The sequence below is a fragment of the Pongo abelii genome, chromosome 2 (genome assembly GCF_028885655.2).
Source record: "Pongo abelii isolate AG06213 chromosome 2, NHGRI_mPonAbe1-v2.0_pri, whole genome shotgun sequence".
Lineage (NCBI taxonomy): Eukaryota > Metazoa > Chordata > Mammalia > Primates > Hominidae > Pongo > Pongo abelii.
Window position 1 is genome coordinate 204,016,250 of NC_085928.1, and position 144,179 is coordinate 204,160,428.

General features: G+C 46.0%; 1 long non-coding RNA gene and 1 pseudogene across 1 annotated transcript; both read right to left on the reverse strand.

Moving 5' to 3' along the window:
• Positions 1 to 22,007: 22,007 nt before the first annotated feature.
• Positions 22,008 to 23,577, reverse strand: LOC100454880 (developmental pluripotency-associated protein 2-like; annotated as a pseudogene).
• Positions 23,578 to 38,977: 15,400 nt separating this feature from the next.
• On the reverse strand, positions 38,978 to 99,908 carry LOC112132697 (uncharacterized). Its single transcript, XR_010139325.1, has 4 exons — positions 99,718 to 99,908; positions 81,749 to 81,831; positions 44,952 to 45,036; positions 38,978 to 39,592 (listed from the first exon to the last, which is right to left on the reverse strand). It is a non-coding gene; the product is annotated as an uncharacterized LOC112132697 (long non-coding RNA).
• Between the last annotated feature and the right edge of the window lie 44,271 nt (positions 99,909 to 144,179).

Here is a 144,179-nt window from a genome sequence, read left to right on the forward strand (position 1 = left end):
TGACATTACTCAGTTGCAAACACTGCTGTGGACAGGTCATGTCAAGGAACAGGTTTGACTGCTGGTCTCCAGACTACAAATTAGCTGGAATAATGGGCAGAAAGTGATAAATAACCGGAGCTTCTCTCAAAAACTTGAACTGAAGTCAACACTGCAGATGTTTTATCTATTTTATTCCCCACTTTTTATTCTCTTTTCTTAACTGGCTGCTTCGTTCCTTCCATCTTTTACACCTGTACATTATCTGTGTGAGAAGACAAGTACCACCAACTCAACGGAGTCTCTCCACAGCTGACTATGAATGATTTGGCTGAATGCCCAAAGTCACCATTTATTTTTTCTTCAAATAGCCAAACTTGAGAACCAAGTCAAAATAACATAAATGCCCCTCAAAACCAAAAGTCTCAACCAGCAACCCATCACCTAGCAGACCACAAGAAACTCAGATCCAAAATGACCCAGTATCCCCAGTGGGAAAATCCACAAAAGAAAACCCACTGTAAGGATGGTACTTCACAAAATCCCAGTGGATAAACCTCAATTCTCAAAACCCCCTTTTTCTGCTACCTCCTGAAGCCAAACCACCTTCCCATCTCAATGCCCTCTGCAGCCACCATCATTGGAAGTGTCAAACATCAGCCTCACGCTTATTCTGCCCATGAACGTGAGGTTTCTAGATCCAGGACTTCTGGAATCACCTCTTTTTGTGGTATTTCTTTGGGTCCTGAGCACCCTGCCATTTTTCTAAACTGAAGAAAAGGGGGGAAAAAGAGGAGAAGCAAACAAACCTTCCCTGCAGTGATGTGAGTGACTGCTGTGTTTCCATGGTTTGCTCTCCACTGTTCTCGGTGACCCCTGCAGATTTCCCTTATGAGTTAGTGTCCCGGAATGTCTCTTTATTAGGTGTCTGGAGAAGTAAAGCTGTCCTGATGCCAGCGCCCCCACACTGAGGACTTTATTAGTTTTTTAATTTTCTGTCTGGGTGCTCCTGCTGCATCAAACTTTCCACAGCTGTTAGGAGCTATTAAGTCCGTAGCCTCATCGGGCCCTTTCCCCACCCCTACCCTGCTGAAGAACATGGGAAATTTCTGGACATGCTACGTGGAGCCTTTAAAATATGAATACTTTGTCTCTCTGGTGAGAAAGCATTGGGGTCCAGATGGGGAGAAGATGTTCTGCCATAAGAAAATCTCCTGGTCTGGTCCGTGCCTTGGCTTAGCACAGGGCTGTTCAGGCAGTGTGAGGACCCGACAGGAGGGAGGGGCAGGCAGAAGGGAGAACCCACTTTTTTACCCATTCTGCCCAGCAAGTAGGGGACCGGGGTTGTCCAGGCATCGGGGAAGCGGGGAGCTCAGACTGTTTTTAGACTGACTTGGAATCCGGCCCAGAGCTTGATGCCCGGTTCAAAGCGTTCCCTCCTGAGTGGACATTATAAGACCTGCAGCGAAGAATAAAACAGAAAGACTTGCAAACATTCGCCTTGTAGGCGCGCAGCTGTGGTTTTGTACAACAGGCCAGTGCTATTGCTCCTGTCTCCCCTGAGAGGGAAACACGAATACCTATCCACTCCCAAAGCCCCTCCCTGCCAGCATCCCTGAGATGCCCGGGCAGCCCAGATGAGGCCCAGCCGTCCATGAGACTCCCAGTGTGTAAACCCAAGAGCAGGTGTGCACGTGCGTGCATACACACACACACACACACCCCTAGCAACCTGGCTCTTTCCCATAGCACCCATGCATCTGGAAGGCAACACAACCACTCGGCCAACTCAGGGAGGACGGAGTAAGGGCCTTGAGGGTCCAGAGAATTCTTAGCCTCGCTCTGGCTCCAGCCTGCCCATCAATTTGCTTTCCAGCGGCTGCCTTTAAGCCTCCCTTTGAGGAGACTTATTTGCAGGGTGAATGAGAAAGCCTAGAGAGAAGAAAAACCTTTGGAGATACCCGCCTGGGGAACAATTTTGCCTCTGAGAGCAAGTTGGTATTTGGGGTTAATCCCTCTGTGGAAACACTGGGTTGAAAGCCCGGAGGAGGTCAGGGGTCTGATTACAGCTTCTGTTTACATATAAACTTCCTGGTCCTAGGAGACAATCGGAGGGGTGGGGGAAGGGAGCAGGGAAAAAAGGAAAGAAAAGGAGAATTTTTTTAATTAAATGGCCTTCCCTCTTAAAAATAAAGTCAACAAAATAAGGAGGAGCTTGTGGAATCAGGGTTTGATTTGAATGTCTATGTACAAATATTTCTTTTACATTTTTAAGTCATGATTTACATAATGGAGTTGAAGCATCTTTTGAAACAAAACTTGAAATACTGATATACGTTGATGTGAATAGGTATATTTTTTTAAAAAAAGAAACAGTAGGAAAGAAACTTTTTTTTTTTTTTTTATAGCTTTTGAGTTCTCTTTTATTATTTACACAAAGTGATCAGGTATAACAAAAGTGTATGTCCAAATGGCACTGCTTGTACATGATAATATTAACTCTACCCTTTTCAAAAAACAGTCCAAGCATTAAAGTACATTGTGACTGTGTTTCTGTTGGTGGGAGAGTATAAAATTAGAAATTCCTCTGGTGAAGATTGCTAAGTCCCATGGTCTCCTATTTTTCAATCTTGATATGTATTTCTTTTTCACTTGTCTTTGAAAATTCCACGCATTTAGTGTTTGCAGCAAGACTGAAAATTTAGATAATTTTTCTATAGAGGAAAGAAACTTTAATCAGTTATCTTCTGATAACCAGAGGGACGCATAGACAATGAAACTAGCCAATGTGCTCAGTTGTCTTGCATTTGTTGAGATTGGGTTCTGGTCTGATTCTGATTTAGTTTGGTCAGAGAAAAATCATCATGAAGACTGTACAACAGGCGAATGAGCTGAAAATTACAGTTTGAAGGACAATTTGAAACTACCATAAACACATACATATAAGAAACGCCTAAATGACAGTATTAAAGCCAAATAAACCCATACTTTCAAAAGAATCAAGAGGAAAAAATACTTCTTCCACATCCTCTAAAGAAGGCAAAGCAAAGTTATACAGCTGAGGAGGGGTGGAAAAAAGTACAAAATGGTTCTTAAAAGGGACAGTTACTTTTTAAGATTTAGAGCTTGAGTAATTTTTTAGTAGATTAAATTTAAAAGGCAAAATAGTTTCTTTTTTGTTTGTTTGGAGAGAGGGAGACAGGGAGTTAGGAGTCTGTCCCGGACATACTTAAGAACATTAAACAAAATATCCATGAAGAAAATGTGGCAACTCTATTGCCAGGGACATTTAAAACCAGATAAGACTTGGGTGTGTAGGATTTACATCCAAAACAGTCTATAATAAAAAAGAGATCCTAAATACTTGATACTAGTTTCCTTTTGTGTTTTTCACTGGTGATTTTTTGAGGCTTTTGCAAATATTAAAGATAATTCTCACCATTTACTCGTGTCAAATAAAAAGAAAAGCATTTCTTCAATGAATCTTCTTTCCACTTTGAGTTTCCAACTGAAGAATTTTGGAAAGCCAACCACAGACATTTTGAAAGTTAATTTACCAACAGAAGTACTTTTAAAAAAGTGAACAATAGTTGAAGTCAAATTCAATAGGCTATTACTTACCCCTTTGAAATTTTTTTTAAATTTGTAATTCTCTTATTTTTCTCAGTGGGTTCTGTGATCTCCGTAATTTACCATCTACATGGTTTCTTGCCTGCTTGGCCCTTTTCTTTTCTTTTCTATTTTTTTTTTTTCTTTTTTGAGACGGAGTTTAACTCTTGTTGCCCAGGCTGGAGTGCAATGGCTGATCTCGGCTCACTACAACCTCTGCCTCCCGGGTTCAAGCAATTCTCCTGCCTCAGCCTCCCGAGTAGCTGGGATTACAGGCGCCCGCCACCACGCCCAGTTAATTTTTGTATTTTTAGTAGAGACGGGGTTTCACCATGTTGGTCAGGCTGGTCTCAAACTCCTGACCTCAGGTGATCCACCTGCCTCGGCCTCCCAAACTTCTGGGATTACAGGTGTGAGCCACCACACCCGGCTAGCCTTTTTCCTCTTTTATTTCTCTCATCCCCTAAATGAGGATGGTTTCCTGATATTTTCCAACACAAATTTCTTCAGAGCATCTGACAGCAGGAAGGTGGCTGTTTCGGTAGCAGGAATAAAAAGAGACAAGAGAACAAGGAGAAAGAATGATGCAGGCAAACAATTCGGCAACAGGCCTCCAAAAGTTCACTCACTGAGGAGGCCCAGAAAAGCTGTGACTGAGGCATTGTGAAGAGACACCTACCGCTAAAGGTTTGTGGGTCTTAGGGGCACCGATTTCCTGCCAACCCCTTGCAGAATTATTTTTGAAAAGGTGAGGCATTTTGCCAGGCTGAATATGGTGGCTGAATAAAGGGGAAAGAATCTGGGACCCAGTGGTAAATATCAGAGGTTGTCAGGGAGCAAGTGGTGAGTCAAAGGATGACATCAGACTATGTTATGGGCAGGGGCAGAGTCTAACAATGAGCTGCCCTTTGGGCTTCAAAATGCCAAGTGGTGGGACCCTAGGTCTGCGGTGACTATGGCCAGTATCATAGAATTGATCCCCCAAACCAGGACCCTTTGGAGAGAAAAAAGAGGGAGTTTATTATAATTATACTGGGGCAACCTGTGTGAGCTCGGACTGCCCTAGGCAAATCCAGACATTGCTGATCCTTATCCCGAACCACCTGCCTACCCCTAAAGTCTAGGAGACCAAGCTTGGCTGCCCTTCAGCATCTGCTCCAGACCAGGCTGGGCCCTTAGCTGTGCTTCCTCTTCCCCAGGGGAGGAGCCTCTACCAAGGGCAGAAGTGGAGGAAGTTCCTGGGTCAAATGGGTGTGGGAAATGGACTATTCACCCTCTTACCCCTTCTGGCAGATTCACAATATATATTGTGAATTAAAGATGTTGAGAAGACCTGCAGTAAATTAAACTGCTGAGCATTGTGGAGCCTCTGGTTTCCCCAAAGGTGCTGGAGCACGAGGAGATCTTTTTCTGCTGAACATCTAGGACATGCAGGCAAAAACTGCTTTAAACCTTTGGAGGCAAAGTCCAGAGGGAAGGTCTGGGATGACAGGTCAGGTCTTGGTCTCTCGTAGGTAGAAGCCTGCAGAGTACACGGGAGCTTCTAGCACCCCTCAGGATGGCACCAGCAGTTGTTCGGCTGGGTGAGGTAATACAGGAACCTACCGAGGTACAGCCAAAAAACCTGCAGAAACATGTCCGAAGCCATCCCACGCCACGAACAGGAAGCCTTTGTGTTCCCATGAACACAGGCAGGGCCTCCCTAGCCCCACTGATCCATCCCATCACACAAGGATGGCAACAAGGAGCGCATTTGACATCCAGAAATCATAAGCCTGACCTGAACTCGGCTGAGACACAGAGAACCTGTTTCCCTCTAAGCATGTGGTCCACCGGTGACCTGAGGCCATACTTCACATATCCTGCCATTTCCCCGGCATGTGTGTCCCGAGGGGAATGCTCCAGACCGTCTGGGCGATAAAATTGCAGCCAAGGCCTCTCTAAACAACATGAGTTCTGTTAAGGGCGGTGATGAGTGACCACAAGGACCAGGAGTCAAGGCAGAGGTTGTCTGGGCTCCAGGTGAAGCCCACGTCACAGGCTGTGGCAGGGCAGTACCGACATGCACTCCATGAGACAGATGCAGCTGGTTTCATAGACATAGTTCTCAACTGGATTATTGCAAAATTGTCTGAGTGCGTTTCCTTGTGACTGGCCTATTGCTGCTTCTGTTTGTTCTCCAAGTTGCAGCCTGAAGGATTTTTCTAAAACATAAACTCACGCAGGTCTTTCAGAGCATCGCACAATGAGATGATGAATCCATCAGTGGGCAGGGAAGCCCTACAGAAAGGTCATGGTGAAGTGAGGGGTTTGCAGAGATCCAATGATTTTCATCAACAAGGTCCACACTTCTGCACATGAGGCCCAAGGCTCCTTATGACAGAGACGACTTCCCAATTGCTCCTCCTCTCTCTGCTCCCACCCCCTCTACTACATTCACTTACCCCCAGCTGCTCTTTGATCTCTAAACATAGCACTATTCTTATAATCCCTTGCTTTTCCCAACAGTGTTCCTTTGCCCATAATAGCCTTGTCTCCCTAGCAAAGTCTAAGTCCTGTACTTTAAGACCCACCTGTGATTTCACTGTCTTAGCTAAGAAGACTTCACCACCACCCCCGCCTCTCCTCCACATAAGCCGAATCCAAGCCTCGGTGGGCCGATGTCACCTTCCTTGACTCTGAGCACCTGAGTGCAAGAAGCTGTCAGATTGACTTCTTTGTCCTCGGTGTCCACCCCAGTGCCTTTCGGGTAGTCACTGCTCAGTTAACCTGGAGGTGTGGACTAATATACAGAACCTTGTAGGATCGCATACAAGATTCAAACAGTTTTCCTTAGGCATTAGCATTTTAAGTTTGAAATAAGAGGAACCAGAAAAATGACTTTATGTTGGAGTCCAAAAAGAATGATCAGGCTGGGCGTGGTGGCTCACGCCTGTAATCCCAACACTTTGGGAGGCCGAGGCGGGTGGATCACCCGAGGTCAGGAGTTTGAGACCAGCCTGGCCAACATGGTGAAACCCCATCTCTACTAAAAATACAAAAATCAGCCGGGCGTGATGGCAGGTGCCTCTAATCCCAGTTACTCAGGAGGCTGAGGCAGGAGAATTGCTTGAACCCGGGAGGCAGAGGTTGCAGTGAGCCAAGATCGTGCCATTGCACTCCAGCCTGGGAAACAAAAGCAAAACTCCATCTAAAGGAAAAAAAAAAAAAAAGAATGATCAAAATGAGTAAAATGTGGAAATAGACCAAGGCTTTACAATCATGTTTGAGAAAAACAATGCTTGTTGGAATGTATCATCCTGTCAACTCATTTCCCAAAAGAACTTGGGAAATTACAGACAAACAGAGAGCCAAATCATGAGTGAACTCCAATTCACAATTGCTTCAAAGAGAATAAAATACTTAGGAATCCAACCTACAAGGGACGTGAAGGACCTCTTCCAGGAGAACTATAAACCACTGCTCAATGAAATAAAAGAGGATACAAACAAATGGAAGAACATTCCATGCTCATGGGCAGGAAGAATCAATATCATGAAAATGGCCATACTGCCCAAGGTAATTTATAGATTCAATGCCATCCCCATCAAGCTACCAATGACTTTCTTCACAGAATTGGAAAAAACTACTTTAAAGTTCATATGGAACCAAAAAAGAGCCTGCATCGCCAAGTCAATCCTAAGACAAAAGAACAAAGCCGGAGGCATCATGCTACCTGACTTCAAACTATACTACAAGGCTACGGTAACCAAAACAGCATGGTACTGGTACCAAAACAGAGATATAGATCAATGGAACAGAACAGAGCCCTCAGAAATAACGCCGCATATCTACAACTATCTGATCTTTGACAAACCCGAGAAAAACAAGCAATGGGGAAGGGATTCCCTATTTAATAAATGGTGCTGGGAAAACTGGCTAGCCATATGTAGAAAGCTGAAACTGGATCCCTTCCTTACACCTTATATAAAAATTAATTCAAGATGGATTAAAGACTTAAATGTTAGACCTAAAACCATAAATACCCTAGAAGAAAACCTAGGCATTACCATTCAGGACACAGGCATGGGCAAGGACTTCAAGTATAAACACCAAAAGCAATGGCAACAAAGGCAAAATTGACAAATGGGATCTAATTAAACTAAAGAGCTTTTGCACAGCAAAAGAAACTACTATCAGAGTGAACAGGCAACCTACAAAATGGGAGAAAATTTTCACAACCTACTCATCTGACAAAGGGCTAATATCCAGAATCTACAATGAACTCCAACAAATTTACAAGAAAAAAACAAACAACCCCATCAAAAAGTGGGCAAAGGATATGAACAGACACTTCTCAAAAGAAGACATTTATGCAGCCAAAAGACACAGAAAAAATGCTCATCATCACTGGCCATCAGAGAAATGCAAATCAAAACCACAATGAGATACCATCTCACACCAGATAGAATGGCAATCATTAAAAAGTCAGGAAACAACAGGTGCTGGAGAGGATGTGGAGAAATAGGAACACTTTTACACTGTTGGTGGGACTGTAAACTAGTTCAACCATTGTGGAAGTCAGTGTGGCGATCCCTCAGGGATCTAGAACTAGAAATACCATTTGACCCAGCCATCCCATTACTGGGTATATACCCAAAGGACTATAAATCATGCTGCTATAAAGACACATGCACATGTATGTTTATTGCAGCACTATTCGCAATAGCAAAGACTTGGAACCAACCCAAATGTCCAACAATGATAGACTGGATTAAGAAAATGTGGCACATATACACCATGGAATACTATGCAGCCATAAAAAATGATGAGTTCATGTCCTTTGTAGGGACATGGATGAAATTGGAAATCATCATTCTCAGTAAACTATTGCAAGGACAAAAAACCAAACACCACATGTTCTCATTCATAGATGGGAATTGAACAATGAGAACACATGGACACAGGAAGGGGAACATCACACTCTGGGGACTGTTGTGGGGTGTGGGGAGGCGGGAGGGATAGCATTAGGAGATATACCTAATGCTAAATGGCGAGTTAATGGGTGCAGCACACCAGCATGGCACATGTATACATATGTAACTAACCTGCACATTGTGCACATGTACCCTAAAACTTAAAGTATCATAATAATAATAATAATAATAATAATAAAAAGAACTTGGGAAATTAAAAGAACTAAGACACTTCAAAGGGACCTAAAGCCCACTCCCCTCAATATCCATAATCCACATGAGTCCGTCAGGGAGAAGGTGTAAACACTGGGATGGGCAGTTACCTTCAGCTCCAAGAGTAGGGATTTCTAAGAAGGAGTAAATACGTAGAACGGGAAGAGGCAAGGACTGAAGCTAAGAAAAAGAAAATCAAGGAGAATGACTGCATCTAGGAAGTAAGAAGAGGACCAGAAGACTTAGCAATGGTCTTGGTTACTTACTCAGGGCTGCAAGTAACCACGATGTCCATGTCAGGAAGGAAGGACCCAGTCCAAGGAAGTACATATGCTCTAAAGAGCCAGGGTACGAAAGTAGGAGGCAGGGAGGCAGCTCATCTTCAGGATGTAAAGCTGAATAAGCAACCCCGTATGTTTGCAGTTCCCTGGTTAATTTTCAGCCATAAAAAATATGGCCCAAGATTTATAAAAATATCCCTAAAACATTCCACATGCGTCTCAAGGCAGAGGGTAATTGTTATGAACAAATCCACAGAAACTCTTGTGCCAAGAGCAACACAAGTCGAGGATAAGGAAGGAATAGGAAACATGAAAAAAATGGCCAGTCAGAAACCAGAATGACAGATGTGGGCCATCCTCCCCTCCCAGCAAAACAAGAGGGCAGGGGATCCTTACAGCACCTCGAAGGCTTATCACTGTGGGGAAAGATCCAGCACAACAGTCCTAAAGGGTATTTCCATGGTGGAGGATGCTCTGGTGGCGCGACTGCGGGAACATCAGGTAGGAATTCACCATAACCCTGCAGAATCTTCCCTTGACATGGCAGCCTCTGGACGTGGAGGGAGATCATCCAGGCCAACCCCCGTCTGTCCCGGAATCCCCTCCTCACGGGCTCCTTCCTGTGGTTAGCAGTTTCTGCCTCAGCACTCTCATGTATGTTGACTTACAGAAAGCTCTCTCCCATATTGAGCCAAACTCTTCCCTGGAGAATAGCAGAAGAGCAGGAAGAGTTGGGGGTGGGAAGTGTACCTTTCCCCATGAGACTCCCTCGGGTACATGAAATCTAATGTTCCAAGCTAAACACCCCTCAGTCCCTTTACTTTCTGTGACATGAGTTCCAGTCTGCCACTCTTCTGGCCAGTGTCCTGGGGACATGCTCAGGTTGGAACAGAGTGGGGAACTCCTGGGCCAGGCCTCCCTCCCTCTGTGACATGAGTTCCAGTCTTCCACTCTCCTGGCCAGTGTCCTGGGGACATGCTCAGGTTGGAACAGAGTGGGGAACTCCTGGGCCAGGCCTCCCTCCCTCCACCACTCTGTAGCCATCAGAAGACTGTTCTGGTACAACAGCAGCTGTGTCTCCATCCACAAACAAACAAACAAACAAAAAAAGTGCTAGGCCTTTGCCACAATGTTTAGTCACATGGAAAGCAACTCCCAAGCTACCCCTTATCTGACTCCCAGCAAAAAATTCGTCTGAAAAGTTTGTTTTGTTCCTGACAAAAATCCGTGGTGAGGATATCAAAGTCCCTTGTGGCTGCCACTCGGCCAGTGTCACCCTTCCCTCCTTCCTTCCTCTCCACTTTGATCCTTCCTGTGCTGAGATGGAGCCTTATCAGGCCCTCTACCCCATCTTCAGTTCTGTATACAGTTGTACTGTTCACCTCCCAAGGGTGCCCCTCACCCCTAAAAAGCACAGCCAAAGAAAAAGAGTTCACAAAGCGTAGCACGGAACACTGACAGGTGCTGAGTCAGGAAACATTTAGTTCCCACCTAACAAAATGAGAGCCCAACCCACCCAGGCTGGAAACGGAGGGAGGCTCTCAGCCTGGTCAAAGGGGCTGAATCCCTTGAGCATCCAACACCTGCTCCTGGGCTCCTCCTTCCTCAGGTCAGGAATCCAGCCACCGCTTTGAAGCAAATCCAACCCCAGCCCTTCAAGGCTGACCATGGACAGAGTCTTCCCACAGGGGAGCAGCTGGAAGGAGCCAGGGCTATAAGACTCAGCTGCATGAAAAAAATGGCTGCTTGCTTTTGTGTAGTGTCTTAAAGTTTACTGACCATTTTTACACTGATCATCTCATTCGGTCTCAGCATAATCAGTGATATGGATAAGACTGGAGTAATTTTAATTTTCCAGATGAGGAAGTTGAGGCCTGGAGAGGAGAAAACATGAATTCCACAAATTTGTATAACAAATCAGAGAAAGAGTTTATTTTAGAACCGAAGTCTCTAATCTCTTTCTTTCAGTATTGACACACTAACAGTCTTAAAATGCCCCCACCTTAAATACTTTATGCATACAGCAAGAGCCCAGTGAAGGGCCTCAAAAGTTGAGACTCAAAGCAAGCAGCCCCTGTCCTGCACTTCAGCCCTGAATCCACAATGGCACAGTGCAGTCCTCTGAGTACAGACATCTGTATGAGCCCAAAGGAGCACATGGCCACACCCTGGGGCACTGCAGGCCCCCCCGATGCAGAAGGAACATTCCCACGGGTGACCACAGTCTGCACCAGGCTGTTGCTCTGGGAGATGAGAGAATCGGCAAGCAAAGAGCTGCCGGCCCTGCCCAGTCTGTCAGGGGCAACAGCCTAGGCCCACAGCTGTCAAGCGCCCACCGCTTAGGTGTGACTAGGCTGGGTGCCCAGTCCTGCAGCCCGTCCAGGTCTCAATTCCTGGTAACACCCTAGTGCTTCGCCCTCTTGCATATGGAAGAAGAGTCATCAATCTGGCTGCAGCCCAACCTCAGCAGCTGATTGGAACGGGAGCAGAAGTCTTCACTAGACTAACCCTTTTTCCACTAGCTTATTCAAACATGAGCTTTAAAGCTATTATTTCAAAGGACTGGACATCAGCCTCATAAAATATGCCTCTTTTCTAAACAAGCACATTTTGTCATCCACAACAGGAACACATTTAGCACCCTTCTAACTAACAACCTGGAAAGAAATTCCTGATGTCATTCAGTGTTTACCAGGGATTTCCTACGTGCTGTCACACAAACATTTACCAACTGGCTCACCATGGGCAAGACACTGTGCAAAGTGGGATGTAAAGATACTAGGGAGAGGATTTGGCTTGCTCAGTTCAAATCCCAGTTCTTGTATTTAATAGCAGTATGACCTTGGGCAAGTTACTCAACTTCTCTGTGCCTCAGTTCTCATATATGCAAAATGGTGATACTAGGGCCTAGCTCAGAGAGTTACGAGAATTCAATAAGATGGTCACATCTAAAAACGCTTTAAACAGTGCTCTAAATGCAGAAAGCCCTTGAAAAACGTTAGCTATTATTAAAGGTATATTTTTACTTATTCCTTTCAATATCCCAATGAAATGGGAACTATTACTATCCCCACTTCACAGATGAGAAAATTGGTTCAAGGCATTAAACAAGTTTGTCAATGTCATAATGCTAGTAAGAGGCAAACTCAAGACCCTAAACAAGGCTTGCCTGAATTCCATGCTCTTATTCACTATACTGAACAATGTCACAATCAACTTTTCCCCCAGAAAAATGAAAGAAACACACACACACACACACACACACACACACACACGCTTGCATGTGGGCACCACAAAAGCTCAAATATAAATCTGGAAGCTTCCTGGTCCCTGAAACCCCTCCACCCCACCCCCCATAGAGCCTATGAGAGATAGGTCAAGAAAGTTTGCTTCAAGAATTTTCTTTCTCCACCCTCCCTCAAGTTTTTAATTATGAGTAATTTCAAGCATTAAACAAAGTCAAAAGAATAGAACAATGAACATCCATATAACTTCCACCTAGACTTAACAATTCTTCACACTTTTGTGATCATAGGCTTCTCTATCTATATTTCTGCTAAAACATTTGAAAATTGTAGACACCATAACATCAATCATAGCATCACCCTTCTCTGTGATTGTTTGTTAGAGTAAAACGAGTCTTGGTAATAGATTCTATCGAATTACCGTTAATATTCTTGGGTGTAATTTGCTTGTTATTACGACAAAGATCTTTATTCTTAGGGGCACATGATAATAAGGTTAAGGATCTCCAGATAAGACCAGCCTTCATTATCCAGGTGGGCCCTAAATCCAATGCTAAATATCTGCTAAGAGACACACAAAGAGACATTCAAAGAGAAGGAAAATGCCCCATGAAGAAGGAGGCAGCTATTGAGGTGACGCAGTCATAAGCCAAGGGATGCCTGGCGCCCCCAGAACCTGGAACCAACAGAAGCCTTCTCCTCCAGAGCCTTCAGAGGGAATGTGGCCCTGCCAACACCTCCAGTTCAGATTTCTGGTCTCTAGAACTGACAGCAAATACATTTTTGTTGTTTTAAGTCACCAAGTTTATAGTAATTTGTTGCAGCAGCACAGTCCTAGAGAACTAATATCCCCTAGTCACGGGGTCCCTGATACCCCATTGGAGCAAATTGTGCATGCTGAATTGAAAAACTGAAACACCTGAGAGTGGCTTTATGCCTTTTTCATATCCCACAGCCAGGGAAGCACCTCCAAAGGCCACTGGACTCTGGCTAACAAATATGACACCAGAATAGGTGTCAACTGAACAATTTGTTCCTTTTAATCAGGTGTTTTAACCCCACTCTGTATTCATTGTTCTGCCCTCCTTGATTTTACTGCAAGTGACTGAATTGACTTTTGATGTATTGCCAGCATACAATAAATTATGAGCCTCTTTCTTTAAGGTTGGAGAGGGGAGGAACTCTACTTCCCTGTTCAGTTATTTCAGGCAAGGGTGGGAGCAGGTTTTCTGTGCCAGCAGCATCCTGATTATGATTCAGGATGTGTGGCCAAAGGCAAACAGTTCCTCTTCAAATTCAATCAAATAGGAAGGAGCAAAGGCCCAAACAAGAAAAGCCTGGTTTTCTTTGTGTGCACAGCCAAGGGGTCCTGGGAAGTTTGTGAGGGATGACGCCCTATCTCGGCAAGACTGAGCTTAGAGCGATATTCAAGAAACTTCTGCACGTATTCGAGATGGGCTTCCAATCCTGGCCTCACAGAACCACATTCTGGACAATACGAAATCCACTGCAGGGGAAGTTATTTGCAGGCTAAAGGGGCAGAGGTTAACTAGAATTAACATGTCTACTTTTTAGTCTCTTCTCCCTAAAAAGAAAAAATATTCTATATGCAACTTCTATGCTGTTGATTGTATCTCCAAGGGGCCCAAGTGACTACTTCCACTTGTAGATACGTGGTGCAACTCAAAACAGTGATTTTTCACTCAGTAAGCCATGACCCATTAATGGATTGAGAAATCAATTTAGCAAGAGGTGCTAGCAATTTTGCTAAAATGAATGGAAGAAGATAGGAAATCTTTGAGTGCATCTTGCATAGTAAAGGGTAAATATCGTACCATGAAATTCTCCTTCAGTCTTATACAGATGCTCCTCAACTTACGATGGGTTCATCCAGACGTAACCCAAGGACCACACTGAATGCATATCACTTTTGTGCCATTTTAAAGTTGAAACATCATATATGGAACCATTGTGAGTTGGGGACTATCTATATGTGTTTGGGTCACTGGTTTGTAATAGAAAAGATACTCCTCACTGTGAGTCATGATCCAAATAAGTAAGAAAGCCACTGACTTAAAGAATCGATTCCACCAAACCAGAAAGCACTCTGTCGCCTCAGCCAAGCCCACGTTCCTGAGAGCACTGTTTGTAGTTACAACAGGGCACTCAGTTAACAAGGACAATTCACCATGCACCTGAGAGGGGTTGGCATCTGAAAGCAAGGCATGCCCATTCCCTGGCAATCCACTGGCTTGTCTTTCTCCTGTTCAAGCCCCTCCATGCCTGAGGCTCATCCTCTTGGTTCTTGAGATCCTATTTCTTTTTTTTTTTTTTTTTTTTTTTTTTTTTTTCTGATACAGAGTCTGGCTCTGTCGCCCAGGCTGGAGTGCAGTGGCGCGATCTCGGCTCACTGCAAGCCCCGCCTCCTGGGTTCACGCCGTTCTCCTGCCTCAGCCTCCGGAGTAGCTGGGACTACAGGCGCCCAACACCACGCCCGGCTAATTTTTTTGCATTTTTTAGTAGAGACGGGGTTTCACCGTCTTAGCCAGGATAGGATGGTCTCGATCTCCTGACCTCGTGATCCACCCGCCTCAGCCTCCCAAAGTGCTGGGTTTACAGGCGTGAGCCACCGCTCCCAGCCTTGAGATCCTATTTCTATACCATAGAAGAGCCTCTCGCGGTTCACTTCCATCTTGCCGGGACCCACTCTTCCTGCTCTGTCGCCCTAGAAACTCCATAGCCTTTTGCAATGACTCTGAAACTGATCCACCACAGGGGGAATTCCTAAAGTCTTTGAGGAAGTCATTAACCATCTTCTTTGTATTTTTTTACTCCAATGTGTCCAATTTCTCCTTTGCCATTTTTCCAGGAAGATGGTTGCCCCGGCCTCCATTAAGAATTCTCTTTCACGCAGCAATTTGCGGACTCTCCAAGCCTTATGGTCTAATACTGCGGCAAATGTTCCACAGTGGCGTCCTGTTCCCTGCAGGGCCTGCCTCATGGATCCACTATGGGTTTTCCAATCACACACAGTTAAAGACTGTAACTAGAGGCTGGGGGCGGTGGCTCACACCTGTAATCCCTGCACTTTGGAAGGCCAAGGCAGGCAGATCACCTGAGATCAGGAGTCTGAGACCAGCCTGGCCAACATAGTGAAACCCCGTCTCTACTAAAAATACAAAAATTAGCCGGGCGTGGTGGCGGTGCCTGTAATCCCAGCTACTCAGGAGGCTGAGGCAAGGAGAATAGCTTGAACCCAGGAGGTGGAGGTTGCAGTGAGCAGAGATCGCGCCATTGCGCTCTAGCCTGAGCGACAGAGTGAGACTTCATCTCAAAAAAAAAAATAAATAAAAACGAAAGACTGTAACTAGAGCTTTCTGATCTCACATAACTAGGGGCTACAGCTAGGTTAGTTGAATGGTATAGACTGGAGCATGCATTTTGGCATCAGCAAAACTGGATCTAAGTTTTGATGCTGTTGCTTTGCTGGCTATTGACCCTGAGCAAATTGCTTAACTTTTCTAAGCTTCATCTGTAAAATCAAGATAATAATACCCATCTGAAGGGAGTTGTTGGAGTCTACTTTTTAAAAAGATTGGTTGAAGTTTCTGTGATGAATTCTTCTTGGACATCTTATGAATGGACTTCCGAAAAAGGCTTTACTGTTTCAATGTTTTTAGAAATCCGTATTACCCAGGAAAAACATATAAAACAAAGACAAAACAGAGAAAACATACAAAACAGAGAATATATTTTCAGAAATATATTTCTGAAAAAATATATGGTCTAATGAGTCAAGTCATTCCTGCCACCTTAGAATTACAGAAAGTAAAAAAAGGGAGGGAGGGAGGGAGCGAGGGAGGAAGGAAAGAAGGAAGGAAGGAAGGAAGGAAGGAAGGAAGGAAGGAAGGAAATTCTACATTTGGGCTGACCTCCTGTGACTATGCCACAGAGGTTTTCTCACTCTTGCATTAACATCAGACCATGTGCATCTTCCTGCCAGCAGCATTGTCTGGCTTGGCAGGCCTGCAAATCTGTTTCAGCACAAAGGATCTGCTTAATGGAAAGCAAGCGTGCTGCAGAAAAAAAAAGAAAAAAAAACGGTACTCACATTTCCTTGTGCACTCTTTATCAAAGGAACAAATGGCACAATAACCCAACATAACCAAGGCTGTAGTTGAAGAAACTGCCTTTTACATCTGGGACTAATCTTTATTCTAAGGTGGCCATGGATGGTGTGGCATCAAAAGGCATGCAGGTGACTTAGAATGGTTTTCAAAACCTTTAGCAGTGCCTCTGTAGCACACAATAGAAAAAATACCAACACTCCATTTTTAAATGGTTAAAAACGTAAACAGATAATTCAGAGAAAAAGGAATAAAAAGTTGCCAGTAAATATATTAAAATGTTTAAGTTCACTAATGATCAAAGACATCTGTAAAAGTAAAACCAGAGCTCCATACACTCTAGTTGAATTTGTAAATACTGAAAAATACCATTAATGTTAGTGTAGGTGTGACAAATCCGGCATTCTCTGCTGACAAGACTAGAAAGGATAAACCTTCCTGACAGCAATTTGGCAATAATTTTAGACATTTTATACACTTTGGATAGTAATTTAAATTCTTCGAATACATCAAAGAAAAATAATCAGATACATAAGCATGGTGACACATAGACAAAGCTATAAAAAATCCTCATTACAGTAATGTTTATAATAGTGAAAAAATTGACCACAACCTAAATGTCTAACAAGGAAATTGGCAAATAAAGGATGGTTCATCAATATGATAGAATATTATATAGACATTTAAATTAAGTTTTCAAAATTTGTAACAGTATGGGAAAATTGAGTATAAAACTTTGCAAGCAGACTATTCCAAATTAGGTAAATAAAGGCATAGATAAAAGGTTAAAATGAAATATACTAAAAAATCAACAGATGTCATCTCTGGAGGGTGAAATTATAGGTAAATTTGTACTTGTCTGTATTTCCAAACTTTTGAAATTGGGCATATATAACTTTTATCATTATGTGCTCTACTCACTACCATGTTATACCAGCATTCTAGCAGGTGGTAGGGCGACTCATGGCTGGACCCTTAGCTGTCCACTCTGCATGCTGGACAATGTGAAGAATGCTTGTACCACAAGCGATCCCAGGCCTCAAGGTGTGTAACACATACAGAGATAAACGATGCTAATACTCATCTTAAGGGAGTTGTTGGAGTCTATTGTGGAGGATGCTAGGGGGACCGACCTGACCTACCGTATTTCCCCGTTCAGCTGCTGAATGTTGGCTGCAGACAGCTCACAGCTGAGTCCCTCTCCAGGTAATATATAACTCCAAGGCTATATATAATTATGATCTGCACAGAGCCTTGCACATAGTAGGTACACAATAAACTAACTTCAGTAACAGATGAACAAAATAAGCAGTAAATGCTACTACAATATGATGGACAAGAATCCTATGGCCTGGAGGAGAGAAAAGAATACAGTTCAGGGAAGGGTCCACAGAGTGGCTGGTACTTTAATTGGAGCTTAAAGGAGAGGCTAACTGTGTACATGTGTGGAGGAGAGGGGAGGAGAGGATCTATGGTAGACATAGGTGTTTCTCATGGGCAGACCAGAGATACTTACTGTGACTTCATTGGCATGGTAGTTTCTATGTGCTCATTTCAAGCCACGTTAGAGCCTCCCTAAATGTTTATCTTCTTGCTGGAGCAGCAAGAAACAAATGGAGGCACAGGACTGTTGGGCCACACAGCAAGTAGCATTTGCTCTTCAAGGCAAGAACGATAGCCTCTGCATGCCCATCCCTTGGTTATGATTTCATCTGAGTGCTGACTGAGGTGGATTCTGAGGAGCCAGTCTTACTGAATCCCCCTCATCAATACCACACTTTACATGTAGCCAGCACTTCCAGATACAGCTTCTTGCTTAATCTCCTACCATCCCGTGTAGTCTTCTCAGTTTACAGTAAAGAAAATGGAGGCTGACTGGAGTGAAAGGGAATGTTTAAACTCAGAACTGTCTAGTGATAAAAACCAAAGCTTCAGTTTAGTCTAGTGCTTTTCCCCTAATGCAAGATTAAGCTGTGATACCGTCCTAGAAAAATACTCTTCTCAAAAAATGTTGCCTATCTCCTCCCTTTTGCATTAAAATAAACAAATGAACCTGTCCAATCCTGTGCACATCTCTCTTGTTTTGAGGTCACTGTGTACTTCGGCATTTTGGGGTGTCAGATAATAACACAAGTAAAATATAAAACGTGGTAGTTAAGGATTTTCAAAAGGAGTGATCAGAATTCACTCCATACATATATTAATGGTCCTTAGTCAATTCCCCTTTACTTCCACCAAATTTCCGTAGAAATCTGTGAAACAGAAAAGATTAAGAGTTATTGACAGAGAACTGCAACATAACCTGAGTGGGTTTGTCTGGACACTAAAGTCTACTCTGAGCTTCCAGCTCTCTAGGGGAAAATCAGCAAGTGTTTATGGAAAGCTACAAAAAAAAAATGATACTCAGTGATTAGTGGAGATTTTCATGTAATGTGCAAGGATTTTTATAAGCAAACCGTTGTAGATAAATGATGAAGCAAGAACTTTCTATTAGAAAACAACTCTCTCATTGCCAAAATATAAATATACACACACACAGACACATATATATCCTAAGACAATTAGAAGCCAAAATGGAATTGGCCTCTTATATAGTCAACCCTGTGCAACAACAAGGCAAGAAGTGGTCAGAAAACAGGGCATATTCTAGTAAGTGGGCTTAATATTTTTAGAGAATTTTACAAAAATTCATAAGGTTATATTCGTTTATTTTCTGTTGCTGTCATTGAATACCTGAGACTGGGTCAATTATAAATAAAAGAAATTTATTTCTTACAATTCTGGAGGCTGGGAAGTCCAAAAGCATGGTGCTGGCCTCTGGTAGGGCCTTCATGCTGTGTAGAAGGCATCACATGGAGAGTGGCCAAGACTATCTGTGTCAGCTCAGGCCTCTCTTCTTCTTATAAAGCCACCAGTCACATCATGGGGGCCCCACTCAGATGACTTTATCTACCCCTAACAACCTCCCAAAGGCCCTATTTCTTTCTTTTTTTTTTTTTTTGAGATGGAGTCTGGCTCTGTCACCCAGGCTGGAGTGCAGTGGCATGATCTCAGCTCACTGAAAGCTCCACCTCCCAGGTTCATGCCCTTCTCCTGCCTCAGCCTCCTGAGTAGCTGGGACTACAGGCGCCCGCCACCACGCCTGGCTAATTTTTTGTATTTTTAGCAGAGACGGGGTTTCACTGTGTTAGCCAGGTTGGTCTCGATCTCCCGACCTTGTGATCCGCCTGCCTTGGCCTCCCAAAGTGCTGGGATTAGAGGCGTGAGCCACCAAGCCCGACCCAAAGGCCCTACTTCTAGTCAACATAAGAATTTGGGGATTATGTTTCCAACACATGAAATTTAGGGAGCACATTCAAACCATAGCACTGTCTAAGAAACTAAAATACTCATTTAAAGATGGAAAAGCTGAAGCTAGGAGAAGAGACTTGACCCAAATATATTTGGGTAACTGTAGCTTTAGTATCTATACCAACATCCTGGAGGAACTCATCAAGTATTGACAAAAAACGTTCTACATGATCCATTGTTTTAAAAAAGAGACAGAGTCTCACGGTGTTGCCCAGGGTGAAGTGCAGTGGCTATTCACAGGCATGATCCTAGCACACTGCAGCCTCCAACTCCTAGGCTCAAGTGATCCTCTAGCCTCAGGCTCCCAAATAGCTGGGACTACAGGCACACACCATGTACCCAACCGTGATCCATTTTTATGAATAAAAAACTTGTGGATTTCACATTAACATTCAAATATTTCACTTGCTAGAAAGATGACGAAGAGTTTAGTTTCTTAGCTATATGAAGGTTTCTGCCCGCCTGACCTGATTTACTCTGTTAATCAACCCACTATATCTTTCTTTACAGATAATGTAATGGTGAGTGCCTGCCTCCTTCCCAGGTATTAATATATTTTTCTAAATTCTGTATTAATAAGATCCTAATACATAAAGGGATTTATCAGTAGAATTCGGTTTTTGTTTTTTTAGGGTTTGCAGGGTTTTTGTTGTTGTTGTTGTTGTTGTTGTTGTTGTTGTTTAATCCAGGGGTTCTCTTTTTCTCATCTTATTTAACCCTGGATAAAAAGAAGCTAAAAAAAAAATCCTGCATACAGCTACTGTCACAAAGCCAGCTGAATCAAAAAACCTTCCCCACAGCCTATATCCCTCCTCTGAGTGGTTGGTCTGAATTTCTAGAATTAAAAGATTTCTTTCTCTGGATCCTTTGAAATAACGGTAATTAACACTTACGTAGAGGCTTATGATACAATGGTATCATCTAAAACAGGAGTCAGCAAACTATGTCCTGCAAAAGATTAGCAGTTGCAACAGAGACCATATGTCCCACAAAGCCAAAAATATTTACTGGTTGGCCCCTTACATAAAGTTTGCCATGCCCTGACATTCACTATCACATCGATCCTCATAAGCACCTACCAAGAAGCTGCTTCTTGTTTTGATAGCCACAAGGACTTCAATATGAACAAGTATTCGAGATGACTTCTGAAACACTACCTGCAAAGAATACCAACTTGGGGGGGGGCGGGGGGAAAGGGGCAGGGGACGGTAGAGAGGAAGATTACAAATTTGACTCCAATAAAGAAAATTAGCCATATGGAGAGAAAACAGAGAAAAAACTCAAAGCTCTCCTACTGAACAGGATGCCCAAATGCCAGGACTGTTGTTCTGCACACCTCTCCCCTTCCCCACGTTCCCCCTAAATTTCCTTATGCTTATACAGAGGTGTGTTGAAGCCAGCTTGTGTGCTCATGAGAGGCAACTGTGTGCATCCTGTTCGGGCTCCACGTTCAGTGACATCACATTGGTAGTTTGACATCAGCCATGATAAAAGTATTTACACCACAAAAATCAGCAAAAGCTACAAATCAAGGCTTTTCTCCCCCGCCCCCTCCTCCCAGGGCTGACTGTTAAACATTTCCTACCACATCACAGCAGATACATTTGTACGTACGTATGTACATACATACGTACATGCATACATACATACATACAAACATACATAATTTCACATAAAAGGCACTATGTCATACACGGTATTTTCCCCTTCAGCTGCTGAATGTTGGCTGCAGACAGCTCACAGCTGAGTCTCTCTCCAGGAATTGCCCTAAGCTGAAGGGAAATGCCACACCCCAGGTCTGCTTCCCTCCCTGGGGCAACCTCCTTGCAACTACTACTCAAGGCCAAGATAAAAAGTGAAAAGGCCAGACCCATCTCAATGCAGAGCAACTTCAGCTCCAAAGCTCCTCCTGGGTTCAGCTGGGACTTCTGTTGCAACTGCATTAGAGAGAGAGGGAGTGAGAGAGGGAGAGAGAGGGAGAGAGAGAGAGAGAAAAGAGAGAAGAGAGGGGAGAGGAGAGAGGAGAGAGACAGAAAGAGAAAGAGAGAGACAGAGAGGAGAGACCCATTTGTCCACAACCAACTTCTCTCTTCATCTCCTATCTTGAGTTACCTATTTCAGTTCATTTTTGATTTGCTTAAGGTTCTTTCTGGAGTATTTTTCTCAGATGGGATACCTGGATAATATACTTTTTTCTTTTCAGTGACTTTATTTTAATGAGTTTTCAGACTTACAGAAAGGGGCTTTTCAGATGGGGCTGTGTCACTGGTCAACCATCTTCACTGTGGAGTCCTAGTCACTACAATTTTGTTTTGCAGATCACGAAGATTCATTGAAATTATCTCCTCTTCCTTTCCTTCATAATAGGTTACATGGTCTGAAAGTACATCCCTCCTTCTCTAGTACATTGTATTCAGAGAGGTTGCTGCTGCTTCTCCATTGTCATTAATCTTTTCATCATCTTCTTATTCCTCTTAGCACAGTCGGGGCATAACATATTATCTTCTATGCCTGGGGATGGGAAAATGCAGGCAGGTAACAAGAAGAGAGAAATCATCCTCCTGTGAGTGGTAGGCACCCAGGCCTGATCTGCATGAAACTGCAGGCGTACCCAGCCCTTTGTGTCTGCTGAGAGACGTCTGCCATGGACCACACACCACCTGACATCAGAGGTTTGCATCCAAAAGGCCTCAACAGAAACACGAATGGAACATGAATTCACAGCCTTTGGCTGAACAGCTCTTGCAGCAATTCTTGCCCATGATGCCAACATGGCTGCCTGCACTGAAGTTATCACTTCAAATGTATTAGTCTCTTCTGTTCTTTCATTCGTCTCATAACTTTTCTGAAGCCTCTTGCTCTCTCGGTCACTGCCTTGTGTTTCCTCGAACATCGCTGTAATCTGGTCTCTTGTGACGTTTCAGGCGTATCTTGCTGTTGTTCAGGGAAAGCATGCCTACCAGAGCCTCAGATAAACTTCTATTTTCTTGCCATTAGCACTCAAACCAAGTTGTTGACACCAGTCCCGCTAAGTGTCCCGACACACCTTATTAATGGGAGGCAAAGTGGTCGGCAAGGGAAGGGCTGGTATTTTGCACCAGCTTTTTGTGGAGCTGTAAATTGTTAATGTGTTTGAAGTGATGACCTTGATTGTATTTCTTAGGCTTCTCCAGTTTGACATCAGAAGTTGAAGAAACACTTGGTTCCATTTGTTCCATATTCGGGTCATCTTTAACTGGCACCAATGTCAAAATCACGCTTCCCTCATCAGCTACTTCCTCCCTCAAAGAAATTCTTCTTGCTGCTATCCAAATTTGAGTCTGACATTTTCAGCAACACCCCTGTCTTGTCCACTCGGTGATAGGATTTTTAAAAATTAGGCTGGGCGCGATGGCTCATGCCTGTAATCCCAGCACTTTGGGAGGCCCAGGCAAGTGGATTGCTTGAGTCCAGGAGTTCAAGATCAGCCTGGGAAACATGGCAAGACCCCCGTCTCTACCAAAAAAATATAAAAATTAGACAGGCATTGTGGCGCGTGCCTGTAATCCCACCTACTCGGGAGGGTGTAACTTTTTTTTTCCCCTGGCCGGCAAAAGGTATTTTAGCTGGCTCAAGTATTTTATAGACCTCATTCCCCTCTCTCCAGCTTCCCATTATTATAGGTGAGAAATGTGACACTGTCTCTTTTCTGTTTCTTGGTAATTAATGTTTTTCTCTTTGTATTAAAGGGTGCAAAAGGTCCTCTTTTTACCTGCTGTTCAAGAATTTAATTTGGATGGGTTTCGGTATGTGACTTTCAGGAACCCCACGAGTTCTTTTTAAACCTCAGACCCAAGTCTTTTTCACTCAAAGAAATTACCTTCTATCATTTATTTAATGATTCTCTCTTTCATGTGTTTTTCTTTCTCTGGCAACTCCTATTAGGTTTCCTGGATCTAGCCTCCTAGTCTCCTCTTTTGCCCTTATGATTTCCACCTCTGTGTTTTTGTTCTATATTTGGGATATTCTTGCACTTGGCCTTCTCAGCCTGCTTTAATGTATCCAATGAGTATTTTAGTCATAGCTCCAGGAAGTCTGTGTTTCTTTGTTTTTGTTTGTTTGTTTGTTTGGGATACTGTGGTTGAATGTCCTTCTTGCGCTTCTGCCCTGGCTGTCTACTCCAGCAGTGTGATTTCCATGAAGGGCTGTTCAGCGGATGCTTCCTCTCCCTCTCACTGCCCACTGAGGCCCTGTAAGTGCAGAGTTGTTTTTTTATAACTGTTCTTTGAAGTTCAAGGCCACCTTCTGGGGGTTCTTTCAGTGATCACAGTCCTGTGAGTGGTGGGAGGGATGGCCCCTGTGAGCCATTAGTGTAGCTGGATATAAGGGGTCAGTCCCAATTAAGGCACTTGAAGGAAGGAGGCCTCTCAGTCCCACCACGTCCCCATGTTCAGCTTCTCTTCAGCAACCTGAGACCAGGAAAGCCCATTCATGAATGCCAAGGTAGCCCTTTCCATGGGTCCATGAATCTAAAGGAACCAAGCACAGGGCCTGCCACAATTGCAGCTTCATCCCCAAGCTTTCCACCCACTGATTTATAGGGGAGAAATCCCCTCCCCAGCTCTCTTCACGGGGCCAAGATTTGAGTAGAGGGCAGACAGGGCACCATCTAATGAAAATCTCTATCTCGCCCCAGCTCTTTCATAGAAATCCAGGACACTCTGGATCTACTGTCCCTGGCAAATACCTCCTTAACTTCTGAGATGGTTTAACTCTTTGTTCTCCACATCTGATTTCTTTGGATGAGTCCTTCAAAGTTACGTGCATTAATGACAGATCCTTGAATAATTAGATTCACTTTAAAATTGTGTTCATTGGGAAAACAACTGGGTGAAAAGGGCAGATTACAAAGCACGTGTGTGTGTGTGTGTGTGTGTGTGTGTGTATCTCCCACATACACGGATATATCACATATACTCAGAAAAATGTTGGCATGGACGAACACCAAATTGTTACCTGTAGATGATGAAGTTATAAATACTTCTATTGTCAGCCTTTTTCTTATCTAAATTGTGTAATATTTCTTTTTTATGAAAGATAAAAGAGCCTGTTCAATTGTTAATTCAGCAAAATGCATTACAAAATGTCATTTGACTCTTACAGGTATTTTCAGAAGGTGTGAGGAGGGAGATGGCAAACAACCCTCCATCTCTTCGTCTCAGTGTCTGTCAATGAGAGCCCACCTTGAGAGCCCCATGCTCTCAGCAGGCTCGCCAGGCTGTTAGTAACCAGTAGAGAAAAGGAGGAGCACAAACAGAAGCTTCCTGCCCAGAGTCACCCAGGACGGCCCCCGCCCAAGGATGGACCCCAGCCTGGAATTGGCTCCAGAAGCAAAGGTTAGACCCCTCTGATTTCCCAGGTGTCCCCAGTTGTCTAGTTCTACTCAAAGAGGCTGGACAGTCTCTCAGAGCAGAACCATTTCCAGGTGCCTGCTGAGTCTCCAGCACCAGGTACCAGCACTTAGGAGCCACTTGGGAAACCGGTTGAATGAATGATCTCACAGTCTCTCGGTTCACTTGATAAAATCAGACATATTAGTAGCTGTCATTGCTTACTCTTGGGCCATCTTTCGATTTGCAATTCCATCTAGGTGAGGGGTCAAAATTTGAGTTGTATAGGAAGATTTCAGCTCAACAAAAGGATTCACACTTTGATTTGTTTAGGAAGATTTCAGCTCCTGCTGGTTCACACAAGAGGCTTCCTTTCAAAGAGCTGAATTCCCTATCAGTGGACATGACCTAGAAGGGGCTGGCTATCTTCTGTCAGAGGCGATATGGAGGGGTTCCGTGCTGGCTATGAAGAGAGACCAGATGTGCTGTAAGCATCCTTCTAATTCAAACTCTGTGACAAATGCAATTCCTGGTTCAGAAATCTTATGCAAATTTGCCTCTTCTTTCCAAAAATATTCTTTAACCCTGATGTCATTCCTGTCCCTATTAAAACTCGCCTTTGAGGCAGCCAACTATGATTCAAGGGAAAGGTTGAGTGCGTCCTTGTAGCAACCATGAGAGCAGCAGGCATCCCCCACCCAAGAAAGCCTCCTTGGAGCATCCTGGACTGGCCTGGGATCAGTTAAGGAGAGTTTTATGGAACTGTGTCCTGGTCTGTTCCACAGGTATTTGAAGGAACAAATCCCAAGGAAGACATATTGTAGGACAGGTGATATTTAAAGTATTAACCAGAGATACAGAAGCACTAGCCACTCAGAAATGTTGTGACACCAGAGACATGACACAGAGCAGGATCTGCAGGTCCTCTGCATCTGCTTATTGGATTGTGGGGAGGTTCCAGGGTGGGGGCCGGGCAGCCAGTGCAGCAGGGCTGTGCTTGAGAAGCTAAGAGCAGCAGCCAGTTACCAACTGGTTCAGAAGGCTTTCAAGAGTTGAAGAACCAGAGTGGCCACACCAGCTAGAAATCAGCCCGGCTCTCCAACCACTTCTGAGCAGGCTGACCTTCTGGCAGAGGCTGCAGCCCCGTTCCTGCAAGCCACATTTTATGGAGTTCTTTTATTAGTCTCTCATGTAACCCATAGCCACATCATAAAATTAAACACCCCATTCTGTACATCAAGTCCACTGACTTCTTGAGCCCTGATTAGCACTGGGCTTTTCCCTCTCAGAGTTCTATTAAAGTAACATTATAACGGACAGAAAGGAGTCTTTGCTGGGGGCAGCCAAATCCGCAGACTGACTGAGCTTCTGCTGGAGTCACCATGTGGCATGGCGTGTCCTCCTTTATCGGAAGCGCCTTTGCCAGCTTCCTATCCATCGCTCTCTGCCTCTTTCATTCCTACCCCTCCCCATCCTTCTGCGATAATCCCTCCCCGCTCCCAACCTCCTTCCATCTCCTAAGATGACTTAATGCCACGAGTGGTTAAATGCTTGCCTGGAGTCACTGTCAGGGTAGCCCCAACTCACCCCTGAGAATATATTTAGCCTGTGGGTGATCGCCCAGTTGGAGAGGTTATCTTTAGCCTGGCAGAGGTTGAGAGTCAATCTGGGCCATGATATGAAAAGCAGAGGGAGGAGGGAAAGGAAAGGAAACGAATACTCCAGAGTCTACAACAGCAGCACTCAAGTGTACTCAGGTGGTGGAGAACTAAAAGTCGAAGTGTGCTTCCTGAAACATGAGGCTCTTCCGGGAACACCCTGGAATAATGGTCTGTTTCATTCCATCCCATGAACTAAGAACAATTTTAATAGCAGAAAATATGGCTGCATTATGAGCAGGCAGTATAAAACCACAAGCACACATGTTCTTTTAAAAAAAAAAAAAAAGCCACAAACTCAGCATGATTGGTGGTTTTCAAGCTTTCCCATTCATATCTGTTTACTACTTCTTCATTAGTTTTGTTGCCTGCAGGTGCTAAAGGTTTAAAATGGAGGAACATGCATGGAAAAAATTTACATGGAAAAATTACATTACCTGAGTTAGGGAAAAGACCACTACTATTTGATTTTCAAGGTGGAACGCCTCAGTCCACCTCAGGAATACCAAGAGCTGAGCTTGAAAAGCTCCAGGACCTGTTTCCAAACTATTCAAGAAAGACCGTGCACTTTTCCTTAGGGCACAGAAGTAACTTTCCTTAACATCATCCCTCCTTTCCACTCACTAAATCTTCCCTGTTATTGTTTATATCCAAGGCCTCTTGATTGACCTTCCTTATAGAACAATCGATTAGAATCTGTTTTCAAAACAACTGAATACTTGCTAGTTATGATTAGAGGGAACCTAGGTCCCAGTGTGAACCAAGGACAAGGAGCCTCCAGAGGTGGGGAGGGACTTGCTCTGTAGGGAAGGAGACCCGCCAGGCCCTACCCCGAGTCAAACAGTCCTGCTCATTGGAGGGGAAGAGCAGTTCATTCTGAGCGTCCCTCGGCCAGACATATCCGAGTTGTGTGAAGAGCAGCAGGACCAAAAGAGAAATTGGGAAAGACCATCTTGTTGAGGTCTTTCAGGAAATCAGAGCACAGATGGTAGAGCTTTGGGACTGAAAGCTCACACAGAGGGAAGAGGGTTGAATAATCTTTTTTCCCCCCAAGATTCCCCAGAGCTTTCACTCCAGGGTGCCAGAGGGTGCCCAGCAGGAGCAGGCCCCTGGGAACTCCCAGGACAACCCAGAGGCAGTCCAGACAGCTGGGAGTCCTTTGCTATGGGCAGGCTCTGGGTACAGTGCCCCTCAGAAGGTCATCCCTACTCAGGTGGTGAGGCCTGGGGAAACTCAAGTTACTTTACCATGTACTTCAGTAAGTGAGTCATCTCTTAGCCTTTTCTTCCCTAGATTGAATGATGCCCGTTCCATCAACTGGTTTACTAAGCGCACCCTTTATTTTGCCATTGTATGAGTGCATTTTGGTCGTCTGTTCAACTAGAAGTTACCTTATTTGTCTCTACCAGTGTACAGCAGAATAACAAACAAGTCGGACATTTATGAATACTTTAACAAGAATCGACCCAACAAATAATTTCCTGATCTCTGTCAGTTATGCTCCTTCCGATCCATCCTGACACTGTACTGGCACTTGCCACAATGGCCTAACATTTCCTATACCATTTGTGACTAACCATGCATCCTTAGACCATTTTTCCACCACCCTTGAGTCAGACTAGCCTTTTTCCAGGTAATATTTGAGATATCCAAATTTTATTACTCCACACTTTTAATTACTGAATGTCATTCAGAATGTGCAAGAGTAGTCTTCCAGTTCTCAAGTTCGATGGGCCTTATATCCCTTTTCCAGAGTGCCAACAACTGTAACAATGTCATCAACACCTGCAACTGTATTCAGTTCACAACAGCCTCATTAAGTCATCATAAGAAAATATAGAAATATTGCACATGCATGCATGTAGCATCTCTGGGAAAAGAAACTTTTAATGATGGCTGTACCTGCGGAAGGAGATGAGTTGAGAAGTTGATGGTTGGAGGCAGAACGTTCATTGTATACGTTTTTGAATCATTTTAATTTTTAGATCATGTGCATGTATTACTTTTTCAATTAAACTTTTTAAAAACTAGCTCTAAACAAACAAACAAAAAATAACAAAGAACAAGACACAGCCCTGATCCCCCGGGCAGTGGCCCTGACGACCTGCCTAGAGTTGATATTATACCCTATGGTGTCAAATGTCTCCTGTGTCATTGGACCTGTGGAATGCCTCACTGAATTCAAGATGGACTATGCAGTGACCTGCCTGGTTCCTGGCCCTCACAGCCCTCTCCCCAATAACTAGGGCAACATGACTTCCGCTTGTTGACTCAGTGCTAGGCTCAAGCCCCAGCACTAATCCTGTTCCCAGTCTGGAGGGATTTGAAGGGCTAGCAGCTTCGGTTACTCTGTCTCAACCCGCCTGGTTGCTGGCAGTGTCCTGCTCTTTGTGCTGTCTTGGCAGAGAGTGGTCCAGACCTTGTCTGGTGGAGACACACATCTCCATTTTTAGCTTGCTTGATTATGAAATTTATCAAGGGGTAAAGAGGAGACAAGAGATACCTATTCGATCACAGCTTTCCCACTCTCCTCCATTTATTCACCAAATGTGGTTACTAAGAACCTTCTATGAGTAGGATACTAAACCAGCCTGGGCAGAAGCAAGTAAGAAGCAAATGAGTATACCAGTGCCCTCCAGGAGCTCATAGTCTAGTAATAAAGACTAATGGGCTGGGTGCGGTGGCTTACGCTTATAATTCCAGCACTTTGGGGGGTCAACTTGGGAGAATCACTTGAGGCCAGGAGTTCAAGACCAGCCTGGGCAAAAGAGTGAGACCCATCTCTACAAAAATAAATTTATTTTTAAATTAAACTTATTTATTTATTGACTGATTGATTTTGAGACAGGGTCTTGCTCTGTCACTCAGGCTGGAGTACAGTCGCAGGCTGGAATGTGATCAGAGTTCACTGCAGCCTTGACCTCCCAGGCTCAGGCAATCCTTGCACCTTAACCTCCCTAGTAGCTGGGACGACAGACCAGCACCACCATGCCTGGCTAATTTTTTTTTCTTTTGTAGAGATGGGGGTCTCCTTATGTTGCCCAGACTGGTCTTGAACTACTGGGCTCAAGCAATTCTCCTGCCTTGGCCTCCTGAAGTGCTGGTATTACAGATGTAAGCCACCGTGTCTGGCCAAAAATTTTTTTTAAATTAGCCAGAGGCCGGGCGCAGCAGCTCACGCCTATAATCCCAACACTTTGGGAGGCCAAGGCAGGCAGATCACCTGAGGTCAGGAGTTCGAGACCAGCCTGGCCAACATGGTGAAACCCCCTCTCTACTAAAAATACAAAAATTAGCTGGGCATGATGGCACACGCCTGTAATCCCAGCTACTCTGGAGGCTGAGACAGGAGAATCGCTTGAACCCAGGAGGCAGAGCTTGCAGTGAGCTGAGATGGCGCCATTGCACTCCAGACTGGGCTACAGAGCGAGATTCTGTCTCAGAAAAATAAAATAAAATTAGCCAGGCATGGTGGCACACACCTGTAGTCCTAGTTACTTGGGAGGCTGAGGCAGGAGGATTGCTTGAGGCCAGGAGGATGAAGCTGCAGTAAGCCATTATCACGCCACTGCACTCCAGCCTGGGTGACTTTGTGAGACCCTGTCTCTAAAATATAAATTAAACAAATAAAAAATAAAGACTGATGGAGTCCAACTCAAGAACTTTAATGCAAACAGGCAGGTGTGAGGGAAGAGAGAAGGAAGGATTGCTTTCAATCACCGGCAGCAAGATAAGGAGCAGTCCAGGAAAGCTTTCAGAAGGGGATGACATTGCTATTAAGAGAATTCAGTAGCTGCAGATAGAGCCTTTCAGATCGAGGAGGTGGCCCACGAAGGGGATCCCACTGTCACAAAACATAAAGGCTCTGCACTTCCGTTCCCCGCTCCTCAGAGAAAGAGGGTAAAACATAAAAGCTCTGCACTTCCGTTCCCCGCTCCTCGGAGAAGGAGGGTAAAACATAAAGGCTCTGCACTTCCGTTCCCCGCTCCTCGGAGAAGGAGGGTAAAACATAAAAGCTCTGCACTTCCGTTCCCCGCTCCTCGGAGAAGGAGGGTAAAACATAAAAGCTCTGCACTTCCGTTCCCCGCTCCTCGGAGAAGGAGGGTAAAACATAACAGCTCTGCACTTCCGTTCCCCGCTCCTCGGAGAAGGAGGGTAAAACACAAAGGCTCTGCACTTCCGTTCCCCACTCCTCGGAGAGGGAGGGTGAGAAGAGCTGGGCCCTCAGAACCCAGGACCACGTAAGAAGTTTTTTCTGTTTAAGACAGCCTTCTTCTCCACTATTTGTCTGGTAAATACCTCGTCTTCAAGCCCCAGCCTAAGGACGCCTCCTCTGGGAAGCCCACCATGACTTTTCCAGGCAGGGTTAGTTGTCCTGTCTGCTGCACTCCCACTACCCTCTGTTCTAGATAGTTAAGGAAATTTAGAAGTTAGGCAAACAGGCTCTGCCACCATTCTGCCTGAGTTCAAATCCTGGCTCAGCCACTGCCTTGCTGAGTCATCTGAAGCAAGGCAGTCACCTCTCTGGGCCTCAGTTTTACCATCTGTTAAACAGCGTAACGATGGCACTGTCCTCCTGAAGTCACCGTGAGGATGAAACAGGGCAATGTCCCTAAAGCAAGGGCCTGCCGTAGTGTCTGCTCTTGTTACTCATAACCCTGGGCTGCTCTTACTGGACGGTGCTTGTGACCGTAAGAACCCTGAGGGCCACGGCTATTCATCTCTGAATCTCTCTCTGCAGTGTTTAGAGGTGGTGTCCACAGGGCAGGTGTTCAATTTCTATCTTCTGAAGGACTGAACAAAACATGGCTATGAAAAGGGACAAAATGAATCAAGCCTTAATGCAAAGACACAGTAAATGCTGGTGAAATGATGGGAAAGGAGAAAGGAATGTAAGAAAGTAAATCGGGGAGAGGAGACGGTGCCGCGCCTTCAGAGCAGAAAAATTCCTATTAAATTCCTGTTCCGCCTGTAATCTCAGCACTTTGGGAGGCCGAGGCGGGCAGATCACCTGAGGTCAGGAGTTCGAGACCAGCCTGACCAACATGGTGAAACCCCATCTCTACTAAAAATACAAAAATTAGCCAGGCGTGGTGGTGGGCGCCTGTAATCCCAGCTACTCGGGAGGCTGACGCTGGAGAATTGCCTGAACCCGGGAGGCGGAGGTTGCAGTGAGCCAAGATCTCACCACTGCATACCAACCCGGGCAACAGAGCGAGCCTCTGTCTCAAAAAATAAAAAATTCTCGTTTATCTCTTAACGTGGGGACTGCCCATTTATATTTGGACGGTATTTTTCTCTGGCTTTCCCACTTCCCAGGGCCTTGGAGCTCCCTCCCCCGCAGGGCGGCTTCTCTTCTCCTCCTCCCTCCTCCCTCCCGCTCCCCGGGGAAGGGCCGCGGCCGCAGCCCTGACCTCGCCTCCCACGCGGGCCAGCAGCCGGCCAACCCGCGGGCGGGGCAGGAAGGGGGAGCCGCGGCTCCGGGCACCCGAGATCCTTAACTGCAGCTTCCAAAGCCCTGGCTGATCCTAATCAGTGTGGGAAAGGAGCGCCGGGCCCAGCCTGCCGGCCGGAGACGCCACCTCTTTTCATAAACTTTATCGCCGCGGTGCACAGCCGCTGATAAAGCACCATAAATAAACGAGCGGGCGGGAGTGCGCGGCTGTCCGGAGGCTGCCGGAGCGCACGCCCTGCCTCGGCCCTGCAGCTCCCGGGGGAAATGAATCACACGCCGGGCTGCAAAGAGCGGCATGTTCTCCTCTCCAGACCAAGGCCGTAAATAATAATGCGTTCTTTCCCTACGTGGAGACCCTCACCTTTTGTTTTATGCATTCCGTAAAAAGCTCAGGAGTTTCCTTCCGGCTGCCTGGCCTCCCCTCCTTGCCCCGGGAGTTAGGAGTGCTCTGTTCTGAGTTAGGCGTTTTCCTCGGGTGGAGCTCCTGGGCCTGGGTTGGGCCTGGGCGTGTGGCTCCGTGATCGTAAGTCCCCTCTGGCTCTTGCACAACAGACCGAGGCTGGAGCAGGGCAGGGAGGCCGCAGTGGGGGCTGGGTTTGGAGGGGGGTGGTTTGACATCTCTAGTGGTAAGTGATGGTGAGCCCGGTTCCCGCCGTGGTGGCCACGGACATGTGTGGTGGATAGCCTGCTGCAGCTGAGTCATCGAGGAACCCTGGGTACAGCTTATTCAGAGGCCAATGGAGACTACATACCCTGATCACAAAGAAAGAGGACTTTGCCCCACTTGATGGCCTGTTCAGCAGGCCGCATGATCAGTGTCCCTTAGCTGTTGAAGTTTTGACTTGCGGGGGGGCCCGAAGTTAATCTGTGGTACAATTTTGGGGAGTAGAGTTTGAGGATGATTCCATGAATATGAAACAATCTAGAAAGTCAGGGGTGTGTGGAACAGCCCAAAGCAGGGCAGCTCCGCCACAAGGTCCAGTCTCTAACCCAACGCTGCTGCCACTCAGCTCTGTGGCCTCGGGCAGCCACTGCCCTTCTCTGAGCCTCAGTTTCCCTATCCTTCTAATGATCTCTAAAGAGATCTTCGGGCTCTTCTGCTCGTTTAGTGAGAAATAACATCCTTGCTATAAATTCTTCCATTTCCGAGGTGTCCCTGCACAGGCCCCTCTGAAGAAACACTGTAATGGCCACTTAGAAGAAACCGGGGCATGGGCCGTTTCCATAACTGACACCTCGTTAGGGAGATTAGCACTGGAAATTACCTCCTGGGGAGGTTACAGAGGTTCAGGAGCCCTCCAGCCAGAATAAAGTCACCTTGTAAGGTAAAAAGATTTAAAAATAAAATCCAGTACTTGATTACAGCATTAGGTCAGTGTTTCTCTGCGCCCCAAGGATAAGCTCCATGGTGGCTGGGGTTCTGCTTCTGTGAGAAGGATTGGCTGGCTTGAAACATCTCATCCCCAAAAGTCAAATGTTTCCTTTAGTGGGAAGCAGGGCTGGGAAGGAAGGAGCTTCTGGTTGCAGCTCTAGAGAGAGAGGAACCTAGGAGTCCTGATAGATTATTTATGGTTCAGCACTCCTAGAGAGTGTGGATTTTCGGAGCTGACTCCTCCAGCCATGGCCAACAAGAGCAGATCACTCATGAAATAGAAATGAACAATGGCGGCCAGGCACGGTGGCTCAGGCCTGTAATCCCAGCACTTTGGGGGGCGGAGGTGGGTGGATCACGAGGTCAGGAGTTCTAGACCAGCCTGGCTAACATGGTGAAACCATGTCTCTACTAAAAATACAAACATTAGCTCGGTGTAGTGGCAGGTACCTATAATCCCAGCTACTCGGGAGGCTGAGGCAGGAGAACTGCTTGAACCCATGAGGCGGAGGTCGCAATGAGCCGAGACAGTGCCACTGTACTTCAGCCTGGGCGACAGAGTGAGACTCCATCTAGAAAAAAATAAAAATAAAAAATAAAACACATGAACAAAGGCCTGGTTCTTCTAGTACCCATTTCTGACACCACATGTCCCAGGAAACATGTGGCCCCAGACAGCCTTCATTTCCTGCTCTCCGGACAGAAGGCCACTCAGTCTTGTTTCCTTTATTTGCATAATGTCAAGAAAAATGAGTCACACCAGATTGTCATGTGTTAAGTAATATTGGCAAAAGGTTTCCAACTGAGTTTGGAGTTGATTTCTTACCAAGGAACAATCACTCACTCTATTGCTGATTTATTACGATGTGAATGTGATCATTCTCTGAGTCTCAGTTTTCCATCCATGAATCCTTGTGATTTTTAATTTTTCATGTAGGACTGTTATGAGAAGTAAGATTTTTAAATTTCCAGAACAGAAATAGGTAAGGGAAACATCTAAGTGTGACTCCTCCAAAATCACTCTTGCTTCCAATTTTGTCTGCTGTTACGGAGGTCAGTAACTAAGAGAAAAAAGGAGAAAACACATCAAAAAAAAAAAAAGATAAGCCTGAACGTAAAAATAATTGGACTAACCTGCCAATTATTTTACAAAGAATAGAAGCCCTAGTGTAGTGGTTCTGAAACTTTTAGAGTCACAGAACTTTGCAGAATCTGATGAAAATCACATCCCCCACGCTCCTATGGACATACAAATATATACTTGTCTTTGCAGGTCATTTCAGGTGTTCAAAGACCCCTGAGGCCCCACCTAAGGACCCTATTAAGAACCTCTGCTCTGGAGAATAATAAAATGTTGAGCCTCTGTTTCCTAATCTGTGACGAGGATATAAAACTCACTCCCAGCCAGGTTCGTGGAAGAGAAGGAAGAAGCTACATAGACCTGTGCTGTTAAAACATATTGGTTCTCTGCCTGGCAGACATGTAATATTGATGCAGTTCTATTACCATCATCTGCCACAGTCGTTCCCTATTCTGCTTCATGGGATGTAAATTTCTTTACAAGACAGAAGCGGCCCTGTCTGTGAAATTGCCAAAGCAAACGCTTCTGGTAAGCCAGCACTGTAAGTTTTCATACTTGACTGTTAGAAATGTAATGAGTCCCCACGGAGACCAAAGGGAAGGCTGGAGGTAGCTCTGCAGGCTCTCAAAGGGTAATAACTGCTGGAGCAGGAACGCACCAAATGATACCCTTGTGGTTTTAAAAGTCAATGTAACTTTCCAAAGAGTCCTCCTTTCTCCCAGAGTAGGTTGCAGTATTTGAGAAATAAACCCACTGAAACAAAATGTTGTTTGGGGAAAAAGCTCCTGATATATCAGTTAAAAACTAAAAGCTTTTAATGTATCAGTAATATATTAAATAGAATCATCCATTTGGTGTAAGGAACCTAACTGCAATTTCTGCAAATATCACCAGTAAAATAAAGGGATTGGATTAGACTTCGTTGTCCTTTAATCTTCCTGGGTTTGCAAATCCTTTCAGAATTAGATATAAGATATGGTTTCTGGCCCCAGAAAATACATATTTACTAGACATGTAACTCTCACCTAATTTTACTTGCAATTTAGGGACTTTACAAAATCCTGGCAGTCCATTGTGGACCACTAGGTTCATGAAAGCTAAACTACCCACTCTCTAAGGCTTCTTCTGCCTTAATAGGCTTCAGAGGCTTCAATTCCTTCACCATTTTGCAGAGCCTCTGCAAGGAGAGGAAGGAGCAAAGTGTTCTTCCTACAACTGCTGTGAAAATAACCATGCTTTAAACACTCAATTTAGGTTATGTTTAGAAAGCGTAGTCCCAATAAGCAGCTCTTCAGGACAATGGCATAAAACTACAACTTGACATTTTTTTTTCCTGGAAGACAGCGAATGAGAAGGATGGAAGGCCTGGATAGTGCAAGATAAAGAATGGGGGGGGTATGGTCAGAACACGCAGATGGCACAGTCCTTGAAGAAGCGAGTGTTAAGGGTCTCAAGAAAGCGTGGGCAAGCAGCAATCTTGCCTCTGTGGGAAGTGGTAAGGGAAGCTACGCAGCTTCTCAACACACAAAGGGGTTCTTCTGATGGTACCTGTAGCAGGCTTTGCTGTTGGTCATAAATATTGACTGCCCCTCCCTGAAAGAGGATGATATTTCTCCTTCTCCTTGACATTAGACTTGGCCATGCTATTTGCCCTGGCCAGTGGAATGTGCAGAAATGTCATCTCTCACTTCCAGGCAGAAGATCTAAGAGCCAGCTCAAGGTTTACCATGTGCTCTTCTCCCCATCCACAAGGCTGGATTCTAGGCCTACTGCACCCTCAGTGAAGGGAACGTGGGGCAGCGCTGCAGTCAGCCTCTCAGGCATCAGGTGAGTGCAAGAAAATATTTTTGATATTGTAACCCTGTGAGATTTTGGAGTTGCTTGTTACTGCCGCAGAGCCAAGCCTAACTTCCTGATATACCATCCTCCTTTGGGAAAGAAGAGAGATGGATTGCAGCACCAGCCAGCGTCTGAAGGCACTATGTGCACCCTCCTCTTTCCATCCTCCCCACTCCTGACATTGTTAACAGCACCCTCCTGTCATGGTTAGTACCAAGTGTCAATTTGATTGGGTTGAAGGATGCAAAGTATTGTTCCTGGATGTGTCTGTGAGGGCGTTGCCAAAGGAGATTAACATTTGAGTCAGTGGACTGGGAGAGGCAGACCCATCCTCAAAGTGGGTGGGCACCATCTCATCAGCTGCCAGCACGGCTAGAATAAAGCAGGCAGAAGAAGGTGGGAGAAGCTGACTTGCTGAGTCTTCTGGCCTTCATCTTTCTCTTGTGCTGGGTGCTCCCTGCCCTTGAACATCAGACTCCAAGTTCTTCGGCTTTTGGACACTTGAACTTATACCAGTGGCTCTCTCTCTTTCTGGCCTTCAGCCACAGACTGAAGGCTACACTGTCGGCTTCCCGACTTCTGAGGTTTTGGGACTCAGACTGGCTTTCTTGCTCCTCAGCTGGCAGAGGGCCTATCGTGGGACTTCTTCTTGTGACTATGTGAGTCAATTCTCCTTCATCTATACTTCCATCCTATTAGTCCTGTCCCTTTAGAGAACCCTGACTAATGCACCTCCTTATCCACTATGACCCAAGGAACTGTAGAGCTCAGCTAAGAGCAAGTAGCCCATCAGTCATGCCCCCTGTAGCAGGTTGAATGATGCCCCCCGAAAAGAGATGTCCACATCTTAACCCCCCAAATCACGAATGTGACTTAATTTGGAAAAGGAACCTTGCAGATACCATTAAAATTCTCCATATGAAATCATCTTGGATTACCAGGATGTGCCCTAGATCCGAGGACAGGTGTCCTTCTAGAGATGAAGAGAAGACAGAGGACATGGAAGCAATGCAGCTACAAACCGAAGAACCCCTAGGACCACCAGGAGCTTAGAGACTCAAGGAGGCTTCTTCCCTAGAGCCTTTGAAGACAGCCTGCAGGCCGGGCACTGTGGCTCACGCCTGCAATCCCAGCACTGTGGGAGGCCCAGGCAGGCGGATCACCTGAGGTTGGGAGTTTGAGACCAGCCTAACCAACATGGAGAAACCCTGTCTCTACTAAAATACAAAAATTAGCCGGGTGCGGTGGCGGAAGCCTGTAATCCCAGCTGCTTGGGAGGCTGAGGCAGGAGTATCGCTTGAACCTGGGAGGCTGAGGTTGCAGTGAACCAAGATCGTGCCATTGCACTGCAGCCTGGGCAACAAGACTGAAACTCTGTCTCAAAAAAAAAAAAAAGAGAGAGAGAGAGCCTGCAGCCTTGCTAACACCTTTATTTTAGACTTCTGGTCTCCAGACCTGTGAGAGAATAAATTCTGCTGTTTTAAGCCACCCAATTTGTGGTAATTTGTTACAGCAACCATATAAAACTAATAATTTCACTTTTGCAAAATAACTTATCTTCATTTGTTCCTCTCTTTGATATACTTCTTAAAGGCAAGAGCTACAAACCAGTATACTAATGGACTGGGGAAAAAGCCTACTTTCTCTCTATCCAGTCCCTGGGGCAGGGCCGCAATTACGTTGAAAGGGAGGGAGAATGCCAGCTCACAAAACCTGACTGCTCCACTTCCTCTCCAGGGGAGACAGCAGCAATGAGAGAGGCTGAATCCGTGATTACGGACTATGCAGAAAGTGAATCTCAAAATAAACAGCTCCTGGAGTCAAAGCTCAGGGGACGATGCATAGAATTTTAGAGTCTTCAGGACAGAGAGAGAGCATATAGTTCAACTTCTTAAGGCAGAGTTTTTAGATGTACAAGAGGGCAAAGAATTTTCTATATTTGCATATGTTTTTGTTTTATTGAGGACTCTGAGGCCTGGAGAGCAGAGAAATCTGTCCAGGGTTACAAACTAGGGGCTGATACCAACTTCACCACCCAGTGCAGGAGGGCTCTTCTTCCACCTCTGGGGTCCCGCCTCTGTGTTGCTGCCCCCAGAATGGGGGCTTATTACATAACAGGTCTCACTCCCGTAGGTCCTTCATAAGCCCTCAGCTCTTCTGGTCTGGGGACCCCGCTCCATGTCATTTTAAGCATCTTAAAATGCATGCTTATCTCATATCAAATGTAATTTTTTCTCTTTAAAAATCTCATGGTTCTTTTATAATTTTTGCTTCTGAAAGTAATTGCCTACAAACAACTTGCTTGATTTTAGATTTTCTACAGTTTTCAGTAATCATCATACAAACCCAGGAAAATCTAGCCATAGATTGTTTTCAAAAGCGATGAAATTTATATGAATGCTACATTTCATAATTGATAAGATTGGCATTATGCTTTCTGTTGTACAGATTTAATTAACATTTTTATTAATTTCAGGTTTGCCTTTTAGTGTTTTGATTGGGAAGTATTTGGGGAAGCCCTCACATGAAGGATGGTCAACAGGTGTTAGCAGGTAAGGTAGACAGAACTGGGTGGCAGTGCCTGAAATGTCCAGCAAACATCTCGGCTTGTGGGGCTGAGTGTAGGTGAGGGAAATAGCAGGAGACTGGATTTTCAGCACTGAGCCAGGCACTACCATATCCATAATCTCCTCTGAGACTTGGAAACCAAGCTGGGGCCAGGTGACAAATGACTTCACATGCCATTCTCCCTGCTGCCTGCCACTTGTACCTTGGGCAGCTACTGGGGACATTCCTGGTTCTGGATTCCTGCCTCTGAGCAGCTCTCTTAACATGGGTAGGAGGCCTGTGCTTCCCCACACCCGTTTCCATCTGTTTGTATGGCCCAGAGCCACTTGAGATAGGGCCTTCCTAGGAATAGAAAATAAGACCAGCATCATTCCAGGGCCACAGTGGATGGGCTTTCCCCGCCCAGGAAATGACTGCTGCATTGATCTCTGTGCCACTCAGGCCAGGGCACCCTTGTGGGGAGGATTCCAGTCTGCATTGCATCAAATACCTAGGAGAGGGAAAAGCCGTTTAAGCTAAGCATATGTTTATTTGATTGAAACAAATAACTCTCACAGGCCACAAACGAGACAGGCAGACAGATGTTTCAAGCGGCACCGCATCAGCTGATTGGGCCATCATGCAATATCAGTGCACAGAATAATTCTGGGAAGATTCTAGGAAGGGAAGTTGGCTATCTTAAAATCTCTCCCTTTGGGATGAATTTCACAGCAACCACTTTAGATGGTAGTAGCGACTGATTATCCCCATTTTAAACCTTAGAACAGAAGGACCACTCCCCCAGTGATACCAAACTAGGAATAGAAGCCAAGAAGACCACAACCCAGGTCTTTAGACTCTGAGATCTCTTTTCGTTGAGCTTGGCAGAACTACCACTCCAAAGACTCACAGCCTCTCAAAGAATGGTGGGAGCATGTCACAAAGACATAGAAACTGGCTTGAAAGGGTACCTGCTGGTCAAACCTGGGACAATTTATTTATCAAAATAAATAATAATGATAATAGTTGTAACGTTTGAGTAAAATAGAAATCTGTAAGTCCACACTGATACAAACAAATACACAGAAAGAAGAGAAAGCTTTCTTTATAGTAAAACGACAACTGGTAAAAGTAGACATAATGGAATTAGAATCACCATTTAGCAACCATCATAGTGATATTCAGCCAAGAAACATCAGTACATGTTAGAACTAGTGGGTAAATGTTTAATAAGAAATGGGAAAATTTCATACTTTCAGAGTAGCTCCAGCCAAATTCTTATTAACTACAAACAGAAAAAGAGTAATTTTACAATGAATAGTCCTGACAAATACCACCTCAATTGAATAATCAAAGTGAACATTGGCTGGGCACGGTGGCTCACGCCTGCAATTTCAGTGCTTTGGGAGGCCAAGACTTGTGGAGCACTTGAGCCCAGGAGTTTGAGACCAGCCTGGGCGATATGGCAAAGCCCCGTCTCTACAGAAATACAAAAAGTTACCCAGGTGTGGTGGCGTGTACCTGTAGCCCCAGCTACTTGGGAGGCTGAGGTGGGAGGATCACCTGAGCCTGGGAGGTCGAGGCTGCAGTGAGCCAAGATCACGCCACTGCACTCTAGCCTAGGTGACAGAGTGAGACCCAGTCTCAAAAAAAAAAAAAAAAAAAAAAAGCAAAACCAAAAAAAACCCACAGTGAACATCACCAATAATGGGTCAAGTAGAAATCATGCACCACCTGATCAGATGTAAATATCTTGTCAAAAATGCACCTCTCAATCTAATCTGGAGAAAACATTCAACAAACCCAAACTGAGAGACATTCTATGAAATAATCAGCACATCCAATCAAAAGTGTCAGTTACAAAAGTCAAGGAAAGATCGAGGAACTCTTCTGACTAAAGGAAGCTGAAGAGACATGACGATTACATGCAACAGGTGTTCCAGGATTGGGTCCTTTTGCTAGAACAAATATTATTTGAATAATTGTCAAAACTTAAATGGCATCTGAGGATTAGATGGCAGAAATGTTTTGATGTGAATTTCCTTATTTTGATGATTGCACTATAATTATGTAGGAGAATGTCCTTGTTTGTAGGAATTACACACTCAAGTGTTTAGGTTCAGGTTAAAAAGTCCTTTGTCTATTTCTGCAGCTCTCCTGTAAGCATGTAATTATTTCAAAATAAACAACTTAAAGAAAATTCCCAGACACGAGTGGAAGCGGGGGATATTAAATATATTTTTGTCACTTCTTCCAGGAAATAAGTTGCCTTCCTCAAGGACAGGGTAGTAACCAAGGACAAGCTGTCAATTGAGATGGCTTGGTTTGCTTTTAGAAAGCCCTGTTTGCAGTGAATGTCTGCACATCAGTCCTACATCCCCAGTAGCTTAAATTTATGAGACTTCATTGTCGTTTACAGTCAACCTTTAGTTAACAGCAGCTCTTTCATTTTACCTTTACATCTGACTCATTCAACAAAAAAAATTTTCTGAAAAACAAAACACTGAAGAGTTCTGAAATACCTTCGGTCCCCCATAAGAACCTTTTAATAAATGTGGTTTTTTTTAAAAAAAAAATACAAAATCTAAGTCTGTAATGTCAACGCTGGTTTCCTTAAAAGGGAGAACAACCAGAAATGAATGTGCTATCATCCAGCATGTAATATAAACAAAATCAGCACCAGCTTACCACCACACAGAGCAACATATTCCTGTTATATTCTCCTTGCTGTCTACTGCTTTTCTGCTAAATTATGAATTTCCAATGAAATGTTATACAGTGTATGACTCTTCTGTCTACCAATAGCTGGCTCGCCCTCCCTCACTCCGTCTCTCCTTACCTCCCTTCTTCATTGTCTTCATGCACCTGTGGAGATCAGAAAGTATGTTTTTCTTACAAACCTTAGGAAAACTATAACACCTAGTGAACCTATAATTAATATAAACTGGGAAAGGCAGACAAGAAAGAAAATGAAGATTGTGAATTGGATGAGACAGGCAGTTAGCACGTCTCCATTTCCTTTGTGAATGGCAAGTAAAGTCTGCAGACATCAAGTTCTCTCTGTGTGCTGTGCCTAACTTGGATCTGTATTTCAACTCTCCTTTCTCAAAGAAATGCCATGTCCTAGGGATGCTTGGAGCATTTCCGCAGCATTCCACAGGAAGCTGCAATGACCCTCCATCCTCTCCAAGTAGAACAGGCTGTCTCCAACTCACAATCTCACTATGTTCCAAAAGTTCTTTTTTCTTTTCTCTTTTTTTGTTTTTTGAGACAGAGTCTCACTCTGTCACGCAGGCTGGAGTGCAGTGGCACAATCTCGGCTCACTGCAACCTCTGCCTCCCGGGTTCAAGCGATTCTCCTGCATCAGCCTCCTGAGTAACGGGGACCACAGGCATGTGCCACCACGCCTGGCTAATTTTTTGTAGTTTTAGTAGAGACGGGGTTTCACTGTGTTAGCCAGGATGGTCTCGATCTCCTGACCTCGTGATCTGCCCGCCTCAGCCTCTTAAAGTGCTGGATTATATGTGAGCAACCGCGTCTGTCCCCAAAAGTTCTTTTTTAAAGTATCATTTAGAGATTGGAAATAATGTTACAAATTATAATTAGATTTCCTAATTAGCCACCAAAGCTCCCCATAATTAGTGTATAATGTAACCAATACATACACAAGCTAATGTAAGCAAGCATGGATGCGCATGCACACACACACACACACACACACACACACACACACACACACACACACACACAGCCTTCTACATATACAAAATGAAAACAATAATAGAAAAAAATGCATAGTATATCCCCTACATCAACAATAATAGAAAAAAATGCATAGTATATCCCCTACATCATGCTTCAACAAGCTTCTGTGGGCTAGCCTGGGAATCTAACCCAACATTTTTACATTGATTCACTAGGAAAAAGAAAATCAAATCCAATTTAGAACTCAGGCCTTTGGATACATTCCTTCCCTATCCCATAGTTCCTTCTCCCATCACATCTCACCCTGCAACCCCACACCACCTCATCCCTGACAAGTATGGAATACTCTTCTCAGCTTCTCAGGCCAGAGCTACCTCTTGAAAAGGAAACCTCATTCCACAGAGGACTTCACTCCATCACACACACACACAAACACAACACAGACATACGTACACACATACACACACAAACACAGACATACGCACACACACAAACACAGAATGACTAAGGTGGCATTTTCCAGTGACGGCTGTGAGACAAGCATCCATAGTTCAGAAGCTACATTAACATAAATGATGCATGTTCACAAGCGGCCCCTTCACTTGGAATTCTGATATGGACAAGAACATGGTGAGGGGGTCATGCTAAGCCAAGCTTTCATTCATTCCCACAGATAGAGACCCCAGGCCTATACTCAGTTTTATGATACTGTACTGTGATCTTTGTCTTGCTGTAATTTTGTTTTCTCTATTTCTGGCATGCTCTGTTTCATTGAACACAGAAAATATGACATGTGGGCAGAAAATGAGGCCTAAAAAGAAATTTAGGAAAGCAAATATCATTTGTCATTTTACCTCTAGATAGGCATTTCATTTAGGTCAATTTTCTAGTGAAACTTGGTGAAATTCTCTTGTTTAAAACATCTTTAGAATAGTCTAATTCTCATGATGATGAGGAAAAGAAACAAGAAGAGGGAGGAGAAGACCTAAATAGCCATTGGTACCAACTCATTGCTGTAACCACACACAGCTATAAATTTATTAGATGTGACACGATTTAAGTTTCAAAAAATGAAAAGAGCATTGCCAGGATGATCTCACTGAAAGTAAAAATGTCCTTGAAATTCTTATTCTGTGACAAAAAATGAGGGCAAATCTGTCTGGTATTCTCTCTCCTTGTTCTTCTTCAAGACAAAGTTTCTAAAATAATCTCAGACGTGGTGTAACATTTGCCAGACAGCTGTTCTAGGGAATGCCAAGAAGATAATCCTTGGGTCTATCATCGTCTTTTGTATTTTTTCTCCCTTCAGTACATTCTGGGTTCAGGCCCGCACATAGACGCCATGTTCAGAAAGTTTAGAAAGTCTCTCTAGGGAGACTTGATGTCTCTGGAGGTCTTTTATGCTGATTTTACTGGCCTCGTTGAGAAGGCAGTTTCTTGACTTCTTGGCAAAGGGATTGACCTTAAGTCTGTTTCTAGAGGGCAAATGTCTGTCGAGATGAAGCCGTGGCTGAGGCTCACCACTCAGGGATGCACCTGATCTGAATCCTCTCTCTCCATCCCTGAGATAGCTCCCATGGACGGTGAGTGAAACTCTGAACCAGGAATTATAGATTTGTTCATCTTATAACTAGAAGAAGACCCTAGAGGACATTTAGCTTAGCATTCTCCCTTCCAAACTATTGGTGACCCTCACTGTCCAGCAGAAATGAGTTTTCTTTTTTTTTTTTTTGAGACGGTGTCTCGCTCTGTCGCCCAGTTTGGAGTGCAATGGCGCGATCTCGGCTCACTGCAAGCTCCGTCTCCCGGGTTCACGCCATTCTCCTGCCTCAGCCTCCCGAGTAGCTGGGACTACAGGAGCCTGCCACTGCGCCCGGCTAATTTTTTGTATTTTTAGTAGAGACGGGGTTTCACCATGTTAGCCAGGATGGTCTTGATCTCCTGACTTCGTGATCCGCCCGCCTCGGCCTCCCACAGTGTTCGGATTAGAGGCGTGAGCCACCGCGCCCGGCCAGAAATGAGTTTTCTAGAAAACAAAATTCTTTCTCTCAATGTTCAAAATCTCATGCATATTTTAATACTTATGACTTCATATTTCACTTGAATGAGTGTGATGATTAAATTTGGGACAGAGAGAAAAAGAATCTTGTGTGTTTACACAAACCTAGTATAAAATCCTGAGGTCAGCCCTTCCCTCAAATCTTCAAAACACAGTTCTCTGATGATGCCGCTTCTTCAACCTTCGTCATCTGTCAGAGAACAAAACAGACTGTTACTAGAAGAGGAGACAGAGGAGCATACAATATGGACATGGGACTGGAAAACAGACACTGATCTGAGGCAGAGGCAACACGAGAAACGTTCATAGCTGTCTTTCAGGTCCCGACAGATGGACCCAGGAAGCCAGATTTCTGGCTGTGGAGAAATTGTTCTCTTGTCACCAGGCTTTCTCCAGTTCTACCATGAAATAGTTGTTTAGTTTATTAGCATTGCCATAACAAAAAGCCACAGACTGGATGGCTTAAACAACAAAAATTAATTTTTTCTCAGTCCTGGAGGCTGGAAGTCCAAGATCCAGGTGTCAGCAGGCTTGGTTTCCTCTGAGGTCTCCTGACTTGCGATGGCCAGCTGCCTTCTTCTGTGTCCTCATGTGATCTTTCTCCACTATGACATTCGTGGTATCTCCTTTTGTGCCCAATTTCCTCTTCTTATAAGGAAGGACACACCTGTAGTCCCAGCTACTGAGGAGGCTGAGGCAGGAGAATCGCTTGAACCTGGGAGGCAGAGGTGGCGGTGAGCCGAGATCTTGCCACTGCACTCCAGCCTGGCAACAGAGTGAGACTGTGTCACAAAAAAATAAATAAATAAGGAGGGACACAAGTCAGATTGGATGAGGGCCCACTTAAATGGCCTCATTTTTCACTTGTTCACTGTTTTCAAGGCCTTATCTCTGAATACAATCACATTTGGGGCACTGTAGGTTAAGGCTTCCATACGTGAATTTTGAGTGGACACAGTTCAGTCCATAACAGAAATAATTCTTTTCAAAATAAGGTGCTAAAATCCAAACAATTCATAGGATTTCAGAGTTTTTTAAAACAAGTCAAATAAGAAGTATGATTGAGTCCATGATATCTTCACAGGCCCTGAGCTCACAGCAAGTGAACGATGGTCCCGTTGAAGTAAGAAAGCCTAAGTCTGTCTCTTCTGACCAAACCTCTTCACCTGGGTTCTAAGGCTCTTCCAATGTGAGCTTGGAACTGAGACTGGCACTCACCAATAGAAATATAATATGAGGCACTTGAGTAGTTTTTAATTTTCTAATAGCCATGTTAAAAACAAGTTTGAAAAACAAGTAGACTTAATTTTAAAATATTTTAACTCAATATGTTCAAAATATCATCATTTCAATATGTAATCAGCATTTAAGAACTGTGAATGAGCTATTCTACATTCCCATTGCCACACCATGTCTTCAGGTACTGGTGACTATTTCATGCTTACGGCACATCTCAATATATCCCAATATCTCATGTTTACAGCCACATTCCTCGTGCTCAGCAGCCATGTGTGGCTGTGCAGATGTAGGGAGTGGCCAGGTCTACAGTGGTCCAGGAAATTGACCTGTGTTCTGCTCCAGTCTGAAGTCTGAGGGCTTACTGAATGAGCAGGATGGGCCTGCAAGGAAAGAGGTATCATAAGGTCCTCAAGAGCAGTCAGTGCCTTTGGAGATCTTTATGGAACTCACAGAGTGGCCTAGAGACTTGTGAATGGAGCCCTGTCACACTGGTGCCTTTCCAAACTCAAGACCTTATGGGCTAACCAAGAAGGTGGCTCAGGAGCAGAGCAACCCAAGAAGGACATTGACCATCCTCATGCCTCTCAGCTCTGACTTGGCAAATAGCCCAAGAAAGAATTCTTACCTCAGCCCTCCATTCTTCCACTGACTGGTCCAATTATTTAAGCCCACGCCCAACAGGAATCAAATAGGTCTACTGAGAAATGTTATATTAGGTTACCTCCCCTCACAGCTCTTTCCTCTCAGGCCAGCTTTCCAGGAGTCCATCACTGAGGGAGTGGGAAGAAGGATGTTTTCCTGCAGACCAGCAAGTATCTTATGATGGTGTCATATAAGAAAATATTCATTGATACAGAAGTGAATATTTTCTTATATGATTGGGGGAGAATTCATAGTTGGTGAAAAACTTTGGAAGTCAATGACCTTGGAGGATTATTGACTTGGGAAAATTGTATGGGAAGTTGGAGGGGTCCCCACTCCCCAAAGGGTTTTAAGGCAAGTCTAGTGGCAAAGCAAGTGGCCTAAAAGACAGACCAAGGCAGCTTTCTCGCTGCAACAACACAGGCTCTCTCCTGTTGCCTGTCCTAAGAGAAGTCACCTAAACATGTCATTAACTAGGAAGAATTGTTAAGATTATCTACAGAGCTAAGGCTTTTGCCCTAACAGCACATTCCTAGTACTGACATTTCCCACTTACATGTGATTTCCGTGATGTATAATAAAACGTTTGATCCCCAGAACATCCCTGTGAGGTAGACTAGAAAACTGAGGCTCACTGAGGCAGCAAAGTGAGTGTGTTGTAGAGGATTGCAAAACCAGTCTTACCTCAGGTCTATATAAATAATATACAGGGTCATTGACATGTTAACATATCTCCATGTGTAGTAAATAAACACTTAATAAAAATTGGTTGAATGAATATAAAATAAGAAACTGATTTCCTTGAAATTTCTCAGAAGACAACATTTCCAGGTTCAAGTGTGCTCAGAAAAACGGATCAAAGTGTCTTTGCCTGATTAATATTGTTTAGGAACAGCAGAAGATATTTTCTTTAGTCTAGATTTTTAAAAATAAAAATACAGAGGTGGCTTGAGAACACCCATCTCCATTTCTCCAGGCTTCTTGCAACACTGCATAGATACTCCAGCCATGGTGTTTAACATTAGGCAAAGCAGCCTCCATGGGGAAAACGTATTGTCCACGTTTGACTTTGACCATCCACAGAGGCAGGGCCAGCCCAGCAGAAACGGTGCTTGGCATGTCAGCCTCTACCAAGGGCTGTGCTTTCCTCACTTACCTGGAGGTAGGAATTTCCGTTGAAAAAGATGCTAGAAACAGGACCAAAGGAATTGAGTAGAGGTAACTGAGTAGGAGGAACAAACTGCCGAAGAGAGAAAATTGTCTCCCTATAGACTATTTTTATCCTTCAGGTTCTGATCCACTATTCTGGTCTGGGGGGAGGAGGGAATCAAAGGATCTCTGACACTGGGTGTTCAAGCTGAAAGAAATCTAGAGATACCAATAACAAGAATAACCAACACGTGTAAGTCCCAGGCATAGTCTAAACACTTCACCTATATTAACTCATTCAGTCTCTGGCAGGTACCCCTGCGGCCCGTCCTCCTCTTCCGTAACCCCATCTTGTACAAGCCCAAGTTCCAGTGTTCACATCATCTTTGGGAGAGCCAGGTGGATGCTCATCCACCCCCATCCCGAAGTTGTGCAACCCTGTGGCCTTTTGCCCATTTTACAGTGGGAGAAACATCACATATCCAACACCCTCACTTTACTGATGGAGAAAGTGATAGTCAGGAGCTTATCACACAGCAAGTTATTGACAGAGCTGATTCTAGGACCTTTGACCCCCTCAGTTTTGAGTCTGGTGCTTGTGCAGTCTGCCACGTGCTGCATTTTGGGAGCTATGAGTGAGTGACTCCAGCATCCCTACCTTGAAAAAGCTCACAGCAGAAAAGGGAAGATACTGGTAACACAGGTACAGAAGCACCAGGACACCTTCCACCTTCAGGTTCTGGTTCATGGTCCCATCACCCTCTTGGTTACACTTGGTGTCCCCTTCCTCAAGTCTCTCCTCCAGCAGGTCACTACCCCTTTCATCTTAGCAAATGTCTGTGCTACAGTTTCCTCACCCAGAGGGTGGAGATAATAACAGAATTTATTCCTGGGATACATATGGGAATTAAATAAGTTAATATTTCTAAGGCAACTAAAACAGTGTTTGACACAGAGTGAGCATAATATTTGGTGTTTTGTTAAAATGCTGGATTATTAAACAGCCTCCTAGCTTTGTTCGCCTCCTCCAATATCAAACATTCTTGCTGAGACACAAGGCTGCTACCACCTGCCAAGCTCACATTGCCTGTAGTAGTAGTTCTCAAATGTTAGTTCGCACAAGAATTTCCTGGGGTGCTTGCAAAAAATGCAAATGTATGAGCCACTCCCTGAATTCCGGTTTAGGAGGTCTGGGGTGGAGCTCAGAAATCTACATTTTCAACATGTATCCACAAGGGATTCGGATGTAGGTGGTCTGACACCACAGTTTGAAAGAGAGGCCTCCTAGGTAAAGCCCACCTTTGGCGTGGCATTCACTGACGCTGACCATCTGGCCCTTGTCCACCATCCCAGCCTCACTGCTCAAAACCCCATGCCCTAATCCCACAGGCCAGACCTGCATCAAGAAAAATAAAAAGTCACATTGCATTTCTCCATATGAGTGCTGTGTTACATGAGAGTAGGAAAAAGAGCCGAGGTGACACCCAGCGAAGTCTCCATGGTCATGCCTCGGGGCTGTCATGGGAACCACATCTCTGTGACTCACCCCAGAATGAGAGGAAAAGCTGAGAGGGACACACACACCTTGTTTCTGAGTTTCTGTTCTTTTTCTGAATCACAGAGACCAGACCCCTTCCCTTCTTCTCTTAAAGTAACTCAAGGGATGGTCAACTCTAAATTGGAGCAGAGGAAGATGAGAAGGGGCAGAACAAAAACAAAAATAGGCATGAAGCCAAGGGGACAGCACACCAACTAAGACAAATGCGGGCACTTAAGGTCTAGGACAATCCTGCTCCAACCCATTAACTCATCCAAAGAGAAACATCGTTTCTTCTCGCATGACAAAGCAACTTAAACTGACTCCATGTTGGACTTCCTAAAAACTAAGTCTTGACGACTTGGGGTCTAGTCTAAGAATTGTTTGTTTGTTTTTGCAACAGAGTCTTCCCTTGTCACCCAGGCTGGAATGCAATGGCGCGATCTTGGCTCACTGCAACCTTCGTCTCCCGGGTTCAAACAATTCTCCTGCCTCAGCCTCCTGAGTAGCTGGATTCCAGACGCGTGCCAACATACCCAGCTAATTTTTGTATTTTTAGTAGAGACGGGGTTTCACCATGTTGATCAGGCTGGTCTTGAACTCCTGACCTCAAATGCCCCACCTGCCTCAGCCTCTCCAAGGGCTGGGATTACAGGCATGAGCCACCACACCTGGCCTCTAAGAATCTTATAATATCCTTTTTTTCCAATTTTAAAATCCAAGCACATTTAAAATTTTTTGAGTCAGACCAAAAGAAGTCCCTGTTAATTTTCAGTGAAGAAACTTTCCTTCTTGATGGATTTCAGATCAGACCTATTTTTATATATCTATCTAAACCTGACTTCCTCAACCATTAGAAGAGCAAACTCCATTCTCTGCCTGTATGAGGTTGAATAGCATCATTCAACAAGCATGACAATCCAAAATCTTACAATGTGAACTTATTTGGAAATAGGGTATTTGTAAATGTAATTAAAATACGCATTAAGATGAAGTCATACTGGATTGAAGTGGGCCCTAAATCTAATGTCCTTGAGAAAGAAGAAAAACACACAGAGAAGGAAGTACTGTGAGAAGTCACAGACATACAAGGAAGAAGCTGTGTTGACAAGGGAGGCAGAAACTGGAAAGGTGCGGGGGCAAGCCAAGGATTGCTGGCTTCCAGGAGCAGCTAGGAAGAGGGAGGGAAGGATTCTGCCCTCGAGCCTTCTGAGGGAGTATGGGCTGTGGACACCTGGGTTTCTGGCCTCCAAAACCGTAAGAGTGAACATGTCTGCTGTGTTTTGTTTTTGTTTTGTTTTGTTTTGGGACGGAGTCTCACTGTGTCACCAGGCTGGAGTGCAGTGGCGTGACCTCAGCTCACTGCAACCTCCGACCCCTTGGTTCAAGCGATTCTCCTGCCTCAGCCTCCCAAGTAGCTGTGACTACAGGCGTGCACCACCACACCCAGCTAATTTTTGTATTTTTAGTAGAGACGGGATTTCACCGTGTTGGCCAGATGGTCTCGATCTCTTGACCTCTTGATCCACCCGCCTCGGCCTCCCAAAGTGCTGGGATTACAGACATGAGCCACCACCCCCAGCTGCAAGTCTGCTATTTTAAGCCACCTTGTTTGTGGTCATTTGTCACAGCAGGCCCAGGAACAAAGCAGCCCAATGGCCCCTTCCCTGATGACAAAATGTGCATATTCTGCAGGCGCTCAGGTTGATCACTGGACAATCATCAGGTCAGTTAAGCATGAAAATATCACTAGGATAGCTCAGATAATAGAATACTGTGAAAAGCAGTTTTACTTTTGAATCACAGAATTTCTTTAAGCAAAACCGTCTTGGGCTGGAGTTAGAGTACCCTGCTGGAACCAAGTCCTTCTTTTGGTAACAGCATTCCAATTTCTTTTAGGGGACTTCTCTCTCCTTATTGTGTGCAGTTTCAGTGGGGTTGTCCCAGTTCCTCAATATCCCCTACCCGAGGAGCTGCCATATGACCTAAGTTTTGCTGCCTCGACTTCTTCTGGGATTTTATCTTGGACCGAGTGAGACCAGAAGGAAGAGCTGCAGGGGACTGTCCACCAGGACCTGCTGCCTGGATGCTGGGTATTAACCAAGGTTAACATGGTTAACACCATGTAGGAGAACAATGGTTCTCTTACTCCATCCTCTGAAAGACTTCCCCTTCTGCTTGAGTTGGCCAGACACAGTTTTTATTGCCTGCAACCAAACACTAATGAAGACACCTGCCTGCCTGCACCCAACCCACCCTAAACCCCCTCATCCTCAAAGGCAGAGGGAGGATAGAAGAGAATTCCTGAGACTAATGAAATGTCACAATTGCCCCCCACCCACATCCTACACACACACACACACACACACACACACACACACACACACACGGCAACATCTGTTGCAAAAGTGCTGCAAAAAATACATTGTGTTTTTTTCCATGTGCTTTGTATTTAGGTCTTTAATGTAAATTTATTTCAGAAATCAATACAGTGCTAGGCAAGTTTTCTCATCTTTCTTTCTACCAGACAAAACGCATGACGCAACTTGGTGGGTTTGCCTTCCCTCCATATGCGTCTTTTGCTGTAGGTTTGGGGTTAAAGTTCCTACTCAATCTTAGCAGCTATATTCGTTACCACTTGAAGTACATTTTCCCCTCTCTTTTTCCGTTGTTTTTGATCTTTGGTTTTCACTTAAAACATTTGTTATAAGATCCCTAACATCTCTTGTGGAAATAAATTAGATGTAAATTATAAATAAATAGGCATTCATAGAGAGATCAAGTGATCTCCATAAGCCGTATCAAGTGAGATCCATAAGTGATAGAAATTTAGCTTCCAGAAGCATTTCATTTATTCCATGGACAAAGTTGAATTGGGATTGGGAAGAACACGGATCACCAAATGGAATACACCCCGACCTGTCTTCCTGAATGTTGCTGGCATTTCAATGTTATCCCCAAACTCTGACACCATTACCTTCAAAGACCTGCCTTAGACCCCTGAAATAGGTCCTGCAAGTGTCCAGCAGCATTCACAAAATAAACCAGAAAAATTCCTAAGCTGACAGAGATCCAGGGGGCAAAAGGCCATGCCACACCCTCGCCTCTCACCAGAAACACGTGAAAAGCACAGGTCACGTTGGTGTTTTTTTGTTTTGTCCTCATATTGTTGAACTGAATCGATGTGCTCACCTGAAAGAGCTGGCCCATTAGGAAGGTACTTCGTTGGGTGACTCCATTTGGCCAGAGAAAAGTGATCTTTGTTTTCCAACCCTTTCTCCTGTCCCAAGGGCCTGAAAATAACACCAACACCAACTTCTCTCAAATCTGAGGAGCTATTGTACAAACTTGAATAAGTCAGTTACTCTTTCTTTGCCTCAGGGACTAGGAAAAACAAAACAAAATGAAACATAGGCAGGACTGTTAGCATAAACCAGACCAGGGACCTGAAAAGATTAATATTTTCCATGGTCAGATGAAAGATGGTACCTACATGCGAAATGGCTCACTGTACATTATTAAATTTCTATTACACTCGAATTAGTTATAGAGTGACATTTTGACTGTTTCCTCTGTGTAATTCTCATAACTCCACCTGTCTGACATTTCCTTCCTCTCTCAGGTCCATATAGAACAGGTCCCACTTTGTAGGAGAGAGGCCACCCTGCAGAATTTCAAAACACACACCAGGGGAGGCCGTTGCTGAGGCACATGTGGGAAGTTTCAAACACTCACGGATATCAAGAGGTTAATCGCCCCCCAGGGCTTGATCATTGAAGAACTACTCATCGAAGAACAGAGAAAGTTCTTCATAAAAAAAGAAAAAGAATTCCAAATCCTTTCACCTCCTTATAGCCCTCAGGGACAAAAACTCATTGAATAACCAAGTAGACACGTCCCTCATGATTTGAGTGGCCACTCGGAGAAAAAGCACAACAATTAAAAGCTTAGCACCCATTGTCCAGAAGAAATGCAGAGAACAGAAAGTGTACTGGTAAGGGGGAGAAGGATGCCAAGAACAGAGATTTATAAAAAAGAAAAGGGAGAGAAAGAAAAGAAAAGGCAATGACCTCAAACAAACATAACCTTTACTGCACAGAAGCTAGTGACAGGCAGGATGTGGAGGAGGTACCCAGGCCCCATCCCCATCCTTCACTTGGGTCATCGCCAGAGGTTCAGATGGCATGTGTTTGACACTGGGCAGGCTCTAGCACCTACCTCACTGTAAGAGAACTAGCTGAAGCACAGTTTTCACCGAATGCAGATGCTTCTGTCTTGGACAGATCCAAGGGCCATTATTACCTGCCCAAAGTCCCTGAGGATCTTATTATTATGTGGTGAAAGGAGGAGGGACCTCGCCCCCTAACCTGGAGCTATGGTATTGTAGTGTCATAAAAGGGTGGTGTTAGTGCCCAGCCCTGAAGCTCAGTCATCTGCATCTCTGCCCATGGGAGCCAGTGGTTTTTGTTTTCCCCTAACGTACCCCAAGTGGCAGAGAAAAATGAAATCAGACCCCCAGATACGTGCCAGAAAGGGTCCTGCGTATTCTATACATTCACCCCAGCCTCCCTCTCACCTACCCCCGAACTCAAATATTACCTAAAGCCTAATGTTGAGCTTAAAAATGCATGCAGAGGCCGGGCGCAGCGGCTCACGCCTGTAATCCAGGCACTTTGGGAGGCCAAGGTGGGTGGATCACCTGAGGTCGGGAGTTCGAGACCAGCCTGACCAACATGGTGAAACCCCATCTCTACTAAAAATACAAAAAATTAGCCGGGTGTGGTGGTGCACGCCTGTAATCCCAGCCACTCAAGAGACTGAGACATAAGAATAGCTTGAACCTGGGAGGCAGAGGATGCAGTGAGCCGAGATTGGAGATTGCACCACTGCACTCCAGCCTGGGCGACAAAGTGAGAGTCTCAAAAAAAAAAAAAAAAAAAAAAAGCATGCAGAATTTACATCCTACAACTTCATAATGAATCTTTGTATCTTTGTTTTACTATCCAAATATTTCAAATTACTTACCACTAAGTAAACATATCCCATGAAGATACACCAAACTTATCCTGTGGTTTAATGTACTTCCCTAGGCCACCACTCCAAAAGGGGACCATGTACCCCAGTTTGAAGAGCCTGGTCTTAAACAATCACTTATCTTGAAGAAGCAAAGATCTGGCAATCAGTCTGTAGACACATCTGAGCAGTTGCCCTATTTGTGTGTGTGTGTGTGTGTGTATGTGTGTGTGTGTGTGTATGTGTGTGTGTATGTGTGTGTATGCGTGTGTGTGTGTGTTGTTGTTGTTATTGTTGTTAACAATAAAGGTTGTTGACAGATGAGCAACATTCCTATCACTCTGCAAAAGCTAAAGCTTCTTCAGTGCTCATGTTTAATCCCCCCAATTTTAAAATGGCCTCCAAAATTTTGCATCATCTGGCCCCTCCCCAACTCTGCAGCCTCATCTCACATTGCTGTTGTCCTGTTGATAGCTGTGTTCTAGCTCTTGCTTCGACCCCCATCCTAAAAGTAGTGCCTGCCTTGCTGCAAATTCTTCTACTTCAGTAAGAAGTAAATGGTTCCACTCTTGGTCCATGTGAATCTGAGACCCTTCTCTAATAACCTGCCTAGGATCCCTGTCTAGGACTTGCTCTCTCAGGGGGCCTTCCTTGCCACCAGTCCTTCCTTCTGCCACCCTCACTCTACAAGATACTATGGTTGCCCTCCCCAAGACCCATCCCCTCTTTCCCCTCCTTCAGAGCAGCTATGTCAGTCTCATAAAATTGATCCCATCCTAGCTCCAGGATTTAAATTAATCATTTAGATTAATGCGTAATCCATTTCCTCTTTCCACAGTTCAAAGGTAGGCACATGACTTCAGATCATGCAGTCAGACAAAAGCCCAGGATGGTTAGAGGAGGAACAATTAGCTCTCTTTCTCAGCACATGGAACAGCAAAGCAAGTATTCTGGAGACTCTTAGCAGACAACGTGTAACCAAAGTAGGAGCCTGTCTTAGGGTAAAGCTGACACACAGAAGGCGGAGCAGAGAGAGCAAAGGAAACTGGGTCATTGGTTACATCCCCAAGCTACTGAATTAAAACAATGTTAAGATTTACTCTCTAAAATATTTGTTTCCAAGAGTCAGCACCCATCATCCTTATTTAAGGCAGTTTTATTTGGGATACAGTAATAGATACATTTCCTGCCCATATAGAGTTTACAGTTCAGTCAGGGAGAGAGAAAAGTACATAATACCATGAACGGGAGGAAATATTGGATACTAAACGGCATAGAGCTGGACCACTTAATCCAAACTCGGAATCTAAATGTGGAAGAACTGACCAAGATGTGATGGGTGGAAAGCAGGCAATATGATGGGAGGAAGAAAAATAAGAGAAAGGGTATGGAGTTCCACACAGAGAGAACAATATGTGCAAAGCCTGGAAGTAAGAGAGAACATGGTGCATTCATGTGACTAAAAATCATCTCATGATTTGGTCCTATCTTAAAAAGCAGTCTCCAAGAGCTTGGTTATCCTGGATCCTGCCAGTCTCCATCACTTTTAAGTTAATTGCAGCCTGATGGCCAGACCCTGGTGCCATCTTCAGCCAAAGGTGTTTTGAATGAGCAGTACTAGTAGAGGCAGCAGGTACTGACCTACTGGGAGCCACACACAGGTATCTACACCCCACCCCATACTCCTAGTACTAGCCTAAGACTTCTGGCAATCCACCTGCTCCCAATCCTTCTTACCAGCCAGGATTTGCATATGAAGTTATCAAGTCAGAGAATTCCGGTGGTACCCAGTGATAGTCTATCTTCATCATTCGTGGATTCCATATTTGCAAATGCACCTATTTGTAACCCCAAAGTCCATACTCATGGTGATGCAGGACAGGCAAGCCCCATAATTGAGGCTTAGCCCAGGCAGGTTCTTGGCTTCATCCAGGAAGAATTCAAGGGTGAACCCGCAGTGTTAAACAGCGGCTCTGAAGCAGCAGAGTGTACAGCAGCAGCAGAGGTACTGCTTTTTGCGGAACAAGAATACTCTATACGCTGTGTGCCCGGAGTATCAGCTTAGAGGCAGTTCTGCACTCATATTTATACCCACCTTTAACTATATGCAAATTAAGGGGCGGTTTATGTAGACAATTCTAGAATGAGAGTGGCCAATCCTGGCTTGCCATGCTAAGGGGCAGTAACTTTTGGGTGTCGCCATGGCAATGGTTAATTGACAGGGCACACTGGCCGGTGTATTTCATGAGGAGATGCTTCTGCCCCCAACCTGTTTTAGCTAGTCCTCAATTTGTTCCAGTGTCCAAGCCCCACCTCCAGAGTCAAGTTCCATCTCCTACCTCAATGGCTCTTTCAAGGTAATTCCTGGACATGCACAAACAGGTGAAATATTTGAGACCCACGATGCATGCATTCCCAGCTGAGGTCAAGCAAGGTGATGCCCTGCCTTCTTGTTTTGTCTATCATACTGTAAACAAATGTCCTTTTTGCAGTCCATTTAATGCCATGTTTTTTGCATTTTCATGCGGTGATTTAAAGTGGTCCCCAAGCAGATTGCTGATGTGTTATCTAGTGTTTTAAGTGCAAGAAGGCTGTGATGTGCCTTAGGGAGCAAACCATTTGTGTGTTAGATAAGTTTCATTCAGGTAGAGTTATAATGCTGGTGGCTATGAGTTCATTGTTAATGAACCAACAGTGTATTTAAATATGGTGTCTTTAAGCAGAAACACCCACAAAACAAGTTTGTATATTGATCATTCACAAAAATGTTGTGACTAGTGGCTCACAGAAACTGAAGCCTGTATTTCCCCTAGAAGCAATGGCTCAGTTTTGCTAATTCAATGCTCATAGCCACTTTATAAATAGAATGTAATTACTGCAAATAATTAGAATAGAGCCGGGTGCAGTGGCCCACGCCTGTAATCCCAGCACTTTGGAAGGCTCAGGTGGGTGGATCACTTGAGGTCAGGAGTTCGAGACTAGCCTGGCCAACATGGTGAAACCCCCTCTCTACTAAAAATACAAAAATTAGTCGAGCTTGGTGGCAGGTGCCTGTAATCCCAGCTACTTGGGAGGCTGAGGCAGGAGAATCACTTGAACCTGGGAGGCGGATGTTGCAGTGAGCCAAGATCACGCCACTGCACTCCAACCTGGGCAACAGTGTGAGACTCCATCTCAAAAAAAAAAAAAAAAAAAAGAAGAGACTCCATAGACTTATACAGGACAGGACCAGGGGCGGTCTCTCTAGCTCAAACAAAGGTGTAATCCTATATGAGTTAGTATAAGTGCACTGCTGTAGCAAACAGACCCCAAAATTCATAACAATCCAATGGATGTTTACTTCTTAGTCTTGTATCATTTTTGAGCTGGTGAATGAGCCAGCCCAGGGGCTCTCCTCCACTCAGCTCCACAGGAATCAAGGCTGGATGAACACTGTCATTATAACACATGGCTTTCAAGGGTACCCTGTGCATTATCCTTATTTGCCTAAGACAGTGAAGAACACATAGGAGTGAACCTGAGAAGTTTTGATGAACCAGGCCTGGAGGTGGTCCCCATCACTCCTACTCATGTTCCATTGGCTACCATTCAGTCACATGACCATGCCTAGCTGCAAGGGAGTATGGGAAATATATTTTGTATGGATGACAAGGAAGACGAGAACAAGATGGCCTTGGCTGCTTGCTAGCAGTCTCTGCCACAGTTTGTTTTAAAGACTCATATTGAGTCAGATTCAGACGAGACCTACAATTGTCCCAGGAAGATCCATAATTTGTTCCCTTCCCTTCAGTTCTTCTTGAAATCTTTGTTCAGCATTTATTTTGAGGTGAAACTGAGATCTGTGGGGGGATTGGAAGGAAGAGAGTTACCCCTTGACCTGTGGAAATACTGTTCAAACCCTTACTCTGATTCTTGAGCCACCTTCAGAGGTGATGAAGATGTCTAGCCCCTCCCTAAGGCTACCTCAAAGTGTAGCATTTTCCTAATCCTCACGTAAATCAGCACCTACGGGTGCAACACAGCTCAAAGCCAGAGGGAGAATCCATAGGCCCCTATCAAGAGTTACCTCTGGGACCAGGTATCTCCCATGGGAAGTACTCAGGTCTGTAAGCCCAAGGCCTCACTGTGAGGACACCTGGCTCTGGGCAGGGCCTTCTGGGACCTCAAGGCTTTGCCTGGCCAGATCTGACTTTAGCTGTCTGGGCCCCTTCCCACACCATGAGGCCAGCTGTGAGGGACCCGTGTGAGAGGGAACCTTGGTAAAAATGGTCTGAGCAAGAGCAGGGAATGGGGGACCTCATCTCCAGCCCGCATCCTGAGAATGTGCTTTGGAAGCATTTATAAGACTTTGTGTAACCAAGGGCCACCCTTGAGGTTTCCTTGCCTTATTGCTCCCACGTACCCTACTGAAAAAAAAGGGACAAAGACAGGTGATGGCCCATGAAATGGAGCTGCAGAATCTGTCCTCCCCCTCTTGTATCTCTCCTGGCTGCCAACAGAAAGACTCCTGTTCTTAAGCCAGCAGCTTCATGAGGTCTGAAAATAATCCCTGAAAGAAAAAAAAGTAATAATAATAACAATATTATGTTGAATGCCAGGCACTATGATTAATATGTGATATATGTTGTTGTATTGAATTCTCACCATGACCTGTGAGTTAGGTACTTTAATCTCCACCCAGTTAATGAGGAAACTAAGGCTCAAAGTAGTTAAATAACCTTGTCCACGTTCACACTGCCAGAAAGAGGGTGAGTCAGTACCTCCTGTCTGACTGCAAAGCCTGTATTCTTAACCTCTGAGCTCTGTGACCTTGACAATACTGGTCACTTGCTGGGTGGGGCAGAGGAAGCCCTAGCTGTCTATACCTTCTTGTACCTGCAGCCCTTCCCCTCCACAGCTGGGACCTGTCTCAGGCTGACAACCTGCTAGAGTGACCCATCACCTCTACGTATTGACCACACTCTTTCTGAACCTTTTCTGTCCAGTCAGCTTCCAAGCCTGTCTTGGGCATGAGTCTCATCCCAGTGCACCTGATAAGTCCCAGGTGTTCTGCCTGAGCCTGCCCACCAGCTGCCTGAGCTCCATCATTGAAAAGAGGTGTCTCCAGGATGTTAAAGGGAGCCCCGGGTGGCAGAGCTCTCTCCTCCTTGTGCACTTCACTTCAGGTGACTCTTGGAGAGACTTGGAATTGTACCACATCTCAGGACTGGTGGCTTCTGCTCACCTCCCCACTGGAGCTCAAAAGGTAACATGCTCCATCAACCACAGAGGTTCATTACTAGCCCAGTACCAAGCCAAGGGTCTGGCCAATGCTTTCACCTGGCAGGCTGCCATCAGAGGCTGCTTGGGCAATACAGATGTGCAGCCTTGATCTTCACCTGTGCAAACAGCCTACATGGCACAGCTGAGCCCCAGACAGGAGGGACGGACCTGGAGTTTCTCTCTTTTTTTTCTTCTTCTTTTTTTTTTGAGACAGAGTCTCGCTTTGTCACCCAAGCTGGAATGCAGTGGTGCAATCTTGGCTCACTGCAACCTCCGCCTCCCTGGTTCAAACGATTCTCCTGCCTCAGCCTCCCGAGTAGCTAGCCGGGATTACAGGCACCCGCCACCACGCCCAGCTAATTTTGTATTTTTAGTAGAGACAGTGTTTCGCCATGTTGGTCAGGCTGGTCTCGAACTCCTGACCTCAAGTGATCTGGGTGCCTCGGCCTCTCAAAGTGCTGGGATTACAGGTGTGAGCCACTGCACCCGGCCAGAGTTTCTCTTGACCCCACCCACACCTCCCTGCTGCTTGACCCAAGACAACAGCCTCCCTACTCCAAATCTACATTTTCCCTCTTTTATTAAGAGAAAGAATAGTCCCTAGGGATGTGCCACTCTAAAATTCTCTGGGGGAAATAAAGAAAGTAATAACATGTTAAACTATGGATTCTTCGGTGAGTTTCTATGGGCAGCCTTACTTGATGCCATTGGCAATTGTTTCTTGGTTCATTCTCTCCTGGAGCAATCACCAGGTCTGGCCTCATAACAATCCTTTTCCTATTTTATTTTTTTTTCCTGAAAACCAATCCTATGAATTGGTGTGGGAAGGAACCAGTGAAAATCTCCTTGTGAAGGCTCATCATTTAGGATGTTTCTTCTTTAGAGTCCTCCTATTTGGGGGCTTTCTTGGGTAGGGGGAGTGGGGTGTGCACCGGCCAAGCCTCTATCTGGGTGTTGCCAAGCCGTCTCAAACTCTCCCCAGCCAGTTCTTTCCCAGCTGTGGGGCTTTTGGCAGAGAAGGGCCAGAAGGTGCCATTAGCTGGCTTCCCAGGAGCCGTGCGTCCTGCCTGGCTTCCCAGCTGGGTTGGATTGAGGGACATCGTGGTTAACAGATTTGCCAAAAACCACAGAGCTGGGGCTGGCTCTCCAGAGGTCAGGGATATTAAGAGCAAGCCAAAGGGCACAGAGTCCTGTTGCAAGACTGGAAGCAGCCAGGGACCCAAAGAAAGTGCCCGGGGCTGAGCATCGGCGAGCTCATCCTAGGCCTGTCTCCACTCCCTGGAGGACGGTGAACCCATCACCACACGTCCCAGGGCCTTGGTCTCCTTGTCTGTAAAGCCGGCAGGTTGGATCATCTGAGTGGAATAGATACTAAATTAATCTAAGGTCCCTTCCAACGTTGTGATTCTCTGACTACTTTACAATTTGGGGGTCTGAAAACACCCCTCTACCTTTTTCCATTTGCAAGGTGTGCTGGGGCCACAACAAAACCAACCTCAGGTGCAGCGCCAGGTCCCGCCTCGTTTGTGCCTGTTCTTCCTCACGTGACCCTTTGCCCCCGCCTAGCCTGTGCCAGGGCAAATGGAATTCAGACTGTTCTGATTCATTGACCTCAAAGGCAACCAAAAAAAATGGCCTTGCAAAGGGGATCTGATGCCTCCAAAGCCATGACGAGCCTTCCAGGTGGGGGGCTTTTGAAACTTCTCTCCCTCCTTGGGACCACAAAGCTTTATTTGACCAACATTCAAGTTCAAAAACTTTATTTGCCTGGAGCAAACCCAGGAGACTTACCCTTGGAAAACTACCTTCTCCCAGGCTTCACCAGACACCTCACAGGGTGGGAGTGTGGGGTGAAAACACATCACACCCATGGCCCTGTGACATTCTCATCTTCCCAGCAGGGAGAACCGGTCCCTGCCAGTGTCAAGAAGTCAAAACAAAGCTCCTTTTCCATGTGCTTTTTCTTCCTCAGTGGCTTAGACTGTAAAGTCATCAGGAAGCATGGTCTAGTGCTCCAAGCTCCAGACAGACGGCTTGACCTCTGTCCTGGCGCCCTGGGCTGGCCTGGGCCAGACACCGCACCCCCAGGACTGTTTTCCCATCTGCAAAACAACTCGGGCCTCTCTAAGCCAACATCACCTCTCACTGCAAAACACAGCCCCCTCCCTCCTCCAGGGGCAGTTGGCCTTAGAAACCAGCCCATCTTTAGGGGAAGAAATCCTTACGGGGCAGGCGGCAGCAGGGCATAGCACAGAGGAAGACAAGAGTTAATTGTGCGCTGGGGGCTGGGGGCATTGGGGGGTTGAAGGAGGATGATGGTTTGGGGGAGCGTCTTTTCCACTCTCCTGGATCTGAGGTGGAAGGTCTCTGCTCTGGGCTCTGATTTCTAGGGAAACGGGATGGTGTGATGTGCAGATAAACAGAGAAGCCTGTTGTAGATGGCTGTTGGGTGTCTCCAGGGATCAGCAACACCTTCATCAGAGAGAATGCTTCTGTAAGCATTCTACTTCCCTTCTCCACCCCCACCCCTTAAATAAGCAGCTGTTTCCTCTGCCCCTGTCCCTGGCCCCTCGCCGCTGCTGGGTCATCCTGCCTACCCCGGGCTGCAGACTGACTTACCTAGTTTCAGAACTTAACTTCCCTGGATGCATTCTGTCTTCTACTTTACAAGGTCTCTTTTTACATCTGCCCTTTACATAAGACCCTGCCTAACCCAGCCTCGAAGGAAAACCCATCCCTCACCCTTGCTGGTGTTTGGAGCTCAGAAGTAGCTCTCCCAGTGACCCCCTGCCAGGCCTCTAGTGAGCATTTTCATCTGATCCTTAATCTGCCTCCTGCCAGCCTGGCCAAACACACCCAACCAGGCTGCCTATGGTAGGCTCACAATATCCCCGGCTCTTATGCTATCAGATAAGAAACTTCGCATGCCCCAGCATCACTGACACCAGGTCTGAGGTCTTATTTAGGAGGAAGAAAGATTAATAGATGCTGGGGCAAAGAAGTCCAAGTATTTGAAGAGACAGACACCCTTGCTCTCCAAAGTAAACCATTGTACACAATTGCATGGCCCTTAGATAAGATCTGAGAGAGTGGTTCTCACCCCTGGCTGCAAGTTACAGTCCAGGCTGCTCCCCAGACAGATCACATGGGAATCCATAGGATTGACATCCAGGCATTGGCTGGCTTTGAGAGCCACTGATCTAAAACAATGCCCCATTTTGCAGTTTGGGAAAGAGAGGAGAAGTGACTTGCCCCAGATTAGATGGTCATTTGGGACAGAGCCCTGAGCAGAACCTGTGTCTCCTAACTTTAAATTCCTTTCTCTTCCCATCATGATTTTCCCTCTGGTCACTTTAGAATAGAGGGTCTTAAACTCAGAGGCACATTAAACCTATCTAAGGGAACTTTTGAAATATACAATGACAGGCTTCCTGAAATTCTGGTCTGATTGCTCCAGAGTGTAGCCTGGGTATAAGTATTCAAAGTTCCTTGAGTGACTCTCATGTGTAGTCACAGTTGAACGAAGCCCTGCTTATTAAAGGCTAAACCCCTTCAGAGAGACAGAAAAAGTGAGTGAGAGAGAGAGAGAGGCAAAAAAATCATACTGTGGAGGCTGGAGGAAGGAAAATTGTTGTTGTAGGAGCAATCTTGGGATCCATCAAAACAAATGATGCTTGAGCTGGATCTTGAAGGTTTCAATACTTGGAAGTGGCAAACAGCTTTCCAGGAGAGGGAACCATGTGAGCAGCGTCCCATAGGAAGGGATATGGGAAATGGGACAGTTAGGAATTGCACAGAACAGGCAAATTGGGACCAGTGTGTGGGAAGCTTTCAATTCACACGGGAGTGTGGCGTGAACTGTCCAGCCCAGTGACTTCCAAACTCTCGCACACATCAGACTCACCTCGAGGGCTTGAACACAGGCTGCTGGGCCCACCCTCAGAGTCCCAGGTTCAGTGGGTCTGCATGGGACCTGGGAATTTGCATTTCTAACAAGTTCCCAAGTAATCGTGATACTTCTGGCCTTCCCAAGACACTTTAAGAACCACTGTGCTAGGCGGAGGGAAATCCCAGGAAGTTTCAGATTTAAATCACTTGGAGAAACATACACAGAGAGAGAGAGAGAGAGAGTGGGGAGGAACTTCAGTAGTACAGGAACACTGATCTGGCATAGAGAGAAAATCACAGAACAGAGCAGCCCAGAAGTGCATGCAGGCGTGGCCACTGCACTACGGAAGAAGAAAGGAGGCCCGAAGAGGGCCCGGGCAGTGGGACTGGGGAGGAAGGCGGGTTTAGAGCATGTTCAGTGGACACGTGCACAGGACATGGTGACTGACTGGATTTGGAAGGAAGTAGGGCAGAGTCCAGGGGGAGTGACTTTTGGAAGCCGAACAGGCAAGGGGGTGCAATTCACTGAGCCGAACAGCCAAGGGGAGGGGCAGGTGTGGGAGCAGTGCCAGGGGCTTGGCTGGAACATGAACCCGAACCCTGTTCTCAGGTGCCTGTCAAGAACGAGACTTCTGACTTGGGCCTAGAGTGTGCCAGAATGAAGACTTGGCCCTGCTCCCTAACAGTTGCTGTTTCTGCCCTAAAACTCTCCTCCCAGGGGTGTTGGGTAGCAGGCGGCGGGAGAGCTGAGCCAGGGTGGTGACCCATCGTGAGGTGTTTGGGGCTGTGTCCCCTCCAGTGGACAGGGACAGGAGTCCAGCAGAGCTCTGTCTCTTCAAGTCCAGTCAGGGAGGCAAAGGAATCAAGCACTGCCATGCACTCACACTGAAACCCCCTTTGCTCCAAGACCTCTATCTGCCTTCAGTTTACATGATATGCTCCCTGAAGCAGTAGTTCCCAATCTTGGCTGCACGTTAAAATCACCTGGGAAGCTTCAAAAATGCCTGCTACCTGGGCTGCACCCCACACCAATTAAAACAGCATTTCTGGGATAGGACTCAGGCATCTGTATATTATCAACCTCCGCAAGTGATTCCCTAGTGCAGCCATGGTTGAGAATTGCACCCCGAAGGGTGTATATAGGTAGCCCTCAAATAGCAGATTTATGAAAATTACATTTCCTCCCTAAGGAAATGGTTTGAATGTGTCTAACACCGCCCTACCCCACCCCACTGCCCTCTTCCCACACAAGTGACCTGATCAAGGGACAGGCCTGGCCTTCTGAGCCACAGGCCTGCCTTGCAGGCTGGCAGGAGCTGTTGCCCATAGTCAGAGTTTATGGAAGCTGAGGCCACTTCCCGGAAGGAGGAGACTTGAAAGCCCAAAGTCCAAGGAACTTCATTCAAGGAGGCTGGACCAAACAGAGGCAGAGGGGGTAGAGAGTGTATGTGGAGAGATGGGGTCTTATTCAGAGCCAAAACCAAGAGGGAGGATTTAAGGACCAGAGAGACCCTGTGGGAGGAACAGGGATGTGGGTGATGGGAAGTGATCTGCATGAGATTTGGCAACACCAGGCAACTCCTCACAGCTGTTCCTCAGGCATCCCAGGAGTGTGGGGAAGCCAGGAGAGGACAGCGTGCACCGGGGCCTCCTCTCCTGGTCCTCCTCCCCGACTCAGAGTCCCAGGGGCAGATACAACGGGCAAAGAGAGAAAAGGGCTGGGAAACCAACAGCACGAGGAAGCTGATGAGGGCAGGGGATGAGGGCATTCACTCCAGGGGCACATCAGGATCGAAGGGGGCCTGAAGCTTGCACAGTTGGGAGGGCTGTCTTTAAGCAAAAGAACGTGACATGACAAATACAACTTGAGGTCCTGGGCCTGGGAAGGAGCCTGAAGTGAGGGGTCCTGGCGTGAACCTGCTCTGGCCAACAGGCTAATAATCTGGGCTAAGACTCATTGCTAAACCGTGCCCCACTTTCCAGGGTCTTGCCTTGTCTGGGCCACCCCATCAGACTAGGAGGCCAGTTGTCCATTTTATTTCTGGGAAACGAAGGAGTAAAGGAGTCTCTGTGGTCAGTCACCCAACACACATTGGTGGCCGTGCCACAAAGAGGTCCTCCGTGCAGCGCTGCAGGCCATTCACTCCCTCCACAGCTTCACATTAGGGTCTACGATGTGTCAGGGCTGGGCTAGGTGTGACAAGCATCACAAGGACTCAGGCAGGGCCCAGCTCTCACAAATGACAAGTTGTCTGCCTAGGAGGCATGCAGGCCTCTGTGAAGGCAGGGCAGAGAGAGGGAGGTAATTGCCTCAGGCAGTTAGGGTGGGCTTCCTGGAGGCCGAAACCAGAGAAGGGAGCCTGAGAGAACCTGCCTAAGTTCACAAGATCAGGGAGAGCTGGTCTTGCAGAGGGAACAGCCACAAAAATATTTATTAAGCACCTACTATGTACCAGGCTTAGATCTGTTATATGAAGTCAATGAGTCTGTTCAACAACACCACAGATTGGGCCCTAGTATTATCCCCATTTTACAGATAAGAAAGCTGAGACACAGTGATGCTGAGGATCTTATTCTCAGTCTCACAGCTACTTAAGTGGTGGGTATGAATTTTAAACCCAGGTAGTCTGGCTGCAGAATCCATGCGTGCACAAAGCTATGACGAGACATCTTGGAACACTTTGAGAACTGCAAGATACTCAGTGTCCCACACACAGGAAGCACAGGGAAGGCAGGCAAGCAAGGGCGCCAAAAGGGCAGGAAGGATCCTGGTGGGCCTAGAAGAACAGGTAAAGAGGTTTGGGTAAGGAACACTACCCAAAAGAGTCAGGGCAGCTACTGAAGGTTTTTAAGCAAGAGCATGGGTGATCAGATCTAGGCTTTAGAAAGGTTACTGTGTGCCGGGCGCAGTGGCCCACAACTGTAATCCCAGCACTTTGGGAGGCTGAGTCAGGTGGATGTCTTGAGGTCATGAGTTTGAGACCAGCCTGGCCAACATGGTGAAACCCCTTCTCTACTAAAAATAGAAAATAGCCGGGCGTGATGGCAGCCACCTATAATCCCAACTATTCGGGAGGCTGAGGCAGGGAAATCACTTGAATCCAGGAGGCGGAGGTTGCAGTGAGCCGAGATCACACCACTGCACTCCAGCCTGGGCGATAGAGCGAGACTCTGTCTAAAAAAAAAAAAAAAAAAAAAAAAAGGTTACTCTGTGTAGAAGATGTGATTAGAAAGGATGGATTAGAACCCATCAGATGGGAGCAGAGGATCTCTAAAGATGCTACTGCAGAGTCCTGGCAATTGTAAATGGAACATCAATTGAAGCCAAGGCACCAGCTTGAAGTTCCTCTTGTTCCCAAGACCACCTTTAACAGCCTGTGGGTGGGGTAGACAGAAGAGGATCAATCTTATGCCACATGATGTATTTTGGACTTGGAGCCCAGAGACCTGAGTGCAGTACCCTCCTTCCCACTGGCCACCTTCGTGGACGAAGTCAAACCCCTTCACCTCCCTGGGCCACAATTTGCTCATCTGGAAAGTGAGCATAATAATTCGTGCTCTGTCTGACTCATTCGATTTTTGTGAAATTCAAACATCATGTACGCAAAAAACGGCCCATGACTATTATTGACAATGCAATGGAAGCTTGAAATGTCTGCACAATTAACTGATAGCCTGGAGGCCAAGAGTCTTCTGTTCTTGGGCTCAAGTGGTATCCTTTGCCTTGGCAATAAGCTCACAGCTGAGGCAGGTCCTTCTCACCTCCACGTGACCTACCCAAGTCCTTCCCTTTCTTCAAAGCATAGTCCAAATACCGCCTCCTCCAGGAAGCTTTCCAGAGCCATTCTTCAAGCCCCCAGCTGGAAATGACCTGTCCTTCCCCTGAAGAATGCTGCTTTCTGCTCTGCTCTTTCTATGTTCTATCTGGCTGCAGTTGCTTCTGCATTCCCTCCTTTCCTCCCCATGAGCTGCCACAGGCTGCTGCCTTTCTTTTTTCTTTTCTTTCTTTCTTTTTTTTTTTTTTTTGAGACGAAGTTTCACTCTTGTTGCCCAGGCTGGAGTCCAGTGGCTCATTCTCAGCTCACGGCAACCTCTGCCTCCTGGGTTCAAGCAATTCTCCTGCCTCCACCTCCTGAGTAGCTGGGATTACAGGCGCCCACCACCACACCTGGCTGATTTTTTGTATTTTTAGTAGAGAAGGGGTTTCATCATATTGGTCAGGCTGGTCACGAACTCCTGACCTCGGGTGATCAGCCCACTCCGGCTGCCCAAAGTGCTGGGATTAGAGGCATGAGCCACCACGCCCAGCTGGCTGCTGCCTTTCTTATTCCTCTTTCCATCTTCCACTTACCCTGTGTACCAACGCAAAGGATACTCAATGCCTTTTGGCGGCAAGATTGAAATACAGAGCAACTAAGTGAGTGGGCTTTGGACCCACAGAGAAATCTGGGGAGACAGCAGCCCTCAGCCAGTGAAAAGGACAAGAAGGTTTCCGCAGGATGTCATGGAAGGGCCAGAGGCTTGACAGCTTCCTGCATCCTTCCAAAGTCCACTCTCCTCCAAAGACAAGCATAGAAATAATAATAAAGTAACTGTCTTCGCTAACCATGATTAAGTACTTCTTCTGTGACCATTTGCTAAGTGCTGGGGCAGAGTTGAAATTCAAATCCTTCTGGCTTAAGGACAACTTCATATTGCGTCTCATGAATGAGAGGATGACTGGTTGTTGGAGGTGTAAGGAAACAGCAGGCATGGTGAGGGAGGGCTTCTTTCCTCTGCATTGTAGGGGCTGGAGTCTGAAAATCCACAAGAGACCCTGGAATCAGTGGTCCTGCTTGTCCAGGCTTCCTCAGCCTGGAGAGTGAAGTATGAGTGATGGCTCACCTGAGAGTAGGGCGGATGGCCACGGCATCCACAACCAGCAGTGCCCAGCGCAGGAGGAACAGCGGCTTTGCGAGCTTGTGGCTCTTCCAGACATTTCCTTATCAGCTTTCTCCTGCAAGAATCTGGGCAATCAACTATGCTACAGGCGCACAGCTTCATAGAAACACTGTTTATTAACAAGGGTGGGGTGTAGTGGCAGTTACCCCAGGGAACTTGGCTTTGGAAATGGAGGCCTCCAGGATGACCTGTTATTGAGCCTTGAAGACGAGGCCTGGGGCCTGCTCCCAGGGCAGGAGGACTGAGCCCATGTGGGCAGCTAATGGGACAATTCAAACCTTGGTGGGATGCGGAAGCAGAGATCCAGAATGACCCCTACACATCACTGGAAACTCTCCAGGATCTGCCAACCACTTCTCCTTTCTGGTTGGGCCACCAGTGGCTTTTTCTTCACCCAGAGCAGTAACTATCTGAACAAGTTGTTTTAATTAATTCTTCAGAGATGTGGATCTTGAAACAAAAGTAAAAGATCCCTCCCTTCCTCTGAGAATGAACTTATGAAAAATATAACATTTACTGTACAAATACAGGCAGTTTAGAAATTATAAAAGATAAAGAGAAAAACTTATCCATAATTCTACCTTACACAGAAAGAGAACCCCTGTGAATATTATATATATGTATATACATATGTATATATGTATCTATATGTATATAGATATATATATGTGTGTGTATATATATATATATATATATTTGTTTTTGTTTTTTTTTGAGACAGAGTCTTGCTCTATCACCCAGGCTGGGTGCAGTGGCACGATCTCGGCTCACTGTAACCTCCGCCTCCCAGGTTCAAGCAATTTTCTTGCCTCAGTCTCCCAAGTAGCTGGGATTACAGGCACCCGCCACCATGCCTGGCTAATTTTTATACTTTTGTAGAGAAGGGGTTTCACCATGTTGGCCAGGATGGTCTGGAACTCCTGGCCTCAGGTGATCCTCCTGCGTCGGCCAGCCAAAGTGCTGAAATTACAGTCATGAGCCACCGCACCTGGTCGCCCTACTAATAATTTTTTAACCCATCTTTCCTGGCCCTGTTTTTATGTATTTAAAAATATCTACTTGATCTCATCATGTGGATGAAATTTTCCGTCTTGCCATTTTCACTTAATAACACAAGTATTTGTCATGTTCTAACAACTTTGAATACGGATATTTTAATGGCTGCATAAGAATCCTACCATATATTATAATTTACTTAACTTTCCCCATTGTTAGATGTTTAGGTTGTTTTCTGTTTTGATTGTTATACACAATACTATAACTTTTAAAAATAAAATGAATCAATAATTCAAAAACAAAATAAAAAACAATTTGGGTTGTTTTAGGATATGTCCTCCTGTCCCTCCACTCAGCTGCTTGAGAGGAGATGGGACCCAAGACAGCAGAAAGGTGTGAATGTGCAGGAGAAAACCCACAGCCTGTGCCTGCGAGAGGAGGGGGAAGCCGATCCCCGCCTGGCCGATCCCAGACTCCTCTGCCGGCCCTGTTGACATTTGATAAATGCTTCCTGCGAAGATGTTTACCCAGGAGGAAATTCATCATGCTTCCCCTTCCTACCACGAGAGTGGGAAGAGGGGCTACACTGGCCCCATAAATTCCAGCCACTGTCTGAGCTCACCACCTCACCTCCCTGGGTGCCCCTGAAGGAGCGAGACAAAGGCGTCAGACACCAAAAAGCCTGTGCCCGGATGCGGAGAAGCAGCCAAGAGGGCATGTCTGTAGACATCCAAGTCTACTTGTCACTTTCATCTCCTGTTTTCTTTTTCCTCCATTTAAATTAAGTTGCTGATTGTCCTTGTTTTATCCAGGAAGTCCTAAAGGACCCACTGGCCTTTTTGTTTTTTCCTCCCTTACTGGACAAGGAGACGGGGAGCCAATGCAGTGGCTGGATCTTCAATTGCGGGAGCCGAGGTGTCTGTGGCCCTGGAAACACCATTTGTCTCCCAGCAATCGGGCCTCTTGGCTCCACTTTCAGTTGCGCTGCCGTCTTCTCTAGAGAGGCAGTTGGGGCCAAGCACAGTGGCTTACCCCTGTAATCCAAGCACTTTGGGAGAGCGAGGCAGGTGGATCACCTGAGGTCAGGAGTTCGAGACCAGCGTGACCAACATGGTGGAACCCTGTCTCTACTAAATACAAAAGATTAGCTAGGCGTGGTGGTGCATACCTGTAATCCCAGCTACTTGGGAGGCTGAGGCAGGAGAATCATTTGAACCCGGGAGACGGAGGTTGCGGTGAGCCAAGATCACGCCGTTGCCTGAGCAACAAGAGCGAAACTCTGCCTCAAAAAAAAAAAAGAGAGAGGCAGTGGAAGTATTGAAGGCTGTGATATCAGGGGCCACCGCAGCCAGTTCAGCGTCAGCTCTTGCTCACTCTAACCTCCAGCAGGTCCGAGAATTACTCAGAGCCAAGGCTTCCTTGTCTGTGAAACAGAGGCAGCAATACCAACTGCAGCAGTTTCCTGGGAGGGCCACGTAACAGAACGCATGGACAAATGCTTTGAAATAGTAAAATAACATGCAGGTGCTTGTTTTATTTAAGCCAAGGAAGTTGGCCAAGTACCCCACCTATAAAATCGGTATGCCATAAGAATATCTGCCTCCCTCTTTCCTGAATGTCAGAAAGACAGAAGAGATAATATTTGCAAAAGTGTCCAAGATCTTGAGTCAGTTTTCCATTTCACCAACATCCAAACAATCAGAAAATAAAACACACCCCAGAACTTGTTTCAGTTCTAAACGATGACCACCTCAGCCATCAATAATACCCTGAAGCAAAGCACCAAAGACTAAATTAATTTTTTTTTTTTTTTTTTTTTTGGAGACAGAGTTTCACCCAGCTGCCCAGGCTGGAGTGCAGTGGCGCTATCTCTGCTCACTGCAACCTCCGCCTCCTGGGGTCAGGTGATTCTCCTGCCTCAGCCTCCCAAGTAGCTGAGATTATAGAAATGCGCCATGATGCCCAGCTAATGTTTGTATTTTAGTAGAGACAGCGTTTTGCCACATTGGCTAGGCTGGTCTCGAACTCCTGACCTCAAGTAATCAGCCTGCCTCAGCCTCCCAAAGTGCTGGGATTACAGGCAGGAGCCATCACGCCCAGCCACTGAATTCCTTTTCAAAATCACATTCTCATTATCTAAAAGTTCCAGAAAATATGACTCTCAGAAATGTGTATCCAAAGCAACACAGTGGTTTCTTTAAAAATCCAGATTCTTGCACTGTACTGAATCAGAAACCCTGGGACATAGGACAAAGGACATTGCATTTTAACAAGCTTTTTCAGGGACTGTTTTGCACACTAAAGTGACAGCCACAAATTTAGAAGCCCCACATCATGCTGCAGAAGTCACAGAAAACTTCTCTCTTTATGCCCTTTAGCAGCCAATCCCTGAACCCTCCAAAGAGAAGATTTGTGTACAGAGTATCCACTGGAGCCCAAGTCATATACGATCCCAGCCTCCAAGGCCCCAAGGTCCACAGCTCTGATTCTGGCAAAGGCAGATGGAAGAGGCTGGGTCCAGCCCCCTAGGCAGCCCATGTAGATTTGAGTCCAGACCACAGCAGAAGTTAGCACAAGAAAACGGAGCTGGTACATGATACTAAAGTAATCAATAGGGAGACTGTGTTCCGAGGGAGGGCGGTGGACCTCAGGGGACATCAGAGTCCAAGTCACAGTAGCAACAATAAAGGGAGGCAGAAGGAGGGGACACACAGGCCATCACAGATTCTAGGAATATGAGTTCTCTAAATGACTTTCATAGTTCATTTTAATCAATAGATAGTTTCCCCCGAGTTCCTGGGGACAAATCTCAATCATGGAGCCCTCAGAAGCGGTATCATTGTCAGGGGTCAGTGGACCTGGGGTCAGTCTACCAGGTGACAGGACCCTATGCATGACTGTTTCCACGTGGCATGACAGCTGCATGTGGAGATATCGAATTTCCCATGAGGCTGACCTCCCACTTATTCTTCAGAATGAGCTGAGCTGTATTCCATGAGGATTGTTCGCTGTGGGTTTCAGTCATCCTGTAGGAATATGTGAGCATCTGCAGGTGAATGAACGTTCTAATTTCTTTATGTCTGGATGGCCACCATAACCCCTGAGAATGAGACAAATGCGCTCTCATCTCCATCTTTTAGGTGAACAAACTGAGGCTCAGAGAGGTTAGACTCATTTCTTAAGCCACACAGGTTTAATGTTCATAGACAGGACTGCAGTCTTCTGGTTCAAATTTCCTTCCGCCACAACTTTCTGATTACGTCTCAGAAACTTGGCTTTTGAGATATGTCTAGAAGCTGTTTTCTCAGCACCTTGAAAATCTATGGGAGATCTTCCTTCTTGTTTGCTAGTTAAAAACAACATTCTTACTTAATACTTTGGCATGCAGCTAGGGTGACCAACTTCTTAATTTCCCCAGGATTGTCCTGGTTTTAGCATGAAAGTCCTGCCTCCCAGGAAACCCCTCCATCCCAGGCAACTAGACCATTGGTCGCCTTAGTAGGTGCTCAGACTTTCTCATCCTCTCAGGGAGTCCCCAGCTGCAGGCCTCTTGACTTCCCATCTGAGCTCTGACTCACTCACCTCCAGCTTCTGCCTCCCCAAGAATTCAGACTCTTCAGAGCAAATACAACACCAAGAAATCATTCTCCACTCAGATAAGCACTTTCAGTGAGCTTCTGATTGCAATGGACATCTTAGCAATGTAGGAGAATGTACACAGAAATATCACATTTATTAGCACCAATGTCCAAATGGCCGTATATCAAAAATTTGCTTTACTGAACAATGGTGCTGGAAATGAAAATATAATTTGAGACCCAGACACTGTATTCTATACTTAACTAGAAAAAAGTGAGTGTTATTTGCATTCATTATGTCCAATGGAGCAGACAATCTGGTTAAATTCTGGCTCTGCCGCTTAACAGCTGTTTGGCTTTAGGTAAGTTGCCTAATGTCTCTCTGTACCTCAGTTTCCTCAGGTGTAAAATGGAAATGATGATAGCATCCACTTTATAGCGTTACGATGAGAATTAATACATATAAGTCACTAGAGAGTGCCTGCAGTAAACGATGTTAGCTATTGTTCATTGCCCCATAACCTACACACGGCAAGGCCAATGCCAGTATCTAAATATCACGTACCACACAAACCAAGCAGAGGATAAGAGGAGATTCGTTTGTTTCCCAATAACTAGGGAAAAGAAAAGGGAGACTGGAAAACTGTTTTAGACCGAATCTATTTTTCTTTCTTCTTCCCTTCGAGTCATTGTATCCTCAAGCACTATTGCTGATTCTATCCTCATGATCTGGGATGCCCAAAACAAGCCAGGAACAGTCATCAGTAATGTCCCTCACATTAGTGTAGCACTCACTTGTACGCATGTCACTCGTACGCATGTCACTCTGCCGCCACATCTGTACAAAACCACTTCCACTACAAACCAAGCTTCTCTGACCCATGTGGTCTGCCTAGCATTGACCACTGAGCTTCTAGCTACCATGTTTCTCTTGCTCAGCTGGATGCTGTGGGAGATGGAGGATGCAACAAAGTGTAAAAAGTGGGCGGAGCTGACCCTGGACCATTTACATTTATCTGGGGGAAGAGCTCGCCAGGTCTCCAGGTGTGTAAAACAGGACACATCGGGTGTCAAATGACCTTGGGATTCAGAAAGGACAGGCAAAGGCATGGCACTGTTGGCAGAAGGGGTCCACACAGGGAAGAGGAGAAGCCCCCTATAGCCCAGCCTTTTACACCGACCTCACTCAGTCTTCTAGAACATATGTGATGAGTGCGCTGACCCTCCAGCCTTAGCCTCTCAATGTGCTCCAGAGAACTTCCAACAGGAAGATTGGCTTCTCTGGGCCTGAGGGCTTTCTCCAGTGCTGGCGCTTTCCAGATGAGCTACAAAATTAACACTCGCTGGGAAATTCACATCCTCTGCGGAGCAGCCTTCAGGGACTGAGAGGAGTTGGTGTGTGTACACCCCAGCCCCCCACCCCCGGGAGGATCATTTTTTGAGGTGTGTGTTTTACACTCTTGCAACAGCTTCCCCCTTGGGATGAAGCTGCAGCTGCCCATTGTGTTGACTGGCTGACCATGGCCCCTTTACCAGTTGCCTCCCCTCCCCTTATCACTGCCCACACCTCTCCCGGGCTCTCCCTGGTTTACCTTCTCCCAAGTAAACTTGCACATCCTTGTCTCAGGGGCTGCTTCTGACAAAACTCAAACTAAGACATTCCCCTATTTCCTGTCAATGGATTAATATTGTACCCATTTGACTAATAAGAAAACTAAGACTCAGACTACCTATCTGGTCTGAGGTTACATAGCAAGCATGTGATTGTCCTCAGGCTTGACCTCACATCCCTCTGTACCACCACACCTGTCCTTGTAGCACACTGAGAGAATTGCACACATAAGCATGTTGCTGGATCCCAGGGACACTGCTCACCCTGACTCCCACCTCCACCTCACTCAGGAAACTGGGAATTTTCTCCTGCCTCAGCCTCCCGAGTAACTGGGATTACAGGCCTGCGCCACCACGCCTGGCTAATTTTGCATTTTTAGTAGAGACGGGATTTCTCCATGTTGGTCAGGCTGGATTCGAACTCCTGACCTCAGGTGATCTGCCCACCTCGGCCTCCCAAAGTGCTGGGATTAGAGGCGTGAGCCACCGTGCCCGGCCCCAAGTAGAAATCTTATACTCCACGTGGGCCTGAAGCACAAGACAAGAAATAGGAAGCTACCCTTTCTGGTATGTGGAGTTGTTGAGAAAGTGTTATCTGTACATTGTTTATCCAGATCCACAGAAAACAGCTTTTACAAGTACAGTCCCAACTTCTGGCAATTTTCGCAAATCATTTGGATTAAGGTAGCATGCAGCTATTGTGTTGGGGTAAGTGTGAGTGTGTGGCTGGATGTGAAATTTTACTGACAACCAAACCATAGTTGGGAAACTTGAAAGTGTTGCCAAGGCTCAGGGAGCTGTCGGTAAACCCAGGTAAAGTTTTGGCTCAGTGAAGAGGTAACTTGATCCAAGTTTTGGACAAGATGGAATTATCACGAGCAGGAGCAGATGGATGGGGTAAATCACATGAAAGTAGCCTAAACTTATTAAAAGCCGACTGCAAAGCTTCTTCCATTTATGTCCAGTGTTCTAGTTATCTATTGCTGCATAATAAACCACCCCGAAACTCAGTGGATTAGAACCTGGCCATTCCGTTATATCTCCTGAATGTGTGGGTCAGGAATTCAGGCAGGGCTTGGCTGAGAGATTCTGTTCCACATAGTATCGATCAAGGTTACTCACAAGTATTCAGCTGGCAGATGGGCTGGTCTGAAGGGTCTGTGATGGCTTCACCCACATGTCAGGCACGTTGGTGGACATGGCTAGAAGGCTGGGCTCGATAGGGACTGTTGATCAGAGAACCTATCCATACATGGTCTCTCCAGCCTTGTGGCCTCAGGGCAGTTGGACTTCCTACACAGCAGGTCAGTGCTCCAAAAACAAGTACACAGTGAACAAGCTGGAAGCCACATGGTTTTTTACGACCTAGCTTTGAAATCACATAGAATCACTTCTGCTGTACTGCTTGTCAAAGCGGTCACAAGCCCAACCAGATTCAATGGGAAGAGACTTAGATCCAACCCCTCAGTGGTAGGAGTATGTAAAAGTACAACATCCAGATTGGGTTAGAAGTAAGGAACGGGCCGAGCACAGTGGCTCACACCTGTCATCCCAGCACTTGGGAGGCTGAGGTAGGTGGATCACCTGAGGTCAGGAGTTCAAGACTAGCCTGGCCAAAATGGCGAAACCCCATCTCTACTAAAAATACAAAAAATTAGCCAGGCATAGTGGCAGACACCTGTAATCCCAGCTACTCTGGAGGCTGAGGCAGGAGAATCACTTGAACCCAGGAGGCAGAGGTTGAAGTGAACCGAGATTGCACCACTGAACTCCAGCCTGGGCAACAAGAGTGAAACTCCATCTCAAAAAAAAAAAAAAAAAAAGGAAGGAAAGAAGGGAAGCCAGAGCTTGCAGGCTTCCTCTGAATCTGAAATTATAGTTGCAGTTGCTTTGTCCAAGGGAAGGAATTCTGAAGGGAGGGATCTGGTTGGGCTAAAATGTTGGAAAGCCAAACCAAGTCCACACTAGATTCTACAGAAGATATCTTGTCCCACTGAGCTCACAGGGACACCCAGGCACCTGCTGCAGCACCACCCTACTCTCTGGCCTGTGCTGCCGGCTGCCAGCGTGGCCTGGCTTCCTGACAGCTCTGCACTCAGCACTGGCTGTCGTGATGAAAGCAGCTGAGCAAAGTGTTTCCCTTGCTTGGGGACGCTGGTCTCCTGGAGCTGAGAAAAAGGGAGGAGGCCAATGTGGGAGAGTTTGGCTGATTTGAGCAATATGCAAACCACGTGGGGATCAGGAGCCTGAGAAAGAGTGCCTGGTGTTGCTTATCACATTGAAGGCCTGCAACTAAGATCAGGCTCCACGGGGGACTCTCAACAAAGCCTGCATCTCCCAAGGCAAGGCAACTCTGTGAGCCTCAATGCTGACAGTACTGTCCAATCATGGAGAAGAGGAGAATGCCACAGTCTCTCAGACATCTAGGTACCACGGCCTGGCACAGGTATGTCCTCAGAAGAGTCAACTGAATAAACTCATTGGTTCAATTGAATATGCTTTTCACATAATGTTTTTGCACTTTTTTTTTTTTTTTTTGCATTTACTACATAAGAGATCTAGAAAAGGATGGCAGCGGGGGTAGGGAGTTGGTAATGAAAGGAAGAGAGAGAAAGGTCCTGATGCTTGCGGAAACAAGCTTCTGGCCTTGAACTATGGCCCAATCCAGTGGCTGGAAGTGATCTGACTCTACAGAGAGCCCCTTGGCTAATGAGCTCTTTACTCAGAATGAGTTTGAAATGTTTGATATGGTCCTAATTAAACTAATTATTTCCCTCCAAACTTGCAAACTTATATAAATAATAAATGGATGGATGGAACTAACATGTATTGGGAAGGTACTATGCGGCTCACATGTCCTAGGTGCTTTCATATATGCTAATTCATCAGTCCTTACAAAACTCCAAGGAATAGATGCATTTATCCTTTTTATTTTTCAAACATGGAAAAGACAGAATGAATCAAGTAAAAGCCCAGATCTGTCGCTCTCTCTCTGTCTCAAATCCTGTTTTGAATTGCTGCTCTGCCTCTGGGGTGATTCTACAATCACCACTCACCCCATCACATGGCCTAGAAACCTAGTAATGTGGGCTTCATCCTGACCTCCATGGCAGTCAACAAACAGGTCTCATTCATTTTTCATCCTCAGCCTTCCTCCATCACTCGCCCTGTGTCAGGGTCCTCAGACTTTCATCCTTCATTCCTTGCCACCCAGGCTATTAAGCCAGCCTCCTGACAAGTCCTCTGTTCTACCCCTGTAGTCCATCCCTCACACTGTAACCAAAGAAAGCTGAAACACAGACCTCAGCATACTAAGCCTTTTGCTTATGAAGTATCACTCACTCCCTACAACCCTACAGCCTGCAGAATAAGTGACTAACCCCGAAGCCTGGTGTTCAAGGCTTTCCGTGATCTCCTCCTGATCAACATTTCTCATCTCATCTACCACTATCCCCTTTCATGACGTTTTTGCAAACCAGAGTCTGCAAAGCTCTGAGCATTGTTCTGGAAGAGGAGAGGAGTTCTACATAATAATTTTGAAATGTTATGTTTTTGTTTCAGTGATACAGGAAAAAATAGATAAATATAACACTCACTTTCTGATCCTGCCTCATTATTTTAATCTCTGTGTTATTTATACTTGCTTTCACAATCTTTGATGTTATTAACTATTCAGGTGACAGTTTTTAACTTTGAATGCGGAGTTTCTCAAACTGTGGTGGCAGAGCCTCCAAGAGTACTGGGATAGTTGCTCATAGGTCCTCAAGCTCTTCTCTATATTCCAGCTGTACTACGCTGTGTTTGTATGTGGATCAGATCACATATTTCATTTTAGCCTTATCCCTGCTTCATCATCTTTACTCATGTTCTTCCTTAGGTTTAGAATGCCTTTCCACATTCTGCACACTCAGCTCCTACCCAGCACCATTTCCAAGCTCCTTCACGCATGTCACTAGGGATAGCCCTGCTGTAGATCTCCAGATGTAAAGATTCTCTGAGTTGGAATCGACACGGTAGATCATAGGCTATTGTCCTCTTCTTACAGTTAGAAAAACCTAGGCACAGAAAATGGAAGTAACAAACCAAGTCTAGCATCCAGGACCCCTGACATCTTATATGCTGTTCTGTTCACATCTCACAACATGCTGCACACTTTTCTTAAAAGTTTTGTCATCCATTTTTACATTGAGTGGCTGGAAGGGCTGCACGCAGAGTAAATCCTTAGCTTCCCTATAACCATAACTGACAGGGCCATAAAACCACAGTAATTACCTGACATGTTCATATGTCTGAAGCACTATAATAGAATGTCCCATGAGATCTGAATGCTGGAAGCACTTTGCATTTTTGCATTGGACAATGGAGGCTGCTCCAATTAATGTCAATCAGACTTACTCACTCCAGAGAAGTCCAAAATTATATGCTGATTTATTGAACTTACTATAATGTTCCAAAATTGATTTTTTAACATTTCTGCAAACTGAGATATTATAGAGAGGCAATATAGCAATTAGTTCAATGTTCTGAACTTAGTAGATACTCAATAAATGTTAGCTGAATGAATGCATGCCCCATAGGCTGGGAGCCAAGACACCTGAGTGCCAGTCTCATTCTTCTGCTAATAGGCCATGGGGGCTTGGGAAAATTGCTTTCCCTCACTAAGCTTCAGTCTGCTCATCTGTAAAATGAGGTATTTGGAGCAACCCAATTTTATCTTCCTGAGATAAGTCCCTTGCAGCTCTAGAATTCTACAATTTTGTGAAAATGATAAATCCATTTATACTACTGGTGTCAAAGGAAAAGAAAAATAATACCATAATTTATTACCTATTCTAATTTTATGCTCCATTGCTTCTTTCATGCACCATTATAGGTGTTTTCAGATCCATTACATAGCTGAGTTATCATGACTAACTTTCGAGGAAAATACTATCATATTCTGCCTCTACATTTGGGAAAACAAGTTTTATTAACTTGAGAAGACTTCAACTTCCAGTCTTGATAGAATTACTACTGTTCTCAGACATTGGGAAATAGGTAGTGCAGAACTGTAATCTGTGAGAGAATGCATCAATGAGGTGAGACCTGAAATAACCCTAGCTTTATGCTTGGAGGCAATTTCCAGCCCAAGAGCACAGTCCAGTAGCTTCACTAAGTTGAGGAGACAGAGATCAGTCTATGGACCTGAGGCAGCTAGGAGTTGAGGATCACAATTTTTGAAAGGAGGGAGATACACAGAAAAATAACACCATAAGTCTGCCGAGATATTTTCCTGAGTCTTTGCTGAGTATTCAACTATATGTATATAAAGTGAAATTCTACATGACAGGGAAGAGAAATGACAGGAGAGCTGTAAGCTGAACAATCCAAAGCTCTCAAAAGGTAAGGCCATAATTGTGCATCAACCAGCCAAAGTGGAGAGTCCTTGGTGATCCCTTGGGACATTCAGTGAAGAGCCCAGAGAAATCACACTTGAGTAAAATGGCCCAATCATCCCTGAAGTGAAGGTTACTCTAGACTCTCCATAGCAAAGTGTAAAGCCTGGATTCAAAGATGTCAAACTGATCCATGTGTAACTTAACTGTCTGCCAAAATAAAGCCCAAAGCCAAAACCAAGATCTTTTTTTAAAAAAAAGAAGACAACAAAGTCCAAATACTTAATGATAGAATATTACAATGTCTACCATCTAATAAAAAATTACTAGACATATAAAGAAGCAGAAAAATGGTGATCCATAATCAAGAGAAAAATCAGTCAATAGAAACAGACCTATAAATGACAGAGATGATGTACAAGTATTTAAGTGACTTGACAAGACCCATCAGTAGGGAGTGCAAATTCAAACCCAGGTCTCCTGACACTCTCATTTAGTGCTTTTTTCATTGCCTGTGCTCACCAGTCTCTCTGCATGTGTGGACATTTATAGGGTTTTACCATGGCAATCCCAGTGCCATTTTCCTATGCTTCCAGTCTGCACTTTGGTCACAATGGCTGAGAAGCCTGCAGAGGTAGCCACAGATATGAAACCTACAAAGGCCAGTCTCTGATCAGGAACAAGCACTGACCATCCTCATAGACAAAATTTCAACAATGCTGAAACAGAACTCACTTGTGTCTCTTCCCCCTCCCCAGCTATAGAACTTGCATGGGAATTACCCATGGCCATTACCACATGGCCACTCCTGGTCACATCTCTGGCCAGAAGGTCTCTCCTCCCCAAGGGCTACAACTTAAGGGAACATGAAAATCAGTGTGTGAACAATGGCAGCATGCACCAGGAAACCAGCCCGCAGCTTCAGCCCTGATTGGCAAAAACTTAAGCAAGGGGTAAATGGAAACAGAAAGCATCACAGGAGGCTGTCAGCCTGCAGAAAGGTGCAAGTCCCACCCCCAATGCTGGGAGCATATTCATGTGTGTGCTGCCTACAAGTGTTTGCAAGAGAATGGTGACACAGTCACCTCCCAGGCTGGGGGTACAGTTTTCCTCCCTGCAATTTACTACACAAGTTGTTACCAAAGCAAATATCAAAGCCCTGCAATTTGCTAATTATAGGCGGGATCCTGGGCTTGTGGGCCCAATTAACCACTTGTTCCTCATTTTCTGTGTATGACCTGCCGACTGCACCCACAATTACCCACTTGTCTTTTTAACTGCCCTATGAGCTGGCTGACTCACTTCCAATTCACTCCCACTATCCCCTCCAGGTGGCCTTTGGTGTCTTTTTGTTTCCAAGCTCCCTCCACTTGACTATTATCTCTCTCTGCATCACAGGCCACTGTCTGGTCACCCAGGCTAGGGCTCCTACAAGAAGTCCTGATCTTACTCCTTGCCTATGCTTGGAGCCTATAAGGCAGGAAACGGCTCCTGTTGGTCTGGGCATCTTGCCTAGCTCCTCAAGGAAGCTCAGGAGGCTGTGGCCACATTCAGCCTCTGCTCCCAGACAGACTCCACAAAAGGAGCAAGGAAAATTACAGCTTCTCCGGAGCTGGCCCACTGCCAGGGCTCCTGCCCATGGCCTCCATCAGTGCCTCCCTGGTTCCCTACCTCAGCCAGGCCAGGGCTGGATCCAGGGAAACTCATCACCAGTCCTGGAAGAGGACATCCCAATAGCTGCCAGCATTAGCTCTCTGGAGAGACACAAATCAAAAAAGGAGAAAAATCCCTCAGGATCTCCTGCTTCATCAGGCAGACTTCCTGGCAAGCAAAGAATTTCCAGCAAACTTTTTGATGGGTTACTACGTCAATGGTTCCTACCCTTTTTTGTGTCACAGACACCTTGGAAAATCTAATGAAAGTTCTGGACCCTCTCCAGTGAGAAACGCTCATATCCATTCATCCATTTATTTATTTAATCATTCAGGAAATATTTATGGAGCACCTATGTGCCAGGCACTATTGCAGGGACTCAGAAACATCAGTGGACAAATAGAATTTCCTGCTTTCATGGAGCTTATATTGTAACACAGAAAAACAGGCAATAAACAATGAATGTAATAAATAAGTAAAATACATAATTTGCTGGAAAACAAGTGCTATGGGCCAGGCAAGGTGGCGCACACCTGTAATCCCAGCACTTTGGGAGGCCAAGGCAGGCAGATCACTTGAGCCCAGGAGTTCGAGACCAGCCTGGACAACATGGCAAAACCCCATCTCTACAAAGAAAAAAAAAAATATGAAGAATTAGCCAGGCACGGTAGAATGTGCCTATAGTCCCAGCTATCCAGGAGGCTGAGGTAGGAGGATCACTTGAGCCCAGGAGGTTGAGACCTCAGTGAGCCATGATCACTCCACTGTACTCTGGGCTGGGCAACAGAGTGAGACCCTGTCCTGGTAAACAGTGCTATGGAAAAAAGAAAATTAGAGCAGGATAAGAGAGAGATAGGTGGGAATGATGTCACATTTTTAAACAGGATGTGTCAGGGAATCTTCACTGAGAAGTGAATGTGAGCAAAGAACCAAAGAATGTAAGAGGTTTCGCCATGTGGTTATCTGGGGAAAGAGCACAGCAACAAGAGCGTGAAGAGCCTGAGGCCATGCCCAGCGTAAATGAGGACAAGCGAAAAGATCAGCATGGCTGGACCTCGGGAAGTGGGAGGAAGGCTGCCTCAGTGAGAGATGAGGTCAGAGGGGCAGAAGTCGGGAGACATATATCACATAGGAATTTTACTGAGTTAAATCTAAAGCCATGAGTGGACTTTGAGCAAAGAGGCAATATGATCTAAGACTTTAGAATGTCTGTCTGAGGCTGCTACGGGGAGCAAAAGATTTAAATGTCAGAAAATGGTAGCCTGGGCCGGGCGCAATGGCTCACACCTGTAATCCCAGCACTTTGGGAGGCCGAGGCGGGTGAATCACCAGGTCGGGAGTTCAAGACCAGCATGGCCAACATGGTGAAACCCCATCTCTACTAAGAAATACAAAAATTAGCTGGGCGTGGTGGCATGCGCCTGTAATCTCAGCTATTCAGGAGACTGAGGCAGGAGAATCGCTGGAACCCTGGAGACAGAGGATGCAGTGAGCCTAGATCGCACCACTGCACTCCAACCATGGCGAGAGAAAAAAAAAAAAAGAAAACGGTGGCCTCGGCCAGAGTGGTTGCAGTGGAGACTGCTGGAAGGTTGAGTCAAGAGCAGCTCCGCAATGGATGTGGCATGTGTGAGAAAGAGGCACACGTAGAATTTCACACGCGATTCAGCAGTTTAGCAATCCCCTCTGTCCATCCAGGGATGCAGGGTCCTTTATCAGATGACAAGGAAAGTGTTGGACCCTAGAAGGGAGAGGGAAGGGACTTCAGTGAGTGGACACGGGGAGCCCTAGCTGTATCTACAAGTTTCACTTCTTTTAAATACATAATAAAAAGACATTCAAAGTGAATATGACAAAAGAGTAACCATTGGTAGTCTAAGTGGCGGATACATGATTGTTATACCATTTCTGCGTATTTTAAAAGATTCATCTTTGAAAATGGAACTGCTTATCTCAAGATTTTCCGATGCCTCCCGTTTGCTTTTTCAATGCATTGAGGGGGAATCAATACAATTGTGCTGGTCAGTCTGTCTGCAACATCTGGCCAGGTACCCGGGGATGGGAATATTTCATTTCTCTTACTTTCCTTCCCTTTCTTCCAGTGGCTGAGAGTCAAATGTGAGAGAAGACAGGACACACACAAAAACCACACTGTACCAAACACAGAGTCTAGAGGAGGAAGAGAGTGATGGTAACTGGGAAGACCTGGGAAGGCCTCCTGGCAGAGGCGCCCTTTAAGCAGGATCCAGGAGAATGGGCAAACTGGGACTCGCAAGGAGAGAGACAGTGGGTTCCGCTGGAGGCTACTGCTCTAACAAAGGCACAGTGGGGAGCAAGCTAGGGCCCCAGCACCTACTCCACAATGGCCCACTTTAAGGGGAACAGGCGGGGGATTTCTTTGTCTCTGCTACTGAATCAGAGACCAGACTAGATCTGAGGTGCTTTTCAGAACCGTGAAGTCGCCCCAGTGGGTCCAAGAACACCATGTGGTGGAAAAGCTTGGTTCTGGGCCCTCAGCAAGCTGTAACCTGCAGATGAGAATGAATTTGAGGCCCCCAGAGATGAGGGCTACTGAGGCAGGGCAGAGTCCCTTGCAGACCTGAGTGAAGATCTCCTTAGGAGCCTCCCCAGCCAGCTCAGCCACCTCAGGATCTGGCCCCTAGACAGCAAATTTCTCACAATCTGAGCCTGGGGGAAGGTCCCCTGCTGCCCACATTTTGCAAAAACTTGCGCCATGTCACAGTTCTGATTAGGTGCCAAGAGAACTATTTCCCAGGCCACAGCTTTAACAAGGCAATGCTTCCTAATTACTAGTTTTCTCCTAATTAAATAAAAAAAGGGGGGGAGGTAACCAGTGATTACCCCACCTTATAATACCACCTTCCATTTATATGCGTCTGTCTTCAGAGAAGCTCAAAGTGCTTTGTATATTATTGCATATTTTTCACTCGTAACATCCTTGAGATTCCTAGGGGTGCTTATTACCATACCATTTTACAGCTGGGAAAAGAGGTGCTGGCTGAGGTTAAGCACAGTGTTCAAGTGCCCTCACCAGCGATGATTAGTATTCTGAAGCTCCTCTAAGAAACCCCTATACGTTTAGAAATAAAGTCATCTCCCGGGAGATAAACTAGGCTAAAGCAACACATAAATAATGGTTATTTATTGCAAACTTTACAATAGTAATTAACACTGTTTAATTCTCACAACAATCCTATAAAACAGACACTCTTACACTCTTATCATGAGGACAATGAGATTCAGAGAGGTAAAGTTACTTGCTTAGGGTTGCATAATAATATTAGGTTAGTGCAAAAGTAATCGCGTTTTGGCATTACTTTCAATGGCAAAAACCATGATTACTTTTGCACCAAACTAATAATAGTTGTGACAGTAGTAAAAGCAGAAACTAATATTTATTGAGCACTTGCCATGGGCCAGGCATTTTAGACTTACTAACTCATTTAAGTTCTTACAACACCTTCTGAAGTAGGTATTAGTATTACCACCATTTTGCTGATGACAAGACTGAAGCACAGAAAAGTTAAGTAACCTGTCCAAGGTCACACAGCAAGTAGGTGGCAGAGCCATACAGGAACCCACAAAGGGTCTCACCATACCAGTTTACCCACCTGAAGGAATACTGTACTCTGAAGGTTGGCCTGGGGATACTCAGACAGTCAGGGTGATGCAGGGGTACCCCCAGGACACCCTGTGGATGCACTTTCTTTTTTGTTGTTGTTGTTGTTTGAGACGGAGTCTCACTCTGTCGCCAGGTTGGAATGAAGTGGCACAATCTCAGCTCACTGCAACCTCTGCCTTTCGGGTTCAAGCGATTCTCCTGCCTCAGCCTCCCAAGTAGTTGGGACTACAGGCGTGTGCCACCCCGCCTGGCTAATTTTTGTATTTTTAGTAGAGACGGGGTTTCACCATGTTGGCCAGGATGGTCTCGATCTCTTGACCTCGTGATCCGCCCACCTCAGCCTCCCAAAGTGCTGGGATTACAGGCGTGAGCCACCGCGTCCAGCCTGGAAGCACTTTCAGTACTCCTGCTGTGTGCTGTGTGGGTGGGTACTGAGTGGGCGGCGGGAGGGGCACAAAGCTCTTCCTGCCTGACTCAGGCAAGTGTGCTGGGTACTTTTTGCTGATATAAAATGGCGCTGTAGGAGCTGTTAGCACAAAGGTAATGGAATCCAAGAGGAAGAATTAGCCAAGAGAGACATTCAGACCAGTGGGAAGTGAAGCTGGTGTGGCGCGTGTTTGGGGGAGGGCACACATCTTGCTCTTCCACATGCCAGAGAAGGGAGCTCTCAAACCATCCTAGAACTTTGGTCTTCACTGCTCTCTCCCCAGAAGCATCCTCTAAGGACCCGTTCTGTGCCCACACCTCCATATGAAGGAACAAACTAGACAAGGACAAATTCTGACTCTTCGACGGTCTAGCCAAACTTGTTCATCAACAAACTGGCCTGCTGGATGCAGACTTCACCGTTTCAGGGCAGGAGTTCCCCCAAGTGCCTGGCATACTTCCTGAGGCATTGAAGGCAAGACCTGGCCCCTGCCTCGACCCTCATGCCGTGGGTCCCTCTCTTTCTCACACCTCTCTCCTCTCTCTTCAGACTGACCCTGGGAGCCAACTGCCTGCCGTCGGCCTCTCCTGTCCCTGCCTGCCCTGTCCCTTTCCAACAGGCAATAGATCATGTTGCCAGGGAGCCCCTCTTGAGAATGGCGGCATGAGAGTTAACAAGCTGCCAGCACATGTCCAAAACAGACAGCAGGTACTTAGTTCCTGGTGAGTGCTGGGTGTGCCACCCCGGAGTCCCAGCACTTTCTGACCAAAACAGAGCATTTAAGAAGGTCCTGGCCAGGCGTGATGGCTCACGCCTGTATCCTAGCACTTTGGGAGGCCGAGGTGGGCGGATCACCTGAGGTCAGGAGTTCGAGACCAGCCTGACCAACATGGAGAAACCCCGTATCTACTAAAAACACGCACGAAATTAGCCGGGCGTGGTGGTGCACGCCTGTAATCTCATAGTCCCAGCTACTTGGGAGGCTGAGGCAGGAGAGTCCCTTGAACCTGGGAGGCGGAGGTTGCAGTGAGCTGACTCCAGCCTGGGCAATAACAGCAAAACTCCTTCTCAAAAAAAAAAAAAAAAAAAAAGGAAGAAAAGAAAAGAAAAAAGAAAGTCCTCACTTGCCATATCTGACTTCCAAATTTCCCAGCGTTTCCTTCACTTTGTTGAGGTTCGTGGCTTGCAATGCTTAGGAGCACTGGCTCTGGAGCAAGACCGCCTAAATGTAAACCCAGCCCAACCATTTGGAAGCTGTGTGATTCTGAGGAAGCTGTTAAACCTCTCTGGGCCTTCTTTGGTGCCTGTAAAGCAGAAATAAGAATTCCTATGTCAGAGAATTGTTGTGATGATTAAATGAGTTACTACATTTAAGTGATTAGAACCTTGCTTAGCACAGAGGAAGCACTCAAAAGTTAACTACTATTAGTGATGTCTAAACTTTTTTCCCCAGGGAAGGATCAATTCATTTATCTGAGTCAAGTTCAACTTTGCACTCCAGTCCTTCAGGCAGGTAGAGGTAACTGAATCATGTGAAAACTGTTACCGGTTTGGAGGAGGGGCGAATATCAGGAAGGAGATTTAGCCCTTAGAGATTTAAGGGCTTAAAGAGTCTCAGTCCCTGTTGACCACACAACATCTGCAGAAAAGAAAAAAAGAAGGAAAGAGCGCTGAAGGACCCACCCGGGGAGGAGGATGAGCCACGCTCCCTCTAGCCTCCCCAGAGGTGCATTCGTTAGATTCCCGCCCCGGCCCCAGCCCCAGCATCAGCTCGGGTTCCTCTGCAGACGTTCAGCCCCTTCGGAAATGTAAAACCCGGGAAGCGAAAGCTGCGGCGACCTCCCAGAGCCTCTCAGGCACGCGGCATCTCTCCCCCTGGCAGCGCCTTGAAATACCAAAGGCCTAGCCAAAGATGGAACTGTTTTGTTGGGAGCTCGGGTTTCCCCCGCCGCGAGGTTGAGCCGGTGGCGCAGCTGCTCAAAGGTCACGCCCGAGACACGTCCGCACAAGCCCGGGTGGCGGGGCGGGCAGCGGGGAGAGAAGAGGGGAGTGGGGAGGGGGCGGGGGGCAGGGGGCAGGGGGGAGGGGCGCCACCTTCTCCAGGGCCCTGCGGAGTGGGCTCCCATCTTCATCTCGCAAGCATCCAACCCGGGGAGGTGGCTTTCCTCTCCCTACTAAGATTTTATTTTTGCAAAACAAAAGGGATTCCAAAAAAGAAAAAAGTTCCTAAATGAAAAGAAAATGCTTCTTTAAAAATGCTAATTGTGAGCTTTTTATTATTGTTCTGGAATTTCAACTGATGGCTGAAAGAGAAAATCTAAATTTGGCCACAGGAAACCTGGAGCCAGTTAACCTTGAGAAGTTAAGTCTTCATTTTCTATTCAGTAAAATATTTGGGTTTGAATGCTTAGAGCCCTCTGCTTATGATAAAAATAGAGGCACTGAGCAGTTTAACCACCTGTGTTTTCCTTGGATCGCATATTTTCCACAGTAAACAAGAAAACACAGATTGGAAATCCATTCATTCCTTCATAAGATGTGCTTCAGTTGGGGTTTATTTGTGTTTTCAATCAATGGAAACCAAAAACAACCTTTGCAGGGTTATGATAGTTCATGCAAAGAAGCTCCAAGAAGCTCTTTTTATCCCCTCTGCAGTTATTTCTACATAAATCCCAAGATTTTTTTTAACTCAGTTAATAATTATAATTCCGTTTAGTTTTCTGAGCACATACTACACACTTTACCTGCTGTCATCTCATTTGTGATAACACTTGGAGAGTAGTTATTCCTAATTCTTATTTGCCAGATGAGAAGACAGGCTCAGAAAGAATAAGCAGTAGCTAATAAGGGACACAGCGTTTACATCTGAGAGCTACAAAGCTGTGCTGATTCCACCACCATAAACCATTTCCAGTGTTTAAATATTACTAAATAAATAGACGGTTAGATTCATAGACAGGAGTTTGTTCTTTTAATTCCCAAGGTTGCTCTTTAGGTGACAGGCATACAGTGGAAGACAGTTTCTGGCCACGGTAATACTATATAGCATTACTAAGCCTCTGAGCCTCAGTTTCCCTTCTCCCAAATGAGACATATATTTAAGGTATATATCCAGCTCTGATATCCAGAGACTTATTTGAAATGAAAAGCTTGGGCTCAGGCCGGGCATGTTGGCTCATGCCTGTAATCCCAGCACTTTGGGAAGCCAAGGCGGGTGGATCACCTGAGGTCAGGAGTTTGAGAGCAGCCTGGCCAACATGGTGAAACCCCGTTTCTACTAAAAATACAAAAATTAGCTGGGCATAGTGGTAGGTGCCTGTAATCCCAGCTACTCGGGAGGCTGAGGTGGGAGAATCGCTTAAACCAGGGAGGCAGGGATTGCAGTGTGCCAAGATCACGCCATTGCACTCCAGCCTGGGTGACAAGAACGAACCTCCATCTAAGGAAAAAAAAAAATAAAGCTTAGGCTCTTTGGTCCGTCACTGGCATGGTACAGTATTAATCACCCCTTTCCTGACTCCCTGCTTCTATTCATCTAACTCTGTGGTTCTCAACATTAAAATCTCCTGGAGGAGCTTTTAAAAATACAGATGCTCAGGCCTCACAGCCGGAGATTCTGCTTTAATTGGCTTGAAGTATGGCCCAGGCCTCAGTATTTTTCAAAAGCTCCCCAGGTGAATGTGTAGCCAGGGTTGAATATTGATCTAACCTAGTGAACGACTCCAATTTCATCCACCCCAGTTGTGCTTTTATAAATGTAGTTACCATAGCTGGAATTCCTTTTTATAAAATCCAATAAGACTAGTGCTACTAGAGTCAATCTCAAAACAGATGTGAGCTTTCACTCCATTTAATTGTGTATTTTGCTTAAATAAGTTAAGGTGTCTCACCAAAGCTTCAAAATGCTGTTAAGTGTGTGTGTGTGTGTGTGTGTGTGTGTGTGTGTGTGTGTGTGTGTGTGTTGTTGCTGATCCTTTCCTAAGGGACAGAGACAGAATAGTACTATAAGAACCAGAAGGTTCTAGGTCAATCTGATCCAATAATTGATTGGCCAGGTGAAAGAAATCACATAAAATATTTATTTAACCCAGGGATAATACTCATTCTTTGGAACTGGCTTGTGTTAGACCTAGCCTAAGAGACTGTTCTGAGCTGGAGGTGGCAGAAGTATGAAAGTCAGGATAAGAGGTCAGGCCGGAGCCATTTAAATCCCCATTGGCTCTAGGCTATTTTATGTACGATTAGTCTCTCATGTTGGCATCTATGAGAGATGTCAAACTTTCCAAGGCACTCCATCTAAATGTGATCCAATGACATAAGTGCCCAGGGAAAGCCCAAACACTCTTATCAATCAAAAAAGATTTAGTTTTCCTATATAGAAGGATCTACTGATTTCTCGACATACAGAAGAAATCTAGAGTTTGTTTTGTAAGTAAATGTCTATAATATTTTAAATGTTCATTAAACTTAAGCTTCTGCTTTGCTAGTTTGCATGACCCTACGAGACCCATCTCCCCACTACCACATCATGCACACACACAAACCTCACATACACACTTCACTGAAAGTTTTGGGTTTTACATATGCATATACAGGTACTCATACACACCCCACACACACACAGTGTCATGTGGTGCATAACAACGTTTCAGTCAATGATGAACTTCATATATGATGGCAGTCCCATAAGATTATAACACCATATTTTTAGTGTATCTTTTCTATGTTTACATATGTTAAGATACACAAATACTTACCATTGAGTTATAAATGTCTACAGCATTCAGTGGATGATATGCTGTACAAGTTTGTGGCCTGGGAGCAATAGGCTGTACAATATAGCCTAGGTGTGTAGCAGGCCATACCATCCAGGTGTGTGTAAGTGCCCTCTATGGTGTGTTCACACAATGATGAAATCACCTAACAATGCATTTCCCAGAATGTATCCCCATCCTTAAGTGGCAAATGACCATGTATATAAATGGAAGCAAGCATGTAGTTTCACTCAACCTCTGGTGACATGTTTAAGGTAGATGAAACACTACCTTTGGTGTTAGTGGACACTGTGGTCAGAACAGTGATTTCTCCAAACATCTTTGGTATGGACTGATATTCAAACAGGTCAAGCAATGCTGGAGACCTTTGGCCTTTACCTGTTACTTATAAATAATCTCAACCATACAAAACAGACAAAAGATTTTACTTAATGACTTAATGTAAAAATGCATGAAATTGCTTGCATGTTAAACTGCTGCGCTTCCCCTTGGCCATAGAAAGATTAACATTTCTGTTTGGGGAATGGTTTTGATCTTGCCTTCCAGCCACGGTATTTACATTCCAGTAAAGTTCATCTGGATTAGTTAATATTCACATGAATGAATATGCAGCCCCAGATCATGTTCTTAAATGAAATTAAATCCAAAGAAGGTGGGGGTACTTATTCTAATAAAAAACTAAAGATGAAAATCACAAAAAGATGCAGAAATACTTGCTAATGTAAATGTCCATGATAAACTCTGGGCCAAGAAAAAAAAAATCATCTAAGGACTAAACCAAGGCAGGAACATACTGATGAAAGTGTGCCTAAAGGAAGAAACAGGGAAACCATCTTGTCAACCCAAATACATTGCCCTGCATAGATCAAAGATGGGTCTGTGCTTTAAAAAATTAAATTTAAAAAAATCAGCCTAGATATGAGAAAGGACTTTGAAGTATCAGGGAAGTTGTCATTTCTTGTGTGAAATACAGGTATCAGATCAGAAATGCCGACTTGAACAAAGGAGCTAATGGTATAGTTTCCAGAGCAGGAAGTGTTTTCTGTCCCTACACCCACCCCCCGCCTTTCTCTTTTCTATAATGATATGTACTCTGAGTTTGAGGGGAGAGGTAACCTAATGAAAATGTTTTTTCTAATTTCTAACAAATTAGAAAATTACTGTCTAATGCAATAAACATTTATTGAGCACTTTCTACGTACCAGGCAGTCACTGGGCTAAGCATAAAGGTTCCAAGATGAGTGAGATCCAGTCACCTTCCTCAGGAAGCCTCAGCAGGTGATATAGTTTATATTGAAGATTCATCTGAGGTATTAGTGCAACCAGCTTCACAGCTGATAAATTCAGTTGCTCACAACTTGAGGCTGGGGGGTGGGAGGGAATGAGCAAGAGGTTTGGCAGTAACTTGAGCATGCCACCAGCCTTGAACTCTAACCAATTTTTATGGTTAATGTTGGAAATTAACCTGATATGATCATCATTTCAAACCCAACAAAAGATTCCTCAGAGCCAGCCCTGGGCAAGGATTCATGGGAGGTGCTATGGAGGGTGTAGAGATGAATAAACGAGGGTCCCCTGCTCCTCTAGAGGTTTCCAACCAAGTTTCCAGATAAGAAGGAAAACCCTATAAGGGGATGTCAAGGACATCCCATTGCGTATGGTAGGGAAAGATGTAATTGGTTCTCTCCAACAGAAACTACGGCGTGGAAGAATAATGGTTTTGAAACATGTGGAAGAATAATGCCTTAAAAGCACAGTAGGTCAAAATGCCAGAATGACAAATTAGCTTTGCTAACCACTTGGTGAATGGCCTTTTTTTTCAGCACCTTGGGCTGATTAAGAAGTAGATATTAACTGATGAGTTTCTCTTTTCCAACACAGACATTTAACCCTTTGCAGAGAGGTTTTAGAAGCTATCGATTTGTAACTTAGGCTTTTCAGGAAAAGCGAAGTACTGGTGGTACATTTGAATTCCAAAAAGAGATGCTGGTAAAATCCCAAACCACCACCTCTAGGCAAGAATTGGAGCAAAAAGCATCATTTGAAGGAAATGTTACTTAATTGCTTGTTTTTTATTATTCTAACTGTCCACGTCCACTCCTTCAGCTATTTCCTCAAGTCTTCCCTATCACCCAGGCCTGGATGGCTGTTCCTGCACCTACATTCTTACAGGTCCCTGAGGTGTATCCCTGGACATCACATCCCAGTCAGTACTGTTTCAGGCTCATCTTTGACTGGGTCATGGTTGTAGGTGTGGCCTTCCCAAATAATCTGGGACAGCCTGACACGAAAGGTCACATCTGTCCCTCTGACCCCCCACTGCTCCTTGCATATTGTGGTTTGTCCGATAGGGCTGAGCATGGGCTGACAGTGGAAGCCTTGGACTTGGCCCAGAAGACCTGAAGACCATGCCCCGTGTGGCCCCCGACTGACTAGTGATTGACCTTGGAAAATTAGCTTTTTTCTGTCTGAGCTTTAGTGTCCCTATCCATAGAGTGAAGAGGATAGATTCTTTAAGGCCCATCCCTAGTATTCTATGATTGTGCAATTTCTAACAAATGCCAGATTGTACCTCCCTTTCTCTCTACACACACACAAACACACACACACTGGAACACGCACACGTACCCACCTTGCACCTCACTTCTCCTTTCTTCTCCCTGTATTTGTGAAGTAGCAAGCAACTGTACCATTTCAAATGAAGCAAACACACAACCTCACATTATTGCTGTTAGGCCTCTACTGATAAATGCTCCTAAGACTGGCAGTTATTCTAACAATATCAACATAACATTGACCCCAACGCCCACTGAATACAAAAATTGAGCACTACATGTGTCCAATTCTTTACCGTTTATAGGACAGTTTTACACCCTATCCTCTATAATTCTACAGTAACCTGTTATTGGTGGACCCATTTTACAGAAGCGGGTTCGGCGCAGTCACATAGCGTCTTACTGCACAGAAACCAGCCGCCCCCTCCTTGAGGTGCCTCAGGCCAGCTGCAGCTCCTTCTGCTCTAAGCCAGATTCAGGAGGGAGTAGTTAGAGTTCACAATGAGAAAAGAACAAGGAGAAGAGGTGGAGAAAGAGGAAGGGAGAGGAGAAGTGGGTAGCTACGGGCCTGATACTGATGAAAAGTCCCCAGCCTTAACCTGACCTCAGCTTACAATGCCCTACACCTCCTGGGATTTAGAACCCGTGAGTTACTCTTCTGACCCTCTGCCACTTCCTTACCCTCGCCTGTCTTCTCTCCTGCTATGGCTTCCCTAAAAAGAATGTCCCTTGCAATCTCTCTCCAGCTGTTTGATCTTTTTAAATGTCCCTCACTTGTCTGTGGCATGTGCTGAAACCAAAAAATAGACCTTGTGCATTCAAGATGGGAGAGTATTAAATGGCAAAAGCCTGCCTCGTGCCAGGGGTGTGGGCAGCCCCTAGATATCTATGATGACCAGATGTCCTGGACTTGCTGGGACGGGCCTAATTTAAAACCTTCTAGTCTCTTGCCCCATAAGTACCTTCACACTTGTCAGACCATGTGTTCCTATTTGGGGTTTGGAAAATATAGTTACCACATGGATACCCGATATCCAAGTGTCACACAGACCCAGTGTCAGCGTCAGGGGTGGGAAGTGTACAGATATTGAAGCCAGATGGAGCTGCAGTCAACCAGCTCTGCCACTTACCATCTGTGTGCCTTCAGGCAGTTTTTATTCTTTCCAAGCCTCAGTTTCTTCATCTAGACAATGACTAGTTAACCAATAAGTCAGCCCCATAGAGTTTGCTTTATCAGCAAAACCAGTGCTCCTAGACACTTAATACCTTCCAGCCATTCTGTCTGTGCTGTCATATTGTTTTAGTACTTCAGATTTTGGTCAAATTTCATGCATTACTATTGAAAACATTAACATAAATGTATGGTTCAGGGAGCATCTTAAACAGCCATGATAATGGAACCAAAATACCCAAACGGATATAAAACATACTTATTTCTTCCTGTCCATTTATTCTAAATCCCCCATTCCTCAGGACTCCATTCATATCCAGTACCCACTGTTCCCTAATAGTTTGATGTGGACTGATCCTGTCCCAGCGGGGTCAGGGTTCTCATCTGGATGTTGCTGTAGGCTCCACGTGGCTTTTGCTTCTGTTCTCATGCCCTGCAATCCACTGGCCACAGCTCCAACAAGTGGATCTTCCTTGAGCGCCTTTCCCCACTTAGTACTCAAGGGCCAAGGTGGGCAATAGAAGGTGGGGTTGGGGGGGTCCACTGTGGAGACAGAAAGTGCTCTATCTGATCCTGGTCCCCACTAACCTGCTGTGTGACTTTGGGCTGGTCACTTGATTTTCCCAACCTCAGTACCTTCATCTGAAAACTAGAGTTGAATTTCCTATATCTTGCACCCATGAGAAGCATTTTCAAAGCCTTACTATTACCATGTCATTGTAAAGGATTTACTTACAACTGATACCTCAGAAATTGAAAGGATCATTAGTGGCTACTATGAGCAACTATATGCCAATAAATTGGAAAATCTAGAAGAAAGACACATACAACCCACCAAGACTGAACCATGAAGAAATCCAAAACCTGAACAGACCAACAACAAACAATGAGATCGAAGCTGTATAAAAAGTCTCCCAGCAAAGAAAAGCCCAGGATCTGATGGATTCATAGCTGAATTCTACCAAACATTTAAAGAACTAATATCATTCCTGCTCCAACTATTCCAAAAAATAGAGGAGGGGGGAATACTTCCAAACTCAGTCTATGAGGCCAGTATAACCCTGATACCAAAAGCCAGACAAAAACACATTGAAAAAAGAAAACTGCAGACCAATATTTCTGATGAATAATGGTGTAAAAATCCTTAACAAAATACTAGAAAAGCAAATTCAACAACAAATTAAAAATATCATTCATGATGACCAAGTGAGATTTATCCCTGGGATGCAAGGATGGTTCAACATACACAAATCCATTAATGTGATACATCATGTATTACCAGAATGAAGGACAAAACCCACACAATCATTTCAATTGGTGCTGAAAAATCATTTGATAAAATTAGTTATCCCTTCATGATAAAAACCCTCAAAAAAAAAAAAAAACTGGGTGTAGAAGGAACATACTTCAACATAATAAAAGCCCTACACAGCAGACCCACAGCTAGTATCACACTGAATGGGGAGAAACTGAGACCCTTGCCTCTAAGATTGGGAACATGACAAGGATGCCCACTTTCACTACTGTTATTCAACATAGTCCTGGAAGTGTTAGCTAAATCAATCAGACAGGAGGAAGAGATATAGAGTTTCCAAATTGGAAGGGATGGTGTCAAACCATCCTTGTTTGCAGATGATATGATCTTATATTTGGAAAAACTGAAGACTCCATCAAAAAACTTTTAGAACTGATCAACAAATTCAGTAAAGTTGCAGGATACAAAATCAACATACAAAAATCAGTAACATTTCTATATGCCAACAGGGAATAATCTGAAAAAAAAATCAAGAAACTAATCCCATTTACAATAGCTACAAATAAAATAAAATACCTAAGAATTAACTAAAGTAGTTAAAGATCTCTATAATGAAAACCATAAAACATTGATGCAAGAAATTGAAAAAGACACACAAAAAATGGAAAGATATTCTGTGTTCACTGATGGGAAGAATCTATATTGTTAAAATGTCCATACTATCCAAAGCAATCTACAGATTTAAGGCAATCCCTATCAGCATACCAATGACATTCTTCACAGAAATAGAAAGAACGATTCTAAAATTTATATGGAACCATAAAAGACCCAGAATAGCCAAAGCTATCCTAAGCAAAAAGAACTAAATTGGAGGAGTAACATTACCTGACTTTAAATTATACTACAGAGCTATATTAACCAAAACAGCACAGTACTGGCCTAAAAACAGACACACATAGACCAATGGAACAGAACAGAGAACCCAGAAACAAATCCATACATACACAGTGAACTCATTTTTGACAAAGGTGCTAAGAACATACATTAGGGAAAGGACATTTTCTTCAATAAATGGTGCTGGGAAAACTGGATATACATATCCAGTTACCATATACAAATATCAAATCAAAATGGAATAAAGACTTAAATCTAAGGCCTCAAACTATGAAACTACCAAAAGGAAACATTGGGGAAGCTCTCCAGGACACTGGACTGGGCAAAGATTTCTTGAGTAATACCTCACAAGCAAGGCAACCATAGCAAAAATGGACAAATGGAATCACATCAAGTTAAAAAGCTTCTGCACAGCAAAGGAGCAAATCAAGACTGCAATGAGATATCATCTCACCCCAGTTAAATTGGCTTTTATCCAAAAGTCAGGCAATAACAAATACTGGAGAGGATGTGGAGAACAGGGAACCTTAGTACACTGTTTGTAGGAATGTAAATTAGTATAACCACTATGGAGAACAGTTTGGAGGTTCCTCAGAGAGCTAAAAATAGAGCTATTATATGATTCAGCAATCTCACTCTTAGGTATATACCCAAAAGAAAGGAAATGAGTCTATCAAAGAGACGTCTGCACGCCCATGTTTATTGCAGCACTAGTTACAACAGCCAAGCTTTGGAGGCAACCTAAGAGTCCATCGTGGCTAAATGGATAAACAAAATATGGGACATATATGCAACCGAATACTATTCAGCCATGAAAAAGAATGAGATCCTGTCATTTCCAACAACATGAATGGAACTGGAGGACATTATGTTAAGTGAAATAAGCCAGGCACAGAAAGACAAATTTCACGTTCTCACTTATTTGTGGGAGCTAAAATTTAAAATAATTGAACTCATGGAGATAGAAAATAGAAGGATGGTTATTAGAGGCTGGGAAGGGTAATGAGGGGGTTGATAGGAGAGTGGGGATGGTTCATGGGTACAAAAAATAGGAAGAATGAATAATACCTAGTATACGCGAGCATAACAGGGTGACTATAGTAAAAATATATATATATATATATATTTGAGATGGAGGTTTGCTCTTGTTGCCCAGGCTGATCTCAGCTCACTGCAGCCTCGGCCTCCCGGGTTCAAGAAATTCTCCTGCCTCAGCCTCCAGAGGGGCTGGGATTACAGGCATGCGCCAACACGTCCGGTTAATTTTGTATTTTTAGTAGAGACAGGGTTTCTCCATGTTGGTCAAGCTGGTCTCGAACTCCCGACCTCAGGTGATTCGTCCACCTTGGCCTCCTAAAGTGCTGGGATTACACGCCTGAGCCACCAAGCCCAGCCTCGTAAAAATAATTTAACCATACATTTAAAAATAACTAAAAGAGTATAATTGGATTGTTTGTAACACAAAGGCTAAATGCTTGATGTGATGGATACTCCATTTACCCTGATGTGATTATTATGCATTGCACGCCTATATCAAAATACCTTATGTACCCCATAAATATGTACCACCTACTATGTACCCCCCAAAATTAAAAATTACAATAAATTAAAAAAATTTTTTAAAGGATGTATTCCTCCACTCCCAAACCACCTTCAGCAACTACTTCCAGGCACATCAAGTAAAAACTCAGCATTCAAAACCCTTCGAACACACCCAGCATTCAGAGTCCTCCATAATCTGGCCATACCCCCAAGCTTCTCTTACCTATTTCCCACGAGCGCATGCATTTTGTACCGGCCATACCCAGCCCCTTGCTGCTGGCTCACCCCTGCCTCTGAAGCTGTGCCATACTGTTCCCTTCACCAGGCACGCCCTCCACACTCCTATCTAAGCATTCCCTCCTTGAGTCTCTCTAGACTGTCACATCCTTTCCCCACTGCTATGGACTGAACTGTGTCCCCCAAAAGCCATAGGTTGAAGCCCTAGCTCCCCGTGTGACTGTATTTGGAGACATGGCCTTTATAGAGGTAATTAAGGTTAACTGAGATCATAAGGGTGGGGCCCTAATCTGATAGGATTGGTGTCTTCATAAGAACAGACTTGCTCGCTCTCTGTGGCCACATGACAACACAGTGAGCAGACAGCCTTCCGCAAGCCAGGAAGAGCACCCTCACTAACAACCTAATTCGCCATCATCTTGATCTTGGATTTCCCAGCCTCCAGAGCCAGGAGAAAATAAATGACTATTGTTTAAGCCACCAGTCTATGGTATTTTAGCAATCATTCATACACACACACAGCATCTGCTTTGTGCCAGCCACTATACAAGTCACTTTAGATGCATTATCAGTTGATCTCCATTTTACAGATGAGAAAACTGAAGCTTAGATTAAGTAACTTGCCCAAGGTCACACATCTGGTGAGATTCCTAGCCAGTGGTAAATTGCATAACATTCAGCCAACAAACAGAGCAGCTGCCATAAGCAGAGTCCTCAAATTATCATTTGTGTGGAAATCAAAAAGGAGGGCAACACAGTCTCTGCGCTCAGGAAACTCCGGGAGAGAGGAGAGGACAGCTAGGCCATGAGTTACAGGGGGCCACAAACGCCATAAACGGGTTTGTCAAAGGCCGCCGGAGACCCGGGAAGCAATGATTGGGCAAATCTGGGAAGACTTCCACAGAGGAGGTGGCAAGCCGGAACAAGGCACACAAATGACAGGTGCTGGTAGAGGGCTGGATACAATGGGGGCTTCACTAACCAGGCCTCTCAGGCGGGGCACCCCCAGAAAATCAGGCTGAGGTGACGGACTGGGACCTCTCGCAGCATGAGGCTGAGTTTAGGCAAAGCTGTCGGGGTCCCAGGACCCATGATTTGCCCCCACCCCCGTCTGCCCCATTCCCAACTTCTCTATAGGCAGGAACTCAACGAGAGGCACCATGCTGCGGAGAAAGGGCACCAGGCCTTTGGGGCTGGGGCTCGGCAGAAGGTCCGCTGAGCGTGGATTCCAACAGGAGCTCTGCCGCCACCCAGCAGGGTGACCTTGAATACGTCTGCCCGCATGGCTAGGCTTCAAAGACCTTGCCTGGGTGATGTGTGAGCACATGTGATTCCTGCTCACACCAGGCTCTAGGCTGTCGTGCAGGCGGGAGCGCGTGGGGTGGTGCAGATGCCTTGCCTCGCCCCGGTGGGGGAGACTGTTTCTGATTTGGGGGAGCAGGCAGCGTGGGGCCTCCTGTTCAGAGCTCTCTCACCACTGGGCCTGACCTCAGGGCGCCTGGCTGGGGCCAGGAAGGCGTTCGCGTCAGACAACCCCAGTGGGGAAGCCCCCCTCTCCCGCGGGCCAAACCGCAGCTTCTTGCAGCCACTCGCCCCGGCCCGTTTCGGGAGGAGGGCGGCGCTCCGAAGGCGGCCGCGCGCAACGGGGCCTCGGTCTGTGGACCAGCGTCCCCTGAGAAGCAGAAGGGGTGTGAAGGGCAGGAAAGGGGCCGTGCCGGGCTGTCCCTCCCGCCGCCTGCTCCGCGGGTGGCGCCCGGGGCCGGGTGGCAGCGGAGTGTGGGCGGGGAGACGCGGCGGGCGCGGGGGCGGCCGGGCAGGCGGCGCGCGCTCGGAAGTGCCCCCCGGCGGCCTCCGCGGCAGGCGGCTCCTGTTTCCCGGCTCCCGCCCGGGCGGGCGCGGGGCAGCTGCTGGGAGGTGAGCGGAGCAGCGTTTTCCCACAGTCTGGGGCGGTGACACATGGCGCTCACACATTCCACAGCCGGCGGCCGCGCCAGGCCTGGCCGCGAGTCAAGGCAGCGCCGGGAGCTGCCGACGAGCAGGTTCCGACTTTGGCACCCGCCGCGCCGCCTTCCCGCCTTCCCCACGCCCGGCGGGGGCGGAGGAGGACGCAGAGGGGCCCCGCGCCGGCGGCTTAACCCTTGGACGTCTAGACACAACTTTGATCAGCAGTTTATTGAATCTCAGTGTGTGTCTCACCCAGGTGCTGAATAAATGTCGAATGCATGAATGAATGAATGAACGAACGAACGAACAAATGAATGGACGCGCACACATGCTATAGGGGACCCTTCCTGGCACGCTCACACAATGCACCTATGCAACAACTAGCCAATACACTTTCCAAAGCTCCTGACTACCACTCCGTACATTCTTTGTTGTTGTTTTTTTGAGACAGAGTCTCTCTGTCGCCCAGGCTGGAGTGCAGTGGCGCGATCACTGCAACCTCTGCCTCCCGGGTTCAAGCGATTCTCGTGCCAGGCTCTCACCACCACGCCCGGCTAATTTTTGTATTTTTAGTAGAGACGGGGTTTCGCCATGTTGGCCAAGCTGGGCTAGAACTCGTGACCCTGTCAGGTGATTCGCCTCCCTCAGCCTCCCAAAGTGCTGGGATTACAGGCGTGAGTCACCGCGCCCGGCCACTCTGTACATTCTTGAAAGGCCCCTGAAGTAAGGGGGGATGTTGGCACCCCCAGTTTACAGCGAGGAAAACGACTAGGAGAAGTAGCTTGCTAGGGGTGGCTTTGCACTTCTAGATTCTGATGGGAACCGCCAAAGAGAGGGGGAATGGGGAAGCGGGGACATTCCCCATCATCTCCCCTCCCACCATTGGACATGGTAGGCCCGGCAGGAGTCAAGGCAGTGTTTATGCCTCGACTCCAGCCCAGAGCCTGGTGTGAGTGAGCATCACCTGTGGTCAGAGATCAGCCATTCACCTCTGAGTCTGTGATGAGGGCGTTTGCCAATCTCTGGCAGGTCTCCTTCTCACAACTCTCTGTTTACTGATGGGCAGTGGAAACCTTGATCGAAGACCATTCCGGCAACCATTTGACAGAAACAAAAACAATGTGAAAACTGCTTTAAAAAAAAAAAAATAGACCTTCCGATTCTGGGGTGGAGATCTGTTCCTATGAGATGGCACTATTCCTGTATTCTGCTTCCCTTGGGCCTCTGTGTGACTCCTCTGGACCTCCAGCTCCCTTACTGCATCTAACTGCCCAGAGCAGAGACTACACTGAAACAGGGACCCTTCACTCCAAATCCCACAAACTGAGGAACTGGCAAATCATCCCACAAAGAAGCTGCCCAGACCCCAGGGCACAGGAAGGGCTCTGGAAACATTGTGATGTTTCCAGAACTGCCTTACATACATTGCCTTTCATTCTCACAACACCTTAATGAGATGGGTGGTATTATTGCCCTGGCTTATAGCTAAAAGTACTGAGATTTAAAGAGGTGAAATCACTTGCCTAAGGTCACAGAGCTATAAATGTACTTGACCCCATGTTTGCCTACCCACCAACCAGTGCTTTGTCAACCAGGTCTCAAAGTTTAGATGTAATTCAGATTACATTCCACATACACACCCTCTCCTCTCACCTCCTCATAGCACATGCACACACGCAGACCTGCCCAACCTTTACCTTCTCCAAGTATTAAGAGAATCTCACTTGATCCTCAATGGCTCTGACTTTCGTAGAACCTGGTAGAACTTTTCAAACTCACTTTTGGTCTGTGAAGTAAACTACCTCCCCCCTCTGACTCCATAATCAATATGTTCTCCAATCATTACAACATAATCAAAAGACAAAGATGTCAGCCCTGGAGATTCATGACCAGCTGGCCACATTCAAGGTAACTCAAGTCGATTAGCATTCACTGTGAACCTACTATTGCCAGGCACCTAACATGGGTGCTGATGGAGAGGAGAGAGAGGACTAGGAAAAGACAAGGACCCAGAGGGGGTAAAAAGGAGAAAACAATCCAGAAGACCCACATGCCCTGCTTGGGGCTCCCAATCACTCAGATTGGAAAGATTCATAAAGAGACAATTAGATCGTAGGCTGCTAAGAGATGTATAAACTAAGTGGCAGTATACAGGTGAGAATGCACCTAGAGGAAGGGTTGTCTAAACAGGTGACATTTATGTTGAATCTTTATCTTAGTTCATTTTGTGCTCTTATAACAGAATACCCCAGACTGGGCATCTATCTATTTATCTATTTTATTTATTTATTTATATATAACATCTTTCAGAAAAAATATTTACTTATTTTTAATGACAGATTCTAACTGTGTTGCCCAGGCTGGAGTGCAGTGGCCATTCACAAGCACAATCATAGCTCACCACAGCCTCAAACTCCTGAGCCTGGAACCACAGGCATGCAACACCATGCCCTGCTTTAGATAATTTTTTTTTTTTTGAAATGGAGTCTCACTCTGTTGCCCAGGCTGGAGTGGAGTACAATGGTGCGATCTTGGCTCACTGCAATATCCACCTCCTGGGTTCAAGCGATTCTGCTGCCGCAGCCTCCCAAGTAGCTGGGATTACAGGCACACAGCACCACACCCAGCTAATATTTGTATTTTTAGTAGAGAGGGGGTTTCACCATGTTGGCCAGGCTGGTCTGGAACTCCTGACCTCAGGTGATGCACCTGCCTCTGCCTCCCAAAGTGCTGGGATTACAGGAGTGAGCCACTACACCCGGCCTGCTTTGGATAATTTAATAAGTAGGAATTTATTGGCTTATAGTTCTAGAGGCTGGGAAGTCCAAGATCCAGGAGCTAACACCTGCTGAGGGCCCTCTCGCTGCATCATCCCATGGCAGAAGGGCAAAGAGAGGAGGAGAGAGAGAGAGAGGATAAAAGGGGGCTGAACTTCACCGTTTACAACAAACCTACTCCAGTGATAATAGCATTAATCCATTCACTCCACCTTCATGGCCTAATTACCTCTCATTAGGCCCCACTTCCCAACACTGTTGACTTTGGGATTTAGTTTCCAACACGTGCTTTCTGGGGAACGCATTGAAACTATGGCACCCTTGGAGAATGACTAGTTCTCCAGATGAAGGTAATGGGGAAGGCCACCGCAGGTAGAGGAAACACAATACGATAACTTAGAAAGGACACAGAAAATATAAACCATAAATTAAAAATTGAGAATTTTATGTTATCAAAATGTAAAATGTCTGCTTGCAAAAAATACACCATCAAGAAAACAAACAGATAAACCACAAACCAGGAGAAAACATTCACAAAACATCTATCTGACAAAGGACATACATATAGAACATATAAAGAACTTCTGTCACTCAACAATAGAAGACAATCTAGTTTTTTTAAAGGCGAAAGACTGAAAAGACACTTTACAAAAGAAGATATACAAATAACCACAATAAGCACATGTGAGAGCATTCAACATCATCAGTCACCAGAGAATGCAAATTAAAACTATGAGATACCCCTACATACCTGCTAGAATGGCTAGAATGAAAAACTGACAACGCCAGGTGTTGGAGAGAACTGGAACTCTCATACCTCACTAAGAATGTTAAATGGTACAGCCACTTTAGAAACCTGAGAGTTTCTTTAAAAGGTGAATATATACTGACCCAGTGGGATAGTGGTAAATTTTTAACAATGACCTCTCCACAGGGAAGTTGAGGCTGCAGTGAGCTGTGATTGTGCCACTGTACTCCAGCCCAGGTGACAGAGGGAAACCCTGACTAAAAAATAAAATACAATAAAAAACTAATGGGCTCTCCAGAAGAAAATAAATGCTACAAAGCTTGATTTGTAGCATTTTCTGATTTCCCTGGTATAACTCTCCTACCATGGCCGATTTCAAGTTGCCCACATGACGACACTGAAAGCAGCATGGGGAAGAGATGACCACAAGTGGCTCTTGCTCACTTGTCCCGGTCCACTCCAGCACACCACTATATCTACTCCATGACCTAGCAACCTACTGAGTCATAGGCATTTACCTAAGAGAAATGAAAGCACATGTCCACAAAACATCTCCTGCAAGAATGCTTGTAGCAGCTTTACTCGTAGTTCCAAATTGGGAACAACCTAGGTGACCATCACAAGAGAACAGATATATTTTCACTATATTTGCACAATGGGATACTACTTAGTAACAGGAATGAATGATCTGCTGAGACATGCAGCAACTCAGATGAATCTCAAGAATACCAAGCTGTGTGAAGGAAGGCAAACATGAGAAGTGCATCCTGTTTGCCTTTATATGAAATCTGGAATAGCTGAAACTAACCAATAGTGATAGAAACCAGATCATGGTTGCTGGGTAGTGGTGAGCATTGACTGGGAAGGAAGGACTTTTGGGGTGATAGAAATGTTCTGGACCTAATATGCCTTGATCAAAATGGAATCCTTACAATCGGAGCATTTCACTGTACATAAATTATGCGTGTAAAAGAAAAAGGCATCACACCTAAAAAGCCTGGATTTCCCTTTACTTGGATACTCAAGACAGCTTAGAAGCAGAGGATCGCAGACCAGCTTGGGGGCTGCAAAACAACCGCCTCAGCACATGGGTTCAGGGAGTAAGCTGTGTTCCTCTTACTTTCTTTTAGCAAAATCAACAAAGCATTATTTGCTTTCTTGGCCACTGGTTACCAGGTCTCCAGCCACAGGACAGAGTATGGGCTGAGCCGGCAGAGGGCACTGAGGTCAGCCTGGCCTGGTCCTGCCCACAGCTCACTCATCATTCCTCCATCCCCTCCTCCATTGTTGAGGAAGCCATTTTTGAGAAACTTGCCAAGTTACTCCGTCCCCAGTTACCTTCGGTTTCTCCTGTTTTCCTCCACTCCTTCTCCCCTCACCCACAACCTTCCATCCCTCTTCTACCTAAATACCCTTGGAGAGCTATATGCTAATGATTTAATAGCCCAGGGCAGTCAGGAACCCCTGATTCTAAGAGTTCTGCTAGTCACTCCGGCACAAAAATTGGTTAGTAACTTGTCAAAGGTTACCCTGTGCGTTGACTTTCACTTACTCACTCTCTGAGCCTCACTTTTTTTAAATTTGCAAAATAAGGGAAATAATTCGCAGCAGTCTATTTTAGGGATAAAATGAGAACCTGTGAAAATATCAGCCAGTTTGAGGGATTTCAAGTTTATGGCTAGTTTCTCTTTTTATATTTTATTGTAATTAACGGTTACTATAAGCATTTTCAGGCCATTCTAAAGAGGGTTGCAGCTCTCGCAAGTCCTGCACAGAATGAGGAGCAAGGCCAGGATCCCAGCCTGGGTCTCTGCTCTTCGGTCAGCTCGGTGCTTTCCCAGGTGGAAAGCCAGCTGGCCCAGGGCACTGCAGCGGACTCCACCTACTCACGTTTCCATCTCTGCAATTCTAGAAAAATAGCACAGAGGGCCAGGTGCAGGAAGGTCGAAAGGCTGTTGTCTCACACAAAAACAGTAAAATTCCTTTCACACCCTTCTACCTCCCACCCTTTAATTAGTCTCTTATGAACATAAAGTCTCCTTGACTTTTCAAAGTTTTATAAAGAATTACTTGTGGAACTCTTGGAGACCAAGTGTGAGGCACTTATAAAACTTCACATAATACACAGAGTTTCCTTTAGCTTTTCCGTATTTTATTCACACACACTTTCCCGTAACAACATGTGCCAGTCATTCTCCAGCTGCTCCCCACCCCTCCCACCCCCGTAACTTCATTCTCCTTCACACTTTCTGCTGGAAAAATGGCTGCTTCCAAGGCCCTCCAAAATATTTCGAGCTACTCTCCTTAATTGCCTTGCTCCTCAGAGTTCATGTGCCTTCAGTCTTCTTATTTGAGGCAGGGTCTCACTCTGCTGCCCAGGCTGGGGTGCAGTGGTGCCATCATAGCTCACTGTAGCCCGGACCTCCTGGGCTCACGTGATCCCCCCCACCTCAGAGCTCATGAGTAGCTGGGACTACAGGAGCATGCCACCACACCTGGCTAATTTTTTATTTTTATTTTTTTGTAGAGACAGGGTTGTGTTATTTTGCCCAGGCTGGTCTCGAACTCCTGGCTCAAAGGATCCTCCTGCCTCAGCCTCCCAAAGTGCCAGAATTACAGGCATGAGCCACCACACCCGATCTGACCTTCTTGTTTGATTGTCTGGTGTTCCCCAGGCAACAGTACTGGGGAACTGGAAACAGTACTTTCTCGTCTCTGTGCATTGCTCCTGCTGTCTCCCCCATATCCCCTTAACCTTCACACAGTATCCACACTTCAGAACTCAGCTCAAAGGCCAGCTCCTCCATGAAGCCTTCACCATATCTCCTGTGAGAAGTGTGCTCTCCCCTCCTCTGAGCCTATGCCACTTTTCTAAGCCTCTTTGTTGTAGCACCATCCCTGTCTCCCTCCCTTGTACATAAACAGGCTGGGAAGTTGTTGAGTTGATGGGTAGATGGATGGAGGGAGGGATGGGTGAATGGTTGGAGGAATGGAGGGATGGAGGGATGGATGAATGGGTGGAGGGATGGATGAATGGCTGGAGGGATGGATGAATGGGTGGAGGGATGGATGAATGGGTGGAGGGATGGAGGGAGGGATGGATGGATAGACTCAGCCACATATGTATGAAATGTATATGAATTGTTGAGTGAATAGATAGATAACAGGTAGGCAACATTTTCTAGAGCTGTTATATAAGACATACTCATACTTGGAGTTTCAGCATCGTGTTAATGTATTTGCTTGTTCAATGTTTATTCAACAGTTTTTGTTTCTTTTCTATCCATCCCCAATCTATGTCTGATGCAGGAGACAGGCACTTGGGAATATTTAATTCAGGCTGGATCCTAAATCATGTGCAGTCTATGTTTATGGATAACGAAGAGCTAAGTACATTTTAATATTGTTCCCAAGGTGAAGCCTGATGAGTTTTTACTAGCATTCAAAAGTGGATGTCAATATATTTCTTGTTTCTGTTTTTTGGTTCCCAGCTGAGTGGAAGGTCAACCAGTCCAACTTCTCATGTTTCAGAAGAGAAAAGCAAGGTCTGGAGAGGGAACGTGGCTTGCCCAAGTTCAGAGGTAGAGGGAGATTAAAACTCTGGGTTTTGACTTTCAACTCCGTGCTCGGTCCTTGACACCTTAAAACTTAAAGTCAAGGAGCTGGCTTATCCATTACAGATATGTTTCAAACTTTGATGAAAAGCAGGGAAGTTTGGGAAGAAAATCCAGGACTTCTCTGGAGAGAGGTAAGATTTCTGCATTATAGATTCTTCCTTTGTTTTACATCATTACATATAGGACCTTCACTTTCCAAGGTCTCATTTGTACAATGAAGAGAAAACTGCTATGCCCCTGACTCCATCCAAGGGCCTCTGGAACATTCTAGAATTGTATTTCCACAGTTAGCTCTGCTCTGATTTGGGAAAAGAAGAATTGAAGACTTTTGTAGTGTTGGCTCTGACTTCCCTTCTTAGCAAAACTTCTAACATCCACTAGGATGTGGCAACAGCTTGAAAAACTCCTCTAGGACCAGACCGAGAATTAACCCTTTCTCTGTTCTGCTGATATAACTACTTTCCACAGTTTTTATGGAAGAACAAAATGCCCACGAAACCTCTGTGCACGACTAATTTATCTGACACCGTGGCTCTGACTTCTCTATCCCAAAATACAACTCAACAACACTTTCCAGAAATTTCTAAAATTTCTTTGATTCAAGGTTTCCAGAAATACCTACAGTTCTGTTTGTCTATTATAATTTTTTGATCACCATGGTTCAAAACCTTAGCTTACTCCTTTGAAAAATACCATTATCGGCCCAGGCACAGTGGCTCACACCTGTAATCCCAGCACTTTCGGAGGCCGAGGCAGGTGGATCACCTGAAGTCAGGAGTTTGAGACCAGGCTGGCCAACATGGGGAAACCCCATCTCTATCAAAAATACAAAAATTAGCCAGACATGGTGGCAGGCACCTGAAATCCCAGCTACTCGGGAGGCTGAGGCAGGAGAATCGCTTGAACCTGGGAGGCAGAGGTTGTAGTAAGCCGAGATCGTGCCATTGCACTCCAGCCTGGGCAACAAGAGTAAAACTCCGTCTCAAAAAAAGAAAAAGAGAAAGCAAAAAAAACCTAGTATCTGTCTCAAAACTCTGAATAACAAAGGGCACAACTTATCTATGCATCATAAATGCAGCCAGCGACTGCTCAGGGGCACTAAAACAATTTTTAGATTGTTACTTTCCCCTCAGAAGTTCACAGATTATAGGAAGAAAGCAGAAAAGTAGCCAGAGAATGGGGGCACGCGGAGGGCGTCTCTGCAAGAACTGGGCCTCCTCCCCCAGTACCCAAGCAGCAATTAAGACTGGTCAGCCAACCCAAAATGCATCCGGCTTTTATGAATTTCCAATCAATAGCCAAAACGCCAGAAGTTTCTTTTCAAATTAAAAAGAGAGAGAAAGAGAGCATGAGAGAGGAAGAAAGGAAGAAATCCAAACAGTGGACAAAAACAAGGCGACTGTGGCTCCCACTCCAGCCTGTGAGGCGGCGACAATGGTGAGAAATCAATGCCCAGAACCACAAGGCAGCTTTCAGACACCTCTTGACCCTGTCACTTCCTGGGTAATTAAGAGGCACTACAGTTCCGTGTCACTGTCAGGGGTTGAATGTATATCGATAGATAGATATATATGTTTTTAAAAGATTCTTTTTCTACAGCCTTGGTCAGGATCCTGCCAAAGAAAAGCGGGAGAAGAAAGGCATTTTGTCCAGAGTGCAGTGAAAGGAAACATGAAAGGAGAAACCTAAATTTTTCAGCACAGTCTGCCCCTGACATGGGAAAATGGCGCAGACAAGAATAGATGGCTTGTTCGCCGTTGAGTTTTTTTCTTCCTTCCCTTGACAGATTATCTCTGTGAATGTGGTGTAGGCAGCAGGGCACCCCTCCCTCTCTGTTCTTCTTCGGATACCTTAAGAACATGAATGCAAAACCTGGGGTCTACATGACAGGCTGAGTCAATGCTTGGCTGCATGGGGCTCTAAAGGGGGCCACCTTCCTTCCAAGGGCCTCAGTTTCCCTAAATGAGGGAAATTGGACTAAACTCGCTCTGGAGGCTTTTCCAGGCCTGGCATTCACTGAGACCATGAGAAACAGTTTTTTCTTCTGATCCTACCCAGGAAACAGAGGAACATAGAGTTCCAGGTGAGCATAAGTGGCCTCCCCACCCATGCGTATGAAATACGAGCAACCAAGGCCACTCAGAGAAGGTCGGACCAACCCACTGGAGAGAGGAAACCACTAAAGGCGCTTTGCCAGCTCTGACCCTGACAGTTCTTTGGCGAGTCTGCATCCTTTCCCTGTGGCACTTGTCTGTGGGGCTCAACTCAGAGGGTTGGGCGCAGTCTGCTTTGCAAATGAATGCAAGCCACATGTCCGCCATGGACTGGGAACTCCCTGGCCCATGGCCCTCACTGATTATCCCAGCATCCCTCCCAGGGCCAGCAGCAAGCCTGGGCCCCACAGAAGAGGTGCTCGGTGAATGTTTATTAAGCCAACATCTGACTTTAATGATACAGCAGGGAGAAGGAAGCTTGTTCTCACGGGGTGCCTCAGTGAATCACTTTCGCATAAACCTGAGAGTTTTATTTCAGCAAACCAGTCCCTTTCCTGAGTCTTAGGTAACAAATTTTACTCCTGGAGGGCAAGAACACAGTTCTATCACCTCTCTAATGCCTACTACTAGGACAGTGACAGGGTGTACAGACCAATAAAGTTTGAGGGAAGGAATGGATGATGTCACACACTGAGGTCTTCCTCCTGGGTCTGCCACCTGGCCCTCGGCATGGGGGCTGGTGTATATGGTGACTGTCAGTGTGGCACTCCAATACTCTGAGATGAGTGACATTCTCCACATGGTACAGCAGGGGTGTTACATGCACGTGGCACATGTGCAGAACACCTTGTAAGTTGCATTGGCTGTCACAGCAAAGAGGCCCCCGTCACTCACTCTTGGAATATCAGAAGGATAAAGATACTAGTAAATGGGAAAGGGGAATTCCACTTATCTAGAGGAAAAGTACAATATAAATTTACTATCACAATATATGTTTATAACTAAGGCAAAGCTTATCTTGGTGTTCTCTCTCACTCATTGGATAGGTGCTGTGTTTTATAGCATCGGGCTGGACTTAGGAAGCTGGCTCCCAAAAACCTGGGCTTCCTTTGCAACCTCTACATGAGGAAGAGGCACCAGTTAGTGTGACCCATCCTGGGTAAGGACAGGCTTTCCCTAGGTACAAAAAGATCATTATTACCTTGGCCTCTTGGCCACTTTTTCTTCTGGCCAGCTTAAAACCCGTTCATTTGTTCTCACAGTGGCTTGAGGGACAAAAAGGCAAGTATTACCAGCCCTAGGGTTGCTAGGTGGCTACAGGGCACTTGGAATATGGCTATGGTTACTGCTGCTGAAGAATTGAATTCATTTTATTACACTCTAATTAATTTAAACAAATTTAAATGGCTGCATGTGTCTGGTTGCCACTGTGTTAAACAGCATAGCTTTAAACTCATCCTCATCATCTAAAAAAAAGTATAAAACTTAAAGTATTTGGGGACTTGATAAAGCCTTGAAAAATCTAAATAAGACAATAGACAAACCAACTAAAAGGAGGAAGAGGCCTCTTAACTGTCACTTGGAGACCACCCAGGACTGTATTTTCAAAGTCTATTAGCACCTGCCCAGAGTTGGTGGCAGAGCCTACCCCGAGGTAGCCGCTCATGCCCCCACAGGGATGCGTCTCCCCCTCCAGTGCATGCTGGCATGCAAGCCCCTGAGTAGCCCCCACCCTAGCACTGATGACAAGGCTTGTGCACAGCAGCTTTGCTAGACTGTGAGCTCCCAGGGGACAGAGACTGGCTTTACCTATCACTGAATACCTCCCTCCTTCCAACTCCCAGCTGAATGCCAGTCACACAGCAGGTGCTCAAAAGAGGGTTGTTTTGAACCGAATCCCCAACATTTAATTCAGAAGTTGTTATGATCATAAGATGGGGTCTCCTATGGACGGAATGTTTATGTCCCCCTCATATGTTGACGCCTAATCCCCAGTGTGATGGCATTTGCAGGCGGGCCTTTGGGAGGTAGCTAGGTTTAAATGAGTTCATGAGGCTAGAGCTCCTGTGATAGGATGAGTGTTCTTATAAGAAGAGGAAGAGACCAGACCCTCCGTCTCTTTGCTATGTGAGGATACAGTGAGAAGGCGGCTTTCTGCAAACCAGGAAGAGACCCTTCCTCAAACACCAAATTAGCACCTTGATCTGGGACTTTCTTGCCTCCGGATCCTTCAGAAATAAATGTTTACTGTTTAAGCTAGGATATTTTGTTACAACAGCCTGAGCTAACTAAACTAGGATCTTTGAAAGCAGCAGCTTTTGACATCAGCTTTTTCACATGCACTCATTAAAGATTTTTTAAAAAACCAAAAAAGACATTTTACCAAGTACTTCCCATGGGAACTACGGGACCAAGAAAGAGTCAGTCTCTGCTCTAAGGAGGAACCAACACAGTGTAAGAAATGACCAAGTACAGAAGTAATTATAACTCCAGACATAAAGTGATCTGTTCCATTTGAGCAATGCAGATGGAGCCCTTGGAAACTTCAGAGAAAAGGGATGGGTCACTGCTAAAATTAGTAGGGGAGGAAGCAGGAGGGGACAGCTTCCTGGAGAAAGTGGAGCATCTGAGCCAGGCGTAGAGGGATCGGATGGATGTGCCTGTGCAGTAAGGAGACTGGGATGAGAGCAAAGAGCAGAGGCCGGCGGGCAGGAAGTGGGGGGAAGGAGAGGAGGTGTCTGGGGATAGTGACAAGTCCAGCCTTTTACACAGCAGCATTGCTGTACAGTGAAGCTGGGAAGAAGCTCTGCTCTGGCCAAAGCACTAATGCTAAGGGTCCCTGCTACCTCGTCCTGCGCCCACCCCACCAACCCCAAGCTCCGTGGAGCTCAGGTTTAAAAACTGTAAGGAACTGGAACATTTTGTATTTCTAGTCCTTTTCCCTGCCACCTGCAATAGATCCCCCAGTTCTACCCCTTTCACAAAGAGTGAGGGTGGACAGCTGGACAACCAGTGTGGCCTCCCAAGTGGCTATGGGAAGGGCTGGGCTGTCTGCTCCCCTCACTCTCTTCCGCCCGCTGTGAAATCCACATCAGCTGGAGATGGCCAAGAGATCTGTTTCCATCTGTTCTGGGCACGGCTGGTGAGAAAGCCTCAGGATTCGAGAGGCCAGCCCAGGGAGGGGGCAGGGTAAGAGCCCACTGCAAAGGCATGTTCAGCCAGTCCTGGGAACAGCTGCCCAGCCGTGGGGCCAGGAGGCTCCCTGCTTCCCAGCAGCTCTCAAATCACCCATTTTGTAGCCTGGCTGCTAATGATGCAATTAAGTTCATCAGAAAGCATCTGTTCTGAATGATAGGCACACTGCTCTGAGAGAAGTATGGGTATGCTCTGAGAGAAGCACATCAGAGTCGGGGGACTTGGGTGACTAAGCAACCAGGACTCTTGATGTTCCCATGAGCCTCAAAACTACCCCTTGGGATCTTATCCAACCATCTTGAACTAGACCAGCAAGTCTCCTCTGAGCCTTCAGCCAAGATCTCAGGACGGAAGTTCGTTCAGGGACGTGCAGCTCTTCACAAGCCCCAGGGCTCACTGCCACCAGAACCCCTGGTGAGCTCCCCACAGCAATGTGAGAATGGACGGGGGATATAGTTTCAGGCAAATACTAGATGAGCAGCTGTTGTATTCAAGCACAGCTTCCTCCTAAAGTAGGGCTGGAGGCCAAGGTTCGCATACAGGTGGTGTTGATTCAGGTGGTGACCCCAAGGAGCAGGAGTGAGTTACAGTTTAAGAGTGAAACCGGGAAGAGGGGAGAGCCAATAAAAAGATGCATTCCTGATGCAGCTTCCACAGGAGAAACTAGTGCTCAATTCCTTGGGAACTTCTAAAGAACGTGTGGAACGCATCTGAGAACTGCCCACCCGACAGTGGAAAGAGGGAAGCATTTAGCCATGGGTTCCTGCCCTCTGTTGGTCAAGGGTAGCTCCATGGGGGATAACCCTGCACAGTTCTAGGATGCAGAGTGATAAGTGTCAATGTCACAGGGCTGCGGTCCAGGACAGGAAGTGAGAGGTATGCGGTGTGGGCCTAGGTTAAGTTGCTGCCACTGCACATCTGTGAAGCTGCTCAAAGTCTGTGACCCCTTGGGTTCTGTATTCTGGCTGGAGTAAGAGGCAGCCTGAAGAGGAGCTTTCTAGAAAGCTTTGGAGTGTTGTGTCTGCTTCTACCATGCCTCTCCCTGGAGTCCAGGGCACAGGCTAAGCCTGCTTGAGGCCTGCTGCTTGCCAAAATCTGTATTAGTTTCTGATTGCTGCTCTAAGAAATTGCCAGAAAATCAGTGGCTTAAAACAATATTAATATATTATTCTACAGTACTGGGGTCAGAAGTCCAATACAGGTCTCACTGCGCTAAAATCAAGGTATTGGCCAGGCTGTATTTCCTTTCTGGAGGATCCAGGAGAGAATCTGTTTTCTTGCCTTTTCCAGCTTCTAGAAGCTGCCTGCATTTCTTGGTTTGTGGCCCCTTTCTCTATCTTCAAAGCCAGCCGTGGCCACTTGAGTCTTTCTCACATTACATCACTCTGCCTCTTCTGCCTCCCTCTTTTATTATAAGGACGCTTGTGGTTACATTGGGCCACCTTAATAATCCAGGATAGTTTCCCCATCTCGAGGTCAGCTGATTAGCCAACTTAATTCTTCCTGCAACCTTAATTCCTTTTTGCCAATAACATAACACAACATATTCATTGGTTGTAGGGATTAGGATGTAGATGTCTTTGAGTTACCATTATTCTGCCTGCCACAGATACTGTCCTGCCTTTCTTTGAAAAGAAGAGCTCATGATTTACACGGTTAATCAGGGCTGACTTTTTACACTGTCCTCGGAGCCAGAAAGGGAGAACCTGCTTGTCCCTGAAACTGTCCCTAGGATCCCACATGCTCCTGGCACAGCAGCCTGCTCTGTCAAGGACAACTAAGCCCAGTAAAGCTCCAGGTCAGCTTGGGCATCATGGGAAGAGCTTGAACTTCACAGACGGAGAGGCTGAGCTCCTACCCCAGCTCACCAACTAGCTAGTGGTGAGACCTAGAGCAGGCCACTCAACCTTTCTGAGCCTCCAGACTCCCATCTGTACAGCAAGGCTAATGCCCTAGGGGGCAGTCAGGATTAGAAATCACTTTTTATACCATTAAAAAAATTGTTGAAGTCTCACTATGTGACTGGCACAAGGCTAACTCCTGGCACAAGACTAACTCCCTGCTCTCATCAAGCTTGGATTTTAGTTGAGTCTAACATGTGGAAAGTCCTTAGATAACCCCAGGAACACAGGTACGCAATAAATTGAAAACATCTTTTGAGCTCTCAAGCCTGCAATTATCGAGAAAATAATACTATGTTTTAGTTATTTATTGACTTTTATAACATACAAAATTAAGCATAACCCCTATTCGACTTGATCCTCACAACAATAATCCAGGGATGGGGCAGAGAGCAGCCCTTCCATGGTTCTTCTTGCACCCACAGTGAAACCCTGTGCCCAGTGCAAGCACCCTCAGTCAAGCAGAGCAGGTCACCTCCTGTTCTGTTTCCATCCTTTTGGGTTAAGGGTAAGAAACCAAAAACTAAAAAAAAAAAAAAAAATTAAATGGCTCTTCTCTAGCACTGTAGATGCAGTAACATTTATACTATGTTCTCACCTGGTACAAATGCTTTGACCATATTTGGGGGTGGAGGAGGGTGAGGAGAATGTTTGTGCTTCTCTTTTTGCATTTAGCCCAGGTTGTTAGCTGCATGTTTTCTTGTCTCTCTCTCCCACAAAGCTGTGAACTCATCGCCTAGGGATAGCGGGTCTTAGGAGGCCCCCACAGCAAGACCTAGGGAGGAACTTTGCAATTATTTAGCAGCCCTTGGGAAGCACTTGCTAAATCCAACCCCCTCACCCATCCCAGTCTCTTGGTGGGGTAGAACCCTACAGAGTCCTGGCCAGAAGTCTCAGGTGGCTATCTGATGCAAGACAGTCTCTCGAAGGCTCTATTGTTATACTCAAGTTGGCAGGAATAAGCTTCAGCCAGCTGGCCCCAGGATCCAAGTGACACCAGCTGGTCCCCAACCTACAGAGTGATCATGAAGATGTCTGTGAACTGGTATCTGACAGTTCGCTGTTCCCCATCTCCGGTTCCTGGAAGGGAAGCTACGACCTAACGGTGCCAGGGAGGGGTGGCTTGATGTGGAAGGCAGTTGTCCCTCACTGTCCTGATTACCCAGCGCGTGCCTCTGCCTCCCTTTCCCACACTCTGCTGCTTTGCTACTGTAGCTCCTGTGCTCAGTTTGTCAGGCCTCCCAGGCTCAGCAGGCAGGACGCCATAATTCTCAAGAATAAAGAAAACATTTTAGAGTCTGACAAGCCCAACATTTGCATGTCTGTTTTCAGAGAAATACCCATGTTGGGGGATTAATCCTCTTTCTTCTGCCCCCCTCCCATCCAGCCCAAAGTAGGAAAACATTCTTGACATAGTTGCCTGAAAAGGATTTCTAAAGAGAAAAATACTGCCCATGCCCTGTGATTTCAGGCACTTAGCGTGAAAAGCACCCAAAGGAAGGGGATAGGGTAAAGAACAGAAAAGAAAAAATCCTCTTTAGTCAATAGATCGTTGATCTTAAAGTGGACAGTGCATTAGCTTTGTCTCTAGTCTCCAGAAATAGACATGTTGGTGCTCTACTTAAAAGGGCATGATTTTTGCACTAAGAGCAGAGCCTGTGCTCCCCTAGGCCATGGATTGGAGGATAGTAAATGGGGAAAGGGGCAAAAGCCCAAGGCCCAGAGAGGCACTCGGCAGAGGAGAGAAACAGAGGGTTTCTCTCTTTGGAGCATTTTGCACTAGGACTTAGGCTTATCCAGATGCTAAGAGACTCTGAATTTGAAAGAGAAAAAATACATTTTACCTTATATTTGGGAAGGCCTGCTTCCCAAAGGTCTGCCTCACTCTTGGGAGGTCCTCTCTGATCTGCTCTGAGCATTAAAAGTAAATTTATGAAAGAATTCCTGGAGAAAAGCCAACTAGGGCGACTTGTCCTGAATCATTAAAGTTTCTGTCTTAAAAGATGATTTCCACAAAGGCCGACTCTATTCTCGTCTCTCAGGTTGGGAAGCTGATGAACTTGTGAGCAGTAAGGGCCCTCTGATGAGATGAACTTTGCTCCCATTGTTCCAAAGAAGGCGAACCTGTGCCCAGGAAAGCGATTGAGGATGGAGGGGCTGGTCCAGGCAGATGCAGCAAAAGGCAATTTTAAAGTTCTTAAGACAATGTGGGCATGCCCAAGGTAACAGCCATGCACCCATCCATCCATTCAACAACTGAATGTTTATGGTGGCCAGAGCCCTGTATTAAACGGCGATTCCCTTCAACCTAGAGAGGGCACGTAAGCCCACAAAGCCCTGGAAAGGAGATACGATGGGAAACGCAGGAAATTCAGAGAGCCCACGGTGAGTGTGAGTGGATTGACCACGGTGGAGCCATGAAAGCATCTCAATACCAACCCCAGAGGCAAGGCCCAGCACGTGGTGGTGAAGGCAGGTGGTCCAGGACAGCCTGGATGCTCAGAGAACTTCCTGTGGGCCAAGCCCAAAATGGCACAGGCTGAGGCAGCACATCCTGCGTGTCTGTCAGGAGAGTAGTTTCCAAATGGAGCTGTGGGGAAGGAGCCAACAGGAAAGGACTCTCTTCTCTGAGGAACTGGGGACATGGGGGAGCTCTCCACCTGAGCTTGGGCCAAGGGGAGGGAACGCCTGGCGGGACCCAGTGCCCAGAACAAAGGAGCTTATGTCAGGGCCTCTGGGACAGGGACCAGGGGAGGCCAGCGGTGTGAGGCCCAGGTGAGACTTGAGCTGCACAGTGACCATCTGGACATGCCCTCAAGCCACCACAAAGAACTGTCGCCTAATTGCTGGAAAGCAGAGGGCCAGGCTGGGGCAGACCCGAAAGGGGAACCTTGAGAAAAGAAATGGAGGGAGGCAGGAAAACTTTCTTTGGAACAATGGTAGCAAAGTTCATCTCATCAGAGGGGCCTTGTTGCTTACAAGGTCATCAGCTTCCCAACCTAAGAGATGGGGATAGAGTTGGCCTTTGTGGAAATCATCTCTTAAGACAGAATCATCAATAATTCACTCTAGTTGGCCTTTCTCCAGGAATCCCCACACAAATTAACTTTATATGCTCAGAGCCGGTCAGAGAGGACCGCTCTAAGAGCAAGGCAGATGTTTGGGAAGTGAAACCAGAGACTTTGCCTTAAAGGGGACACATTCCCTCCTGCTCCCCACTAATCCTAGAATCTGCAATAAGCTGTCTGAGATAAGAGGGGCGAAGAAACCAGCCAGGGAAGAGATGCAAAAGTCCTTAAAGTTCTTGATCTGTAGTTCTTATCCCAAACGTGTGGCAAAAAAAGAAAGCTACCCACCACCTTTATGCCTTTCTCCCAGTAAAAGACTAATTTCAGCCAGGCAGGGTGGCTCACGCCTGTAATCCCAGCACTTTGGGAGGCTGAGGTGGGCAGATTGCCTGAGGTCAGGAGATCGAGACCAGCCTGGCTAACATGGTGAAACCCCCCTCTACTAAAAATACAAAAATTAGCAGGGCATGGTGGCCCACGCCTGCAGTCCCAGCTACTCGGGAGGCTGAGGCAGGAGAATCGCTTCAACCTGGGAGGCGGAGGTTCCAGTGAGCCGAGATTGCGCCACTTCACTCCAGCCTGGGAGACAGAGTGAAACTCCGTCCCAAAATGAATAAATCAATTAATTAAAATAAAATAAAATAAGACTAATTTCAAAAATCCCTCTTAGGTACACAGCAGAGTATAGCATACAAAATGCATTTGGCCCTCTCACCCTGGATTTCATTCTGGGATTTCCCTGTAAGCATTCAGATTTCCTTCTGCATGACCCAAGCTAAGGCTGGAAGGGAAGCTTGCCATCAGCTGACAGTGAGGAGTGGCAGGTAGACAGGTCCTAGGAGAAGGGGGAGGTCAGTGTCTGGGTGGGACGTCTGGCCCCAATTCTGACCCCCAAAAGGAGAGCGTCAAGGCCCAGAAGTGTTCAAGCAGAGGTGAAAGCACACCCCACACCAGCAGCATCTGCCTCACTGCCACCCCCAACCCCAACTTAACCACCCAGTTCTGCTCAGGGCTGAACTGATTAGTCATTCATAATGCTTAAGTCATTAATTCAGGAAGGAAGGCACGCTAGCTGCCTCTTCTCACTGGGAGTTTGCTGCCGTTGCAAAACAGATGAGTAATCAGACATTCCGGGAGCCCTCGTTAAGCCCATTGCCAAGAAAGGTGTCTTGCAGCTCATTTGCTGTGGGGGAAGCCACGCTACAGGCCCTGAGTCACGCTGGATCCAGGGGAGGGCAAGGCCAAACTTGCCTGAGTGCAACATTGCATCACCGAGATCTGCGACGGGGAGGCTTACCCAGCCACCAAGCTCTGCTGACCTCACCCACAGCCCCAGCTGGGGCTGACCCTCTGTGGGCTGCTCCGCTGCTTCTGGGGTTTGGGGCGACTCAAGGGATCAGAGACAGACATCCTGGGAGGGACACCCGGTACCAGATGGAGTCTTCTGTCCCTATATGACAGGTGCTAAAACTGAGGCCCACAAAGGCAGTGACACTTGCCTAGAGTCAAACCTAATTCAAACAGACTTAGGATAGAATTTCATCTCAGTTTCTTGACCCCAGCAATTTTCATTGCACCAAATTACATTAATAGGTAATGCAGGTAATGTTAAAGGGTAGACTTTGAATGGCAACATAGTAAAAACTACCCAATGTCCAGCAGCAGCAAGTACTTTAGAAAATTGTGGTCAAATAAAATGAAATGCTAACCATCCATCTAAAAAAGATTGTTACCGCTTTACATTCTGATATGGAGCTATCTCCAGGATATGCTTTTTGTTGCTGTTGCTGTTGTTGTTGTTGTTTGTTTTCTTTTTCTTTTTTTTTTGAGATGGAGTTTTGCTCTTGTCACCCAGGCTGGAGTGCAATGGCGTGATCTCGGCTCACTGCAACCTCCGCCTCCCGGGTTCAAGCGATTCTCTGCCTCAGCCTCCCGAGTAGCTGTGATTACAGGCGTGCTCCACCATGCCCAGCTAATTTTTGTATTTTTAGTAGAGATGGGGTTTCGCCATGTTGGCCAGGCTGGTCTCGAACTCCTGACCTCAGGTGATCCACCTGCCTCAGCCTCCCAAAATGCTTTTAAATGGTTTTTAAGAGCAAGAAAGCAACTTATGGAGACAGTATGTATGGTGCACTACCGTGTGAAGGAGGGACACACACACATACTCCATAACACCTAGTGTCCCGAAGGGGTGCAAGGGCTGGCACTAGCCATGCGAGTTATTATCAGAGTGCATTTTCCAACCCGTGCCCTGAGTCAAGCTTTCATGAGTGCCTCTAACTCATGGCCACTGAGCCTGGCCAGCCCCGTTTCCCTGTACCCCTCCTCCACCCCAGTGCATCTCCATGCCTGAGTGTCCAGGTGCTCAGGAACCTCTGTGCAGGCAAAGCTCTGGGAGAGGCCCCTTGGTACCCCCTACTCCCCCTTCCCCTAGTGTCAGACAACGGAGGCCCAGCTTCGAAGCTTGCCTGAGGTCACAAAGGGACAGCCCCAGAAAGAAAATGCTTCATGCCTCTGTGTCTTAAAGCTTTCATTCTTTGTGAGTTGTCTGTTCACACATAAAGACCCCTGAGAGTAATCACACCTTGAGCTCAATCAGCCACCACCTCATTATTTACCCACCAGCCTCTCCTTGGGTATTAACTCACACCCAGGGAACAGCAAAGATCTCAGGAGAGGGCCTGATTGCTCGCCCGCCCTTCAGACGGCTGTAGGGGACAAACTGCTCCCCAGCTCCTACTCCAACCCCAGGGAGGAGGGGCCCTCTGAGCTGTATCTGGTCGACCTGTGGTGAGAACAGTGCCTCTGGGTAGGACTGAGTCCATCCACCAACCCTCGAGTCACCTAGAAAAGTTGCTTCAGGAACTCCTAATATCATTTTTCACCTCCCAAGGAGTTCACATCTATGCACACGTTTCCATCTTACGGACCAGGAAACAGGCTCAGAGAGAAGAAGGGAATTACGTGCCTCGGTTTAGAGCCAAAGTGTCCTGCCTGCATTCCAGCTGTTTCCATCCATGTCCCTGTCAACTGGCATCTGGAACTACTCGTAGCAGCATCCACTCAATGTGAGTTGACTAAATGGAGGAAAATCTACTATGACGCTTGGAAAGACTGGGACTCTCATGATTTAGGATATAAAGATTTGTCATCTGTCTGAATGGAAGAAAGAACAGGGCAGTGCTGTGGGGACACTAGGACGTTCTAAGGAAACACACTCACTAGTTCAGGGTAATCAATCAGGTAATACTATTTATGGACTATTAATGATACATGAGGATCACACTCGGCCCGAGTTCTTTGGTTTGTTTCACTGTCTTCCTCTGGCACCCTCTCCTAAGTTTCAAGGCCTCTCCCTCCCACCTCCCCTCCCAGCCATATCACCACCACCATATTTTAATTCCCCATTTTTCTTTTCTTTCTTTCTTTTTTTTTTTTTTTTGAGACAGAGTCTTCCTCTGTCACCCAGGCTGGAGTGCAATGGCACGATCTTGGCTTACTGCAACTTCCGCCTCCCAGATTCAAGCGATTCTCCTGCCTCAGCCTCCTGAGTAGCAGGGATTACCGGCACGTACCACCATGTCCGGCTGTTTTTTTTTTGTTTTGTTTTGTTTTGTTTTGTTTTGTTTTTGTAGAGGCAGGGTTTCATTCAGCATGTTGGCCAGGCTGGTCTTGAACACCTGACCTCAGGTGATCTGCCCGCCTCGGCCTCCCAAAGTGCTGGGATTACAGTCACTGCGCCAGGCCCTTATTCCCCGTTTTTCTGTCCACCTTCCCTTTGTCACCATCGCAAACGTCTCCCAGGACGGACTGGGCTTGCCTTCATATTGACCACACATATTTATGCTGGGACACTCTTTCCTTTTTGAGGTTCTTGCCTCTTACTGATGTGCTTATTAATTAATCAGATGTTTACTGAACACCTGCACGCAAGACCCTTTCCTAGTGTCACTGCACATGAATAATCACTGAGAATTACACAGAGTTTGGTATATGCCTCATAAGAACTAAAGAGGAAAAGTTACTCTATAGAATCCTAAAATGAAATAGCTTCTAAGCAACAAGATAGCAGTTAAAAGCTTGAGTTTTTATTAATGTATTATTATTATTTATTAATTATATTCCTCTGTCTGAAATCTTCCCTCAGTTACCAGGGTGGAATCGATAAATGGCAACATTTTCCTGTCTGATGTTTTTAAACTGCATTAAAAGGCACGGAGTTTTAATTTCACATGCATTTGTTTCTGGGTCTTGGGTCGTTTTTGTTTTTTTTTCTCTTCTTCCTCAAAGCAGATAAATGAGGTTCCAAACTTCGGATAATAAGGCTTAACAGTGAGGCGCTTTTTAAAAAGTGAATCATTTCTCAGTTCTCCTTTGCTAATCTCTCTTGGTAACATTAATTATGAGTTTGTGCAGTGTGCCCCAAGGCGAGCTCGGCTTTCCCAGGACAATTAAAGTTACTTAATTATTAAAAACTGTGTGTGCTGCTGCCCAGAGAGAAAGAGGCGGCCAGGCCCGGCTCCCGCAGCCCCTCACAGGAGTGACTGGACACTGTGGGAACCGGCCCCTTTCCCTCACCATTGTCATTCTTTCAGTATAATCTATGAAAATCCCCTCCACCGCCGCGGCCTCTCCCACCTCCGCATGAGTGATTTAGAGACTGCCCAGCACTGAGTCCAGCCTGCCAGCTCGTCCTTGTCCTGGGGTGGAAGAGGGGCCCTTGAGCCTGGAGGTGGAGGGAGATGACCGGGCCTCTGCCTAGGGCTCTCAGGTGGAGCAAGGGCCTTGGAAAACGCTGAGCCCCGGGTTGCTGGGTTGCTGTTGGGCCCACCCTTCCTCAGGCTTTCTGCCCCGTGGAAGCAGGACAGGCTGCACAGAAATGTCATAATGTGCCCTTAAAGGGGGTGGGAGGGGAGGAGGGCTGATGTGGCCCTTGGAGTTGGCATTTCCAAGAGTGGATGCTCATCTGTAACAGCATTTTTTTCTGGGTGGTTCTTTGATCACGGGAGTGAAAAAAGCTATAGGTGGCCCTGGTTCTGCCATCCACACCCAAAGTGACCTTGGGCAAGTCATTCCTGCATTGGGAGGCGTGGCTTCGTGGTGAGAGGCAGCCTACCATCTCTAGGAGCCTCTAAGTCCTGGTACTTAGATGGAGTCCAACGCTTTCCCTGAAAGAAAACCTCGAATTTTACTTTCTACTTTCCTTCATTCACCTGGCGAGCATCGACTCTGTGCACCACATCGCAGGCACAGAGGCGTGGACAGAGCAGAAGCTGTGAAGGCCACAGCCTCTAATCCTATTGACTGTCTTGCACACAAGAGGAAATGAGGCTGAGAAGGAAGGGGGCTGGTCCTGGGATCCCCCCGCGTGGCAGTGTGAGGCAGGCGAGGACCTAGTCCTCCCGACAGCCAGCCTGCTGAGCAAGGCCAGGCCACCGCTGCCGCCTCCTTCCTGATTTTCTGTCTTCTCCCTTCCTGCTCTGTTTAACCCCTCCCACCGTCAGCTCCATCCCTGGGTTCCAAGTCTCAGGGAAACATGGTCCAATAGAAATATGCTGGCCACAGGCCGGGCGCGGTGGCTCATGCCTGTAATCTCAGCACTTTGGGAGGCTGAGGCAGGTGGATCACAAGGTCAAGAGTTCAAGACCAGCCCGGCCAAGATGGTGAAACCCCGTCTCTACTAAAAATACAAAAATAAGCCAGGCGTGGTGGCATGCGCCTATAATCTCAGCTACTCGGGAGGCTGAGGCAGGAAAATTGCTTGAACCGGGGAGGCAAATGTTGCAGTGAGCCGAAATCGCAGCCACTGCACTCCAGCCTGGGTGACAGAGTGAGACTCCGTCTCAAAAAAGAAATATGCTGGCCACAAATGCAAGCCACATGAGCGTTTCACATTTCCTACTGGCCACATTTTAAAAAAATGAAATAGGAACATGTGAAATTCATTTCAATGATGTATTTTATTTAACCAATATATTCCAAATATTAGCATTCCAACTTGTAATAATATAACAATTATTAATTAATAAGATATTTTATATTTTTGAACTAAATCTTCAAAACCCAGTGCCTATTTTGCCTTTAGGGCACGACTCCATTCAGTTAGCCACTTTTTTTTTTTTTTTTGAGACAGAGTTTTCCTCTGTCCCCCAGGCTGGAGTGCAATGGTGTGATGTTGGCTCACTGCAACCTCCATCTCCTGGGTTCAAGCAATTCCTGCCTCAGCCTCCCGAGTAGCTGGGACTACAGGTGCACGCCACCACAGCCAGCTAATTTTTGTATTTTTAGTAGAGACAGGGTTTCACCATGTTGCCCAGGCTGGTCTTTAACTCCTGGCCTCAGGTGATCCACCCCCCATTTACCTCCCAAAGTACTGGGAATACAGGCGTGAGCCACTGCACCCAGCCTGGTTCGCCACATTTTAAGTGCTCAGTAGCCATATGGAGACAGGGATTACTGTACTGGATAGCGCAGGCCTTGGGTTTTTGGTATCTCTAACTATCACTCCTCAATACTCTTCACTTCCTACAGGAACAAAATGTTCCCATAAAATGCTCCTTAGACATATGAAACATTGACACCATGGAATACTATGTAGCCAAACACCAAAAAACCAAGGACACTCTTTTATGGACCCGTAGAAAGAGTGCCAAGACATATCATAAAGTGAAAAGGGCAAGATACAAACAGGGTATATGGAATCCTGCCACTGCAGGAAATACGCATATTTGGCGGTACATGCACCGACTATCTGTAGGATTCTTAAGAAACGGAGAACACTGGCAGGGGAGACTGGATGGATGGAGCGCAGGTTGGGGAGGAAGACTTTTCATAGCATGTATGTTTATACTTTTTGAATTGTGAATATGTGGATGTATCACTTATTCAAAAATTAAAATCAGAACTTCAGTTAATGGGCACACCTTGGCATGTGTAGCCTGCCCAGGCACCTCCGTTCCTGCTCGGTGCTTGCCCTGGCTGCCCAGCACTCCCCCAGCAGCGCCCCAGGAGGAGCAGGCACAGGTCAGGTCGCTGTTGTTCCTGCTGTTCCACAGTAGGAAGAGGGAGGCTTGGCAGAGGCCCAGGCAGGAAGACATGATATCAAGTGACTCTAAAGGGCCCTTTTGTTTCCGGAAAGGCAGCAGTTTCCACTCAGCATCCCTGCCCCCACTGACAGCCCACTGGCCCTGGGATCCCTTCGCCACCTGCTGCAAGAGCATCATTTCTCCCCCGGAAGAGCCTCTGGGCCTGAGGTGGGGAGGGGAGGGGAGCACTGGCTGGGAAGGGACATCATTCTAGCTTCCCAAAGGATGTCATTTGTTCCCAGAATGTCATTTCCAGAGGCATGATGCCACCCTGCCAGCTGTCCTCCAAATTTTGGCATCCCCAGCCTGCCTGTGGCAGAGCAATCTCACTAAGAAAATAGAGCATGAGCACATGTGCATGTGTGTGTCCCCCTGTGAGCATCTGTGGCCCCTGCACTGGCATGCATTCACTCCATTCATTAACTCCTTCGGAGGACGTTCATTGAGCACCTACTATATGCCAGTCACTGTGCTATGCCCTTGGGATACAGCCAGGAGCAAGACGGTAGAGGTCCTGCCCTCATAGAGCTTATAGTCCAGCAGGATAAGTTGACATTAAATTTTAAATAATTCAGTCCCACCTGTAGGGATAAGTGGAAGGAAAAGTACATGCAATTGGGGCACACGATCTAGTGTAAGAGGCCAGGGAAGGTGGAGCAAAGGAACTGGCATTTAAACTGAGACTAAGAAATGTATCAATCGGCCAAGTGTGGTGGCTCACGCCTGTAATCCCAGCACTTTGGGAGGCCCAGGCGGGTGGATCATCTGAGGTCAGGAGTTCGAGGCCAGCCTGGCCAACATGGTGAAACCCTGTCCCTACTAAAAATATGAAAATTAGCCAGGCGTGGTGGCATGCGCCTGTAATCCCAGCTACTCAGGAGGCTGAGGCAGAAGAATCACTTGAGCCCAGGAGGCGGAGGTTGCAGTGAACCGAGATCACTCCACTGCACTCCGGCCTGAGCAACAAGAGCAAAACTCCATTTAAAAAAAAAAAAAAAAGAAATATATCAATCTAGAGACAGTAAGAAGTGACAAGTGAGCCTTCCACAGCCAAGGAACCTGCTCCATGTCCTTGAATAAACCACAGCCCCTTAACATTGTTTTATTTGGAAATACATTTTAAATTTCAGAAAATTACAAAAATAAAAATAGTACAAAGAACACCTGTATATTTTTTACCCAGATGATTCACTATTGCTCCCATTTTACCCCATTTGCTTTATCCGTTGTGTGTGCATGCGTGCACTCTCCCACTCCACACACATACAGAATTATTTTCTGAAAAATTTGAGGGTACATTTCACACAGCACAGCCCTTTAGTGCTAAATACTCAGAATCAGATGCCCTTTCCAAGCTCAGTTTGCTCAGTTAGAGCACAAAAAGGATAAGCCCTGTCCTCTCCACCTACCAGGGCAGCTGCAAGGAGCACATGAGATCCTGCACAAGCAAAGTCTTGGACACACAGCAAAACTATTATCTTTTTTGGAAGCACTTCTTGGAATTTGGAAATGAAAGGTGCTTTCCCAGAGAAATGCCCAGGTTCTCAGTTCCTCCAGGAGACAGCGTGCTCTTCAGCCAGGCCTGGTGTGTGTGTGTGTGTGTGTGTGTGTGTGTGTGTGTGTGTGTGTGTGTGTGTGTGTGTGTGTGTGTGTGTGTGTGTAGGTCAGCAGCGTTCCCCTGCAGCCCCTCCTTTCCGTCAGGCAGCCAGGGCAGACTTGAGCTCTGGTGAGCACCTTTCTAGCTGATCAGCTCCCCTGGCTCCAGGGAAGCCTTGGGAGGGCAACCGCGGCTTGAAAACAATGCTCATCCGCCCATGGGAAGGGCTCCTTCTCCTTGATGAAATGGAACAGAGCCAGCACGGAAACCCAGACCTGCATTCAGGGAGCCCACAAATACTCACAGAGCACAATAAACAAGTGTTGGTTCTCTCAGCACGTTTTGGGACCCATCTCCTTAATGAGAACAATAAATTCACATGAGGAAAGGTGGTAGCCAAGCAAAAGCAGCTGATGCACTCCCCCGGCTTCCTTGGCCCCGGGGGACTACCCCCTCTGAGCGTGGAACCTGCAGAACCAATAACTGGAAGGGACAAAGGCCAGACCCACGGAGTCAGAACTTCTGGGCTCAGAGCCTAGGAATGTGTATTTTTAAAAGCTTCCTGGAGGACAATCAGGTTTAGCAACCACTGGCCTAAATACCCTGTGAGATCACTCCTAGTGCTGAAATACTCTGGTCCTGTGAATAGGAAAAGGGATCTAAAGGTAGAAGATACGCTGACACGGTTAAGTGGGGGTGCATTCATCCCTGGACCCCAAAAAGGCACTTGATAATAGTTTCCGCAGAGCTGAAACCTTAAGCCCTTTGCTGGCAGCCTGTGAATCCTGGAAGGGAAACGTGTACAGCCAAGCCTCAGCATGGGTGCAAGGATGTCTTCCAGCTCCTCTCCCTCCTTAGTTTGTCAAAACCATCCCTGATGTACAGATTCTGTCCCCAGACTGCAAGTTCTCCCTGGGTTGGGAAGAAGAGGTGGAGGAGAATCAGGGAGGCAGCCACGGTCTGCTCTAGCTGCATTGATAAGAACTGGTTGCTGGCTGGTGCGGGCCAGCTCAGCGGAGCACAGCTGTGAGCAAGGCCAGGTGCAGTCGGCCTGAGTGAGCCCAGAGGGGCCAGCTGTCCGGTCCAAGCTAGGGAGCAGTGCTCACTGACCGCAGGGCCGTGGGGACTCTGTTCTCTGTGTGGCTGGCTTTTTTTTTTTTTTTTTTTTTTTACTCCAGTGACCCACACCCCTCAATGGGGTCACTCTGCCTCTCACTGGAGGTTTCTTCTTGAGTTTCTAGGCAAACACTGGGGCTCTGGGGCCCTGCAACCTTATCCCTCCCATCATTAAACTGTGTGAGAGTTCCAGGGAGCCAAAAGCTGGCTCAGCCTCCTGCCCTGCCCCAGCACTCAGCATTGCCCCAGGCAGACAGCAGGCACTAAGGAAATGACGGAGAGAGGGAGGCAGGAATGGAAGGGAAAGGAGAAGAAAGAGGGGAGGAAAGGAGGGAGAAAAGAAGGAAGGCTGCAATAAATCTGCAGTAAAACCCCATTCTTATTCGACCCACTGCATCAGATTTCTCCCCAGGGCCTCTTCCAGGAAAGCTCCTTTGGTGAAACCCAGTTCATAACTACTTCCCCTCCCTCCCACCATCACGCTAGGACTTCTCTTGTGAGGGAAGAGTGTGACTAAACTAAAAGCGTGAACTAAATGGACTTTACAAATGGTTTTCCAGATGTCAGAAGCCACCCACCTTGCACACAGAAGGAATAACTGACAGATCGAAAGAACTGGCATCTCTGAATGTCCATATCTCTCCTATTCTTCAAGATCCAGAGGCAAGAGCTACCTCCTCAGTGAAGTCTTCCTGGATTTCTCTAACTGGAGGTGGTCTCTCCTCTAAAACTACACAACACGCTATCCATCCTTCTCTGACTGATAAGCTGCAGTTTTTCTGCCTTATGATACAGCCATTTTGTGAACATGGCAAGGGTGACACCAAGGAAATAGCAAAAGCTTGGCAGGCAGACTTTCCCAAGGTGAAATCCCACCTCTCCCTCTTGCCAGCTGTGTGAGTGTGGAGGAGTTGCTTATCCTCAGTTTCTTCGTGTATCAAATCAGGATAATAACCACATGGCAAGTTCGTTGTAGGGATTACAATGGGATAGAGATTAGTGGGGTTCACATCATTCCCATATTTCCTTTCCCGTCCCAGGGAAGAATTACACTTCTCTGTCCCGCTTGAAGTTAGGTATGTCCATGTGACATCCTCTGGCCAATGACATGTGAGCAGAAGTCACGAGTGTTACCTCCAGGCAGAAGCGTTTCAGAGTTGGTGCACAGTTCCCGTGCTCTCTTCCCTGGCCGCAGCAACAGCCAGGAAAGAGAACAGCTCCCGTGTTGAGAAAGTGGCATCGTCGGATGGTACAGCGCCCTTCGGATTGGCAGCCATCAGCACATCCCTGTCCTGAAGAGTTGTCCAGAGGATGTAACATCAGTGAGACACAAATGCCTGTTGCCTCCAGCCACTGAGATTCTGAGATTGTTTGTTACCACAGCATTACCTAACCTATTCTAATACAAGACAAGATGTATGCGGGACCCTTAGCATGGCTCCGATACATAGTAAGTACTTGATAAATACACCATAACTGAAGAAATAGTCAAACAAATCTGTGAACAAATGAATAGGCTAGTAAATATGTCCAAACTGGAGCTGCACTCGCTCAGGAAGGTCTGGACAAGTCTCCTGGCACCTTCGAGGTGAATGTAAATGCCTTATACATGTGCCACTGGTGGCCACATTACACCCCAACAGGAGGGATGGCTGTCCTTTATGACTTTTTTCCCTGCTTATCCAGCAATGCAATGTCACCCATGCAAGCCCCACACCTCTCCCTGGACTCCACCTCTCCCTGCCACCTGCAACTGAGGATTCTGGGAGTTGGGGCTCTTGGTTCTGGTGTGTTTGTCATCAGGAGAGTCATACTCCCAGCAAAGTGATGCTGGAGGATCCCTTGAGCCTCCCCACCACCCACCACCCACCACCCACAAGGCACGGTCCAGAGAGAAGGGGCTGGGGAGAGGGAATCAGAGGCAACTAGTTGCTGTTCTTCTCCAGTCCTGGAAACTGAGGGGCCTTCACAGGAAGCTACTTCACACAACTCAGACCCATCCAGTTGAAAATAGACAGGTCTCAGCCCAGAAGGGAGCTGAAAACGGCCATGAGCAACCCCTGTAGAGTGCATAGGGGTTTGTAGCTTTACCATGTATTATTTTCATATCCAGTGTCTGCTGTGGTCCCAACAGCAACTCGATGAAGTTGCCTGGATTGGAATCATGATTGCCCCATTTTACAAAAAAAGAAACTAAGGCTGGGATAGGGAGACGAATTCTTCAAGACACTCCGTAGTGTCTAGAGGAGCTGGACTCAGTCATTGCTTTCAGGTGCTGGCCTGAGTCTTCCCTCTGCCCACTGAAGGAGGGGCTGACAGCCCTTTTTTTATTTTTTCACATCAAGGACATCCTTTTTCTTCTGGCAGATACCTACTGCTTGATGAAGCAGGCGTATGGTGTGTTCACCAACAATCTTTAAAGACTGCTCCCCATAACTATAAAAGCAATAAAAAGGAGAGAGAGGGAGGAAAGAGAGAAACCAACACATCACCCAGGAGAAGAAGGGAGAGAGAAAAGCCTTCTTCTGAAGGACTCAGCTCCTGGCCCCACTGCAATGCGGGGTGTGTGCATCAGAGGTAGCCAGCAGCAAGGCACCGGGCATGTGATCAGAGTCACTGCTGAGTGGACCTGAGGCCAGAGCTGGGAACTAGCAAGGGCCAAGTCCAAAAGGAAAGGTGAAATGGAGCCGGGAGAGTAAGCGCCAGGTCAGGTGGTGGAGAGGAGGATGCTGAGGACAGGTCCGGAAAGCCTGGGGGCGCTGGGAGTCCCCATTCCGTGGTGTGTGTGCAGGTTTGAGGACAGGTGTGGTGGCCACAGGGGCCCTGCAGGGCGGGGTGTAGTTTCCTCTTCTGGCCGATGAAGTGGTTGACCCTGGGTTTCTCTGCTTGCCCCCAGCTCTGACGTTGAGATGGTTTTTCATGAACCAAAAGCTTTTCGATCCTCGATCTCTAGACCACTGAGGGCTGTGTCACATCCAGACTCAGAGCTAACCAGCAAGCACAGGAGCCATCACTGCGCTCTGCCCTTCATACCTCACGACCCAGCAAGGAGAGCAGTTCATGCCTGCCGTACTGATGGGGAAACTGAGGCTTTAAGAGGCGAAGGTACTTCCCTAAGTACCACAACTAGGAAGTGGAGAAATTTGAATGCACTCCTAACTGACTGCAAACTTCAGGTTATTTCTACTGCATGAAGCTGCTTCCTAAGTTTAGAGTAAAGATCCACCCAGGGTCACAGTCCCCCGGGGTCATTTTTCAGAAAGTTGGCCACCTACATCAATGAACTAAAAAGGAGCGGTGATAAGGCTCCATCTCTTTCCTTTCCTTTGCCCAAAGAGAATGAGCACTCATACCAAGAGCAGCAGTGCAGAAAGCCATTTGCCCCCGTGTCCTTGCCAGAGACAAACAGATAACCCTTATTTGCAAGCTGGGTAAAATATTAACTCAGCACCCAAGGGCGCTGTCCAATACAAGCAAGACAAAGTCCTTGGCTTTAGTTTGGGAGCTCAGAACTAAGCATCCACCCTAGGGCTGTCCTCCCACACCCCCGAGTGCAGGGTTCCCTTCCCTCGCCATTACAGCATTGCAAGAAGGCAGCACAATGCCTCCGCAGCCTGGAGAAGCAAGGGAGAGCACAGTCCTCACATCCAACTAAAGGTTCCCTAAGGTGCAGGGCTGTGTTTGCACCCTCTGCCTGCTCGGACAGCCATTCCAGGAAGTGATTTTGCTTCTGCATGTACTCCTATGGGTGCCACCCACCCTCACTTTTGGTCTCACCCACTGTGACCAGGCAGAGACTCCACATCATGATGGCTTTCAAGAGGTACAGCTCCCACTCTCCCGGCTGGCTCAGGAAGGGAGTGGCCTCTCCCAGATGTACCAAAGTGTCTGTTCTCTGGGCCTTCAGTGGCATCTCCACTGCTGTTGTCTGCCCATTGGCTGAGCACCACATGCCCCAAGCCTGTGTCCACCACTGCTGTGGACATGCTCAGGCAGCCAGAGGGGAGCAGGCAGTGACAGATCTCAGATGGTGCTGGACGAGGGCTCTGGCCATCTCTTAAACCTGCGGACATGTCAATTCTCAGTCCCTATAGGGGCCAACTCGCCTTCCCAACTGGTTGATAAAAACAAATGACCTACCTGGAAATCAACTTCCCCTCCTTAACTCGATGTGATGTTAAAATCTTAGGAAGTAGGACATTGGTGCTGGCAATAAACCTCACCCACCAGAGCACATGAAGAATAAAAACAAGCAAACAAACAAAAGTCTTAGGTGGTTGGCAGTGTAAGCACAGCAATGACTTTTGGACAGATGGCTCCAACCACAGGACTGAAACCTAAAATGACCCAGGCAATCAGCCCCAAATAAACGAAGCAAGCAGCAAAGACCTCTCTGGTCTGTACTTACTAGTCACATTATGAGGCCACCTGGAAATACACTGTCACTCTGTTTGTTCTTGTTAGACCCTGGACTAGTAGCCACCCCAATCCCTCCACCCCATACCTCAGAGCCTTTGTTTATGTTGTTCTTTGTCTAGAAGGACCTTCTTTACCTCATTCATTCCTACATAAGCTCTATGCCACCACCTCAGTGAAGTCTCCCTTAACGTACACAGCCCTGAACTTCACAATCACAGTTACTTGTTTTTTTCTCTAATCATCCCCTATTTTAAGCGTGGCTATTGGACAGAACTTGCCATGTTTTACTATACTTAGCTCTTTTAAACATCAGATTACTAGAATACTTCAAATTATTTCTAAGGAGAGAATATATTTTGTAAATCCCAAACCCGTCTTGTTGTAGCTGTTCGGCAATGTTTATTGAATAAATTAGCGAGTGTCTGGATAAAATACCTTTATAATTATAAACTACTTGATACTCAAAGCATCCCTCCAATAGAAAAGGACAACTATTACTACCCCCATTTAACAGATGAGATGCACATCACAGGCTGACACTCATTCACTCAACTTAGGTTAAATGTGTGCAAATTTCCAGTCTAGAAAAGGGCTTCTCGATGTGCACACGAATTTCCTGGGGAGCTTGGAAAGATTCAGACTGATTCAACAGCTCTGGTATGGGGCCTGAGATTCTGCATTTCAAACATATCCCCAGGTGACATTACATTGCTGGTGCTGGGGCCACATTGCCAGTCTCCCCTACCTAACAGGTGGCTGAGAGGAAGAAAAGACCCAATTAGTATAGTGAGTAAATAGCAGAAACTGGTGTCTCTGAAACCATAGGAAGGAGGATGGATAGACAGCTTTATATCCACTTCACAGAGGTGAAAACTGAGGGTCTGAGAGACAAAGCGACTCCTCCAAGATCTAATGCACCCTCTGATACCAGTTCAGTACTGTCTAGACTGCCATCTACTGCTCTGCATGTCAGGGGGATTCCGAGATGAAGGTACCACATCCTGTCCTCAGCAAGGTGATGAGGGTGACACACCCACACCTGCAGGGACTATAATACAAAGTTGAGCGAGAGAAAAGCCAAAAGTCCAGAGGCGGGTGAGCAAGTGCCAGCCAGATCTTACGCAAATACATGCCGCATCTTTTGTTTCCTACCCATGGCTCAATTAGACTGGAGATGGGGGTCTTCTTCTATCAACCCAATCCCTTTTTAAAAAAAAAAAAGAAAGAAAAAAATAGTAGCTTTAGGATTTTTCTTTTAAGCACTGAACCCCTTCAGTGGAAAGTGCTGCCCTTCCGACCTGTTGATGTAATTGCCATAATTGAAGATTCCAGGCTCCCATGTGAGTGGCCAGGGCCCCATTCATCCATCGGGTCAGCGAAGTGTAAACCTGCTGAGTCCTTCAGATGCCCTGGCCGCAACCGCCCCCCACAGCCCCCTCCAGCCCTGCAGCCTGGGCTCCCCGCAACGCCAGGGCAGCCAGGCCCAGGCCGGTCCCTCCTGCGATCTGGGAACGGTGCCTAATTAAGGGGTCTGTTCTCATCTCCATGGGGCCGACTTAACGCCTTCTGACAGTAATGAGAGCCACACGTGTGGGGGTGGGGGGTGGGAAGGACGGCCCACCTGCTGTCTTAGCACCCTATTAAACAACAAGTCTAACACACACACACTCACACACACACACGCACACACACAGACACACATTGCAGTCCTGCAGTAACCACCATCAAACCTTTAAACTACAAGGAGCTGCTCCAATTCTGAAAGAGGAAGGAACCAAAGAAAAGAAATAAACTGCCCAAGAGCACACAGTGAGCCACTGTCACTGGGACCCAGGTGTCCTGTTGCACCTCACAGCACAGACTTCCCCTGTGGAGGGTGGGACCCTCCACTGCAGCCCCAGGGGAGCACATATGAGTGTTGGGGCCGAGGAGAAGGCAGTCTTGACTACTCTGGAGCAGCCGGTTGCAGAGGGCCAGCCACAGCAGAGCAGAAAGGAGCTCTGAGAGCAGATTCCGCCAGGGGCTTCTGTCTCCAGGACACCCTTTGATACAAGACAAAGCCAACCTCAGAGAGGAACACTCAACTGCTGCTGGTGGATCCACATCTAATCCTTCCAGCATCCAAAAGGAGCTGGTCTTGGTTTCCTTCTTGTGCATGCTTTGTGCGCTTTGTGTCCCTGTCTAACCTCCTACCGGTGTCCCATCCCCACAGTCCTAAGTCCCAGCCCCTTCTCCTGTCCGCTTCCCATGAGCAGCTTAACTAGCTGCTCTGTGCCGATTCTCTTCTGTTTTCCCAACAGAGGAACTTTGCACAGTGCTGGGCACATAGGGAGTACTCAGTAAATATTTAGTAAATATAGTAAAAGTCAAGTTGATGTTAGCTCCAGCTCTAAGACATGTTAGTTCATTGTGTTAATCATAATTTTGTTTATAGGCGGGGCCAGAGAAGCCTCCTGAGATGCAGGTATAGCAAAAATGCTGAAAATAACATGGACCAAATCTCTGCAATAGTGGCCCATTAATAAAGATGGTGAATAAAAGGAATGGAATATTTCAGTTATGTCCAATTCCAGTTCTAATTCCAATGGCACAGTGATGAATCCCAAAAAAGAAGCCAACATATCCTGGATACTAACGATCTAATCTGGATATGCAGATTCCTTCCAGAAGCTCCGTCACTGGCATCTCTGCTACTATCTTCCCTCTTTGGACTTCCCAATCCTCTGTGCACACTAGCTCTCAGCACGGTGGGTCTCTCTACTTGTATTATGTCACACCCTTGCTCAAAAGACTTCAATGGTTTCCCCCTGCATAAAATCTGCACCACCTGGCTCTCAGGGACCTTGTGGGTCTGGTTGGGCCTCAGCTCAACACCACAATTTTCCACTTCTCTCCAGAGCACTGCTTCCCTCCGCTTTGGTCAAATTGGTTTCCTTACCCAACTCAGGCAGTATACAATAGGGAGTGGGAGTAACGATAAAATTTGCAGCCAAAAAAATCAGGTGTGAGTCTCAGATTCACCATCGGATCTCTCTGAGTCTAGTTCCTCAAGGGTAAAATGGAGATGATAATTATATTCACTTTGTAGAGTCGGCATGAGGATTTTGTGATGTAATGGATGTTAAAGGACTTTACAAACTGTAAAGGGCCAAAGGACAGTTGTTCATCTCTAGCCATGGGTTATTCCCAACTCCAGCATTGTCTTTGATCTCACGACTCACTTTACCTTGCCCTTCTCTATATCTTACACCCACTTAAACCCAACTCCAGCCCTGCCACCCATAGAAAGCTGTACCTGATCACTCCAGTGTTCACTGATCCTGGCTTTTAAAGTCATACCCATAAAGCATCTTGATTTGCTCACTGTATCTTATGCATGTTCACCTTAGAACTCCAAGTTTGTGATTATTTACCTATAGATGATATAAAAATTCAGGTTGTTTACAATTAAAAAATAAGTACATTTATAATAGCAAAGGTCAAGATAAAAATAAAGTGAAAAATAAGAAATGTCACCTTTTTTGCTAAGGTGTATTAGTTTGCTAGGGCTGCCATTCCAAAACACCATAGACTAGGTGGCTTAAACAACAGAAATGGATTTTCTCACAGTTCTGGAGGCTGGAAGTCCAAGATCAGGGTGCCAGCATGGTGGGTTTCTGGTAAGGGCTTTCTCCCTGGCTTGTAGACAGCCAACTTGACTTCCAGTTATGGCCTCACATGGCAGAGAGAGAGCGTGTGTGTGGGCAAGATGTCTAACTTATCTTCTTTCTTCTTATAAAGGTGCTAGTCCCATCATGAAGGCACCACCCTTAGGAATTCACCTAAACCTAATTACCTCCCAAAGGCCTCATCTCTAAATACTGTCACATTCGGGGTTCGGGTTTCAACATATGAATTTAGGGAGGGGCACAATTCAGTCCGTTGCAGAGAAAAAAAGGACAATTATGTCTCCTTTTAAGGGACAGGTTAAGTGGCTACTGCAGCTAAGTATCCTTGGAGGATAATCTTCATTTCCTCTTCTTCACATTCCTATACATGGGAGACTTGCTCTCCCCAGAATACGAAGTAGGAGGGTCGGAGTGAGCCTTTCCCCTCTCTCTCCCTTTGGGGAGAAGGAATAACTAACTAATGGGTGACCTGTAGGTGTTCACGGAGTAAGGGGCACCAGGAGACAGTCACTGCCTTTTGCTCGTTTGGGCTCCTCAGAGCAGAGCAGACACCTGCTTTCCAGCCTCTCTTGACTTCTGTGATAAGCCACCTGCTCGGGGAATTGCCCCTCTCTGCCACCCACCACCACTACCAAACAGGATGGTCACTATTCTCCTGCTGCTTCCACTCCACTGGTTTTCTAGCAACAGGCCCATAATCTTTCCCTCGTAGTAGCTTGAAAAAGTGGACTCACAGTCTGCATGGCAGAACATGCCGACCCCAAGGCCTAGCTCAGGGAGGAAGTATGAGGTCCCATCCCCTCAATACAGTAGTTAGAAGAGAGCCCTGACATTTTGGAAGCTTACTTGCCATCTGATATGGTTTGGCTGTGTCCCCACCCAAATCTCATCTTGAATTGTAGTTTCCATAATCCCCACATGTCATAGGAGGACCTGGTGGGAGGTAATTGAGTCATGGGGGCAGTTTCCACCATGCTGTTCTCATGACAGTGACTGAGTCCTCATGAGAGCTGACGATTTTATAAGGGGCTTCCCCCTTCACCTGGCACTCATTCCCCCTCCTGCCACCCTGTGGAAAGGTGTCTTCCACCATGATTTTGAGTTTCCTGAGGTCTCTCAGCCATGCAGAACCGTGAATAAATTAAACCTCTTTTCTTTATTTTTATTTTTAATTTTTTGAGACAGAGTCTTGCTCTGTCGCCCAGGCTACAGTGCAGTGGCATGATCTCAGCTCACTGCAACCTCCGCCTCCCAGGTTCAAGTGATTCTCCTGCCTCAGCCTCCCGAGTAGCTGGGATTACAGGTGCCCACCACCATGCCCGGCTAGTTTTTGTATTTTTAGTAGAGACAGGGTTTCGCCATGTTGGCCAGGCTGGTCTCGAACTCCTGACCTCAGGTGATCGACCCAACTTGACCTCCCAAAGTGCTGGGATTACAGGCATGAGCCACCATGCCTGGCCCCTCTTTTCTTTATAAATGACCCAGTCTCAGATATCTCTTCATAGCAGTGTGAGAATAGACTAATACACCATTAATCCAGCTGATGCTCTGAAGTGCATTTGGCCAATGGTCTTGAGCCTATTCTCAGTCACCCCTAAAGGGAAGGAGAGATGGCTTTAGACAATCCAGCAAGCACCAGTGTGAACTATGAGCTTCTCGATAGCCAAATATCACTGACAAAAAGTGGAAATATGGCTAACATGAAAGAGAAAGACTATGGCCTGATAGAAGGGACGTTGAGTAACATAGTGAATGGGGTCCTCAAGGATGGCTTAGTAGAAGACATCAAGATGGCCAGCTTTTGTAATAGTGTGTAATAAAAACTAAGGGCAAGGGGTTTGTTATTCAGTGTGAGAGATCTGGATTAATACCATTCAAACCTCTTGCTTTCTGCTGACCCAATCAGATATAAGGAAAAGGCTTAATTCATTGTCTCAATCATGTTTGGGGCAGGAAAGAAATATGAGACAATTTAAAATTAACCTTGTACACGACCATAACCACGAGAATAAAAACTCCTGTGAGTCTTTGGAAAGTAATTTTACAATATTTATTGAGAGTCTTAATTATGCCCTTTTCCTTAACTAGAAATTCCAATTCTGTAAATTTATCCTAAGAAAAATAAAATGTTAAAAGTTTAGATTGTTAAATATATTAGGAAAATCATGGTACATAAATCATGAAAAATTATGCGGTCATTTGAAATGAAACTTATGAGGAATTTATGTTGCTGTAATGTTATATGACAAAAGCATGTAATAAGTTATATGCAATGTATACAATGTACATACAGTGATCATAATCATGTAAAATCATAAAGAAAAGGAAGAAAAAGGGCAAATAATGAGAGTGGTTATCTTCTTTCACCTTATCTGTATTTGTCTATTTTTTTCCAGTAAGCATACATTATTTAGAATTGAAACTAAAATAAAGTAGAATTATATATATCATATATCTTATATATCATATATATGATATATATATATCTTCATACTTTAGATACCAGCCTGGAAGACAATGGAGCTGTCATTCTGTTAAAAAATTAAGAGAAGTACGCAGAACCTGCCTTTTTCTAAATAAGAGGCTTTGGAAGTGACGGGACACTTTTGGCCATTGCAGTCCACAGGTAGCCTCTCTGGGGGCAATAGACAGACTTTTTCACTTCTTCTATTTACTCCCCAAATGCTTGATTACATAGCTTGTCACCCGTCAGGGGGGCCAGCTAGCTAGTTGCTGGGTTGAGTGGTTAATCCAATGATTTGTATAGCTGGCTCACTAAGGAAATCATAGGTACTCAATATATAGCTACTGAATGATTCAATGAATGATTGAATTAGTTATCATTTAACCTGTTGGCTGGGAAGTACTGGAAGAATTCAAACACTCTTAATATGCTTCAAGTGCAGCCTGCACTCTCTCCCTTCAGGGATCCTTGCTGGACCACTTTGCCCTTGCTCCTTTCTCCAGCAGAAATAATCCCTCCTGTACCCCTTTCTCCACCCCCACATTCCCTTATGGCCTGGTACAGACCACTACTGTATTATTTGAGTCATTATCATAGCCTTGATGCAATTTGTTTATTTGTCTGACTTCCTCACTTGACTCTGAGCTCTTTGCAACGAGGTTTTGCATGTTGTTCAATTTTAAAAATCTGCCTCTAAGGTTATAAGCAGAGCCCAGGACATATTTATTCAACATGACATTTCATAGGGGTTCAGCAAATGTTTGCAAACAAACAAACAAAAAAGGAATGCAGGACAAGGATATTTTGAGTACCAATGAACCATCCAGCCCTGAGCTAGGTTCAGTCTCTGAAGGCATGAAGAAGGAACCACAGGAGAACCAACGTAACTCTCACCACGCTTCATTGCAATCCATCGTTTACTTGTTTCTTTTCACTTGTAGATTATAAATGTCATGAAGACAGGGGCTGTGTCTGTCTTATTCACCTAACCAACCCCAGCAACTCACACCATGCCATGGAACGCACTCAAAAATTTTATGTTGAAGCAATAAGTGGATGGCAAAGGCACCCCAATTTTCAGTATTGATTTCCTCCAACTGTAATTACTCACTGAGCAAAACAGCCCAGGTTGGAGTGCGGTGGTGGGATTATGGCTCACTGCAGCCTCGACATCCTGGAGTGCAGTGGTGGGATTATGGCTCACTGCAGCCTCAACATCCTGGACTTAAGTGATCCTCTCATCACCACCTCTGGAATAGCTGCAACTACAGGTGTGTACCACCACGACTAGTTAATTTTTATTTATTTATTTATTTATTTTTTGAGAGAGACAGAGATCTCGTTTTGTTGCTCAGATTGGTCTCAAACTCCTAGCTTCAAGCAGTCCTCCTGCCTCGGCCTCCCAAAGAGCTAGGTGTGAGCCACTGTGCGTGGCCCTCTTGCTTTCTTATTGAGAGGCAAGTATAGTTGGAGACTGGTGGGGTTTTCCCTTCCCAGCGGAAGGTTACCTGGAGACTTTGGCAAGAGCCACAGCAGTTCCTAAAAGGAAAAGAAACCTTAAAGGAGAATGTTAATCTCCCCAATCAGGTAAATGAGCAACAACAGGTAACAAATAATTCACCCCAATGATCCCTCAGAATTGCATGCCTGTCTTTAAAACTCCTTATACAAGCTGCCTTCCTTAGAAAAAGCAGGTAAAATCAGAAAGCAAGAAACAAGGGAAAGGAAGGGAAGGGAAGCAAAGGGAAGGGAAGGAAAAAAGGGAGAGAGTCCTTAAATTCTTGAGACAAATTCAGTTACAGGACATAGGGCTGTATCCTGACATTTTGCAAAACTACATCCTAGACTATCCTTTGCTCAGCTCTACGTCAGCCAAAGCCTCAGCTATAAATAAATTCACAAATATATGGAACTCTGGGCCTCGCCCTAAGGCCAACATCCCACATTCATGTGTGCATTCACCGGTGGCAGCTCTCCCTGGAAACATCCTTTTTGATGTAGCAGCCTAAATCATCCTAAAGAGGACATTCTCCAACGTTAGCATACCTAACAATCAACAGGGAGATTTCCAGGACCTGTTCCAGAAACACGGATTCAGTGGGTTTAGGGTGGAAGTTTGGAATCTGCATTTTAACCAACTCATGCAATCGACTGAATTGTTTCACCCCAAAATTCATATATTGAAGCCCTCACCCATAATGTGACAGCATTTGAAGACGGGGCCTTTGGGAGGTCATTATGTTTAGATGAGGTCGTGAGGGAGGGAGCCCCATGATGGATGGGATTAGTGCCCTTATAAGAAGGCATGCCAGAGAGCTCTCTCTGCTCTCAAGTACCCAGGAAAGGCCATGAGAAGACACAGCCAGAAGACAGCTATCTGCAAGCCAGGAAGCGCCCTCACCAAACAGACACGGACCCTGCTAGCACCTTGCTCCTGGGCATTCAGCCTCCAGAATTGGGAGACAATCAGTTCCTGCTGTGAAGGTATTTTATTAAGGCAGCCAAAGCTGACTGAGATACTCCCTCGATCATTCTGATGTCCAGTGCCGAGGGCCTATGCTTTGAAAATCAATATTCTGGTCTTAGGCCAAAACTCTCCTCCCTGCTTCCCCAGCCACTCCTTGAGCTTTCTTCTTCCTCATGGCCCTCTTGGCCGTCTGGACAGGCTTCTTCTTGGGTACAAGTCACATTAGTGTCACTGACCTGTGACTTTGTCTTTGTTTCCTGAGTGCATCACACGGTGCATGGCCTACGGCAGGCATTCAGAAAGTGTTGATTTCATGAAATGAATAGGTGAATGAATGAGTGCGCAAATGAATGAATTTACATCACATAGAATAATTAACTTCCCTTTTAGTATCTCCCTAATCCTTCCGACTCTAACTTGAGGAAGCTATGACTTGTTTTCAAGATCATTTTCCAGGCCCGGCACGGTGGCTCAAACCTGTAATCCCAGCACTTTGGAAGGTTGAGGCAGGTGCATCACCTGAGGTCAGGAGTTCAAGACCAGCCTTGCCAACATGGTGAAACCCTGTCTCTACTAAAAATACAAAAATTAGGCAGGCTTGGTGGCAGGTGCCTGTAAACACAGCTACTCGGGAGGCTGAGGCAGGAGAATTGCTTGGACCCAGGAGGTGGAGGTTGCAGTGAGCTGAGATCACACCACTGCACTCTAGCCTGGGCAACAAGAGCAAAACTCTGTCTGAAAAAATAAATAAATAATAAGATTATTTTGCATTCATTCTATTATTTTGTGGAAATCTTTCAGTCATTGCCTGGGAATCCAGTGATGAAAAGTGGCCCACAAATACAATCTAATGGAGGCCCTCAGGTTATTCACTAAAGCTCAGAGAAGATCATTTTCCAATCAGAGACATCCACAAGTGGAATGGTGCTGGAATCTTCCGTCCCCTGCAGAAAAGCCCTGGTCAGCCAGGTCAGATGTGGGCAGATGGTTTGCTCTTCTCCACCGAGTGCTGAGTGAAGCCTTGGGCTGGAAATCCAGGTAGGGAGGTTAAGGACAAATTTGGAATTAAAACACAATAAACCCCTTCCTTCCTTCCCCATTCACATCTTCCATTCTTAAGGCTGGAAAAAAAAAAAAAAAAAAGACCCCTTACTTCCTCATGCGAGACTGCCCCCAGGCTTAATCAGAGCCTTAACTGCTGTCTTTGGCTGTGTTGTAAGCACAGTGACAATGATCAGGTTAGGTGTTTAGAACAGTGTGATGTCAGTCGGGCTTGTGATGAAAGAGTCGCTGACAGACGGTGCAAGACAACACCATGAGAACAGCTCAGGCTATGAGGTCATTCAGTCCAACAGGTAGGCAGGTCTGTTTTCTTAGCCCTGACATTCGATGCCCTGCCGGTTATTCAATAACCAGAAATGAGGCGACTCCTACAAATTCCTGGATCTCCATGGGGATGAAGAAGGAGGGGCTGCGCTTCGTCTGCCAAACTGTGGGTTTGATAAAGGGCACCGGAGGAGAAGCCAGAACTGGAAACCTGCCTCTAGGAAGATGGGTAGATGGAAGAAAATGCAAGAAAGATATTCAGAGGCAGGTGGGATCATTTCTGCAGAGGTGAAAAATGATTCTGCATCCCATTTAATCCAATCATGCCCTGCTCCTAGAGAGGAAAGTGAAACACCCTCAGACTGAACAAGTGGTCAAACTCAGATGAACAAAGCAGCCAGTTCACAGCAAATTTACTTTTCAAAAGACTGGGAGAGAAGGGAATTGGGGGAACTTTTCTTCTGTTTGTTGAGGAGGGAGATTATTTATTAACTTGTTTATTTTACCACCCAATATATACCACACATAGGACCCCATGTGCAAAGATTTCACAGCTTTAAGAACATGAAATATTTTAATGAGAGACTGTAGTTAACATTTCAAAAATGTAAGTTCAAGCCAAACCTACTTTCCTTTGAACATTTCATAGAAGTTAAAGCAAACGGGGGTTGTCGGTTTTGTTTTTTTATTTTACATATTTATTTGTTTAGAAACAGAGTCTCACCTTGTCATCCAGGCTGGAGTGCAGTGGCGCCATCTCAGCTCACTGCAGTCTCGACCTCCCAGGCTCAAGCAATCCTCCTGCCTCAGCCCCCCAAGTAGCCGGGACTGTAAGTGTGCACTGGTACACCTGGCTAATTTTTTGTATTTTTCATAGAGACAGGGTTTCGCCATGTTGCTCCTGCTGATCTCCAACTCCTGAGCTCAAGCAATCCGCCCACCTCAGCCTCCCAAAGTGCTGGGATTACAGGCGTGAGGCACTGCACCCAACCTTTAGATTTTGTTTTTAAGCATAATATTGGAGGTGGAGTGAGCTATTAGTTTCCTGGGGGGGCTGCCATAACAAAGTACCATAAATTTGGTGGCTTAAAAGACCAAAAATGGGCCAGGCACAGTGGCTCACGCCTGTAATCCCAACACTTTGGGAGGCCGAGATGGGTGGATCATATGAGGTCGAGAGTTCAAGAACAACCTGGCCAGCATAGAGAAAACTTGTCTCTACTAAAAATACAAAAATTAGCCAGGTGTAGTGGTGAGTGCCAGTAATCCCAGCCACGTGGGGGGCTGAGGCAGGAGAATTGCTTGAAGCCGGGAGGCGGAGGTTGCAGTGAGCTGAGATCGAGCCATTGCACTCCAGCCTGGGCGACAGAGTGAGACTCAGTCTCAAAAAAAAAAAAAAAAAAAAAAAAAAAGACCAAAAGTGTATTGTGTCAGAGTTCTGGAGGCCAGCAGTCTAAAATCAAGGAGTCAGCAGGACCATGCTTCCTCTGAACCCTGTAAGGGAAACTCCTTCCTTGCCTCCTCCTAGTCTCTGCTGGTTGCCAGCAATTCACGGCATTCTTTGGCCAGCGGCTACATCACTCCAACTTCTGCCTCCATTGTCATGTGGAGTTCTCACTTCGTGTGTTTCTGTCTCTGTGTCTCATCTATTTTTATGACACCACTCATACTGGATTAAGGACCCACCCTATTCCATTATGACCTCATCTTTATTAATTACATCAGCAATGGCCCTATTTCCAAATAAGGTCAATGCTGAGAATCTGGAGGTGAAGACTGAATATCTTTTTAGGGGACAGGATGCAACCCTCAACAGCTATAATCAGACCAACTCGTAAAAGAAAAACACAGAGCTCACGGCCTCCACCTAGCTCCTGTCAGCACTGGGAAGGCCCTTTTGCATCAGCAAAGCTACTGATACATCAGTGATTCTTTCCAAAGAGGGGAACAAACCATTCATTCATCAATTATTTATTTGTATTAATAGTAGTAGAACTAATAATACTAATACTAATAGTACTACTACTAATAAAAATAATTGAGGACATGCAATATATGAGCAGGTAAAAGCCAAATTGTTGTGGTAGAAGGTTGAGAGGGCTTACAAGAGCCCCTCCTGCTCAGCATCACCCCAGGCCCTAATCCCTCATTCCCTGGGGATGAAAGGCCTTGAGGCATGGTTTAAAAGCCATTAGACTACCTATGGAGAAACTGAGTCCCAGAGGGGCAGCAGTGAAAACCTTCTCCAGGGACACACACAATAAGTCTATGGCAGGCAGGACTGGAACCCGGGTCCCTCCCTGATTTCTAGTTCAAAGCCTTCTGTACACGCTCATGTTCTTAGGGTAAAGTGAACAAGAAGATGGAGTTTCATGCTCTCTGGACTCCCTTTTCAACCAGACTGACTCTGTTCCTGCAGCCTCCTGTGTGTCCCCACATTGCATTTCCTGGCAAGGAACATCATTCATCTCCAGCCCTAGGCCCCGGGTATGTGCTGTGATTCTCATCCCCAGGGGCAGCAGAAGGGACTCAATGACTTTCTGGGTCTTTTCCAGTCCAGGGAT